At 43.2% G+C, this 101935-nt stretch overlaps 1 protein-coding gene across 1 annotated transcript; it reads left to right on the forward strand.

Annotated features, from left to right (window-relative positions):
- Positions 1-9396: 9396 nt before the first annotated feature.
- Positions 9397-76224, forward strand: LOC124018656 (potassium voltage-gated channel subfamily KQT member 2-like). Its single transcript, XM_046333995.1, has 15 exons — positions 9397-9798; positions 32087-32177; positions 37908-38034; positions 39657-39832; positions 45093-45218; positions 46726-46836; positions 47062-47157; positions 47906-48000; positions 56311-56382; positions 57422-57451; positions 59149-59417; positions 68370-68478; positions 68874-69005; positions 73738-73861; positions 73967-76224. Exons 1-15 carry the CDS (start codon positions 9494-9496, stop codon positions 74714-74716), a joined length of 2613 nt encoding a protein of 870 aa, XP_046189951.1. The 5' UTR covers positions 9397-9493; the 3' UTR covers positions 74717-76224.
- Positions 76225-101935: the final 25711 nt, after the last annotated feature.

Genomic DNA, 101935 nt, shown 5'->3' on the forward strand with positions numbered 1-101935 from the left:
TGACCCAGTCGGCCTTGGTGGCTCGATGCAGCCCCACAATACCTGGCAACTGCAGCAGTGTTGGTGGGGGAGGGTTAATTATCTTGGCAAGGTCTGCAAAGGCCTGGGTCAGTTCCATGCCACACCATCTTAACCCACTGAAGCACTGCTGTAACCCCTTACGCTCAATTTCTCAACCCCCAAATCACACCTTTTCTTCTCAATATCAACGATTTACGGGGTGTTTTGGCATATTTTTTCATTGGGAAGGGGGCGAGAGGTGAGAAAATTATAATCAGTATTAACCTTTGTAATATCTTATAATGTTAGTATGATAAAACATCTTATGCAGCTCTTTCTTATTTGATGGGATTATAATGAGATGATAATAAAATGGCATAGGTGTTTGACAAGTTTCACAATGCGTTCGACCACAATATTATCTGCACACTGTACATTAAAGGGGCCTAATGTACGTCTTTTTGTGCCAGCATGGTTCATTAAGGCAGAGCTTGTATGCTTAGAACTCTCTTCTTTCCTTTACATATCTGTTTAATTCCGTTAGAAAAACAGAAGTTCAATGGATTTCATGCCTGCCCAATAATCTCTCAGACCCTGTGAGGAAGATCCACTCTGATGTTTTAGTTATCTGAATGAATTACTGTAATAATATGCTCCCTCTTGTGTTCATTATAACAATTATTGTACCATTGCTAGAATATTACAATATATAACAATGTTCTATTAAACATTGCAGTGTGAGTCTTTGTTTTTGCTGGAAATAAGACTTTAATACTCAGCTCCTGTTCAAAACAAAGCCATTGAATGTTTATCTTCAACCATTTCTCCTGAATGTATTATAGCTTGACACATGACACACACAGATCACATGCATTCCATTCCAGTGTGAGAATGCCTTTGTTTCTTTACTGTGTAAACAGCCTGTCTATTTCACTCCTTTCTGAGCAGGTGCACCGAGGGAGGATGGATGGGGCCATGTATCGCGAGATCTTGACCAACAACCTCCTTCTGTAAAGGTCGTCATATGAAGGAGAGGACCAGAGCGCAGCGTGGTAAGTGTTCATCTAGATTTTTAATAAGAAACATGAACACTGAAACAAAAACAATAAACGACAATGTGAAATAACTTAACCCAAAACAGTACCGTGTGGACCAAACACTGACACGGAAACGTGTGACCACGTGACACCTTCCCTCAGTAAGAGACATTTACATTTACATTTAAGTCATTTAGCAGACGCTCTTATCCAGAGCGACTTACAAATTGGTGCATTCACCTTATGACATCCAGTGGAACAGTCACTTTACAATAGTGCATCTAAATCTTAAAGGGGGTTGGGGTGAGAGGGATTACTTATCCTATCCTAGGTATTCCTTAAAGAGGTGGGGTTTCAGGTGTCTCCGGAAGGTGGTGATTGACTCCGCTGTCCTGGCGTCGTGAGGGAGTTTGTTCCACCATTGGGGGTCCAGAGCAAAGAACAGTTTTGACTGGGCTGAGCGGGAACTGTACTTCCTCAGTGGTAGGGAGGCGAGCAGGCCAGAGGTGGATGAACGCAGTGCCCTTGTTTGGGTGTAGGGCCTGATCAGAGCCTGGAGGTACTGAGGTGCCGTTCCCCTCACAGCTCCGTAGGCAAGCACCATGGTCTTGTAGCGGATGCGAGCTTCAACTGGAAGCCAGTGGAGAGAGCGGAGGAGCGGGGTGACGTGAGAGAACTTGGGAAGGTTGAACACCAGACGGGCTGCGGCGTTCTGGATGAGTTGTAGGGGTTTAATGGCACAGGCAGGGAACCCAGCCAACAGCGAGTTGCAGTAATACAGACGGGAGATGACAAGTGCCTGGATTAGGACCTGTGCCGCTTCCTGTGTGAGGCAGGGTCGTACTCTGCGGATGTTGCAGAGCATGAACCTACAGGAACGGGCCACCGCCTTGATGTTAGTTGAGAACGACAGGGTGTTGTCCAGGATCACGCCAAGGTTCTTAGCGCTCTGGGAGGAGGACACAATGGAGTTGTCAACCGTGATGGCGAGATCATGGAACGGGCAGTCCTTCCCCGGGAGGAAGAGCAGCTCCGTCTTGCCGAGGTTCAGCTTGAGGTGGTGATCCGTCATCCACACTGATATGCCTGCCAGACATGCAGAGATGCGATTCGCCACCTGGTCATCAGAAGGGGGAAAGGAGAAGATTAATTGTGTGTCGTCTGCATAGCAATGATAGGAGAGACCATGTGAGGTTATGACAGAGCCAAGTGACTTGGTGTATAGCGAGAATAGGAGAGGGCCTAGAACAGAGCCCTGGGGGACACCAGTGGTGAGAGCGCGTGGTGAGGAGACAGATTCTCGCCACACCACCAGGTAGGAGCGACCTGTCAGGTAGGACGCAATCCAAGCGTGGGCCGCGCCGGAGATGCCCAACTCGGAGAGGGTGGAGAGGAGGATCTGATGGTTCACAGTATCGAATGCAGCCGATAGGTCTAGAAGGATGAGAGCAGAGGAGAGAGAGTTAGCTTTAGCAGTGCGGAGCGCCTCCGTGATACAGAGGAGAGCAGTCTCAGTTGAATGACTAGTCTTGAAACCTGACTGATTTGGATCAAGAAGGTCATTCAGAGAGAGATAGCGGGAGAGCTGGCCAAGGACGGCACGTTCAAGAGTTTTGGAGAGAAAAGAAAGAAGGGATACTGGTCTGTAGTTGTTGACATCGGAGGAATCGAGTGTAGGTTTTTTCAGAAGGGGTGCAACTCTCGCTCTCTTGAAGACGGAAGGGACGTAGCCAGCGGTCAGGGATGAGTTGATGAGCGAGGTGAGGTAAGGGAGAAGGTCTCCGGACATTGTCTGGAGAAGAGAGGAGGGGATAGGGTCAAGCGGGCAGGTTGTTGGGCGGCCGGCCGTCACAAGACGCGAGATTTCATCTGGAGAGAGAGGGGAGAAAGAGGTCAGAGCACAGGGTAGGGCAGTGTGAGCAGAACCAGCGGTGTCGTTTGACTTAGCAAACGAGGATCGGATGTCGTCGACCTTCTTTTCAAAGTGGTTGACGAAGTCATCTGCAGAGAGGGAGGAGGGGGGGGGATTCAGGAGGGAGGAGAAGGTGGCAAAGCGCTTCCTAGGGTTAGAGGCAGATGCTTGGAATTTAGAGTGGTAGAAAGTGGCTTTAGCAGCAGAGACAGAGGAGGAAAATGTAAAGAGGAGGGAGTGAAAGGATGCCAGGTCCGCAGGGAGGCGAGTTTTCCTCCATTTCCGCTCGGCTGCCCGGAGCCCTGTTCTGTGAGCTCGCAATGAGTCGTCGAGCCACGGAGCGGGAGGGGAGGACCGAGCCGGCCTGGAGGATAGGGGACATAGAGAGTCAAAGGATGCAGAGAGGGAGGAGAGGAGGGTTGAGGAGGCAGAATCAGGAGATAGGTTGGAGAAGGTTTGAGCAGAGGGAAGAGATGATAGGATGGAAGAGGAGAGAGTAGCGGGGAGAGAGAGCGAAGGTTGGGACGGCGCGATACCATCCGAGTAGGGGCAGTGTGGGAGGTGTTGGATGAGAGCGAGAGGGAAAAGGATACAAGGTAGTGGTCGGAGACTTGGGGGGGGAGTTGCAATGAGGTTAGTGGAAGAACAGCATCTAGTAAAGATGAGGTCGAGCGTATTGCCTGCCTTGTGAGTAGGGGGGGGAAGGTGAAAGGGTGAGGTCGAAAGAGGAGAGGAGTGGAAAGAAGGAGGCAGAGAGGAATGAGTCAAAGGTAGACGTGGGGAGGTTAAAGTCGCCCAGAACTGTGAGAGGTGAGTCGTCCTCAGGAAAGGAGCTTATCAAGGCATCAAGCTCATTGATGAACTCTCCGAGGGAACCTGGAGGGCGATAAATGATAAGGATGTTAAGCTTGAAAGGGCTGGTAACTGTGACAGCATGGAATTCAAAGGAGGCGATAGACAGATGGGTAAGGGGAGAAAGAGAGAATGAGCATTGAAGATGGGTCGTGACTGGGTCTTCCAGCATGACAACGACCCGAAACACACAGCCAGGGCAACTAAGGAGTGGCTCCGTAAGAAGCATCTCAAGGTCCTGGAGTGGCCTAGCCAGACCTGAACCCAATAGAAAATCTTTGGAGGGAGCTGAAAGTCCATATTGCCCAGCGACAGCCCCGAAACCTAAAGGATCTGGAGAAGGTCTGTATGGAGGAGTGGGCCAAAATCCCTGCTGCAGTGTGTGCAAACCTGGTCAAGAACTACAGGAAACGTATGATCTCTGTAATTGCAAACAAAGATTTCTGTAACAAATATTAAGTTCTGCATTTCTGATGTATCAAATACTTATGTCATGCAATAAAATGCTAATTAATTACTTAAAAATCATACAATGTGATTTTCTGGAGAATAAAATGTAGATTCCATCTCTCACAGTTGAAGTGTAGCTATGATTAAAATTACAGACCTCTACATGCTTTGTAAGTAGGAAACACTCCCGATTTTGCAGGTTATCAAATACTTGTTCTCCCCACTGTACCGGTATACATGATTGAGCAATTTTTCCAAGACCTGTCCGAGCTCCAAGATCAAATCTAGTTTACTATCATTACCTGAAGACAGTTTCCATGGTTACCATCCCCAACCAGCTTTTCTATCCAATCTAAAAATGTTTTAAAATCTATAAAATCATCTTGACATTCATTCTCTGATGGCTGAGTAGGCCACATACCTGTGATCTGGTCAACTGGATAGTGAATCAGCACAACTGTTCTCTTACAAAAAAGACTACAGTTTACAGATGTAGGATCTTACTTGAACCAGTTATCTACAACTGGAAAATAAGCCTGCAGCAACAGGAAATTAGAATTGTTGTATTATGTGGATTATAATTCATGGATATTTTTGTAGGGGTTTATACATTTTTCGTGAGGGAAAATCAAGTCTGAAACTTCAAACGCCTTTTAAAACTGCAAATGGCTGGTAGGAGCGTTGGGCCAGTAACCAAAAGGTTTCTGGATTGAATTCCTGAGCTGACAAGGTAAAAAATATGTTGTTCTGCCCCTAAGCAAGGCAGTTAACCCACTGTTCCCCGGGCATTGATGACGTGGATTTTGATTAAGGCAGCCCCCCCTCTCTGATTCAGACACATTTCAGTTGAATCCATTCAGTTGCACAACTGACTAGGTATCCTCCTTTCCTTTGAGTTTTAAAGTTCCCACATTGCAGGAAAGTTCTCCAGCAACAACAGGGTGATCAAATGAAGATCCTACTGTACATCTACGAGCAGACACCTCTTTTCATCTGGCTGTGTGTCTAGGCCTACTTCAGTTGTTTATTTCTTTGTGTTTTCTGGGCTCAGTGTGTGATTTACTTACACGTCTGAATGGTATTGTCAGTCGTATTAGAAAGGCGATCTGCGGAAAGCAGATAGTGAGTCTATAGAATCTATATTGACAAGATGGACACCACAGTGTGGGTGAAGTGTCTCGCTCTTGTCATAAGATGGATACCACTGCTTCACTTCACCTCGCCACTCTGGCCGCCAGGGACAAGAGGCACAGAGAGGAAGAGGCCTTATTGTTCTGCTGGGTTGTCATGGAAATGCTGCCTTACCAGAGGAAAACCAAACTCAGCACCTTAAACTTTAAAGCCAGGGTGAGTTGACTCTTGCTTTCTTTCTTTCTCTTTTCTTTATTGTGTAGCCTATGATACTGTATGATAATAGAGGACTTTTTTGCCTATTGGAGATCTAAACCACCCCACAACCAATAGTGTTAGACTGTATAAGAAATTAAATAAATAAATTGCTTCTACTAGCTTAATGTAACGATATTCGTAGGTGGAAGAGGGTGAAGAGGACCAAGGTGCAGTGTGGTACGTGTTCATGGTAAATTGAATAAAGAAACCGAACACTAGAACAAAAAAACAAAGTGGAACAAACTAAACAGTTATGTCTGGTGCAGACACACAAAGACAGAAAACCCACACCCATAGTGGGAAAACAGGCTGCCTAAATATGGTTCTCAATCAGAGACAAGGATAACCAGCTGCCTCTGATTGGGAACCATACCAGGCCTAAACATAAACACAACACCTAGACATACAACATAGAATACCCACCCACATCACACCCTGACCAAACTAAAAATAGAAACATACAAAGCAATCTACGGTCAGGGCGTGACACTGACTCTTAGCCTCAATAACCACCAGTCTACAGTGTATTAGTGCTAACGGATTTGGAGTGAGTGTGAAGGAGATTAATATTGTTCCTAGAGGTACACGGTTCTCAGCATCTCTAGTGCCTTGTGCTTAATTTCAAAGCAATCAACCCCCTTAGAGGAGGAAAAGGTTTGCATCCCAAATGGCACCCTATGGTTCCAGGTCAAAAATGATTTGGATTCTAGTGCACTATTTAGGGAACAGGGTGCCATTTAGTCATCAGTCAAGCTCTAGCTCCTCTTCCACTTGTCCTTTATTGGACTTATCTACCATTACTCAACCCTTCTCTACCATTACTCAGCCCTTCTCTACCATTACTCAACCCTTCTCTACCATTACTCAGCCCTTCTCTACCATTACTCATTTCTCTACCATTACTCAACCCTTCTCTACCATTACTCAACCCTTCTCTACCATTACTCAACCCTTCTCTACCATTACTCATTTCTCTACCATTACTCAACCCTTCTCTACCATTACTCATTTCTCTACCATTACTCAACCCTTCTCTACCATTACTCATTTCTCTACCATTACTCAACCCTTCTCTACCATTACTCAATGTTTCTCTGCCATTACTCAATGTTTCTCTACCATTACTCAACGTTTCTCTACCATTACTCAACATTTCTCTACCATTACTCAACGTTTCTCTACCATTACTCAACGTTTCTCTACCATTACTCACCGTTTCTCTTCCATTACTCACCGTTTCTCTACCATTACTCAATGTTTCTCTGCCATTACTCAACGTTTCTCTACCATTACTCAATGTTTCTCTACCATTACTCAACGTTTCTCTACCATTACTCAACGTTTCTCTACCATTACTCACCGTTTCTCTTCCATTACTCAACGTTTCTCTACCATTACTCAACGTTTCTCTACCATTACTCAACGTTTCTCTACCATTACTCAACGTTTCTCTACCATTACTCTCTACCATTACTCAACGTTTCTCTACCATTACTCAACGTTTCTCTACCATTACTCAACGTTTCTCTACCATTACTCAACGTTTCTCTACCATTACTCAACGTTTCTCTACCATTACTCAACGTTTCTCTACCATTACTCAACGTTTCTCTGCCATTACTCAACGTTTCTCTACCATTACTCAACGTTTCTCTACCATTACTCAACGTTTCTCTACCATTACTCAACGTTTCTCTGCCATTACTCAACGTTTCTCTACCATTACTCAACGTTTCTCTACCATTACTCAACGTTTCTCTACCATTACTCAACGTTTCTCTACCATTACTCAACGTTTCTCTACCATTACTCAACGTTTCTCTACCATTACTCAACGTTTCTCTGCCATTACTCAACGTTTCTCTACCATTACTCAACCCTTCTCTACCATTACTCAACCCTTATCTACCATTACTCAACCCTTCTCTACCATTACTCAACCCTTCTCTACCATTACTCAACGTTTCTCTACCATTACTCAATGCTTCTTTACCATCTACAGTGCTTAACGTTTCTTTTCCCAAAAAGCGGGAAAACTTGACAGCTCGTCACTAGACTCAAGTTTGATGTAATCATTGCGTGCTAGGAATATGTGACCAAATACTAAACTTTTGACTACATTAATAAACTGTAAGTGAATTTGTCCAAATAAGTAGGACTTCTTCAAATGGGGCGACTAGATATAGTCAGATCCGAAATGACTGGCATCCTTGATAAAGATGAGCAAAAATGACTCTAAAATAAATAATACAAGCACTGAGCTATATTGTATGCTAAAAATTCGAAAATTATATTATTTTATACAAATGCTCAGAGAACGATATATTGTTAAACAAGTCATTAAAAAAAAATCCTCTATACAGAATCTTTCCAGATCCTTGATATCCTTAGTCTGGCTTAGAGCAATTATCCCTGCTAGGTGAGGTATTGAAAACAGAGGTGCCAATCATTTTGACCCCTTTCTTCTATAGAAAAAAAGTATTACTTGTTAAACAAAATCTATTTCTTTGAGCAATTGTATTAGCATAAAATAATGTTTTCTAATGTTTTTGAGCATACAATATAGCTCAGTGTGTTATTTACTTTATGTATATAAACTGTATACAGTCTTTTTTTGCGCATCTTTACCAAGGGAGCCAATCATTTTGGACTTAAACGGTAAAACATATATGTGTGAAAATACCCTCCAACAAAAAGTGACATTCTGAACTGTTACTTCATATGAAACGTTTGATTTTAATTCCAAAATACTGAGTATATAGACACATTAAGATTTTAGCTTCACTTTCCAAATACACACGGAGGTGCAATCCAGAATGCTGGTCCAGGATAATTATTTGCATTTTTGATCACGATGAATAAGATTACATGAACATGGGACCTGATCCTAGATCAGCACTACTCTGAGACACTTTATGAATATGGGGCTAGGACTGTAATTTAAGCACTATGATATAAAAGTTGTATTTGCTTATATCATTAGTATGGAGATTCGGGCAAATTAAACAAAATAATTTCTTGTGATGAGAGGTTTTATCCTTGATTATAGACAGGGTGGTTTGATCTCTGAATGCTGATTGGCTGAAAGACATGCTAAATCAGAAGTATACATGGGTATGTAAAAAAAAAACGTTTTACTGGTCTAATTATGTTAGTAACCAATTAGCAATTGATAGCAATTAGGCACCTTGGGGGTTTGTGGTATATGGCCAATATTATTATTATTACCATGGCTAAGGGCTGTGTCCCGCCTCCTGTCATGCAAAGAACAGTCCTTCACTGTGATATATTGCCCATACTGTATACAACACCTCCTGGCCCTTATTGCTTGAATATAGCCTGTTTCATTCAGTTATGGATTTTTTTAGATGGTGAAGGAAACATAAGGAAATAATATGTGCACATTGAAAAGCCACTAAATATGTACAAAATGGCCCCATCAAAATGATCTCTGCAATTGGCAAATGAGCATAGGTTATCCACAGTCAGTGTTCATTTTTTGTTTGTAGCCCATGGCCATACTGCAAATCATACAATTGAGTGCCAGTGTTTACATTGTTTATACATTGTGTTGTTTTCCCTAGTTTATGCCCTAATAAAAATGTAGGATATTTTCCTTTTTTCTGTTGTCAGGTGGACGGAAAACGCTAAAGTAGGAAAATTGTGTTCGTTGCAGATTATTCTCTGCATTTCAATTGGCTTCTCAGAAGCAGTGTATCCTCAGCCACGCGCACATGCAGGGGCGAGCGCTCTCAAGATCATATCCTACACGCCCAGCACTGCAATGCTGCTACCTGGTAAAGGGCGAAAAAAATCTCCAACTCCAAGCTACCCATGACAGTATTTAGCCAGAATGGTCAAGAAATCTGGTACATGCGGGGTTTACCCTGGTCCAGCTGTGGAGAAAAAGCTAAAAGTCGGCTTTGTCGGGCTAGAAGCTGGGGCTAGTACGGATTTAAACAGAGATGGGGCGCTGCTCATAGCAGGTGCCGACGCCGAGGCAACAAAGCGAGGCAGCATCCTTAGCAAACAGAGATCCAGTCTCTCTGGCAAACCGAAGCCTCCAAAGAGAAATGCATTCTACAGAAGAGTGCAGAATTTTCTTTATAATGTTTTGGAGAGACCAAGAGGATGGGCATTTATTTACCACGCATACGTGTAAGTTTTTGTTTTAGGCTATTTGTTTAAATGGGTTAAAAGCAAGCCTCCAACACTCATGTCTCGGGAAGCGAGTGAAAGCGCCTGAATCATTGTGTATTGTTTTGTTCTTTATAAATAGGCAGAGAAGAAGACATGTCAATACGACTGATTCATTCAGAGGTGTCGCGGTATGGTGATGGGGCGTGCGATCAGTCAGCATTAATATATAGCTTTGGCGCGCACATAAATCATGTTGATATCGTCATCTTCTGTTAATTTACCATGTATGTAGCCTACGACATACACATACTTTATATGGGATGTGGTATATGCTATTTTTTTCCTTTTTTCCACTACTTGGCATCGAGAAGTTACCTCAGACTTTATATATTGAAAATATTTCAATAGATCATTCCAAAGAACTGCTTCATATCAGGGCAAATAAATACCTCGGAAGTTGCATATTGAAATATGCTATTGCATATAATCTAGGGTTAGAATACACGAAATTATAGTGTGGTTTACGAATGTTATTCAAATTATGCAAAACTCCAGATATTTTAAGACATCTTGCCTGCCTGGAGTCTGACAGCGAATATTACATCAACACGAGTTGCTTCTTTCCAAGTGAAGGTTCGTTTATGTTGTTGATATAGCATACTTTATCAATATAAAATACAATCAATAGGCTACCTAGGCGATCATGCTTTTAGGAACGTGGACTGTGTATTTTTACATCAAAACATAAGCCTATGATGTATTGGTGTGAATTCCTTAATTTACACAGATAGTAATAACCATAGTTATTAGTTTACTCTCAGTCGATGTAATGTGATTCAGACTGAGCTAATTGAGCGTACTGCTGCAATCCTTTCAGGGCTTTTCTCAATTCAGCACCAAAAGCAGCTGGACAGCTCCGATAGCTGCTGCATTTAACTCGAAAACTACCGCATTTGTTCTGAGAGGCAAACATACAATGTAGCTCGTCTACATTAGACCTATGGTACCATACAAACCAAATGATTGCATCACGGTGTTCTTTTTATTTTTATGTCTGTTTTGATTTGTTTTTCGATGGAGTATGGATCTTTTTTGTACCAGAGGAGAATTCTGAACATTGAGCATAAAAGGATGAGAAAGCAGCGGATCCTCGCAGACCTAGATTGTATTCATGTTGGTTCGTCTAATATATAATTTATACACTCTGTCTCTTCTTCTCCCCATCACTTACAGTACGTCCTGTTTTCTCTATAAATATCGTTGTGGGCTCAGTCAAAAACATGAGATTCACATCCACAGGCAGTTTCAATCTCTTTTTCACATAGACGAACACGGTATGCTTTTATCAAGTAGGCCTACTTGTATCCAATAATAATGTTTCTCTCTCGCTTTCTTCTTCACATAGAGGAACACAGTATACTTTCAGTAAGAAACGTACAGTTTCTCTTTCTCCTCCTCATAAACAAACACAGTAATAGGCTCATCAACATATTATTTCCCGGAAATGGATGACTATCTTTTGCCTATCAAATGAATGGACGGTACTTCCAACACATCAGAATCATGCAGAGAATGCAATGCATAAAACATTGATTAGAGACAAATTAAAAGTTTTGTCACTGCTATGGGCGTTGTCACACTGGCAGAGTTGGCAAACAGGCATCCTGTGGGAAACAGGCTAGTGGGTTCAGATACATTGGTATTTTTGTCCAGTGGTGAGATTTTGAACCCGGGCTGACCTGCCTAGGCTTGAAATAGTCAATATGGAAGTTTTATTAAACAGACAAGCTCATGACAAGACACTTCGAACAACAGGCCTTTATCTAGCATAAAACCGCTATCTATTCCAAAAACAATAATTGTGAATGTACAATAGTCGTAACTGTTTTTTTGTTTCCTTGAACTTTGTGTTGCAGCTTGCACTGGTGTTACACAGACCAAACACCTGTTTCCCTGACCTACCCCTTTGCGTTGCCCAAATAAACACCTATGTAGTGTGTGGTTGTGGGTGGGTGGGTGTGAGTGGGGGGTGGGTGGGTGTATGCGTACTGGGTGTGACCAACCCAATGTCGAGGTATGGTTTAGTTTACAGTGCTGGCCGGGAAACTGCTATGGTACCAAGGGGCTTGGAAGTCTGTCCAAGGTTGTGCTAGGCTTTCCTGGGCTGTGCTAGACTGTCCAATGTTGTCCTGTGCTGTGCTAGACTGTGCTAGGCAGTCCTGGGCTGGGCTATGCTGGGCTGCACTGGGCTGTGCTGCGCTTTGTTGGACTGGGCTATGCTGGGCTACGCTAGGCTGTCCTGGGCTGGGCTGTGCTGTGTTTGAGCTAGTGATGCTTCCACACTCTACTGATTAACCTGAGTCATTAGGGAGGAAGATGATGACCTCACCTGAGTAGGTCTGATAAGACCCAGGCACTGCCTGCCAGACTGACAATTACATCTGACTGCCTGGAACATTAACACCCGCCTGGGTGATAACAATGGGACAAATGGAATTCCTCCTTCAACATGAGAACAGTGATAAAGAGAGAGGAGGAAGAGAGAAGGGATTGTCTGGCAGCATTATGGAAGATGGTCAAGGGTATGGGAGGTTTCACTGCAGTCTCCGTATTCCAGACTATTGTGTCCAGCATACACCAAATTGTATTGAGAGGGAGAATGGTATCCATAATAAAAGCCTTGAGTGATATAAAGATCTGAGATGTTTTTGTATTGTTATTTCTAAAACACCCAAAAGCGAATAAGGGTTCTAGAATATTTAATGGAGACTCACTTAACCCAACAATGCATTCTTTACACCGGTGATTGGCCTAAAGATCTTGCCTTTTGTGTTTCCATGGCTGAGACCAAGGCTGATTTAGTGTCACTGGGAAGCCTCATTATAATGTAACGAAAGTCTGATTCATTTCAGATCATTTACCTCTTCCCTCACTGACTGTAAGCTGCTCTGGATAGGAGCATCTGCTAAAATGACCAACATGTAAAAAATGATATATATTCTTTGGAACCTGAAGGTAACATTGAGAAGGCCTAATCGCAGCTTTAGCGGTGTGAAGACAGGATGTCAACATCATCCGTCTGGCAAAAAGGCTGTGGGCCAAGTGCCTGCCTAATGAGGCTGAAAAACAGTGACTCCCATTGGCTAAGGTACTATCAGAACCAGTCAACCACCTGGACTGGAGTACAAGGGAACAGTGGTGGAAAAGGTACCCAATTGTCATACTTGGGTAAAAGTAAAGATACCTTAATATAGAACCAGGAACAGATATAGCCCTTGGTTCACTCCAGATCTGACTGCCCTTGTCCAGCACAAAAACATCATGTGACGTTCTGCATTAGCATCAAATAGCCCCTGCGATATGCAACTTTTCAGAACCAATATACACAGGCAGTTAGGAAAGCAAAGGCTAGCTTTTTAAATTATCTGATCTACCTCTACCCAGACAACACCGTTTTGTATACTTCTGGCTCTTCTTTGGACACTGTTAACTAACCTCCAGACGAGCTTCAATGCCATAAAACACTCCTTCCAAGGCCTCCAACTGCTCTTAAATGCAAGTAAAACTAAATGCATACTCTTCAACCGATCGCTGCCCGCACCTGCCCGCCCGTCTAGTATCACTACTCTGGACGGTTCTGTATGAGTAAAGGATGCTTTGTTGCGAAATAGTAAGCCGATTCTAGATTTCGTTTTGGATTGGAGATGCTTAATGTGAGTCTGGAAGGGGAGTTTACAGTCTAACCAGACAACTACAAATACCTAGGTACCTAGGTACCTCCTTCCAGACTCACATTAAGCATCTCCAATCCTAAATTAAATCTAGAATCAGCTTCCTATTTCGCAAACAAAGCATCCTTTATTCATGCTGCCGAACATACCCTCGTAAAACTGACTATCTTACCGATCCTTGACTTCGGTGATGTCATTTACAAAATAGCCTCCAACACTATACTCAGCAAATTGGATTCAGTCTATCAAGGTGCCATCCGTTTTGTCACCAATGCCCCATCATATGGTTATAGGCTCACTTCATCAACTAACAGTATGGTTATAGACTCACTTCATAGTATGGTTATAGACTCACCACCACTGCAACCTGTATGCTCTCGTTGGCTGGCCCTCACTTATTTTTCATCGCCAGATCCATTGGCTCCAGGTCATCTATAGGTCTTTGCTAGGTAAAGCCCACCTTATCTGAGCTCACTGGTCACCATAGCAGCACCCACCCGTAGCACGCGCTCCTGCAGGTATATTTCACTGGTCACCCCAAAGCCAATTCCTCCTTTGGCTGCCTTTCCTTTCAGTTCTCTGCTGCCAATGATTGAAACGAACTGCAAAAATCACTGAAGCTGGAGACCCATATCTCCCTCACAAACTTTTTAAGCATCAGCTGTCAGAGCAGCTTACAGATCATTGCACCTGTACATAGCCTATCTGTAAATAGCCCATCTGTAAATAACCCACCAAACTACCTCATCACCATGTTATTTTTTGTTGTTGCTCCTTTACACCCCAGTATCTCTACTTGCACATTCATCTTCTGCACATCTATTACTCCAGTGTTTAATTGCTTTATTGTAATTATTTCACCACTATGGCCTAGTTATTGTCTTACCTCCCTAATCTTACTTCATTTGCACACAATGTATATAGACTTTTCTGTTGTACGTTTGTTTATTTCATGTGTTGTTGTTTATGTCGCATTGCTTTGCTTTATCTTGGCCAGGTCGCAGTTGTAAATGAGAACTTGTTTTCAACTGGCCTACCTGGTTAAATAAAGGTGAAATAAAAAAATATCTAGAAAATGACTCAAGTAAAAGTGAAAGTCACCCAGTAAAATAGTACTTGAGTAAAAGTCTAAAAGTATTTGGTTTGACATATACTTAAGTATCAAAATGAAAAGTATAAATAATTTCAAATTCCTTATATTAAGCAAACCAGACGGCACAATTTTCTAGTTTTTATGTATTGTTGGATAGCTAGTGGCACACTCCAACACTCGGACATAATTTACAAACAAAGCATGTATGCTTAGTGAGTCTGCCAGATCAGAGGCAGTAGGGAGGACCAAGAATGTTCTCTTGATAAGTGTGTGAATTTGACCATTTTCCTGTCCTGCTAAGCATTAAAAATGTTACAAGTACTTTTTGGTGTCAGGGAACATTTATGTAGAAAAAGGTAAAGGACACAGACCCCCAAAAACGACTTAGGTAGTATTTTAAAGTGTTTTATTAAGTACTTTACACCACTGCAAGGGAGATGCATTATGTCCTTCTGTAGCTCAGTTGGTAGAGCATGGCACTTGTAACGCCAGGGTAGTGGGTTCGATTCCCGGGACCACCCATACGTAGAATGTATGCAAACATGACTGTAAGTCGCTTTGGATAAAAGCGTCTGCTAAATGGCATATATTATATATATTATTATTATGTTACAAGTGGTAGTGTGGTAATCTAGTTCCCAGACACTTCCGCCCAGTGCTTTGTCTAATAGCCTGTGGATGAGGGTTGTAGTGTAGCAACACTTTACTGAAAGGCAACCGGTATAATGTATTTCAGACTTTCTAATTAAGCGCTAAGTCACAAGGGGGTGTGGTACTTGGCCAATATACCATGGCTAAGGGCTGTTCTTATGCACGAAGCAACGCTGTGTGGTATATTGGCCATATTCCACAAACCCCCGAGGTGCCTTATTGCTATTATAAACGGGTTATCAACGTAATTAGAGCAGTGAAAATAAATGTTTTGTTATACCCATGGTATATGGTCTGATATACTACGGAAAGAGTGTCCAGCAAATCTCTGATAGAAATAAAAATGTATAGTTCTGGTAAAATAGGTCTCAGAGGACAGTGTGGTAAGTTGAGAGACATTTTTACATTCAGCATCACTCCATCAAGGGAATTATATATTGAACAAAATTGTAAACGCAACATGCAACAATTTCAATGATTTTGCTAAATTACAGTTCATATAGTAAATCAGTCAATTTAAATACATATATTAGGCTCTAATCTATGGATTTTACATGACTGGACAGAGGCACTGCCATAGGTGGGCCTGAGAGAGCATAGGCCCACCCACTGGGGAGCCAGGCCCAGCCAATCAGAATGAATTTTTCCTCACAAAAGAGATTTATTGCAGACAGAAATACTCCTCAGTTTCATCAGCTGTCCAAATGGCTAGTCTCAGATGATCCGGCAGGTGAAGAAGCCGGATGTGGAGGTCCTGGGCTGGCGTGGTTACACGTGGTCTGCGGTTGTGAGGCCGGTTGGACATACTGCCATATTCTCTAAAATGGCTTATGGTCCATTCTCTGGCAACAGCTCTGGTGGACATTCCTGCAATCAGCATGCCATCTGCACGCTATCTCAAAACTTGAGACATCTGTGGCATTGTGTTGTGTGACAAACCTGCACATTTTAAAGTGGCCTTTTATTGTCCACCAGCACAACGTGCACCTGTGTAATGATCATGCTGTTTAATCAGCTTCTTGATATGCCACACCTGTCAGATGGATGGATTATCTTGGCAAATGGGAAATGTTCACTAAGAGGGATGTAAACACATTTCTGCACAAAATTTTAGATAAATACGCTTTCTGTGCGTATGGAACATTTCTGGAATCTTTTATTTCAGCTCATGACCAACACTTTCCATGTTGCGTTTTATATTTTTGGTCAGTATAGTATTCTTCCTTTAACAAAGATATATATATATATGATGTTGTGTATTCCTGGAAATAATCAGAATTCATGTAAACGTTAGTTTTGAAACATAGCTTGTCCAAAAGAAAGTGTTCTCTTGGCACAACTGACTCTATTAAAACCACTATCTTTATTTCCTTAATGCAATTCAACATGATAAAAATCACATTTTTGTTTTAATAATTTTAATAATATTTTAACACATGTGTAACACCTTTAAAAACATAGGACCTTTAAAAACATTTAACATAGGACAGGCCCTGTTGTTACCTCATATTCCAGTGATAATGCCTTGCATTACGCCCGGGATGAAAACATTTACATTTTCTCAACTTATAAGCATCATGAAATCAATCATTTGCTAACATTGGATAACATTCATATACTGTCCATCTCTGAAACTTACTTAGATAATTCCTTTGATGATACAGCAGTAGCAATATAGGGATATATGATCTCCGGAAGAGACAGGAATGCCTATGGGGGAGGTGTTGCTGTATATGTTCAGAGCTATTATCCTGTATATTATAGAGGATCTCATGTCAAATGTTGTTGAAGTGTTGTGGTTGAAAGTTAATCTAAAGCCTATTCTTTTGGGGTGCTGCTATAGTCTACCAATGGCTAACAGTCAGTATTTGGATCATTTGTGCGCAATGCTCGATAATGTATGTGATGTGAACAGAGAGGTCTTTTCTGGGTGACTTTAACATTGACCGGTTAGCAACTAGCTGTCCTCTCAAGAGGACGCTTCTAACTGTGACTAATGCTTGTAATATGACAGAGATTATCACTCAGCCAACTAGAGTGGACACCAATAGTGTTGGATCTGTGACATCTACTTGTATTGATCCTATCTTCACTAATGCTGCAGAGCTTTGCTCCAAAGGAATATCAGTTGCAATTGGCTGTAGTGACCATGACATTGTGGCAATAACAAGGAAAGCCAAAGTTCCAAATGTTGGGCATAAAGTAATTTATAAGAGATCATACAAAATGTTTTCTCAGGATTAGTTTGTTGAAGATGTAAAACATGTATGTTGGTCTGATGTTTTTGAGGAAAGTTAATCCAGATGCAGCATTGGCAGTATTTGTAAAATTATTATTTCAAAGTTTTGACAAGTATGAACCTGTTGATGATGAATTGAAAAATTGTATGGTTCTAAGAAATTATGCAAAAAAAATGGCGAACAGACCAGGTAGCTCAGACTGATTGGTTGACAATGTAAATTGAGAAATATTATGACTAATCTTAACAAAAATAACAAGAAATTATATTACCAAACAAATATAAATGACATACAGTCATGTGAAAAGTACATCCCCTGGAATGTACATCCCCACATTCATTGACTAAGGTAACCCAATTTAACAAATTACACAACAAATGTTTTACTTTGACTTTACTATGCAATTAAAATAAACCAAATTGCATTTTCCTTTTGTGAAAATTTAGTACAACCCTACATTTAACATGACATAAAATGACTCAAATTTAAAAAAGGTGCAAATGATTAGAAAATCATTAGAGATAAACTTCCATAAATATTAGAAACCTGGTCTGGTTTGGTCTTAACTATATAGTTGTGTGGTACACATCATGCCAAGATCAAAATACAAAACCGAGGCCCTCAGAAGAACGATTATTGATTCCTGTGAGTCTGACAGGGGTTACAAATCCATTTCCAAGCAATTTGAAGTACATCATTCCACTGTCCGACAGATCATCGACAAATGGAGAAAATTACAGACCACTGGCAATCTACCTAGGACAGGTCGTCCCACCAAATTCAGCCCAAGACCTGACCGAAAGATGCTCATAGAAGTCTCTAAGAACCCCAGGGTGTCATCAAGGGATCTACCGGCCTCTCTTTCCACAATCAATATCGAAGTGCATGAGTCAACTGTCAGAAAGAGACTGCACAAACGTTCCTACATGGGAGGTCAGGAAGGAAGAAGCCTCTGCTCTAAAAAAATAATATCAAGACACCTGAGTAAAGACCAAAACTACTGGAACAATGTGCTCTGGACAGAGAAGTTAAAGATGGAGTTGTTTGGCCGCAATGCCAGACGCCATGTTTGGCGAAAACTGAACACTACCTTTGAACAGAAGAACCTCATACCAACCGCAAAGCATGGAGGCAGTGGAATTATAGTTTGAGGCTGCTTTACTGCCTCAAGGCCTGGCCAACTTGCCATCATTGAGTCAACTATGACTTCTATTGTACCAGAGAATTATTGAGAATGTGAGGTCATCTGTCAAAAAGCTGAAGCTGAACCGAACATGGATCTTGCAACAGGACAATGATCCAAAACACTAAAGCAAAGCTACGACAGAATGGCTCAAAAATAAGAAATGAAGGGTTATGGAATGGCCCTGATCTCAACCCTATCAAAGTGCTGTGGGGGGACTTGAAGCGGGCCGTGCACGCAAGAAAGCCCTTGAACATGACACAGTTGAAGCAGTACTGTAAAATTCCTTCCTGACAATGTAAGAGACTGATAGGCAGTTACAAGTTATTTCAGCCAATCGGGGAAACACAGCTATTGAAGCTAGAGGTGTACTTATTTTTTCTGCACTATGGAATCGCATTTCTGTTGATTTTAGATGAATAAATGATTGCAAAGTATAATCTTTCAGTGTAATTTGTTAAATTATATTACCTTTATCTGTCAATAGTGTTGAAGTGAAGATTACATATCCATCTGTCCAAATATGTTAAAAAAAGAGAACTTTCCAGGGGGTGTACTTACTTTTTCACATGGCTGTAAAACGCAATGGAAAAAGTAGCTTAAGTGATATCATGGGCAGAAAACCCAATTCATCTCCATCGTTCTTTGAAGTTGATGGATAATTTATAACAAAACATTTTGATATTGCCAGTCATTTCAATTACTAGTAAAGTGGACAAATTTAGAAGTGAAATGACATTGAACAATGAACCATTATATTTTTGTATAAGAGATCTAATAATGAAAGAGAAGGATTTATATTTTATAAGTGTGGGAGAGGTGGATAAGAGGTGGAAAAACTATTGTCATCCATCAATAATGATAAGCCACCAGGCATAGACAACTTTAACGGGAAACTATTGAGAATGGTAGTGAACTGTATTACCACCCCTATTTGCTAGATCTTTAACCAAAGCCTAAAGGAGTGTGTGTCCATGTCGTGGAAGGAAGCTAATGTAATTCCACTGACTAAAAACTGTAAAGAACCCTTTGCTGGCTGTAATCAAATCAAATCAAATTTTATTTGTCACATACACATGGTTAGCAGATGTTAATGCGAGGGTAGCGAAATGCTTGTGCTTCTAGTTCCGACAATGCAGTGATAACCAACAAGTAATCTAACTAACAATTCCAAAACTACTGTCTTATACACAGTGTAAGGGGATAAAGAATATGTACATAAGGATATATGAATGGTACAGTAGATGGTATCGAGTACAGTATATACATATGAGATAAGTATGTAAACAAAGTGGCATAGTTAAAGTGGCTAGTGATACATGTATTACATAAGGATGCAGTCGATGATATAGAGTACAGTATATACGTATGCATATGAGATGAATAATGTAGGGTAAGTAACATTATATAAGGTAGCATTGTTTAAAGTGGCTAGTGATATATTTACATTATTTCCCATCAATTCCCATTATTAAAGTGGCTGGAGTTGGGTCAGTGTCAATGACAGTGTGTTGGCAGCAGCCACTCAATGTTAGTAACATTGTAACATCCGCCCAATCAGTTTGCTGCCTGTTCTTAGTAAACTGATGGAAAGGAAGTTAATTAAAATTAAATAGTGAAACTGTTAAAAAATAGTATATGGCATATTAAATATATTACGCTATTGTTCATATAGAAATATAATGGTATATTGTACATCATATTAGCATCAACATACATTATTGTTTCATTCAATTTCACATAATAATTTCATATTTAATTTCATCTTTGTTACATGTAATGTTTTGGTCCGACCTTAATATATAATGAGGCTCATCAACGGGGGGAACATATTAGGTGTATGCTAATAAGCTGTAAAATAATTTTTCAATTTATACAACTTGTTCATAAAGGAAAAATGTGTTCATAAGAAGGGCCTGAAATCAAAGTCAATATTCAGACCGCTAGGGTATCCGCTAGGGTATCCGCTAGGATATCCAGTAAGCCTCCCTTTGTAGTAGTAGGATCTCAATGTTACCTCCTCTCCTTGGTAGAGCAACATGCTCAATGCCTTTGTATTTGAGGGAGGAGATGGGATGGTTAGCTTCAACAAAGTGAGCTGCTACTGGATAGTCAATGTTCTTACACCTGATTGAGCGGTGTTCAGCTATGCGTTGTTTTAACGGTCGTTTTCGTTTGTCCTACGTAGGCTTCTCCACATGAACAGGTGATGAGATAGATTACTCCCTTGGTCTTGCATGAGATGATACCTCTAATAGGGATCTTTTGACCTGTATGTGGGTGTCTGAAGAAAGATGTTTTTATATTGCTATTGCACTGTGCGCATGAGACACATTTGTAGGTCTGACTGGGCTCATGGGGAATGTCAGACCTCACCAAACTATCTCCAATATTGTGACCACGCTTATAGACCACCAGTGGGGGTTCCTTGAAGAGGTGTGCGTTTTTTCCCATAAATTGTTATTTAAAAAAACACTTACTATTGCTTGTTTGGAGTTATTTATCCAATAGTACCCAGAGAGTGTTCTTCAATGGAAGCTTCTCTAACATCAGATATGTACAGTGTGGTGTCCCTCAGGGCAGTTACCTTGGGCCATAACCCTTCTTAATTTTTTACAAATTATTTGCCACTGGTCTTACTAGAACGACTGTGTATGCGGATCATTCCAAACTACATGTCAGCACCCAAATAAGGAGGTACAGTCAGTATCAGAATGGGTGATTAATAATGAACTGGTCTTAAATACATCTAAAACTAAAAGCATTGTATTTGGTTCAAAACATTCTCTAAGACCTAGACCTCCACTGAAGTTCTATGTAAAGGGTGTGACCAATGAGCAAGTTGAGGAAGCAAAACTCCTAGGTAAAACATTTCATGGTCAATTATCATGGAAAGTTGTTGTGAAGATGGGGAGGGGTATGTCTGTTTATAAAAATATATTTTTAAAAGGTTTGTGTTTCTGTGCTAGTTGTTCAGGCTCTGGTCTGGTCCCATCTGGTCCCATCTTGATTACTGCCTGGTAATATGGTCAAGTGCAGCAAAGAAAGACTGAGCAAAGCTGCAGCTGGCTCAACACAGAGCAGCATGCCTTGCCCTTAACTGCACATACAGAAGTAACATCAACAACATGCATGCCAGTCGTTCCTGGTTGAGAGTTGACGACAGATGAACTGCTTCTCTCCTAGTTTTTATTCAAAATATTACTTTGATGAAAATTCAAGATTGTCTGCAAAATCAAGTAACATTCAGCTCAGACACCCATACATACCCCACAAGACATGCCACTAGGGGGTCTCTTCACAGTCCCCAAGGCCAAAAAAAACACATTCACAGCAATGCACAGTTTTATACAGAGCCATGATCGCATGAAACTCTCTTCCGTCTCCAATTACTCAAACAGCAAAATTACCTTTAAAAACTGATTATAAAAACAACTAATGAACGGCAGGGAGTGTGAGGACACACACACACACACACACACACACACACACACACACACACACACACACACACACACACACACACACACACACACACACACACACACACACACACACACACACACACACACACACACACACACACACACACACACACACACACACACACATGATTTTATTGTTGTAATGTTAAACAAAATTGTTGCATTGTTTGTATATTGTATTTAATATTAGTGTGACTTTCCTTGTCTATCAGCGACCCAGGAAGAGTAGCTGCTGCTTCTTCAAAAGCTAATGGGGATCCAAATAAACAATACAAAAATAAACATATTTTTGACTATATAAGCCCACACAGCTACGAGGAAGCACTTTCATGCTAGGTTTAAGACCTAATATTGAAGCTTATAGAGACCCCAACTTATGTATAGAACAATCTTAAAATGATCTACTTAAGTTTAGATACAAGCATCATGAAACCTCTAACACAAAAAATTAATTAGACTTTTTTCACCTAACTTGCTTACCACTTTTTCCATGTGGTTTTTAAAATTATGATCTCTTCCTAAATATTTGATCAAATTATTAATTTTGTGTATGGTTTCCTAGAAACAAGGGTGGCTAAGCTTACCTCTTTGGCTCAACACCCCACTTTCTCTACTTTTGAACGGAAAGATCTATAGACAGTTGTCTGCATTGTAGAGATCCAACCACAGACACAAAGCCATTCTCCCTTTGTTTCTATGGGAGATGCTGTGGTACTGATAAGCATCACCAGACTTGCCTGTGATAATGGTTCTCACAGGCAAAGTCCAATTGTACACATGACTGTGCTTGTGTTGCGCACCCCTCAAATTATACAAATGTAACAGCTCCAGCACACCGGACAAGAAACAACAATCCAGATGTAACCATGTGTGCCACTCAATGTATTATCTGATTGCTATTCGTTCTAGTGGCACTGATGTTCCCCAGTCAAAATCCCACGTTCATTCCACAGGTCACGTTTCTAAAAACATGATCAAGGCACACCAGTGTGCAGTGGCACACCGGTTGAAAACCACTGCATTAGACGTGACCAATTAACCACTTGTATGGAGAAAGGTGTGCTCAAGTGTTTGACGAGTGTGTCAAAACAGACGCCATTACGGAGTTGACAGTTATTACGTAGGTGACAAGTACTTGACAGGCACAATTTTTATGCGTGCGTGCGTACATTTGAGTATTTGTACCAGTGTCTGCTTGGGTTTGCATAATTGAGGCTGTGCCTACGTTGCAATGTGCTAACACACAGTGCATGGAGACAAACACACCCAATGTTGCAACTTGCTGCAGCAGCTGACAGGTGTCAGCCTGCCTCCTGTACATTACATCAAAGGTTAGTTCAAAGGTTAGAGACGCCTCTGTCAAAACCAGAAAAGCTCCAGAAATGTCACCCTGCACGGCACACACACCTCAGAGTCGACCCAACACCTGTCACACTCCATGGCCAAGCACATCTGAGGTGTTTGTGGATACGTGCCCAAGAGATACTGCCGCATGCTCGGAATATCCAAACAGCCGGCTTCTCTTAGCTTCAGAATGAGCCACATCTTTAAGCCATCTTTCAAATCCCCACTCCACTGTTTCCAGCTGAAGGGAGGTGTGAAAGCTCAGGGACTGTTGAATAATTAGTATTTGTGTTGAATATGGACATGTTTATCACAGAGAGGAATTAAGAAGTAAAAAACACTGTTAAGACAATACATTTAATCTCATGGATGGTCAGATTCTGTATGAACTTGAGGGGTTAGATTTAATCCTGCCCCCTCCCTCCCCTGTTTACCAAAACAGAGGCAGGGTTCTGCTTTGTTGTTTGAACTGCAGATTGCCCATTTAAAGAAGGCTATATGCTTAGGAAATGAAATGGATACAGCAGGGATTTCAGATATTATTCAAACTTTTTCCCGCTATCATTTGATTTAAGTAAATTGCTGTTATTCTTTGCATAACCATTTGGGTTTCACGAAACAGCTGTTTCTAACAGCGTTAGAATGGAGGTCTCTTCAGAACACTTCCTGTTTTTGTTTTAGCTGCCATTGTCTTAGTCATATGTGCGTAAAGGCCCTGGTCAAAAGTGGTGCACTATACAGGGTGAGTAGTGCACTATATAGGGAATAGGGTGAGTAGTGCACTATATAGGGAATAGGGTGAGTAGTGCACTATATAGGGAATAGGGTGAGTAGTGCACTATATAGGGAATAGGGTGAGTAGTGCACTATTAGGGAATAGGGTGAGTAGTGCACTATATAAGGAATATGTTGAGTAGTGCACTATATAGGTAGTAGGGTGAGTAGTGCACTATATAAGGAATAGGGTGAGTAGGGCACTACATAGGGAATAGGGTGAGTAGTGTACTACATAGGGAATAGGGTGAGTAGTGATCTGCAATAAGGAATAGGGTGAGTAGTGATCTGCATAAGGAATACGATGAGTAGTTTACTACATAGGGAATAGGTTGAGTAGTGTACTACATAGGGAATAGGGTGAGTAGTGTACTACATAGGGAATAGGGTGAGTGGTGATCTGCATAAGGAATAGGGTGAGTCGTTTATTACATAGGGAATATGGTGAATAGTGCACTACATAGTTGACTAGGGTGCCAATCTGGAACCTTGGCCATACTGTTTTCCCTTTACAGACAGGTGCCTGGAAATCTATATTTGTTGTTGATTTGAACATAATATGGTCTGAGGGGTCAAGTCATCTGTTGAAGCCCTGTACAGTATATTGACCACAGCCTTATGAGCTGTAATCGATGCCTCTGTCCTCAGAGGTGGTTGTGTCAAGGAGAGAGCAAACACATATACTGTACACACACACACACACACACACACACACACACACACACACACACACACACACACACACACACACACACACACACACACACACACACACACACACACACACACCTGAAATATGCAGCACCTCATCAAGGTCATAGCTTAGGGACTGCCAGACAGCATCAACCCATGTTACAACTTACATACCTGTATAGCACAGGTGGCTGGTGGCACCTTAATTGGGAAGGACGAGCTAGCTCACAGTAATGGCTGGAACAGAATGAATGGATTGGTATCAAAGACATGGTTTCCATGTGTTTGATATCTTTCCATTCACACCATTCCAGCCATTATGACCTGTCCTCCCCTCACCAGCCTCCCGTGCCGTATACCAAACCCATCTTGATACTACTTCACTTTCTAAAACAATCCTATCGTACAAGTAGCTTTCGATTCTAAGTAGAATGGTTTTTAACTGTCATTCTTCATGAATCCTTCCCATGTTCGTCATTGACCATCAGAATGCATGGTTCACTATCATATTCTCAATTTCCTCCTTCAGGCTTATGCTACTCCAACCTCGCATGCCGAAAACTGACCGATCGATCGTTCCAGCGAGCAACTCTCTCTGAGTTCAAAGCGGGCCTCCATTTTTAACTGGGCTGTGTTCGACATGTACAAAAACACTTCGGACAGAAAAGTTGGTGGCGGTGGCACCAATTAGCTCGGTCTCCTCAAATCCAATCGGAGGTTTCAGCGAAGTCACTGGGCCCAGATGAGAGCGCTGACCTTCAACCTCGTATTCCCTGCTGGAGAGCGCTTTTCCGTGAACTCATTTGCATGGCGGAGATGTACAGGATATGCTGAGGGGTATGTAGCTTAATGTTATCACTGTGTTTCAGCAGAACCAAAAGACCTGGACTGCAGTTGAGATTACATTAAAAGTACATAGTAGCTGCCTCCCAAATGGCGCGGTGGTCCAAGGCTGTGCCACTAGAGATTCTGGATTCGAGTCCAGGCTCTGTCACAGCCGGCCGTGACTGGGATACCCATGGGACAGCGTACAATTGGCCCAGCGTCGTGCGGTTTAGGGGAGGGTTTGGCCGGCAGGGATGTCTTGTCCCATCGCGCACTAGCGACTCCTGTGGCGGGCCGGACGTAGTGCACACTGACACAGTCGCCAGTTGTACGGTGTTTCCTCCGACACATTGGTGCGGCTGGCTTCCGGGTTAAGTGGGCATTGTGTCAAGAAGCAGTGCAGCTCAGCTGGGTTGAGTTTCGGAGGACACACTGCTCTCGACCTTCGCCTCTCCTGAATCCGTACGGGAGTTGCAGTGATGAGACGAGACTGTAACTACCAATTGGATACCTCGAAGTTGGGGAGAAAACGGGGTACATTTTTTGTTGTTGTTATGAATCAAAATAAAAGTACATAGTAGCTGCATTAGCTGATTGCTGCTTAACTCCAGACAGTGTCACTGGGAGAAATTAAAAACAAACATGCCTATACACAGACAGACAAACACATACACACCCAAGTGAGAAATGACTGCAGGGCTATCTGTTATTTTATTTGTGCTTTGAGTTTTTTTGATCCACTGCCCCCGTGCTGCTTGCTGGAGCACTGTGGGGGCTTGTGTGGAGTGCAGTCGTTTTCTCTTCTTATTCCCTCTCTTTATCTCTTTAATTTTCACCTTCTCTTTCTTTCTACGTCTCCTTTTTCTCTCTCTCCCTCTCTTGCCTCTCCCCCCTTATCCTCCACGGCGCTGGTAGAGAGGCTGTGCTGCAGGTCTGAGAACAGGCTAGACTTGTCCTCTGGCTCTCTGTACTCCCTGTGCTGCTATTGCTGCTGCTGAGTGGACTGTATTTCTTCCAGCCTGTCTGGCAGCATCTGTCTGAGCCCTAGGCAAGCTGGTGTGACGGCTTACTGTAGCCCACCCCACTGACACTGTGAGGGAAGAAGAGCAGCCTTCTATTGCAAAAATGACCCCAGGAATGGGTTTATCAATGACCAGAGCCTGGTGATATCTGAGAGAGAGCGCGATGGAGAGAGGAGAGCGACCATTCTCTAGGACCCAGACTAATACCTTAAGAGGGAGATAAGCGATACAAAAGGAAAAGGGATCCTTCAACCCTGCTGCTCATCCTCTACAGAGGAGCAGGCCCAGACAGAGCAGCAGGCCCAGACAGAGCAGCAGGCCCAGACAGAGCAGCAGGCCCAGACAGAGGAGCAGGCCCAGACAGAGGAGCAGGCCCAGACAGAGCAGCAGGCCCAGACAGAGCAGTAGGCCCAGACAGAGCAGCAGGCCCAGACAGAGCAGCAGGCCCAGACAGAGGAGTAGGCCCAGACAGAGGAGCAGGCCCAGACAGAGGAGTAGGCCCAGACATGAAACGGAGCATGGTTTGGTTTACATCCTGTATGTCTCCAGCTCAGCCTATGGAGCTTTAGACTATATTCCTAATCTGTACCCTGTCCTGAAGTGTGCACTCATACACTCTCCCTCATAGATTTACTAAATATTGGACTGGTGTGAGGAATATGGTTGAAACTCGCTGCAGCCATGCTTGCATTATCTGTTATTAGAACATGATCTGTTTATAATTAGGCAGGTTCCATTGACCCAAGTTTATTAGCCAAACGCAGTGTCATGAATAAAAAACATCAATTTTGAGTAAGTTTAAATGTTGGTATCCAGAAATATAATACCATATAATAATACCTATTACAATACATTGTACAGATTCATACATGCTTATAAAAGGTTAAAAGGATTATAGCCTAGGTTTTAAGTAGTAAGACAACCTTTTTTCTCTCTCTCTTTTCTCATCTCCGATACAGCACTGTTCATCCAATGATTCATCAGTTTATATCTTCAAATGGCTGTAAACGCACTGACGTGGGATGTTTCATCTACGTACTAGACAACTGTTTCCACGTAGACGAAGGGGTCTAATGAGTCTGCAGCGACTCTGTGCTAGGGCACTGGTTGTGCTATCTGTCTACATCCACAAATGGCACCCTATTCCCTACATAGTTCACTACGTTTGACCGAGGCCCACAGTGTGAACAATGTACTTTAAAGGGAAATAGCGTGCCATTTGTGACTCAGCCGCTGTCCTGGTGACGAGGCGCTACCCATTTTCCCTTGTTGGAAATTTTATGCATCACACATTGATGTGCCAGGGGAAGCATTGTCAGCCATAATAGACAGCAGATGTCTCCCTCAGTTGTCCTTGAAACGATACAACATTTTACATGTACACTACCGGTCAAAGGTTTTAGAGCACCTACTCATCCAAGGGTTTTCCTTTATTTTGACTATTTTCTACACTGTAGAATAACAGTGAAGACATCAAAACTATGAAACAACACATATGGAATCATGTAATAACCCAAAAAGTGTTAAACAAATCAAAATATATTTTGATTTGGCATAGCCAAAGCCAAAAGCCACCCTCTGCCTTGATAACAACTTTGTACACTCTTGGCATTCTCTCAACCAGCTTCATGAGGTAGTCACCTGGAATGCATTTCAATTAACTGGTGTGCCTTCTTAAAAGTTAATTTGTGGAATTTCTTTAATTCTTTGAGCCAATCAGTTGTAGGGGTGGTATACAGAAGATAGCCCTATTTGGTAAAAGACCATGTCCATATTATGGAAAGAACATCTCAAATAAGCAGTCCATCATTAATTTAAGACATGAAGGTCAGTCAATATGGAACATTTCAAGAACTTTGAATGTTTTTTTTAAGTGCAGTCGCAAAAACCATCAAGTGCTATGATAAAATAGGCTCTCATTAGGACTGCCACAGGAATGGAAGACCCAGAGTTACCTCTGCTGCAGAGGATAAGTTCATTCAAGTTACCAGCCTCAGAAATTGCAGGTGAAAAAAGAGTTCAAGTAACAGACAAATCTCAACATCAACTGTTCAGAGGTGACTGTGTGAATCAGGTCTTCATGGTCGAATTGCTGCAAAGAAACCACTACTAAAGAACACCAATAAGAAGAAGAGACTTGCTTGGGCCAAGAAACACAAGCAATGGACATTAGACCGATGGAAATGTGTCCTTTGGTCTGGAGTCCAAATTGGAGATTTTTGATTCCAACCGAGGTGTCTTTGTGAGATGCGGTGTGAGTGAACATATCTCCTCATGTGTGATTCCCACCGTGAAGCATGGAGGAGGAGTGATCGTATTGGGGTGCTTTGCTGGTGACACTGTCTGTGATTTATTTAGAATTCAGGGTACACTTAACCAGCATGGCTACCACAGCATTCCACAGTGATACCCCATCCCATCTGGTTTGGGCTTAGTGGGACTATCATTTGTTTTTCAACAGGACAATGACCCAACACACCTCCAGGCTGTGTAAGGGCTATTTTACCAAGAAGGGGAGTGATGGAGTGCTGCATCAGATGACCTGGCTTCCGCAATCCCTGACATCAACCCAATTGAGATGGTTTGGGATGAGTTGGACTGCAGAGTGAAGGAAAAGCTGGCAACAAGTGCTCAGCATATGTGGGAACTCCTTCAAGACGGTTGGAAAATCATTCCAGGTGAAGCTGGTTGAGAGAATGCCAAGAGTGTGCAAAGCTGTCATCAAGGCAACGGGTGGCTATTTGAAGAATCTCAAATATTAAATATATTTTGATTTGTTTAACACTTTTTGGTTACTACATGATTCCACATGTGTTATTTCATAGTTGTTATGTCTTTACTATTGTTCTACAATGTAGAAAATAGTTTTAAAAAACTTGAATGAGTAGGTGTTCTAAAACTTTTGACCGGTAATGGAGTCATTTTGTGGATGCTCTCTTCCATGGCCACTTACAATCAGTTCATTGACCGAAACTGGTAAGAGGATATAACAACCGCATATCACTATCATTCCGACTGCAGTGCGAATGCAGTCAAGGACAATTTGTTGGCGGCCTCGGTTTTGGATCCATTTTGGTTGAATAAGCACGTGGTACATTCAAAGTGAGAAACGTTTATGTTTAGACTATCACTTTAAATAAGTCTCTAGACTGTCAGTCAAAATCAAACCGTGAGACATTGTTAGACGAGAAACAGCAAAGTGCTGTTTAATATTGAGATGAGTCCACATCCCACACCATCTGTTCACAGTTTCACGCCATTAATTGGATAGTCAATTTAAAATGCTTAAATTAGTTGCTGCATATCTTTGCCATTAATTTGGGATTTACTTGGATCTACACAACAGATGGTCTGAGCACTGAGGCGTCTTGACATTTTTCAAATTTTGTGGGTTTGAAAACATCTGACAAACTTTGATTTTGTGAAGTATCACTTTAAGTATCTTTTTTTATTTTACTGAACCTTTGTTTAACCACAAAGTCTCATTGAGTTCAGAAAACCGCAGAGGGAGGACCCCCCTATCCACATCCACGGGACAACAGTGAACTTCCTCAGCGTACAGCGTACACATCACTGACAAACTGCAATGGTCCACCCACACCGACAGTGTGGTGAAGAAGGCGCAACAGCACAACAACCTCAGGAGGCTGAATAAATGTGGCTTGACACCTAAAACACTCACAAACTTTTCCAGATGCACAATTGAGAGCATCCTGTCGGGCTGTATCACTGCCTAGTATGACAACTGTACCGCCCACAACCGCAGGGTTCTCCAGAGGGTGGTACGGTCTGCCCAACACATCACTGGGAGAAAACTGCCTGCCTTACAGGACACCTACAGCACCAAATGTCACAGGAAGGCCAAAAAGATCCTGAAGGACAACAACCACCCGATCCACTGCCTGTTCACTCCACTATCATCCAGAAGGCGAGGTCAGTAAAGGGGCATCAAAGCTGGGACCGAGAGAAGCTGTTTTTCAGTCTCAAGGCCATCAGACTGTTAAATAGCCATCACTAGCACCTTAGAGACTGCTGCTCAATATACCTATACTTGAAATCACTGGCCACTTTAATAATGTTTACATATTTTGCATTACTCATCATCTCATTACTCATCTCAATGTACAGTATATACCGTATTCTATTCTATTCTACTGTATTTTAGTCTATGCCGCTCTGACATCAAATATTTATATATTCTTAATTCCATTATTTTAATTTGTGTGTATTGTTGTGAAATTGTTAGATATTACTGCACTGTTGGAGTTAGAAACGCAAGCATTTTGCTACACCCGCAATAACATCTGCTAAACATGTGTATGTGACCAATAAAATGTGATTTGATTTGAAGTCACTATACCTCTTTCCTTAGGGAGACATGTCTCTGTCTACTATAACATCTCTGTCTACTGTAACATCTGTGTCTACTGTAACATCGCTGTCTACTATAACATATCTGCCTACTTTAACGTCGCTGTCTACTATAACATCTGTCTACTGTAACATCTCTGTCTACTATAACATCTGTCTACTGTAGCATCTCTGTCTACTGTAACATATCTGCCTACTTTAACATCGCTGTCTACTATAACATCTGTCTACTGTAACATCTCTGTCTACTATAACATCTGTCTACTGTAGCATCTCTGTCTACTGTAACATATCTGTCTACTGTAACATCTCTGTCTACTATAACATATATGTCTACTGTAACATATCTGCCTACTGTAACATCTCTGTCTGCTATAATATCTCTGTTTACTGTAACATCAACGTCAAGCCAAATACGCACCATTTCAACCTGTGTAACCAAGCATTTCGCTACACTCGCATTAACATCTGCTAACCATGTGTACAGTATGTGACCAATAAAATTTGATTTGACCAAAGAGTGAAAAATCAGACAGATCTGTTAATAAGTTTCTTTTCCCCTTCTACCCAGCTCTGATACAGTATATTGGACTGAAACCCTCTTGGGTTCCTAAGCAGCTACAGTCAGACTAATTTCCTGCATGGCCTGCAAATTCTCATATGTCTTTTTATGGCTTGGGAGGGATACTGTCAGTGGACCTCAGCAATTCCAGATTAATCAATTGAATTTGTGAAGGAGGCACTGAGACCCCAGCAGACCTCTGTGTGTGAAATTGGAATTACTTGCAGATCGATTGTCTTGCCTGCTGTGTATGGGGGTACTTATAGTGATTATCGGTGGAGAAGGAAACTGTTTGTAATTGAACATGTTATCTCTTATCTTGTTATCCATAGTTTTGTGCTGGTCTTCTCCTGTCTGGTCCTCTCTGTGTTTTCCACCATTAAGGAGTATGAGAAGAGTTCTGAAGATGCCTTGTATATACTGGTAGGCACTTTGGTTCACACTTACATGTCGCGTATCAGTAGCATGCCATTTGCACATATGTAGATAATGGTTTTGTGCTGGAGATAATGAATATGAGGTTGAAAAGTGGTGGAATAACGCTTTAAGTCTGGAGAAACATGGCATGTGCTGGCTGTTCATAATATAACCAATTCATACTGTAAGAAAGTAGTTGCTAAATGTGTTATGCAGGTGAATGAGGACCCAAAAGCGACTTGGCGAAAACAGAGTTTTTAATCCAGTAAAGTACTTTACAAACAAAAGGCATAATACTACTCGTAATGACGAGAACAGACTGGAGACTTGATCAAGAACTGCAGGTTGCCTCGGGAAGGCACTTGAACGTAGCAGACTCAGACACCTGCTCACCACGCAGCATCTGAGGGAAACACGACACGACAGGGCAATACATAGACACAGCACGGTGAATAATAGACAAGGATCCGACAGGGCAGGAACGGAAAACAAGGAGAGAAATAGGGACTCTAATCAGGGAAAAGGATCGGGAACAGGTGTGGGAAGACTAAATGATTGATTAGGGGAATAGGAACAGCTGGGAGCAGGAACGGAACGATAGAGAGAAGAGAGAGTGAGAGAGTGAGGGAGGGAGGGGGAGAGAGAGGGATAGAAAGAGGGAAAGAACCTAATAAGACCAGCAGAGGGAAACGAATAGAAGGGGAAGCACAGGGACAAGACATGATAATCAATGACAAAACATGACAGTACCCCCCCACTCACCGAGCGCCTCCTGGCGCACTCGAGGAGGAATCCTGGCGGCAACGGAGGAAATCATCAATAAGTGAACGGTCCAGCACGTCCCGAGACGGAACCCAACTCCTCTCCTCAGGACCGTAACCCTCCCAATCCACTAAGTATTGGTGACCCCGTCCCCGAGAACGCATGTCCATGATCTTACGTACCTTGTAAATAGGTGCGCTCTCGACAAGGACGGGAGGGGGAGGGAAGACGAACGGGGGTGCGAAGAAAGGGCTTGACACAGGAGACATGGAAGACAGGATGGACGCGACGAAGATGTCGCGGAAGAAGCAGTCGCACAGCGACAGGATTGACGACCTGGGAGACACGGAACGGACCAATGAACCGCGGAGTCAACTTACGAGAAGCTGTCGTAAGAGGAAGGTTGCGAGTGGAAAGCCACACTCTCTGGCCGCAACAATACCTTGGACTCTTAATCCTGCGTTTATTGGCGGCTCTCACAGTCTGTGCCCTGTAACGGCAAAGTGCAGACCTCACCCTCCTCCAGGTGCGCTCACAACGTTGGACAAACGCTTGAGCGGAGGGAACGCTGGACTCGGCAAGCTGGGATGAGAACAGAGGAGGCTGGTAACCCAGACTACTCTGAAACGGAGATAACCCGGTAGCAGACGAAGGAAGCGAGTTGTGAGCGTATTCTGCCCAGGGGAGCTGTTCTGCCCAAGACGCAGGGTTTCTGAAAGAAAGGCTGCGTAGTATGTGACCAATCGTCTGATTGGCCCTCTCTGCTTGACCGTTAGACTGGGGATGAAACCCGGAAGAGAGACTGACGGACGCACCAATCAAACGACAGAACTCCCTCCAAAACTGTGACGTGAATTGCGGGCCTCTGTCTGAAACGGCGTCTAACGGGAGGCCATGAATTCTGAACACATTCTCGATAATGATTTGTGCCGTCTCCTTAGCGGAAGGAAGTTTAGCGAGGGAATGAAATGTGCCGCCTTAGAGAACCTATCGACAACCGTAAGAATCACAGTCTTCCCCGCAGACAAAGGCAGACCGGTAATGAAGTCTAGGGCGATGTGAGACCATGGTCGAGAAGGAATGGGGAGCGGTCTGAGACGACCGGCAGGAGGAGAGTTACCCGACTTAGTCTGCGCGCAGTCCGAACAAGCAGCCACGAAACGGCGCGTGTCACGCTCCTGAGTCGGCCACCAAAAGCGCTGGCGAATAGACGCAAGAGTGCCTCGAACACCGGGATGACCAGCTAACTTGGCAGAGTGAGCCCACTGAAGAACAGCCAGACGAGTGGAAACAGGAACGAAAAGGAGGTTACTAGGACAAGCGCGCGGCGACGCAGTGTGCGTGAGTGCTTGCTTAACCTGTCTTTCAATTCCCCAGACTGTCAACCCGACAACACGCCCATAAGGAAGAATCCCCTCGGGATCAGTAGAAGCCACAGAAGAACTAAACAGACGGGATAAGGCATCAGGCTTGGTGTTTTTGCTACCCGGACGGTAAGAAATCACAAACTCGAAACGAGCGAAAAACAACGCCCAACGAGCTTGACGGGCATTAAGTCGTTTGGCAGAACGGATGTACTCAAGGTTCTTATGGTCTGTCCAAACGACAAAAGGAACGGTCGCCCCCTCCAACCACTGTCGCCATTCGCCTAGGGCTAAGCGGATGGCGAGCAGTTCACGGTTACCCACATCATAGTTGCGCTCAGATGGCGACAGGCGATGAGAAAAATAAGCGCAAGGATGAACCTTATCGTCAGACTGGAAGCGCTGGGATAGAATGGCTCCCACGCCTACCTCTGAAGCGTCAACCTCGACAATGAATTGTCTAGTGACGTCAGGAGTAACGAGGATAGGAGCGGACGTAAAACGTTCTTTTAGAAGATCAAAAGCTCCCTGGGCGGAACCGGACCACTTAAAACACGTCTTGACAGAAGTAAGAGCTGTGAGAGGGGCAGCAACTTGACCGAAATTACGAATGAAACGCCGATAGAAATTAGCGAAACCTAAAAAGCGCTGCAACTCGACATGTGACCTTGGAACGGGCCAATCACTGACAGCTTGGACCTTAGCGGAATCCATCTGAATGCCTTCAGCGGAAATAACGGAACCGAGAAAAGTAACGGAGGAGACATGAAAAGAGCACTTCTCAGCCTTTACGTAGAGACAATTCTCTAAAAGGCGCTGTAGAACACGTCGAACGTGCTGAACATGAATCTCGAGTGACGGTGAAAAAATCAGGATATCGTCAAGATAGACAAAAACAAAGATGTTCAGCATGTCTCTCAGAACATCATTAACTAATGCCTGAAAAACAGCTGGCGCATTGGCGAGACCAAACGGCAGAACCCGGTACTCAAAATGCCCTAACGGAGTGTTAAACGCCGTTTTCCACTCGTCCCCCTCTCTGATGCGCACGAGATGGTAAGCGTTACGAAGGTCCAACTTAGTAAAGCACCTGGCTCCCTGCAGAATCTCGAAGGCTGATGACATAAGGGGAAGCGGATAACGATTCTTAACCGTTATGTCATTCAGCCCTCGATAATCCACGCAGGGGCGCAGAGTACCGTCCTTCTTCTTAACAAAAAAGAACCCCGCCCCGGCCGGAGAGGAAGAAGGCACTATGGTACCGGCGTCAAGAGACACAGATAAATAATCCTCGAGAGCCTTACGTTCGGGAGCCGACAGAGAGTATAGTCTACCCCGAGGAGGAGTGGTCCCCGGAAGGAGATCAATACTACAATCATACGACCGGTGAGGAGGAAGGGAGTTGGCTCGGGACCGACTGAAGACCGTGCGCAGATCATGATATTCCTCCGGCACTCCTGTCAAATCGCCAGGTTCCTCCTGAGAAGTGGGGACAGAAGAAATGGGAGGGATGGCAGACATTAAACACTTCACATGACAAGAAACGTTCCAGGATAGGATAGAATTACTAGACCAATTAATAGAAGGATTATGACATACTAGCCAGGGATGACCCAAAACAACAGGTGTAAAAGGTGAACGAAAAATCAAAAAAGAAATAGTCTCACTGTGGTTACCAGATACTGTGAGAGTTAAAGGTAGTGTCTCAAATCTGATACTGGGAAGATGACTACCATCTAAGGCAAACATGGGCGTAGGCTTGTCTAACTGTCTGAAAGGAATGTCATGTTTCCGAGCCCATGCTTCGTCCATGAAACAACCCTCAGCCCCAGAGTCAATCAAGGCACTGCATGTAGCACCCGAACCGGTCCAGCGTAGATGGACCGACATAGTAGTACAGGATCTAGATGAAGAGACCTGAGTAGTAGCGCTCACCAGTAGCCCTCCGCTTACTGATGAGCTCTGGCCTTTTACTGGACATGAATTGACAAAATGTCCATCAAATCCGCAATAGAGGCACAGGCGGTTGGTGATCCTCCGTTCCCTCTCCTTGGTCGAGATGCGAATACCTCCCAGCTGCATGGGCTCAGTCTCTGAGCCAGAGGAGGGAGATGGTTGCGATGCGGAGCAGGGAAACACCGTTGACGCGAGCTCTCTTCCACGAGCTTGGTGACGAAGATCTACCCGTCGTTCTATGCGGATGGCGAGAGCAATCAAAGAATCCACACTGGAAGGAACCTCCCGAGAGAGAATCTCATCTTTGACCACTGCGTGGAGTCCCTCCAGAAAACGAGCGAGCAGCGCCGGCTCGTTCCAGTCACTAGAGGCAGCAAGAGTGCGAAACTCTATAGAGTAATCCGTTATGGATCGATCACCTTGGCATAGGGAAGCCAGGGCCCTAGAAGCCTCCCTACCAAAAACTGAACGGTCAAAAACCCGAATCATCTCCTCTTTAAAGTTCTGGTAATTGTTAGAACAATCAGCCCTTGCCTCCCAGATAGCTGTGCCCCACTCTCGAGCCCGGCCAGTAAGGAGTGAAATGACGTAAGCAACCCGAGCTCTCTCGCTAGAGTATGTGTTGGGTTGGAGAGAGAACACAATATCACACTGGGTGAGAAAGGAGCGGCACTCCGTGGGCTGCCCGGAGTAGCAAGGTGGGTTATTAACCCTAGGTTCCGGAGGCTCGGCAGGCCAGGAAGTAACAGGTGGCACGAGACGAAGACTCTGGAACTGTCCAGAGAGGTCGGAAACCTGAGCGGCCAGGTTCTCCACGGCATGGCGAGCAGCAGACAATTCCTGCTCGTGTCTGCCGAGCATGGCTCCTTGGATCTCGACGGCAGTGTTACGAGCATCTGTAGTCGCTGGGTCCATTCCTTGGTCGGATCCTTCTGTTATGCAGGTGAATGAGGACCCAAAAGCGACTTGGCGAAAACAGAGTTTTTAATCCAGTAAAGTACTTTACAAACAAAAGGCATAATACTACTCGTAATGACGAGAACAGACTGGAGACTTGATCAAGAACTGCAGGTTGCCTCGGGAAGGCACTTGAACGTAGCAGACTCAGACACCTGCTCACCACGCAGCATCTGAGGGAAACACGACACGACAGGGCAATACATAGACACAGCACGGTGAATAATAGACAAGGATCCGACAGGGCAGGAACGGAAAACAAGGAGAGAAATAGGGACTCTAATCAGGGAAAAGGATCGGGAACAGGTGTGGGAAGACTAAATGATTGATTAGGGGAATAGGAACAGCTGGGAGCAGGAACGGAACGATAGAGAGAAGAGAGAGCGAGAGAGTGAGAGAGGGAGGGGGAGAGAGAGGGATAGAAAGAGGGAAAGAACCTAATAAGACCAGCAGAGGGAAACGAATAGAAGGGGAAGCACAGGGACAAGACATGATAATCAATGACAAAACATGACAAAATGCCTCTCTCAGTTCTGACTATATACACATACTATATGAATAATTTTCTTCTAATTTCCTTAGTTTTGGAGTAACCATATTATCTTTGCAAAACTATTATGATAATATCAGAATTATGTGCGTTATGAATGCCTCTGGCAACGCTGTGATGTAACAGGAAGCTTTTCTCCCTTAACAGGAAATAGTCACCATCGTGGTGTTCGGCGTGGAGTACATAGTGAGGATATGGGCCGCCGGATGCTGCTGCAGATACAGAGGATGGAGGGGCCGTCTGAAATTCGCCCGCAAACCCTTCTGCGTGATCGGTGAGTTCGACCGCAACTGCCTCTGTGGTCTTTTCTGTGTCACTGTGTGCCTGGTCTCTGTCATCAGTGAGATAAAACTGTCCGGCAGCAGTCACCTAAGTGGCCTGCATTTGGTCATTCGTTCCATGGACTGTTTTATCTTCTGCTCAATTTAGGCCAATTATACCCATACTTCTTCCTTCCCCTCCGCCCCCAAACAGATTTGTAGTGATTGTGCAGGCACAAAATGGCCACCATGTATTATCGAGGTGGCTGCTGGCTGTAGTTGGTGGTGATTCATCAAATCCTTCCCAACTGTACCTATGGCTAGCACCCCTCTAACAACTTTTATCCATCAGCAACCTACAGTACTTTAACTCAGACTGCTGAGGGGAGGACGGCTCATAAGAACGTCTGGAACGGAGCTCATGGAATGAAATCAAGCACATGGAAACCATGTGTTTGATACCATTCCACTGATTTCACTCCAGCCATTACCACAAGCTCATTCTCCTCAATGAAGGTGCCACCAACCTCCTGTGACTTGAACCCAATAAATCAAAGATCATCAATTAGATTCAGCCGCTGGCCCATTTTATTTTTTTTTCTTGAGCGGATTATCAGGGAAGGTATATTACTGGAAACTTTCCAAGTTTACCAGTAAAATATCAGATTTGTTGTATCTTTCCAGGATTTTATTGTAATCTATCACAAGACATCTAGTTGCCCTTTTGGGTACTTCAGATTATCTCTGGCCCTCTGTGTGGCCTTATCACATGTAAAATATAGAAAATAATGAAATATGATCAAATATATATATCGAATGACAAATCTGTAAAACATCTTAAATTTAAACCAACTTAGTGAATAGCATTTCTTTAAAAAACATGTTTTACCTTTATTTATTGAGGTTTATCTCATTGAGATAAAATCTATATTTCAAGAGAGACCTGGTCCAACAGCAGCAGACAAAACAACTTACATGATGAAATATCCTTATTTATTTTACTTTGTCAATATGTATTTGTTGTCAATGTTTTGGCGTCAAACTGGTGGCAGTTGTGAAAAAAGTCAATAGTTGGAATAGTTTTTTATTTATCCTTTATTTAACTGAATTGAAAATAATACCATTGTTGATTAGATGCTTTTTCATTAATTAGACCATATGTTCTGTCTTCTAGAAACTCATGGACACAGATATGCATTTTTATACTTTATATAAATAAATAAAACATTGTTACTCAAGTATAAGTTATCAAAGTTACGATAGATTGACATATATTTTCTGGTAATTACCAAAATTACTACCAAATTCCCCAGTTGGGGAACCCCACAATAAACTGTAGAGAAGTGATGTTTTCAGGGAAAAATGTGGGTCAGGTTGTGTATTGAACTGTATAGAGATCCTTGATTTCCTCACAACTGAATTCTGAATTCAACTCTGTTGTCCATTTATTGTCCATGTGTTTTATATACTCTTAAGGTTGATTTTTTTTTTCTATCCTGTGATATATATATTTTTTAAACATATCACATACAAATATACATCCAGTACATGCACAAAAATAAAATAAATGTGTGAAATTAAATATATACATTTTGAATGATTTTGAAAATTTTGGATAAATGTCCATCTTTCCCAGACGTCATGGTGCTGATTGCGTCCATCTCTGTGCTGGCGGCGGGAACCCAGGGGAACGTCTTTGCTACGTCGGCCATCCGGAGTTTGAGGTTCCTGCAGATCCTGCGCATGATCCGGATGGACCGCCGTGGAGGCACCTGGAAACTCCTGGGATCTGTCGTCTACGCTCACAGCAAGGTAATCAAAGACCAGGGCTGGATGGACTGTGTGTGATTGATTGATCTGATGCTTGTACCTCGCCACCCCAATCTGGCTCCTTGCCTGCATTGCAGCATGTTTCTATAAATCCAATATCTAGATTTGAGCTTCCACAGACAAGTCAAGTCAACTGATACCACATGTCAAATGTATCGATCTAAGTTCATTGATCACACAACCAGCTGTATGACATTAACACTGTCCCCACCCTCTAACCAGATTGATTGACAGGTGACTTCAACAACCATCTCCCGAACAACAACTTCTGGGGACATTACATTACATCTCTCAGATTGATCTAATACACCCACAGTACAGAAAACAACTCATCATCAAGCTCTCCAAAGGGCATGCTGTGACCGATCTGCGTACCCACTTTAACTAACTAGATGTACCCTTCAATTTATCAACGGCTCCCGAAGCTTGGAATGTGTCCCAAATAGCACCCTGTGCTCTATGTAGTGCACTACTTTTGACCAGGGCTCATGGAGCTCTGGTCAAAAGTAGTGCACTATATAGGAAATAGGGTTCCATTTGGAACGCACATTTGGTCTGATAAATTGAGCACTCTCAATGGGGAATAAGAGTGTCTCCCAGTGGTTCCCAGAGTGGCTCCTTAAGTGTCTCCCAGTGATGCATAGCAACACAGTCCCCATAGAGAGCCGGGGAGAGGAAGAGCAGAGGGCAGTGGAGTGTCTAATGAGATCTCCTGGTAGAGAAGTATGTCAGGGCAAAATGGATCAGGTCCCGAGTCTGACAGTGCAGAGGCCAAAGCTGCCATGGACTATGGACTCTTATTGCATTTGGCTCATACACACCGTTACCTGTCTTCTATCTGCCTGTGAGATGGAACAGCTAGATAAATGTGCAGCCTTGTCGTGTTGCAATATATTAACACTGATAAAGGAAGGGTTTTTCTCCTGGATGTTGATATTTAACAGAGACTTTCTGATTGAACAGAATTCTTTGAGGCAAGAGGTTCTAACTCCACTTGACTGACTTTGCTGAAAGCGACTTTATTTAGGGACATTTGACTTGCAGTCAGTGCATTCATCATCAGATATCTAGGTGGGACAACCACCATCTTTTTGTCCTATATTTATATTGTCTTGTTTTAATCTTTTTTTATCCCAGGCCCCCGTCCCCGCATTAGGCCTTTTGCCTTTTGGTAGGCTGTCATTGTAAATAAGAATTTGTTCTTAACTGACTTGCCTAGTTAAATAAATAAAAATATTTAAAAAATCTTAGTAATAGTAAGTTGCTCTGGATAAGAGTGTCTGCTAAATGACTAAAATGTCAAATATAAATGTAAAAATGTGCTGGTGCTCTGTTTACACTAAATGCATACAGTGCCTCCGGAAAGTATTCAGACCCCTTGACTTTTTCCAAATTTAGTTATGTTACGGCCTTCTTCTAAAATGGATTAAATATATAAAAATCTACTCACAATACCCGATAATGACAAGGTGAAAACAGATTTGTATACATTTTAGCAAATGTACCACCACTGAGGAAGTACAGTTCCCGCTCAGCCCAGTCAAAACTGTTCGCTGCTCTGGCCCCCCAATGGTGGAAGAAACTCCCTCACGACGCCAGGACAGCGGAGTCAATCACCACCTTCCGGAGACACCTGAAACCCCACCTCTTTAAGGAATACCTAGGATAGGATAAAGTAATCCTTCTCACCCCCTCCCTTAAAAGATTTAGATGCACTATTTTAAAGTGGCTGCTCCACTGGATGTCATAAGGTGAACGCACCAATTTGTAAGTCGCTCTGGATAAGAGCGTCTGCTAAATGACTTAAATGTAATGTAAATGTAGAAAAAAAATCAAAACAGAAATACCTTATTTACAAGTATTCAGACCCTTTGGTATGAGACTTGAAATTGAGGTCAGGTGCATCCTGTTTCTATTGATCATCTTTGATGTTTCTACATCTTGAATTGAGTCCACCTGTGGTAAATTCAATTGATTGGACATGATTTTGAAGGACACACACCTGTCTACATAGAGTCCCACAGTTAACAGTGCATGTCAGAGCAAAAACCAAGCCATGGGGTCGAAGGATTTATCCGAAGAGCTCCGAGACAGGATTGTGGCGAGACACAGATCTGGGGGAGGGTACCAAAAAATGTCTGCAGCATTGAAGGTCCCCAAGAACACAGTGGCCTCCATCATTCTTGAATGGAAGAAGTTTGGAAACACCAAGACCTCCTAGAACTGGCTGCCCGGCCAAACTGAGAAATCGGGGGAGAAGGGCCTTGGTCAGGGATGTGACCAACAACCCAATGGTCACTCTCACAGAGCTCTAGAGTTCCTCTGTGAGATGGTAGAACCTTCCAGAAGGACAACTATCTCTGCAGCACTCCACCATTCAGACCTTTATGGTAGAGTGACCAGACGGAAGCCACTCCCCAGTAAAAGGCACATGACAGCCCGCTTGGAGTTTGCCAAAAGACTCTCAGACCATGAGAAACAAGATTCACTGTTATGATGAAACCAAGATTGAACCCTTTGGCCGGGATGCCAAGCATCATGTCTGGAAGAAAAATAGCACCATCCCTACAGTGAAGCATGGTGGTGGCAGCATCATGTTGTGTTGATGTTCTTCAGCAGCAGAGACTGGGAGACTAGTCATGATCGAGGCAAAGATGAACCCAGCAAAGAACTGAGAGATCCTTGATGAAAACCTGCACCAGAGCACACAGGATTGGGATGAAGGTTCACCTTCTAACAGGGCAACCCTAAGCACACAGCCATGACAACGTGGCTTCGGGACAAGTCTCTGAATGTCCTTGAGTGGTCCAGCCAGAGCCCAGACTTCAACCCGATCTAACATCTCTGTTGAGACCTGAAAATAGCTGTGCAGCAACGCTCACCATCCAACCTGACAGAGTTTGAGAGGATCTGCAGAGAAGAATGGGAGAAATTCCCCAAATACAGGTGTGGCAAGCTTGTAGTGTCATACCCAAGAAGACTCGAGGCTGTAATCGCTGCCAAAGGTGATTAAATGTTTTATAAATTAGCAAACAATTCTAAAAACCTGTTTTCACTTAGTCATTATGTGGTATTGTGTATAGATTGATGAAGAAAAAAAACAATTTAATCCTTTTTTAGAATAAGGCTGTAACCTAACAAAATGTGGAACAAGTCAAAGGGTCTGAATACTTTCAGAAGGCACTGTACGTTAGATAATATGAATTTGGCAGTATGTCCAATTGGCCTCACAACTGCAGACCACGTGTAACCACGCCAGCCCAGGACCTTATAATATAATAATAATAATAATACACATTCAGTTTCTTCACCACAGACCACGTGTAACCACGCCAGCCCAGGACCTTCACATTCAGCTTCTTCACCACAGACCACGTGTAACCACGCCAGCCCAGGACCTTCACATTCAGTTTCTTCACCACAGACCACGTGTAACCACGCCAGCCCAGGACCTTCACATTCAGCTTCTTCACCACAGACCACGTGTAACCACGCCAGCCCAGGACCTTCACATTCAGCTTCTTCACCACAGACCACGTGTGACCACACCAGCCCAGGACCTTCACATTCAGCTTCTTCACCACAGACCACGTGTAACCACGCCAGCCCAGGACCTTCACATTCAGCTTCTTCACCACAGACCACGTGTAACCACGCCAGCCCAGGATCTTCACATTCAGCTTCTTGACCACGTGTAACCACGCCAGCCCAGGATCTTCACATTCAGCTTCTTCACCACAGACCACGTGTAACCACGCCAGCCCAGGACATTCACATTCAGTTTCTTCACCACAGACCACGTGTAACCACGCCAGCCCAGGACCTTCACATTCAGCTTCTTCACCACAGACCACGTGTAACCACGCCAGCCCAGGACCTTCACATTCAGCTTCTTCACCACAGACCACGTGTAACCACGCCAGCCCAGGACCTTCACATTCAGCTTCTTCACCACAGACCACGTGTAACCACGCCAGCCCAGGACCTTCACATTCAGCTTCTTCACCACAGACCACGTGTAACCACGCCAGCCCAGGACCTTCACATTCAGTTTCTTCACCACAGACCACGTGTAACCACGCCAGCCCAGGATCTTCACATTCAGCTTGTTCACCTGTCGGATCCTCTGAGACCAGCAACCCGGAATATTTCTGTTTGTAATATAGCCCTTTTGTGGAGAACAAGTGGCTCCCCAATAGGTGGGACTATACCCTCCCAGGCCCACCCATGGCTGTGTCGCTGCCCAGTCATGTGAAATCAATAGATTAGGGCTTCATATATTTATTTAAATTGACTGATTTCCTAAAATTAACTGTAACTCTGTAAAATCATTGACATGTTGCTTTTATATTTTTGTTCAGTAATAGTTGAGTTACCTAAAGTTACTTTGAAAAAGTAGTTCACTACATCTAAACTACTTGGTGAAGAATTATCATATCTATATCAGAAATGTCATAGACTACAAATTACAAGAACAGATCTGGAGTCAGATGTTAACAGAATGTGTCATTTAACCTATTAAACACAAAAAAATATGTTTCAAGTGAGAATTGGGCAGGTCTGATGCTGAAAAAGAAAGGCCTAACCATGTTTTATTTTTGCAAAAAAAAAGTAGCTTGTAGTTGCAGTAGTACACCACTTCATGGTGAAGTAATTAACTACTGAAAACACTACCAAGATTTGAATTTAGTTCCACCAAGCTTCTGCAAAATGTATTTATATTACTAGTTGAATTACATGTAGATCACTACTCCCTAACACTGGTAACCATACTCACCTCAAGTTTCATACTTTTTGCATCTGCCCATTAGAGAGCCCAATTTTGGGGAGGCAGGTAGCCTAGTGGTTAAGGGGGGGGGGGGTGGCAGGTAGCCTAGTGGTTAGGGGGGTGGGGTGGCAGGTAGCCTAGTGGTTAGAGCATTGAGCCAGTAACAGAAAGGCTGCTGGATTGAATCCTCAAGCTGACAAGGTCCAAATCTGTTCCTCGGTAGACCGTCATTGTAAAATAAGAATTTGTTCTTAACTGACTTGCCTAGTTGAATAAAGGTAAAAAAATAAATAAATGCAATACTTTTTTTATTCATACTCTGGTCATAAAATAAATATGCAAATAGCTAGCATTTATTCATCTAATAAAGCAAGTTTCCTCTCAAAGGTAATATTGCTTCGATACTCTGATCTTGAAATTAATATGCAGTAGCTGTATTGTTTTCATTTCTTTCTGATCTTTTACTTTTTGCAGGAGCTGATCACGGCGTGGTACATCGGCTTCCTCTGCCTCATCCTGGCGTCCTTCCTGGTCTACCTGGCAGAAAAAGAGGACAACGACCAGTTTGAGACCTACGCAGACGCACTGTGGTGGGGCCTGGTAAGTCATTCTCAGTCTGGTTCCACATGTCCTTCCAAACCCTTCCCAGTGGTTGCTAATAGGACAATGTCTGTCTCCATGAAACACTCAGCGGTTGCTGATAGGAGAATGTATGTCTCCATGAAACACTCAGCGGTTGCTGATAGGAGAATGTCTGTCCCCATGAAACACTCAGCGGTTGCTGATAGGAGAATGTATGTCCCCATGAAACACTCAGCGGTTGCTGATAGGAGAATGTATGTCTCCATGAAACACTCAGCGGTTGCTGATAGGAGAATGTATGTCTCCATGAAACACTCAGCGGTTGCTGATAGGAGAATGTATGTCCCCATGAAACACTCAGCGGTTGCTGATAGGAGAATGTATGTCCCCATGAAACACTCAGCGGTTGCTGATAGGAGAATGTCTGTCCCCACAAAACACTCAGCGGTTGCTGATAGGAGAATGTATGTCCCCATGAAACACTCAGCGGTTGCTGATAGGAGAATGTATGTCTCCATGAAACACTCAGCGGTTGCTCCATGAAACACTCAGCGGTTGCTGATAGGAGAATGTATGTCCCCATGAAACACTCAGCGGTTGCTGATAGGAGAATGTCTGTCCCCATGAAACACTCAGCGGTTGCTGATAGGAGAATGTATGTCCCCATGAAACACTCAGCGGTTGCTGATAGGAGAATGTCTGTCCCCATAAAACACTCAGCGGTTGCTGATAGGAGAATGTCTGTCCCCATGAAACACTCAGCGGTTGCTGATAGGAGAATGTATGTCCCCATGAAACACTCAGCGGTTGCTGATAGGAGAATGTCTGTCCCCATGAAACACTCAGGGGTTGCTGATAGGAGAATGTATGTCCCCATGAAACACAGTTTGTCAGGTCCCAACAAAACACCCAGCACTTGTTTAAACATAATTTTTGGACATCCCCATGAAATAGCCAGCAACATTTCAGTCACCACTCTTAATAGGATATTTTCTATAGGTCCTTATAAAACACCCAGCATTTCTTAATAGGATATTTTCTATAGGTCCTTATAAAACACCCAGCATTTCTTAATAGGATATTTTCTATAGGTCCTTATAAAACACCCAGCATTTCTTAATAGGATATTTTCTATAGGTCCTTATAAACACCCAGCATTTCTTAATAGGATCATTTCTATAGGTCCTTATAAAACACCCAGCATTTCTTAATAGGATCATTTCTATAGGTCCTTATAAAACACCCAGCATTTCTTAATAGGATCATTTCTATAGGTCCTTATAAAACACCCAGCATTTGTGTTAACTGAGAATCTAAAGAAAGAGGAGATGAATGTAATTCAACCTTGGGACTTAGCATGACAAGTGGTATCTTCTTATGTCACCCTTCATGAGAGACCATCTGAATAACAGCCTCGGAGAATGATTGTCTTGTTACATGTAATAGTTTCGTGTGAGATGGAAAAAGCACCCTGAATATTGATAACAAAGGTGCAATTCAATATGTCTGCCAATTGCCTTCTCAGATCACCCTGACTACCATTGGGTACGGAGACAAGTTTCCCATAACGTGGAACGGACGTCTTCTCGCCGCAACCTTCACCCTGATTGGAGTATCTTTCTTTGCACTTCCAGCAGTAAGATGTTTTTATCCAAAGAAATTACTGAAGTAACTTATTAATGTGCACTTAATGCAAGGAAATGGAGGGCTACTGAAGAAACTCAGAAAATTAGTGCCACGAAGCATTTGCAATTTGATAGTCAATCGTTACTCTGAAGTAAGAGTTCATTTTGTAACTGTGAATTGATCATGTTTTCCAGAGGCTTGTTGTTGTGACTAACAGCTTGTCTGTATCTCTAAGGGTATCTTGGGCTCCGGCTTCGCCTTGAAGGTCCAGGAGCAACATCGACAAAAACACTTTGAGAAGAGGCGGAATCCTGCGGCAGGACTTATTCAGGTAAATAAACCAGGAGCTTACCCAGTCTAAAAAACAACATTTAGAGCGCTTTCACTCAAGTCCAGGTGATATGGTATCCTGGCGATATGGTATCCTGGCGATATGGTATCCTGGTGATATGGAATCCTATTGATCTGGTGTCCTGGTGGGGTTCAATTGACCATTTCTGGGAATTTCACAAAATAGTCTTTGCTTCCACAATAATGTAAATGAACAGTTTCAGGGTACTCTTTCCAAGACAAACATTCTACATGACGCCACCATTCTAGCGTGTTTATATGAGGCAAAACTTTCCATGTCACAATACCTGGTACTCTAGTTCTGGATCCTGAACCCACTTCTCAGTCAACTACTATAATTAATTTTGGTTTCCCTGGTCCCAAAATACTCCAGTCGCCCAATCAGACAATGATGTGAAAGCGCCAAACACTCCAGTCGCCCAATCAGACAATGATGTGAAAGCACCCACAAACAGGCCAGAGAAAGACAGCTTAGACAGTACACACACAGTGATAGATATCGGAGTGTGAGTTGCCTCTGCCAAGACATGAGTAATAGGGCTCACTTAGTAATTCCCTGCTTGCTGTTCATACCTACATATAGTGTACACACGAAGATTTGTATGAAAACATAAAGGAAACGCTGTATTCATGCAAAACCATGCACTTCTCTCTCTATTTCTTTCTCTCGCCATTTATTATTCATCCTGCTCTCTCCTTTAGTTAATCTATCTCTCTCTTCTATTTAGGCTGGGTGGCGCTTCTACGCCACTAATCTCACCCGGCCAGACCTGGAGTCGACGTGGGATTATTACGAACGCACCGTATCCTCACCGATGTACAGGTATTGATTATATAGTAAATTAGCGCCTAGATTTAAATTGTCCCCGTCTGCTCCTCTCCGGTGTCAGCTGAGATGGATCCAGCCATCGCTGCCTCCATCGATCCACCACTCTGACATTCCTTTCCCCTCAATCTGAAGGTTAATGAAGATGTCTAATCAGGATCTATGTAGAGGCTATGGGCCTGATGGATTGTTATTGGTCCAAGCCAATAGATGTTTAGTTATAGTAATAACAATCTGAAGGTTAATGACGATGTCTAATCAGGATCTACGTAGAGGCTATGGGCCTGATGGATTGTTATTGGTCCAAGCCAATAGATGTTTAGTGATAGTAATAACAATCTGAAGGTTAATGACGATGTCTAATCAGGATCTACGTAGAGGCTATGGGCCTGATGGATTGTTATTGGTCCAAGCCAATAGATGTTTAGTGATAGTAATAACAATCTGAAGGTTAATGACGATGTCTAATCAGGATCTACGTAGAGGCTATGGGCCTGATGGATTGTTATTGGTCCAAGCCAATAGATGTTTAGTGATAGTTATAGCAATCTGAAGGTTAATGACGATGTCTAATCAGGATCTAACTGCAAAAATAAAGGAAACGCCAACATGAATAGTGTTAATACACTGTTGGGCCACAAACAGCTACAATGCACCTTGGTACAAATTCTACAGGTGTACATTTCTTACTAAATTCTCTGCATACATGGAGATTCTAGGATTTGCGTGTGCCACAAATGATTGACATTTGTCAAACTGTCGCACACAACACCTACGCATTTTTTCATTGATAAATCAGATACATACTATAATTTTGGCTACAAACCCACCTGCTACAAACCCACCTGCTACAAACCCACCTGCTACAAACCCACCTGGAAAACATCTTCCATTCACATTTGATGGAAACAAAAACGCTATCATTTGCTGTATGATTTGGAGATGTTGGAAAATTTGATCACAATTCTGTAAAGGTTTAAGAGAATGTTACAGTGCCTTTTTCAAATAAAAAATGCGTGCCGCCTAGCGAGTGACAAACACTAGCCGCACATTCAGAAAGATTGATTGTCCTTTCAAACAATTTAAAAGTAAATGCTATAACCCACACTTCTATGCAAAAGAGAAATTGTTGATCAATGTTTAATTTATCAATAGATGATTATGTTTCTATCTCATGCCTTGGTATAGGCTCTGAGATGAAATAAGTTAGGCCATGATGTCTCGCTTCAATCGCACAGCAAATAATGTAGCCTATCCAGACTGTCACAGACTATCAAGGATACCGGTCTATTTACTTTCAAGCATGGTTGGCTATTTGAATGAGTGATGGATAAATGGTAGCATGCTTGGTTATTGAATGAGTGATGGATAAATGGTAGCATGCTTGGCTATTTGAATGAGCGATGGATAAATGGTAGCATGCTTGGCTATTGAATGAGTGATGGATAAATGGTAGCATGCTTGGTTATTGAATGAGAGATGGATAAATGGTAGCATGCTTGGCTATTGAATGAGTGATGGATAAATGGTAGCATGCTTGGTTATTGAATGAGAGATGGATAAATGGTAGCATGCTTGGCTATTGAATGAGAGATGGATAAATGGTAGCATGCTTGGCTATTTGAATGAGCGATGGATAAATGGTAGCATGCTTGGCTATTGAATGAGTGATGGATAAATGGTAGCATGCTTGGCTATTGAATGAGTGATGGATAAATGGTAGCATGCTTGGCTATTTGAATGAGCGATGGATAAATGGTAGCATGCTTGGCTATTGAATGAGTGATGGATAAATGGTAGCATGCTTGGTTATTGAATGAGAGATGGATAAATGGTAGCATGCTTGGCTATTGAATGAGTGATGGATAAATGGTAGCATGCTTGGTTATTGAATGAGAGATGGATAAATGGTAGCATGCTTGGCTATTGAATGAGAGATGGATAAATGGTAGCATGCTTGGCTATTGAATGAGTGACGGATAAATGGTAGCATGCTTGGCTATTGAATGAGAGATGGATAAATGGTAGCATGCTTGGCTATTGAATGAGAGATGGATAAATGGTAGCATGCTTGGCTATTGAATGAGAGATGGATAAATGGTAGCATGCTTGGCTATTGAATGAGAGATGGATAAATGGTAGCATGCTTGGTTATTGAATGAGAGATGGATAAATGGTAGCATGCTTGGCTATTGAATGAGTGACGGATAAATGGTAGCATGCTTGGCTATTGAATGAGAGATGGATAAATGGTAGCATGCTTGGTTATTGAATGAGTGATGGATAAATGGTAGCATGCTTGTAGCATGCTTGGCTATTGAATGAGTGATGGATAAATGGTAGCATGCTTGGCTATTGAATGAGTGACGGATAAATGGTAGCATGCTTGGCTATTGAATGAGAGATGGATAAATGGTAGCATGCTTGGTTATTGAATGAGTGATGGATAAATGGTAGCATGCTTGTAGCATGCTTGGCTATTGAATGAGTGATGGATAAATAATATATGCCATTTAGCAGACGCTTTTATCCAAAGCGACTTACAGTCATGTGTGCATACATTCTACGTATGGGTGGTCCCGGGAATCGAACCCACTACCCTGGCGTTACAAGCGCCATGCTCTAACAACTGAGCTTGTAGCATGCTTGGCTATTAAATGAGTGATGGATAAATGGTAGCATGCTTGGTTATTGAATGAGAGATGGATAAATGGTAGCATGCTTGGTTATTGAATGAGAGATGGATAAATGTAGCATGCTTGGTTATTGAATGAGAGATGGATAAATGGTAGCATGCTTGGTTATTGAATGAGAGATGGATAAATGTAGCATGCATGGCTATTGAATGAGCGATGGATAAAATGTAGCCTAATATTTTTTGATAAATGAGGCCCCAGGTGACTGTGACACACACACACTTTAATTCTCACTTTAATTCTCCTTAATGCTCCTTTGAGACCCCTCTACTACCCACCACTGCGACCTGTATGCTCTCTTTGGCTAGCCCTCGCTTCATATTCGTCGCCAAACCCACTGGCTGCAGGTCATCTATAAGTCTTTGCTAGGTAAAGCCAGCCTTATCTCAGCTCACTGGTCACCATACCAGCACCCACTCGTAGCACGTGCTGCAGCAGGTATATTTCACTGGTCACCATACCAACACCCACCCGTAGCACGCGCTGCAGCAGGTATATTTCACTGGTCACCATACCAACAACCACCCGTAGCACGCGCTGCAGCAGGTATATTTCACTGGTCACCATACCAGCACGCACCCGTAGCACGCGCTGCAGCAGGTATATTTCACTGGTCACCTTACCAGCACACACCCGTAGCACGCGCTGCAGCATGTATATTTCACTGGTCACCATACCAGCACCCACCCGTAGCACGCGCTGCAGCAGGTATATTTCACTGGTCACCATACCAGCACCCACCCGTAGCACGCGCTGCAGCAGGTATATTTCACTGGTCACCATACCAGCACCCACCCGTAGCACGCGCTGCAGCAGGTATATTTCACTGGTCATCCCCAAAGCCAAGTGCTCTTGGCTGCCTTTCCTTCCAGTTCTCTGCTGCCAGTGACTGGAACAAACTTCAATCATCTCTGAAGCTGGATTCTTATATCTCCCTCACTAACTTTAAGCATCACCTGTCAGAGCAGCTTATCGATCATTTTACCTGTACACAGCTCATCTGTAAATAGCCCACCCATCTACCTCATCCCCATATTGTTATTTAGTTTTGCTCCTTTGCACCCCAGTATCTCTACTTGCACATTCATCTTCTGTACATCAATCACTCCAGTGTTTAATTGCTCAATTATAATTATTTCACCACTATGGCCTATTTATTGCCTTACCCTCCTTATCTTACTCCATTTGCACACACTGTATATATATTCTTTGTTTTACTTTGCCTACACACTCATCTCATATGTATATACTGTACTCGATACCATCTACTGTATGCTGCTCTGTACCATCACTCATTCATATATCCTTATGTACATGTTCCTTATCCCCTTACACTGTGTATAAGACAGTAGTTTTGGAATTGTTAGTTAGATTACTTGTTGGTTATCACTGCATTGTCGGAACTAGAGGCACAAGCATTTCGCTACACTCGCATTTAACATCTGCTAACCATGTGTATGTGACAAATACAATTTGATTTGATTTGATTTGATTTCTTTGTGTTATTGACTGTACGTTTGTTTATCCCAAGTGTAACTCTGTGTTGTTTGTGTCACACTGCTTTGCTTTATCTTGACCAGGTCGCAGTTGTACATGAGAACTTGTTCTCAACTGGCCTACCTGGTTAAATAAAGGTGAAATATATATATATATATATTTTTTAAGTCACTGAGATCTCTTCTTCTAGCCATGGTAACCAAAATAATATTTTTTAATTGCTTAATTAACTCAGGAACCACACCTGTGTTCTAGCACCTGGTTTCAATATACTTTCTATCCTTCATTTACTCAAGTGTGTCCTTTACTTTGGCAGTTACCTGATAGAGGCTAAGGGCCAGATGGATTCTTAGTCTAAGCCAATAGACATTTACTTCATTATAATAATATATATTTTTTTAATCCTAAGTGGCTAACAACAGCGAGTGCTGTTCGTGTCGTGACGCTGTGCTCTAACAACGGAAGCACAGAGGACATGACATTTTACCATGTGGATTTGTTTAGAAGCGATGGTATAGTTATTATAGAAATGTATGAAGGAAATCTGTGAAGGTTTAATGTAGTCTAGTCTTTGTGTTTGCTTAGGGAGGAAAAACTGTGCACAAGCTCACTTCACCCCACGAGATCATGTGTTGACAGACAGAGTTGGATTGTATAATGACGATGTCATTAGCAAACATGAAATTAATCAAATCGTATTAGTCACATGCGCCTAATGCAACAGGTGAATTACTTACATTGAAATGCTTACTTACAAGCCCCTAACCAACAGTGCAGTTTCAAAAAATACAGATAAGAATAAGAGATAAATGTAACAAGTAATTAAAGAGGAGCAGTAAACATTTATACAGGGGCGTGCCGGCACCGGTTAATGGAGGTAGTATGTACATGTAGGTAGAGTTAATGAAAGTGACTATGCATAGATGACAACAGAGAGTGGCAGTGGTGTGTAGACAGGGGGGCAATATGAATAGTCTAGGTAGCCATTTGACTAGATGTTCAGGAGTCTTTTGGCTTGGGGGTAGAAGCTGTTTTAGAAGCCTCTTGGACCTAGACTTGGTGCTTTGCTAACACTTGTCGTGCGGTAGCAGAGAGAACAATCTATGACTAGGGTGGCTGGAGTCTTTGACCATTTTCAGGGCCTTCCTTTGACACCTCCTGTTATAGAGGTCCTGGATGGCAGGAAGCTTGGCCTCAGTGATGTAATGGGCCTTTCACATTACCCTCTGTAGTTCCTTGCAGTCGGAGGCCGAGCAGTTGCCATACCAGGCAGTGATGGTGCAGCTGTAGAACCTTTTGAGGATCTGAGGACCCATGCCAAATCTTTTCAGTCTCCTGAGGGGTAATAGGTTTTGTCGTGCCCGCTTCACAACTGACATGGTATACTTGGACCATGTTAGTTTGTTGATGATGTGGACACCAAGGAACTTGAAGCTCTCAACCTGCTCCACTGCAGCCGCGTCGATTAGAATGGGGGCGTGCTCGGTCCTCTTTTTCCTGTAGTCCACAATCATCTCCTTTGTCTTGATCACATTGTGGGATAGGTTGTTATTCTGCCAGCACATGACCAGGTCTCTGACCTCCTCCCTATAGGCTGTCTCGTTGTTGTCGGTGATCAGGCCTACCACTGTTGTGTCATCGGCAAATTTAATGATGGTGTTGGAGTCATGCCTGGCCATGCAGTCATGAGTGAACAGGGAGTACAGGAGGGGGTCGAGCATGCACCGTTGAGGGGCCCCTGTATTGAGGATCAGTGTGGCAGATGTGTTGTTACCTACCCTTACCACCTGGGGCGCACCGTCATGAAGTCCAGGATCCAGTTGGAGGGAGGTGTTCAGTCCCAGGGTCCCTAGCTCATTGATTAGCTTTGAGGGCACCATGGTGTTGAACGCTGAGCTGTAGTCAATGAACAGCATTCTCACATAGGTGCTCCTTCTGTCCAGGTGGGAAAGGGCAGTGTGGAGTGCAATAGAGACTGCATCATCTGTGGATATGTTGGGGCGGTATGCAAATTGGAGTGGGTCTGGAGTTTCTGGGATGATGTTGTTTATGTGAGCCATGACCAGCATTTCGAAGCACCTCATGGTTACAGATATGGCTTTTTATGTACGCCCTTATACGGTGTGGTTTTCCAAAGTCCTGCTTGGCTGTAGTACTAGGGTACTCACTAGGAACCGAACAGATTCATACAGTCTCTCCCTGTTTCGGTTTATCTGAACTATCTGAAACTCTTGTTTTTATTGCAAAAATACGACCCAGAAAACATCAACACCAACCATCTGAGACTAATTATAAATCTATTTTATCCTCAATAATCAAAAACATTACTACATTTTACTGTTGCATACTTGCTTTTCGTTCTAGTCTTTATGCAAATTGTGAAAATGTATAATTTATGAGATGTAAATTTTACCTACTTTATTTGGATGGACATTTGGACAGACATCTTTGGAATATGTGAAACCACAGCTCCAATCCCATGTCGGGGTATAACTGGTATCAGTTCCCTCTTGGACTACAACATATTGCTCAGTATTAGCTGGGTGCTATAGCAGGTTTTACCATCATTATTTCTGTGCTGTCGTCAGGGTCTGGCAATGCAAGCTGTTTGATGTCCACCTAAAACGTTTGATTGATGCCTGGCCTTTCCTGCTTTGATGTCTGAGAGGAAACTTTATGGAGCGCACCACACCATGCCAGTGAAATGATATTCCATTTCTTCTCACCCCGATAACACACACACACACACACACACACACACACACACACACACACACACACACACACACACACACACACACACACACACACACACACACACACACACACACACACACACACACACACACACACACACACACACACACACACACACACACACACACACACACACACACACACACACACACACACACACACACACACACACACACACACACACACACACACACACACACACACACATCGGGTGACAAGTTTCAAGTTCAATTTGGATGAGATATGGTTCACAATTTCTGTTGGTTTGTAACAATTTGGTGACATTGACATGCTGCCTAAGCATACTGTTTGTGTTGAGTTATTATTTATGTGAATTTCCTATGCCAGACGGATATACTACAAAGCAGGATCAATGAGTTAGCTAACTTGTCAAAAATAATCTCAAATAACATTACTTTTTAAAAGTTTTAAATAAGCTTGAAATGTGCATGGTCTAATTGAGTCAACATTCAAAAACACTTTAGTTTAGCTTTTGAACCTGAAAATCTGTAGCTATTTTTTGTTGTTTATCCATGTTAGCTGGCTATAACTCATTGATCCTGATTTGTAGTATACCTCTTAGATGTCTAGATGTCTGACTTGAGATTGAGTATTGATTGATAGAGGAAGGGATAAATGCAAACGGGGCGGGCCAGGGGTGGGCCATATCTGGTTGTCGCATGGTGGGCTCAGGGCCAAGAGACTGTTTTTTAAATTTTTTTAACTTCATCTGCAGAAAAGGTTTCTATTGGATACGGCAAGTCTTGGCCAGTCTTGGATTAATCCAAGTGATGTCTCATATGGAACAACTGGCTTCTTTGAAAGCCAGTTGAGGGGTCAAATTGGATGCAAAGGCCATAGGTCAACACGGAATTATAATTGAACAGAACATTACGGAAAACAAGCATCTATTATAAAACGTTGGACGATTACTGAATTGGATAGTTATTGTTATTGCAGTTTTTTATATTGTCACATATTATCTTATCTGCATTCGAACTATGAAATGAAAATACCATCTTAGTTCTGGTTACAAGGCAATTGAAAACATCCCCCCAGAATTCAAGCTTTTGATGAGGAGAGGGAGACACACAAAATAAAGAAGGAAATATATAGCCTACTACCCATAGATGGCACTGATTGCATCCTGAATCATATATACTGAGTGTATAAAACATTAGGAACACCTTCCTAATATTGAATTGCACCCCTATTTTGCCCTCAGATTAGCCTAAATTCATCAGGGCATGGGACTCCACATGGATGCTGGCCCATGTTGACTGCAATCTATGAAGTGAAGCTGTGGTACGTTTTTTTTTTTGCTTCCCTGTAACACGACAAGTCTTGTTTTTCTAAGTAGACTGATCCCGCCGCTGAATCAACTGGATCTCCTGAGAAACCTGAAGAGCAAGTCGGGACTGTCATTCAGGTCAGAAACAATATGAATTCCACACCTCCTAAGATGCAATATGTCTTCATAACAATAGGAATTCATCACCTCCTAAGATGCAATATGTCTTCATAACAATAGGAATTCATCACCTCCTAAGATGCAATATGTCTTCATAACAATAGGAATTCATCACCTCCTAAGATGCAATATGTCTTCATAACAATAGGAATTCATCACCTCCTAAGATGCAATATGTCTTCATAACAATAGGAATTCATCACCTCCTAAGATGCAATATGTCTTCATAACAATAGGAATTCATCACCTCCTAAGATGCAATATGTCTTCATAACAATAGGAATTCAGCACCTCCTAAGATGCAATATGTCTTCGTAACAATAGGAATTCATCACCTCCTAAGATGCAATATGTCTTCATAACAATAGGAATTAATCACCTCCTAAGATGCAATATGTCTTCGTAACAATAGGAATTCATCACCTCCTAAGATGCAATATGTCTTCATAACAATAGGAATTCAGCACCTCCTAAGATGCAATATGTCTTCAGAACAATAGGAATTCATCACCTCCTAAGATGCAATATGTCTTCGTAACAATAGGAATTCATCACCTCCTAAGATGCAATATGTCTTCATAACAATATGAATTCATCACCTCCCTCCTAAGATGCAATATGTCTTCATAACAATAGGAATTCATCACCTCCTAAGATGCAATATGTCTTCGTAACAATAGGAATTCATCACCTCCTAAGATGCAATATGTCTTCGTAACAATATGAAACATTAGGGAAAATATAGCATCAATGCTATCAGAGTTTTGCTTGAGATTGACAGACTATTGACGTGTGTGTGTGTGTGTGTGTGTGTGTGTGTGTGTGTGTGTGTGTGTGTGTGTGTGTGTGTGTGTGTGTGTGTGTGTGTGTGTGTGTGTGTGTGTGTGTGTGTGTGTGTGTGTCTGTCTGTCTGTCTGTCTGTCTGTCTGTCTGTCTGTCTGTCTGTCTGTCTGTCTGTCTGTCTGTCTGTGAGACTTTGTGTTTCCTGACCAAACAGAAAGGAATCCCAACCGGAGCCCTCCCCAAGGTCAGTTTAAAAACATTATTTCACAACGATGTAAAATAAATCTGCAACCCAAATTTCCAGCTGGTTCCAAAGTGGACACTAAACCGGAAGACTGTTCAAAACAGTCACCAACGTTGATAGTACCAGCCCATGTCTTATTACCACCAAGGTGACCAACTGCTTTCTATACATGGAATGCATCCCAAATAGCACACTATTCCCTATTTTAGTGCACAACTTAAAAGTGTACTACATAGGGAACAGGGTACCATTTGGGATGCATCCAAGGTCACAGACAACAACACAGAGGCCAACCTACTTACACTCATATATACCCGTCTAATTACTAACTAATGATCCATGATGGCGTGACATCAATGAGAACATTATTTATATGCCCTGACCCTGTCCTCTGATGGACTCCTGGCCATGTTCATAGGTAGTGCATGTGACCATGCTCATAGGTAGTGCATGTGACCATGCTCATAGGTAGTGCACGTTCTCATAGGTAGTGCATGTGACCATGCTCATAGGTAGTGCATGTGACCATGCTCATAGGTAGTGCACGTTCTCATAGGTAGTGCATGTGACCATGCTCATAGGTAGTGCACGTTCTCAAAGGTAGTGCATGTGACCATGCTCATAGGTAGTGCACATTCTCATAGGTAGTGCATGTGACCATGCTCATAGGTAGTGCACGTTCTCATAGGTAGTGCATGTGACCATGCTCATAGGTAGTGCACGTTCTCATAGGTAGTGCATGTGACCATGCTCATAGGTAGTGTACGTTCTCATAGGTGCATGTGACCATGCTCATAGGTAGTGCATGTGCTCATAGGTAGTGCACGTGACCATGCTCATAGGTAGTGCACATGACCATGCTCATAGGTAGTGCATGTGCTCATAGGTAGTGCACATGACCATGCTCATAGGTAGTGCACATGACCATGCTCATAGGTAGTGCACATGACCATGCTCATAGGAAGTGCACGTGCTCATAGGTAGTGCACATGACCATGCTCATAGGTAGTGCACATGACCATGCTCATAGGAAGTGCACGTGCTCATAGGTAGTGCACATGACCATGCTCATAGGTAGTGCACGTGCTCATAGGTAGTGCATGTGCTCATAGGTAGTGCACATGACCATGCTCATAGGTAGTGCACGTGCTCATAGGTAGTGCATGTGCTCATAGGTAGTGCACATGACCATGCTCATAGGTAGTGCACATGACCATGCTCATAGGAAGTGCATGTGCTCATAGGTAGTGCACGTGACCATGCTCATAGGTAGTGCACATGACCATGCTCATAGGTAGTGCACGTGCTCATAAGTCGTGCACATGCTTACTCAGGTGATTCAGTCATATGGCCACAGATATGTTCAGCTCATGAATGAGAAAAAGACAGGATTGTGTGTTTGTGTTAGTGTTTTAGACAAGCTCAATAAAATGAGGAGTGTTAGTGAAAAATGTTGTTATTATTTACTGCCTAGTGATGATACTCCACTGACAATATTCACTTGGATGCAATACCAAAACATCATTAAAAAAGTAGTTAAACACTTACAATTGTGACATCAATAGTATCTGCTTACCATAACTGTATATAGGTAAATTAGATAAATGAGGATTTGCATGATTACACCGAAAAACACACTCGTACTGCTCAAGGACATAACTCCTTTCAACATCTCTTGACCCTCTGACCCCTTCCAGTCAGAAGGTCAGCCTGAAGGAGCGTGTGTTCTCCAGTCCCCGGAGTTCAGGGACCAAAGGGAAAGGTTCCCCCCAGGGCCCCAGTGGACAAGGCAGCCAGGGCCAGGGGGGTCAAGGTCAGGGTCAAGCCATCCGCCGGTCCCCTAGTGGGGACAACAGCAACGAAGACAGCCCTAGCAAAGTGCCCAAGAGCTGGAGCTTCGGAGAGCGCAGCCGGGCGCGTCAGGCCTTCCGCATCAAGGGAGCTGCCTCGCGCCAAAATTCAGAAGGTAGGAGTATCTTACTGTCTTTACACAATGTGTTTCTGAGGTACTTGATATGTTGAGTTCAGTCTTGCTTTTGAATGATGTGTTGTTCTTCATTGCTTTAGTGTTGCATTGTCATCCGAGCCAGCCATCTTGGAAATGGGTTTGTTGTGATGTGAGTGTTCAGATGGTACGAATATTACTGCTGTATTATGTACTGTATCTATTGTGCCTCTTTTTTCCAGGTGTGATACTTTGCTCTCTATTGTCTGTAGAATCTACGTTTCCTTGCTGTTTGGTTCATTTGAAACCAACTTCGGATAGTACAATTAGAGAAAGGCACAGTGTGGTGATTATTGTCTGCTGATGTAGTTGATATATATAAAGTTACAGCAGGTGTGATAATGCTACTTGATGCTAACATAAGGGTTTCCTTAGCTCCATGACTCTATGGCAAGTTATAACAAACATCTGAACTGATAATGACAGCGCTATAACCACTTTCCTCGATATAGCTCCATAAAACAGTTTCATGTCGAACTCATGAGTTCATAACATGTCTTATAACGATCCTGTTTGCAGTATAAGTGTACAAAACATTAGAAACACCGTACTAATATTGAGTTGCGCCCTCAGAACAGCCTCAATTTGTCGGGGCGTGGACTCTACAAGGTGTCGAAAGCATCCACAGGGATGCTGGCCCATGTTGACTCCAATGCTTCCCACAGTTGTGTTAAGTTGGATAGATGAAAGACCCAGCAACGTTGCAGTTCTTGACACACTCAAACCGGTGCACCTGGCACCTACAACCCATACCGCGTTCAAAGGCACTTCAATATTTTGTCTTACCCATTCACCTTCAAAATGGCACACATACACAATCCATGTCTCAATTATCTAAAGGCTTAAAAATCGGTCTTTAACCTGTCTCATCCCCTTCATCTACACTGATCGAAGCGGATTTAACATGTGACATAAATCATAGACTGACCAGATGAATCCAGGTGAAAACTATGTCATGGAAAGAGCAGGTGTTCTTAATGTTTTGTACACTCAATATATGGTATTGGTATAGTGACCACCTCTAAATAGTATTTAGGTGTTAAAGTGATACTCCTAATTAATCGTAGATATTTACCATGAATTTAACAGCATGACAGCATATGTTTGAGCTACATGAGGTATTTATGTTAAACATATCCTGTCTGTGTAGTGTGTCTGTACTGATGCATTTGTTGCTCTTGATGGTGTTTTCTCTGTACCTTGACAGAAAATATGCATTTGATGCGTGATTGGTAATACGCAATCCTCATCGATTCCCTTTCGTTTCTCTGTTTGACGCTGTGCTAAAGTGCTGATTGAGATGCAGGATGAAGAATTCAGACAGAAGAGCTCCCCAGGTCAGGCAAATGGAGAGGGTTGTTACACCACCCATGATCAACACACCAATAAGCAAATATAGAGGGACTCATTGCCTAATGTACACAAGAGCCCATGTTGCAATCATATTTAGTTTTTGGTTTGGTATGTTTTTTGGGCTGGTTCCCCAGACACAGAAGCCTAGTCCTGGACAAAAAAGCATGCTCAATGGAAAGGTTCCCCCCAGGGCCCCCAGTGGACAAGGCAGCCAGGGCCAGGGAGGCCAAGTTCAGGGCCAACCCATCCGAAAGTGTTTTTAAATCCAGAACAAGGCTTAATCTGTGTCTGAGAAACCAGCCCTTCATCTTTGTCCGAAAAATATTTAGAATAGTTCCATTTTGTAAATAGCTGTAAAGAGGTAAACATGCTGTATAGTGTAAGATAACATGGATTTCTTTTTCCTGGCAATGGCATCACCTTCATGTTTGCTGTTTGATTCAACTTTTGTTTTCATCATTAAACATCTTAAAAACATATATGTTGAATACTAATGAGATGCCTGCTCGGGTTTCTTGTCCAAATCATCCCAAGGTGTCAAATTGATTGTGTAGCTTAATGAAGTAACTTTAAGAATATTTGGACATGAAATCGGCCCAAATCTGATTTCACACATCAGTTCTAGTGATCAACCAGATCTAAATCTGTCAAAATTAGACAATATTTAATATACATTTTGGTTAAAACTATTTACTAAAGTAATTATATGGAGTAAAATTAGTGTGCATATCAGTCTCTCATTGGTTACAGTCTCATGCCATTAGATGATAAATGTGGCCAAATTATTAGTCTCAATTGCAGCAATCAATTAATAGCATGCTTAAGAGAGCATATTAAACCCAGTAAAAAGCTATAACAATCTATGTCAGTTTATGATGATGACTGTTACCGACATCTGTTGAGATGCCTGTTATGTCATGCAAATTATTAGCCTGGGAAAACAGAGCTCTTCCATTTGGATTCCCAAGCTTCAGTTTGGATTCCCAGGCTAACAAAAAATAATACTTGATATAATGCCTCTATAGTATGATCATGACATAAATCATAGTGATATAAAATTATGACATAAAACCTGTCATGATATGTCACTATGGTTAAGCAAAGTGACATAACATTGTTACAAAGCAAGAACTGTACGACATTTAAATCTGATTGTTTCACCACTTCATAATGCCACTTGGCTTGCATGTCACGGTATACTGTAGCAGACCTTATGCCATTCATATGGCAGCCGTATGCCGTTCCTATGGCAGCCCTATGCCGTTCCTATGGCAGCCCTATGCCGTTCCTATGGCAGCCCTATGCCGTTCCTATGGCAGCCCTATGCCGTTCCTATGGCAGCCTTATGCCGTTCCTATGGCAGCCCTATGCCGTTCCTATGGCAGCCCTATGCCGTTCCTATGGCAGCCTTATGCCGTTCCTATGGCAGCATTATGCCGTTCCTATGGCAGCCCTATGCCGTTCCTATGGCAGCCCTATGCCGTTCCTATGGCAGCCCTATGCCGTTCCTATGGCAGCCTTATGCCGTTCCTATGGCAGCCCTATGCCGTTCCTATGGCAGCCCTATGCCGTTCCTATGGCAGCCTTATGCCGTTCCTATGGCAGCCCTATGCCGTTCCTATGGCAGCCTTATGCCGTTCTTATGGCAGCCCTATGCCGTTCCTATGGCAGCCTTATGCCGTTCCTATGGCAGCCCTATGCCGTTCCTATGGCAGCCCTATGCCGTTCCTATGGTAGCCCTATGCCGTTCCTATGGCAGCCTTATGCCGTTCCTATGGCAGCCTTATGCCGTTCCTATGGCAGCCTTATGAAGGCACTATGATGCTGCATTTACTGATTTCCACTGCCCAGTTTTTCATTTTGCATCCCTATTTTAAAACCAGAGATCCTACATTCTTACATGTTAAATAGTGCAGTTTTGAGATAAAGTTTTTTTTTTTAAAATCATATCTACCAATAATTTATCCCCCCAAAATATTTTTCATATGAGGGGTTGTAACACTACGCACATAAAATGTTCAAGTATGTGACATTAGAATGATCCATCCTTTGGGGGAAGACATTCATCTACTTATTTGGCACCGTTCGACTATTGTACAATATCTCATATCTTGTCACACGTGAGCAATGGAATGAGTTCAAAATCAGACAGATATATACCAATTCATATAGTACTGAAAAAGATAGCAGATTTTTAGATTGGCTGCTGTAGCTTCATTCTGCTACTGTATCAGTTGGGCCATGCTCATGTGTAGTCATAGCTTAACCTGATTTTCAGAGGGTGACATTTTGATTTGAGTTTGCTAGCTAGCTCATTGTACATACAATGCAGATTTGCACAGCACTATCACTGTTTGCTGCATGACAGTGTAGAGTTTTTTTCTGTCAAATTACCATTTTATCATAACATGCCCTTTTACAATTTTGCAGTACAATAAGTGAATGCAACTAGTATGACAATCTTGGTCACACTTTCTATGAATACCCTATTCATAATGCATGTTTAAACCCTTTTTGAAGTATAGGCACAATAGATGTGCTTATAATGCATTATGAAGAGGTTATTTGTAGGAATTGGTACCAAAGTCATTGCATTATTTTAATTGAGATATTTAGTATTCATAAAAGCATGTTTTCTATGAATCATCTTTTTAAATGATTGGTTGTTGGATAATGTTGAATGTTCAATGGATGCCAAATTATCATTTTTCAGAGATCAGAGATAAACCCCCTCAAGAAATGTATATCCCCATATTATGGAGATAAGCAGTGCTCCTCTCTTTTCTAATTATTGAATTGTTGGTTTCCCAAAATGGATCATTTAATCAGACTGATCTCATGGTCCTGAAATAGTATTTTCTTTCTTGATGTTAAAGCATAAATCATGTAAATGTTGAACAGTTAAAACGTATGTAAAGTTATTTGAATGCACTAAACCACAATGGTTAGTTTACTTCATGACAAGAATTTGCCTCCATATTTATCAGTTCCTATTTAGATACTGGATTTGAGTGGAAATTGTATTTTCTTCTCCTGAAGGTACAATACAGCAACAGTGTACAATAATTAATTTACTATGAGTAAAAACTTCTTGTTATCCACATGCTTGGAGGTATTTTACCAACCATATTTCTAGCACGCATTTGCAATTTCAATTTATTCCAAATGGTCTTCCCAGCCCGTTTGTAATAAATGGAGCAAATAATACAATCTAATCTCCTAATCTCCCAGTCCTAGTGTGGAATCAAGCTTCTTGTTGCTACAATCCTTCTTCAGTCAATTCCACAAATTACTGTACCTAACTACTTCACATCATTTTGACTTTATCACGCCTCCTCTTCACAATGCAGATCTGGAAATAACCCCACAGTCCTGCATTGTACTTTCAGAGAGGTTGTGTAATACATGACAAGATACCCACTGACACAACTGAATACCACCACTGCCCTCTGGTTCTATTACATCATCATATTCTAGTTCATTTCCTAACAAGCCTGTTTTTGTTCATTACCCCCCCCCCACCACACACACACACACACACACACACACACACACACACACACACACACACACACACACACACACACACACACACACACACACACACACACACACACACACACACACACACACACACACACACACACACACACACACACACACACACACACACACACACTATTTAACCAGCTTTCATGAATTGTTTTTTCCTCCTCCTCTCCACCTCCTTTGCAGCAATTGAGGGGTTAATCAGTAAGAAAACCCCCCTGTCTGCTAGGGGATGTCCACCAGATCAAAGCCAATAGAACCTACTGTTTATATGATGAAAGCAATAAATGCATGTCCAGCTCTTAGACCCATTCCATGAGCACAGTAGTGGGCGGGTCCCGTCATTTCCATAATAGACCACTCTAACTCGAAGCAACAGCCCAAAGCCATGCACTCAACTCAAAATGGCTGCCGCTGCTCATTCTAACCTGCATGAAGGAAACCATCCAATCTCACAGAGTCAGTCAGCCTTTGGCTCCTACTAAGGGCCCTTAAACACAGCACTACAGAACAGTGACACTTGTTCTCCTCCCTCCCCTTAAAATGGAAGCCATGTTGGGGAAGATGTGTTGCATTTTCATGGATCTGTTGTTTGGTTGGCATTAAGAGCACAATGTTTTTGGCTGTTGGAGTGAAACTGGGATAGGTCAATGCTGTGACCAAAAAATATTCACACCTTCTTAAGGCAAGTTCAAGCTCACTTTTTTTGTTGTCAATACAGATATCTGCTTTCTATTTATTGAGTTCTGAGTTCACACAGACATATAGTATTTGATTATACTAGATACAGTGCCTTTGGAAAGTCTTCAGACCCGTTGACTTTTTCCACATTTTGTTACGTTACAGCCTTCATCTAAAATTGATTACATTTATTTTTTTCTTCATCAAATTACACACACTACCCCATAATGACAAAGCGAAAACAGGTTTTTAGACAATTTTGCTAATTTATTCAAATAAAAAACTGAAATATTACATTTACATAAGTATTCAGACCCTTCACTCAGTACTTCACAGTTTCAACTGTTCTGCCTTATTATTATTGGACCATGCTGGTCATTTATGAACATTTGAACATCTTGGCCATGTTCTGTTATAATCTCCACCCGGCACCGCCAGAAGAGGACTGGCCACCCCACATAGCCTGGTTCCTCTCTAGGTTTCTTCCTAGGTTTTGGCCTTTCTAGGGAGTTTTTCCTAGCCACCGTGCTTCTACACCAGCATTGCTTGCTGTTTGGGGTTTTAGGCTGGGTTTCTGTACAGCACTTTGAGATATCAGCTGATGTACGAAGGGCTATATAAATTGATTTGATTTGATTTGATTACTTGTTGAAGCACCTTTAGCAGCAATTACAGAATTTAGTTTTCTTGGGTATGACACTACAAGCTTGACACACCTGTATTTGGGGAGTTTCTCCCATTCTTCTCTGCAGATCATCTCAAGCTCTATCAGGTTGGATGGGGAGCGTTGCTGCACAGCTATTTTCAGGTCTCTATAGAGATGTTTGGTCAGGTTCAAGTCCGGGCTCTGGCTGGGCCACTCAAAGACATTCAGAGACTTGTCCCGAAGCCACTCCTGTGTTGACTTGGCTGTGTGCTTAGGGTTGTTGTCCTGTTGCAAGGTGAACCTTCACCACAGTCTGAGGTCCTGAGTGCTCTGGAGCAGGTTTTCATCAAGGATCTCTCTGTACTTTGCCCAGTTCATCTCTCCCTCGATCCTGACTAGTCTCCCAGTCCCTGCCACTGAAAAACATCCCCACAGCATGATGCTGCCACCACCATGCTTCACCGTAGGGATGGTGCCAGGTTTCCTCTAGACGTGACGCTTGGCATTCAGGCCAAAGATTTCAATCTTGGTTTCATCAGACCAGAGAATCTTGTTACTCATAGTCAGAGTCTTTAGATGCCTTTTGGCAAACCTCAAGCGGGCTGTCATGTGCCTTTTACTGAGGAGTGGCTTTCGTCTAGCCACTACCATAAAGGCCTGATTAGTGGAGTGCTGCAGAGATGGTTGTCCTTCTGGAAGGTTCTCCCATCTCCACAGAGGAACTCTAGAGCTTTGTCAGAGTGACCATCGGGTTCTTGGTCACCTCCCTGACCATGGTCCTTCTCCCACGATTGCTCAGTTTGACCGAGAGACCAGCTCTAGGATGAGTCTTGGTGGTTCCAAACTTTTTACATTTAAGAATGATGGAGGCCGCTGTGTTCTTGGGGACCTTCAATGCTTCAGACATTTTTTGGTATCCTTCCCCAGATCTGTGCCTCGACACAATCCTGTCTCGGAGAACTATGGACAATTCCTTCGACCTTGTGGCTTTGTTATTTGCTCAGACATGGCACTGTCAACTGTGGGACCTTATATAGACAGGTGTGTGCTGTTCCAAATCATGTCCAACCAATTGCATTTACCACAAGTGGACTCCAATCAAGTTGTAGAAACATCTCAAGGATGATCAATGGAAACAGGATGCACCTGAGCTCAATTTTGAGTCTCATAGTAAAGGGTCTGGATGCTTATGTGAAAAAGGTATTTCTGTTTTGAAATTTTTATACATTTGCTAAAATTTCTAAAAACCAGTTTTCGCTTTGTCATTATGGGGTATTGAAATGTAGATTGCTAAGGAATTAATCCATTTTAGAATAAAAGCTGTAATTTAACAAAATGTGAAAAAAGTCAAGGGGTCTAAATACTTCCCGAAGAATAACAAAGCCACTGACACACCATAAAACCATTATGGTCTTAAAAAGTGAGAAGTCTACTGTGTACTCTCTCAAATACAGCACCAACAATGAATTAAAGAGGGAGCGATTTTCTCAGCCCTTTCAAAAGTGCAGTCTGAACCTTGGTAAATTGCCAACTTGAGTCTGGCCTTTCAGAGCCCCAAAATAGAAAACTAATCCATTACAATAATTGAAAGTGAAATGTGTGACTGCACAAGCAAAGATCCACACTCCTCTGCCTCCGACTTCCAAGTCAAAAGACCAGTAAGTGTAGTGACTCAGCCGCACATAAAAAAGTTTGATACAGAAAGGAGTATCAGAAATATTCAATGCTAATTATAATGAATAATATACAGTGCGGACAGTTTACAATGTTATACTGGCACACTGTTTTCACTATTAGTTTAGTTGAATATATAGCAAGATCATTTGATCACAGAGTTAGCTGTCCTGCTATAGCTTGTATATAACTGCTTATTGAGCATCCATGTTTTGCACTGTAGATACATAGTCCTCCCCCCCTTCTGTCATATTGCATTCTGCAGATTGAAACACCTTAAACAACTTTCTCTGTATAGACCAGATGTAGGATCTTCATTTGAGGCAGATTGCAACGGCAGGAACATAATCCTGCAGCAACAGGAAATGGAAGTATAAGTCATGGACATTTTTTGTAGGGGTTGATACATTTTTCGTTAGACATTTTAAAATGGAAATTACAAACTTTCAAAGCCTTTTTAAACCTCAAATATACTATAAGTGTGCATGTCCTGCTGTGCAGGAAAATTCTCAGCAACAAAAGTGATCAAATTAAGATCCTACATCTGTACACCTAGAACTTGACTGTCTCAAACTGCTGATTGACTAGGCTGTGGTCCACTGCAGAGGCCTGTCCTGCTGAGGATGCTAGCTTCTAGCATAGCTACAGACAAGAGCACACTGGCTTCGGCACGGCACGCCACACATTTATATTTTTGGGCCACAGTAGTAAGATGAACCCCTTAACCTCTAACTGGTACCACTATGCCCTCCCCTTTCCTTTAACTTATCCTGCATTGGCCAATGAGATGAACCGACATTGCCATTAACCTGCCCTCGATTCGACCCGGCTCCCAATCCCACACTGTAACCCTGGGCTGTGCAAGTTAATGGCCGTGCCTTGCCTTCGCTTGGTTCCATGCAGACTGACATCCTAAAAGATGGAATGAGAGTGCAGATGACAGCTCAGCGTTTCCATCCCACAGGAACACACTAACACCGGAGCTGTCATGTGCTTGTTGTGTTTCGTAGAAGCCAGCCTCCCCGGTGAGGACATAGCGGATGACAATAAGAGCTGCCACTGTGAGTTTGTCCCTCAGGACTTAACTCCCGGACTCAAGGTCTCCATCAGGGCCATTTGGTAAGCCAAGACAAGTGTTGTCTTTCAGAGTGGGTCTGGCTCAGTTCTAGTGTTGCAAAATATCTGTAACTTTTCCAAAATTCCCAGGTCCATATTTCCAGCTTATTCACTCCTGATTCTGGGAATCTTTCAACTGGGATTTCTGGGAATCTTTCAACTGGGATTTCTGGGAGTTTGGGAAAGTTAAAGATATTACTGTAATTTTACAATCCTAGTCAGGTCACAATCTCAATCTCTCATTTGATCTGTATTATTGTTTAGACCAGCGCTAAAATACGCTGTTAAACAGACATGTATAAAGTTCATTAAGATGTCTCATGCCCCACATAATTCCCCCCAACCCTAGTAGAACATCTATGAAATGGCCATATCTGAAACATCTCTCCCTTCATCAGCATTATGAGGTTCATGGTCTCCAAGAGGAAGTTCAAAGAGAGCCTGAGGCCGTACGACGTGATGGACGTCATAGAGCAGTATTCAGCCGGCCACTTGGACATGCTGGCCCGCATCAAAAACCTCCAGTCCAGGCAAGATACCCTCCCTCTCTCCTTCTCTCTCACTCTTAGTCTCTCTCTAAGAAACAGGTCTTTTGCCAAAATGTTAGATCCCTGGGTACAGTACTCGAATAGAGCGGGAGGTTACAATTACATTGCATGCCTCGTTGTGTCCTCCTGTGTTTGATGTCCATAATGTCTGTTTTCTGTAGTGATGTCTGATCTCGTTTGGGATGTCTGTTCTCTGTAGTGATGTCTGATCTCGTTTGGGATGTCTGTTCTCTGTAGTGATGTCTGTTCTCTGTGTGGTTGTCTGTTATATGTAGTGATGTCTGTTCTCTGTATTGATGTCTGTTCTCTGTAGTGATGTCTGTTCTATGTAGTGATGTCTGTTCTCTGTAGTGATGTCTGTTCTCTGTAGTGATGTCTGTTCTGTAGTGACGTCTGTTCTCTGTAGTGACGTCTGTTCTCTGTGGTGATGTCTGTTCTGTGGTGATGTCTGTTCTCTGTAGTGATGTCTGTTCTCTGTAGTGACGTCTGTTCTCTGTGGTGATGTCTGTTCTGTAGTGATGTCTGTTCTCTGTAGTGATGTCTGTTCTCTGTGGTGATGTCTGTTCTCTGTAGTGATGTCTGTTCTCTGTAGTGATGTCTGTTCTGTGGTGATGTCTGTTCTCTGTAGTGATGTCTGTTCTCTGTAGTGATGTCTGTTCTCTGCAGTGATGTCTGTTCTCTGTAGTGATGTCTGTTCTCTGTGGTGATGTCTGTTCTCTGTAGTGATGTCTGTTCTCTGTAGTGATGTCTGTTCTCTGTGGTGATGTCTGTTCTCTGTGGTGATGTCTGTTCTCTGTGGTGATGTCTGTTCTCTGTGGTGATGTCTGTTCTCTGTGGTGATGTCTGTTCTCTGTAGTGATGTCTGTTCTCTGTAGTGATGTCTGTTCTCTGTGGTGATGTCTGTTCTCTGTGGTGATGTCTGTTCTCTGTGGTGATGTCTGTTCTCTGTGGTGATGTCTGTTCTCTGTGGTGATGTCTGTTCTCTGTGGTGATGTCTGTTCTCTGTAGTGATGTCTGTTCTCTGTAGTGATGTCTGTTCTCTGTGGTGATGTCTGTTCTCTGTGGTGATGTCTGTTCTCTGTAGTGATGTCTGTTCTCTGTAGTGATGTCTGTTCTCTGTAGTGATGTCTGTTCTCTGTGGTGATGTCTGTTCTCTGTGGTGATGTCTGTTCTCTGTAGTGATGTCTGTTCTCTGTAGTGATGTCTGTTCTCTGTAGTGATGTCTGTTCTCTGTGGTGATGTCTGTTCTCTGTGGTGATGTCTGTTCTCTGTAGTGATGTCTGTTCTCTGTAGTGATGTCTGTTCTCTGTAGTGATGTCTGTTCTCTGTAGTGATGTCTGTTCTCTGTGGTGATGTCTGTTCTCTGTAGTGATGTCTGTTCTCTGTAGTGATGTCTGTTCTCTGTAGTGATGTCTGTTCTCTGTAGTGATGTCTGTTCTCTGTAGTGATGTCTGTTCTCTGTGGTGATGTCTGTTCTCTGTAGTGATGTCTGTTCTCTGTGGTGATGTCTGTTCTCTGTAGTGATGTCTGTTCTCTGTGGTGATGTCTGTTCTCTGTGGTGATGTGTTCACACACCATTCACCAGGAATCAGAGGATGATTGACAGTTCATGATATTCCCGAGTCCCAACAACATCACGGTATAGGCTGCTGTACCCCAGTAATGACAAGAGAAGATAGCGAATTCAGTGAATCAGTGACAATCAGTGACTTATTGTGAAACGTTGATGCAGTCTGCTTCTTTATAACTCACCAGCAGTGTGAGTCGGTTTGAATGTTAAGACAACTCTTATCAAGCCAATCAACATTTGGCCTGACCTGCAAAGGGGCATATTCTGAAATCATTGTATGATGTTAAGAGGTTCATCATAAAGGGTCCAACTTCTAGAGACACAACTCTGGTATCCATGACTAAGGGAATTTTCTGTGAGGTTGTTCTTACCAAGTGCAACCAGCCATTGCAAATATAGAGTCATGGTGAGGTTTGTTCCCCCCAAAGGTCAGAGTTCATTGAATCTGAATTCCGAGTCTACATGCATCACACAACATTTACATTGTTTACATTGTAGTCATTTAGCAGAGGCTCTTATCCAGAGTGACTTACAGATAGCTAGGTGAGACAACCACATATCTCAGTCATAGTACATACATTATTCCTCAATAATGTAGCAAAGGCAGTGCTAGTAGTTAGGGTTCCACATGTATGTAAATATATTCCTACTTATAACAGAAAAATGTTCATATCAAAATCTCCTCAATATTTGTTTAAATTATGGCTTCACTGTCATATCATACAGCTGTAGTCTGTGATTATTTTACCAAATGAAAAAACATCCTTTTGGAAAATTTGTTTTAGAAAATAAATATTTGTCATTTTCTTTCATCCCCTGGTTCTGTGGTTTTTGGTTTCGTTCATTTCATGTGTGCTTGTCGGACTGGTCTGTGTTGCGCCTTCATCCTGCATCGTGCTGGTGTCTTCTCTATTCACTTTGCCAGGATAGATATGATTGTTGGTCCCCATGGACCCTCAACTCCACGCCATAAGAAGTATTCATCTGATGGACCCAAAGAGTCACCCAAATACTCTCCTAGGTTAGCCCAGACTGCCTCTCTCTCGTCAAGAGATTCTCCTGAGTTCCTTATCCATTCTGTTGACACGCAGCGGAAACCTTTTTTTGTCTCGGCCTACTGTATGTGACAGCATGTGACGAGGTGTCTATAAAGAGGAGTGACTTTATCAAAGTGGCAAATATCTTACTGCAAGCAGCAATTAATTAGTTATTCTCAGTAAATAACTACTGAAACTCATTGACTCATATTGTCTCTTTGAATGCTAATCGGCTGAATAGATAGTATATACATTGTACAGTATAACACGTGCAATTTTGTTTCTTCTCATTTTTCTTGCCCTATACTGCAATGATTTTACTAGAGAATTAATCAAAGTTAAAGAAGACTAACTTGGTTTATCCAATAGTTAAGAATATGGTAAATGCTCCCGTGGGACACAGGAGGAGCTCATATACTTTAGGTAAGTATTCAAGTCAAGTAGCCGAACAAAAAAAGTGTTGAGCTGAATCGCCTGCAATACATTGACAATGAAGAGCTTATTGATAAAAATAATAAGATACAGCTACTCCTTATGACCTATGAGGCGACTATGAACAGTATAGTTTGTTCTCTGGTTTCGGATGCATGTTGGCATGAGGCGTATTGAAGCATGCCACACGATGCACAAAATCTAATCAAATAAAAACAAAGTCCATTTCAGAAGTTTGCATAGTTTTCTAATATTGGCCGCCTGGGATGGTTGGGAAATTGGTGAGCATGTTTTACCTGACTGTGAAGCACTTCTATGAATAATATTTTTATACTGAGGATTTTTCTCTCTTATTCAGACGTTTAAAATGGTAGTTCATTGCTTTCAGATGTAGGATCTTAATTTGAGCCTTTGCTACAGCAGGAAAATAATTCTACAGCAACAGGAAATGTGAAATATTATGTGGATTATAGTTAGACATTTTTGTAGGGGTTGATACATTTATCCTAAGGGAAAATCAAGCCTGACATTTCAAGTTGAAATTAAAAACTTCAGAAGCCTTTTTAAACCTCAAAACAATACACATTTTAAATATCCTGCATTGCAGAAAATGTATCCTGCAACAGGGTGATCAAATGAAGATCCTACATCTGTATAAGTAGGCCTCAGTCAGAGTATAAGCTAGTGTAGATGTTGTGGATGGTTTTTACAAGGTTCATGGTGCTTTAGCTGATCCAATATGTCCAAGCAATTTTTTCAGTGAAACTTTACTTGAATCAACCTCCACTTTTAGTCTACACATTTGATTAACACTTTACTCAAAGCTTTCATAATGCCTACAGAACCTTTCATAATGCCTACAGAACCTTTCATAATGCCTACAGAACCTTTCATAATGCCTACAGAACCTTTAATAATGATTACAGAACTTTTAATAATGCCAACAGAACCTTTCATAATGCCAACAGAACCTTTCATAATGCCAACAAAAACCTTTCAGTATACCTACAGAACCTTAGCAGTCATAGAACCCGTGTCATGACAACTTGCCTTACACTTTGGCAACTGGCTTAACAATGTTATGAAGCAGACCATGTATGGCAACCTACCATCTCTAGAAACTTCCAAGGCTTATTAAGACCTTCGTTATAACCTCTCAACTTGAAGTAACGTATTTCTGTATTGTCTTGCTGGGGTTCGAGAGCCCATGAATGGCACTGATGAGTAGTTGAAAGAAAGAAAACTAACCCTGCATCCTCCAAGGCCCTACCTAGGTCCTCCTCCTCCTCCTGCTCCACCTATCTGTTGTCTGAACACACTGTAATACATGTTATGCCATGCCATCCCATGCATGAGCCTGTCTGACTCCCACTGTGCTCAGCGCTAGGAAGGCGAGAGCTGTACCCGAGTGTGTGGCACTCTCCTCTCAACACCTGCAGTCCTCTACCTCTTGCAGTAGGATCAGATATTGTCAGGTTATACACTTCCACTTGTTATACTGTGGACCTGAGTTGAAGGTCAGCGATTATTTTAGAGTAGAATATAGTACTGTAAGTGTTTTTGTTTTGGTATACATTTTTAAGGTGATATAAGGTGTCAATATGAAGTAGGTTTTCTTCAACTCTATTGGCTTGATACTAGACAGACGTCACCTGTTTGTGTTTTGAATCGGTAGAGTTGACCAGATTGTTGGTCGAGGTACTCCAATCACAGATAAAGACCGTCCCAAAGGAACCACTGACAGTGGGGTTGAGGAGGACACAAGCATGATGGGGCGCCTAGGGAAAATGGAGAAACAGGTAAGGTATACTGTTATCTGGTGATGGCAGTATTCATTGTATACCTTTGTTTCACTTGGGCTTTCCAACTGTCCATCACACCATGGTGTCTTCCCTTCTGAGCAGGTCATGTCAATGGAAAGGAAGCTGGACTTCTTGGTGAACATCTACATCCAGCGCATGGGCATCTCCCAGTCGGAGACGGACGCCTACTTTGGGTCCAAGGAGCCCGAACCAGCACCACCCTACCACAGCCCTGTGGACCACATGGAGAAGAGTGGCTCCATCACCAAGATCATCCGATCCAACAGCTCTATCGGACAGAAGAACTTTGACCCACCGCCATCCTGCTCCGGCCCGGGGGTCCACTGCCCACCGTCCACCTCCTGGCAGCAGCACAACGTCAGCGAGTTCCACCAGCCTAGCCAAGGCAACTTACCCTCTCCTATAGGTGATCACTCCTTGGTCCGTATCCCTCCTCCGCCGGCCCACGAGCGCTCCTCTGGAGGCCACAATGGGAGCAATCGGGGATCCCACCGCAATAGCGGTGGTGGAGGAGGAGGTGGTGGAGGAGGTGGAGGCGGTGGCGAGGGGGATAGAGAGGGCAAGCCAGACAGTGACACGTCCATCTCTATCCCCTCAGTGGACCACGAGGAGCTGGAGCGCTCCTTCAGTGGCTTTAGCATCTCCCAGTCGAAGGAGAACCTGGACTTCCTGAACAACAGCTATTTCAGTGGCGTAGCCCGCTGTGCCAAGGTAAGGCCCTACATCGCAGAAGGTGAGTCCGACACTGACTCCGACCTCTGCGCCCCCTCACCCAACTCGGCCACCGGGGAAGGCGCTTACGGGGACCGAGGGTGGTCAGGATCCAAGTAGGCCAAAATTGGAACCTCATATAAATGGGGCCATGGTGACTCTGCCTTGGAGTTCAGAGCTGAGAGGCCGATATGCTGGGTGTGAGGACACTGCTACCACCAATGGTACATGTGAGAACAGAGACACCCAGCTCCTCTTAAATGACTGCAACGTAGAGTGAGAAAAAAGGTTTATCAGACCACACTCCAGCAGTTTGTACTGAGAAAGCGCCTGTAGTTTTTCATACTCGGAAGGTTTGCAGCAACTTGACTTAGAGCACACACATTTGTTCTCATGTATTCACGCACTCATCAAGGTTAAGTTTGCCAGTGATTTAAAAAAATATCTGACCCTGGAATGGAATGCAGATTAATTGCCAACCTTGTATATTATGATTGAGATGGTTAAAGAGCTATCACACAGAAGAAACAGGTCCCGTGTGGCTCAGCTGGTAGAGAGCAGCACTAGCAGTGCCAGGGTTGTGGGTTCAATTCCCACAGGGCATCAATACGAACGAACGTGGAAATGTATGCACTCACTATTGTAAGTTGCTCTAGATAAGAGTGTCTCCTAAATGACAAAAAAAAAAATATTATATAAAATATACTTGAATTTGATCTAAATGATGACATTCATGTTATTTTGCTGTATCTCTTTGTTTTGATATGTGGCACAAGAGATTCCCAATGAATCTAAAATGTATTGTATTTCTATCCCAAATGACTTATTATTTACAGTGGACAACAGAGGACATGTTTTGCATTATGGTTGATCAACTAAACGCATATATTTCAAAGGAATGTAATATTATCAACATTATGGCTCGTGTCCATAAGCCCTATGGGATAAAGGGATGTGATAACCAGTTCAATGTGCACTATTCTGTTGTGGTTGTTGTACAAAAACACGGATGGTATTTACATCACACTACTTACTAAAGATATTGTACATATTCTATTCAATACCCACAATATTGCATTTGTGATATCGACAAAGATGCTTTCTATGGGTAGAGGTACATTTGGTTTAGTCTTTATATGATCTGTAAAGATGTATTTTATTGATTTGTATATATCAAATCATTTAGATGTGTTTATTTATTTCCTGTAAGAATTATAGAAGCAACTTAGGCACAAATGCCTTGCAGCTGTATTGATCTTTTAATTTGGATTAATTTTTGCGAAAAAAAGTATTTCTAAGAATCAATCATTCAAATGCACTAACACTTAACAGCTAGATTAATGACATAACACTCAACTGGAAACATTAACATACTTCACTAATGTAAAATTACAACAGCTACAGTTAGATGGAAGGTTTGATATATTGTTGGTATAAAATATAATTTCAAGATGATAAAAATTGTAACGAAATATTCAGGCAGGCCTACCTCACTTCCCACTGAGGAACACAGGACAGACGTCACACTGCTTCACACAGGACAGACATCACACTGCTGGACACAGGACAGACATCACACTGCTGGACACAGGACAGACATCACACTGCTGGACACAGGACAGACATCACACTGCTGGACACAGGACAGACATCACACTGCTGGACACAGGACAGACATCACACTGCTGGACACAGGACAGACATCACACTGCTGGACACAGGACAGACATCACACTGCTGGACACATGACAGACATCACACTGCTGGACACAGGACAGACATCACACTGCTGGACACAGGACAGACATCACACTGCTGGACACAGGACAGACATCACACTGCTTCACACAGGACAGACATCACACTGCTGGACACAGGACAGACATCACACTGCTGGACACAGGACAGACATCACACTGCTGGACACAGGACAGACATCACACTGCTGGACACAGGACAGACATCACACTGCTGGACACAGGACAGACATCACACTGCTGGACACAGGACAGACATCACACTGCTGGACACAGGACAGACATCACACTGCTGGACACAGGACAGACATCACACTGCTGGACACAGGACAGACATCACACTGCTGGACACAGGACAGACATCACACTGCTTCACACAGGACAGACATCACACTGCTGGACACAGAACAAGCTTCCCACTGCTGAATAGAGGACAGGCTGATGAACACAGGAAAGGCTTCATTCACACTGCTGAACACAATACAGGCTTCCTTCCCAATGCTGCACAGGACAGGCTTCTCACTCCTGAACACACTTTGACATGATATTTCATGTGAGCCAGCATGTGGACATTCAACAAACTGTGTTATCCTTTGAAAAGGCCTTTGGTCCATTAATGCTGCAATAATTTGGGTAATTATGTTTAAAATGGATTCGTTGTGTAATGTTTCATTGTTGTATTTTCAAAGGAAAAATAATGTACGGACGTACACTACCGGTCAAAAGTTTTGGAACACCTACTTATTCAAGGTTTTAAAAAACTATTTTCTACATTGTAGAACAATAGTAAAGACATAACAAACTATGAAATAACACACATGGAATCATGTAGTAACCAAAAAAGTATTAAACAAATCAAAATATATTTAATATTTGAGATTCTTCAACTAGCCACCCTTTGCCATGATGACAGCTTTGCACACTCTTGGCATTCTCTCAACCAGCTTCACCTGGAATTACTTTCCAACAGTCTTGAAGGAGTTCCCACATTTACTGAGCACTTATTGCCAGCTTTTCCTTCACTCTGCGGTCCAACTCATGCCAAACCATCTCAATTGGGTTGAGGTCGGGTGATTATGGAGGCCAGGTCATCTGATGCAGCACTCCATCACTCTCCTTCGTGGTCAAATAGTCCTTACACAGCCAGGAGGTGTGTTGAGTCATTGTCCTGTTGAAAAACAAATTATAGTCCCAATAGGCCAAAAGAAGATGAGATGGCATATTGCTGTAGAATGCTGTGGTAGCCATGCTGGTTAAGTGTGCCTGGAATTCGAAATAAATCACAGACAGTGTCACCAGCAAAGCACCCCAATACGATCACTCCTCCTCCATGCTTCACGGTGGGAATCACACATGAGGAGATATGTTCACTCACACCGCATCTCACAAAGACACGGCGGTTGGAATCAAAAATCTCCAATTTGGACTCCAGACCAAAGGACACATTTCCACCGGTCTAATGTCCATTGCTTGTGTTTCTTGGCCCAAGCAAGTCTCTTCTTATTGTTGGTGTCCTTTAGTAGTGGTTTTTTTGCAGCAATTCGACCATGAAGACCTGATTCACAGTCTCCTCTGAACAGTTGATGTTGAGATGTGTCTGTTGAACACTTTATTTGGCTTGCAATTTCTGAGGCTGGTAAATTGAATGAACGTATCCTCTGCAGCAGAGGTAACTCTGGGTCTTCCATTCCTGTGGCAGTCCTTACGAGAGCTTGTTTCATTATAGCACTTGATGGTTTTTGCGACTGCAAACGTTCAAAGTTCTTGAAATGTTCCATATTGACTGACATTCATGTCTTAAAGTAATGATGGACTCTTGTTTCTTTTTGCTTATTTGAGATGTTTTTTCCATAATATGGACTTGGTCTTTTACCAAATAGGGCTATCTTCTGTATACCACCACTACCTTGTCACAACACAACTGATTGGCTCAAAAGCATTAAGAAGGAAAGAAATGCCACAAATGAACTTTTAAGAAGGCACACCTGTTAATTGAAAAGCATTCCAGGTGATTACCTCATGAAGCTGGTTGAGAGTATGCCAAGAGTGTGCAAAACTGTCACAAAGGCAAAGGGTGGCTACTTTGAAGAATCTCAAATGTAAAATATATTTGGATTTGTTTAACACTTTTTTGGTTATTATATGATTCCAAATGTGTTGTTTCATAGTTTTAATGTCTTCACTATTATTCTACAATGTAGAAAATAGTCCAAATAAAGAATAGTGTATGTGTAACGTTGTACATTCGTTCTGTCAAAAACATCCCTTCGCTCTGCCAATATTCTTGCTGGTGTTTTCCCTCCATTTTCATCCAGTGCCAATCAGGATATCTAGAAAAATATTGAGGGTAAAGGTACACACGCATAAACTACTAGCGGAATACATTTTTTTCATTCACACTTGGTATTGTGCACAATGATTGTGCACAATGATCCAGTCTGCAACTGGATTTAAATAGGCTCATACAGAGATAAATATATATATATATATATTGTTAAATTATTCCCCCACAAAATTAAATTAATCCTCAAATAGATAGCAACCTTCAAACACTTTTAAATGCAGTGATGCATGAGGTCAAATGAACAAGGAGTATGAATGAGTGAAATGAGCTTTTCAGGAACTGCCTTGTTAATGTCCTAGTGACGTTATCTGTACTCCTGTCATACTGAATGAAAAGACTCAGAAGACCCAAAACAATTATATTTCCGAGGTTCAACTGGCAACACAATTTACTCAGCTAAAATATCATAAGTGCTTGTTACATACTTCTCAAATGCCTTGGATGTCTTTTATGGGGGAGGGGTGTTCCAGCCTTACAGGAGCATTTGAATGGTGCAGATCTCACAAAATGTGCTCCCGAATGTATTTTTGAATGTCTCACTCAAGCGATACTCATCACTGTTAGCTCACAGCATGCGTAAAGATAGGTAAGCTATTTGGAGCAAAACAGAAATGTATTATAAAGACAAGGTTTGTAAATTAGAAAGAGAACGTTTGTAGAGGAGTACAGAGAACTACACAGAACAATATTTCACGGCACTTGCATGTTGCAATCCCGGCACTCCTTACTTCCCCCACGGCACTTAGCCTACTCACTATACGCTTGGCTTTGTTTAGCATATTGTATTCATTTCACAGTCACATGGAGTTTGTGACATGCTGAAAGCCTTCCAAAGCTGTTATGAAAAGGTTGGCTATGTTTACATCTCTATGGTTTCAGCCATGATTGTTTTATGTGTGCTGTGTTTACTGAAGAACTCCATCTTTTGGAAACTGCTTGCCGGCATGTTTTGAACCGCAGTATGCCATGAATATACATTTGATTTATTATGTAGCATTACCGTGTAGTAACACTCAAGTCCATGAACATACGGAAACTGTATAATAAACTTTGTTTATCATAAGATTTAGACGTGTTTAGACTATGTTTTCATTGATACAATCAACGTGGGTGTAGAATGGCTGAATACAGTGAATGGTTCAGTCTATAACTAATCTTCATTTTCATGTTGAAGAGAAGGAAATAAATGTTTTTTTCACAGAACACAAGTTGTTCCAAATTCATCTCATGAAGGTGAGTTTCACCACAACCCAGAATTAGGTAAGATACATGAGGGGCGGTAGGTAGTCTAGTGGTTAGAGCGTTGGACTATTAACCGAAAGTTTGCAAGATCAAATACCTGAGCTGACAAGGTACAAATCTGTCATTCTGCCCCTGAACAAGGCAGTTAACACACTGTTCCTAGGCCGTCATTGTAAATAAGAATTTGTTCTTAACTGACTTGCCTAGTTAAATAAAAAACACCTGAAGATGTGATACTGACTGGAATAGAATATAACCATGTACTTGCAGAGTTGAACCACAGGAGGGCACTGAACACTCATTTGAATTTATTCGGGATCCCCATTCGCTGCTGCGAAGCTCTTCCTGGGTTCCAAACACATTAAGGCACTTACATTATATATAAAACAGTACATAATATAACATTACTAAACCAATACATATCTACAATACAAAATATACGTGCATGTGCTAGCATGTGTGTCTGTACCTTTGTGTGTCTTGTCACAGTCCCCGCTGTGTATTTTTACTGTTTTTTTAAATCTGATTTTACTGCTTGCATTAGCTACCTGATGTGGAATAGAGTTTCATGTAGTCATGGCTCTATGTAGTCCTCCCATTGTCTTTTCTGGACTTGGGGATTGTGAAGAGATTTCTGGTGGCATGTCTTGTGGGGTATGCATGGGTGTCCGAGTTGTGTGCTAGTCGTTTAAACAGACAGCTCGGTACATTGAGCTTGTCAACATTTCTTACAAAAACAAAGTCAATCTCTGAAGTCAATCTCTCTTCCAGTTTGAGATATGAGAGATTGACATGCATATCATTAATGTTAGCATCCCATGTACTTTTAAGGGTCAGCCGTGCTGCCCGTTCTGAGACAATTCTAATTTTCGGCACCTGACCACACTATTGAACAGTAGTCCATGTGCGACAAAACTAGGGCCTGTAGGACCTGCCTTGTTGTTAGTGTTGTTAAGAAGACAGAGCAGCACTTTCTTATGGACAGACTTATCCCCATCTTAGCTACTGCTGTATCAATATGTTTTGACCATGACAGTTTACAATCCATGGTTACTCCAATCAGTTTAGTCACCTCAAATTGCTCAATTTCCACATGATTCATTACAAGATTTAGTTGAGGTTTAGGGTTGAGTGAATGATTTGTCCCAAAAACAATGCTTTTAGTTTTGGAACTATTTAGGACTAACTTGTCCATTGCCACCCATTCTGAAACTAACTGCAGCTCTTAGTTAAGTGTTGCAGTCATTTCAGTCGCTGTAGTAGCTGACATGTATAGTGTTGAGTCACCCGCATACATAGACAGCCTGGCTTTACTCAAAGCCAGTGAGTGGCATTTCGTCAGTAAAGATTGAAAAAAGCAAGGGTCCTAAACAGCTGCCCTGGGGAATTCCTGATTCTACCTGGATTATGTCGGAGAGGCTTCCATTAAAGAACACCCTCTGTGTTCTGATAGACAGTTAACTCTTTATCCACAATAAAGCAGGGGTCTAAAGCCATAACCCATATGTTTTTCGAGCAGCAGACTATGGTCGATAATGTCAAAAGCCGCAATGAAGTCTAACAGCCCCACAGTCTTTTATTATCAATTTCTCTTAGCCAATTGTCAGTCATTTGTTAAAGTGCTTGTTGAATGTCCTTCCCTGTAAGTGCGCTGAAAATCTGTTGTCAATTTGTTTATTGTAAAATAGCATTGTATCTGGTCGTTGAACTCACTGTACACTAATAGGGATTTCATAAAATATGTAATTGAGCACATTTTCCGATGTTCAGTGTGGTGCTGGTGCCGTGTCCTCGGGGGTTAAGCTGGAGCCGTGTCCTCAGGGGTTAAGCTGGTGCTCTGTCCTCAGGGGTTAAGCTGGTTCCGTGTCCTCGGGGGTTAACCTGGTGTCGTGTCCTCGGGGGTTAACCTGATGCCGTGTCTTCGGGGGTTAACCTCTCTGGGATATGTGGGAAGCTAGCGTCCCACCTGAAAATGCAGAGCGCCAAATTCAAATAAATTACTATAAAAATCAAACTTTCATTAAATCACACATGCAAGATCGCAAATTAAAGCTAGACTTGTTTTGAATCCAGCAAACATGTCAGATTTCAAAAAGGCTTTTCGGCAAAGGCAAACGATGCTATTATCTGAGGATAGCACCTTCGTAAACAAAGAGAGAAAAACATGTTTCAATCCTGCAGGCGCTGCACAAAACACAAAAATAAAAATATAATTCATGCCTTACCTTTGACAAGCTTCTTTTGTTGGCACTGCGATATGTCCCATAAACATCACAAATGGTCCTTTTGTTCGATTAATTCCGTCGATATATATCCAAAATGTCAATTTATTTGGCGAGTTTGATCCAGAAAAACACTGGTTCCAACTTGCGCAATGTGACTACAAAATATCTCAAAAGTTACCTGTAAACTTTGCCAAAACATTTCAAACTACTTTTGTAATACAACTTTTGGTATTTTTTAATGTAAATAATCGCTAAAATTGAAGACGGGATGATCTGTGTTCAATACAAGAGGAAATCAAACTGTAGCTAGCTTTCTGGTCACGCGCCTCTATCTAACAGTACACTTCAAGGGACCCTCGTTCAAGATGGCTGTACTTCTTCATTACACATTACACTGTTGACATCCAGTGGAAGCGATAGAAACTGCAAGAAGGTTAATTACAAATCTGGATTCCCAAAGAAAACCCATTGAAAAGAGAATGACCTCGAAAAAAAAAATCGGAATAGTTTGTCCTCGGGGTTTCGCCTGCTAAATAAGTTCTGTCATACTCACAGACATGATTCAAACAGTTTTAGAAACTTCAGAGTGTTTTCTATCAAAATACTAATAATATGCATATCTTATCTTCTGAGGATGAGTAGCAGGCAGTTGAATTTGGGCATGCATTTCATCCGGACGTGAAAATACTGCCCCCTGTCACCGAGAAGTTAAGCTGGTGCTCTGTCCTCGGGGGTTAAGCTGGTGCTGTGTCCTCGGGGAATAAGCTGGTGCTGTGTCCTCGGCGGTATGGCTGGTGCTGTGCCCTCGGGGGTATGGCTGGTGCTGTGCCCTCGGTGGTATGGCTGGTGCTGTGTCCTCGGGGGTATGGCTGGTGCTGTGTCCTCGGGGGTATGGCTGGTGCTGTGTCCTCGGGGGTATGGCTGGTGCTGTGTCCTCGGGGGTATGGCTGGTGCTGTGTCCTCGGCGGTATGGCTGGTGCTGTGTCCTCGGGGGTTTGATATAAGAGCCTGTGTTCTCTAACAAGATCTGAAGGACACCGGGTCCTCACATATGCCGGAGGCACTGCATAAACATTCACACACACATTGCTGAAAAGTGTTGGTGGTCTTACCTCCCCTTTCTCCTAGAAACACACACACACACAGACAGACCCACGCACACCCAATTAGATATATAGGACATAAATTAATATTGGGACAAACTCTTATATTACTTATATTATCAGATTTACCATGCCAGTGGTTTCTCTTACAACTACTTTCCATATTGTTCTCTATATCACTGCATACTTATCATGTAAAACTCATTAAGATCTAGGGCTGAAAGAAGAGATATAGTGACAGGCTTGGTAATATTTTTGACATTATTCCCTCGATAGTAATTTACACAGTCAATTGTTATTTGACATTTGGCAAAATAAAACCTGAAAATGATTATAAATACATTTAAAGACTGATATATACTGAGTGTACAAAACATTTAGGAACACCTACCTAACATGGACTCTACAAGTTGGCAAAAGCATTCCACAGGGATGCTGACCCATGTTGAATCCAATGCTTTGAATCCAATGCAATCCAATTCTTTGGGTGGCACCTACTGCCATACCCCGTTCAAAGGCACAAATATGTTGTCTTGCCCATACACCCTCTGAATGGTACACATACACAATTAATGTCTCTATTGTCTCAAGGCTTAAAAATCCTTATTTAACCTGTCTCCTCCCCTTCATCTACACTGGATTCACCTGGTCAGTCTAGCTGAACACAGGAAAATAGGTTATATTGTCTTATTAATGTCCTTGAAATGCATTCGTTTCCCCCGAGTGATTTGTTGTTAATTAGGGATTGTTACGTTCCCCAGTATCTGTGTTGTTGTGGGTTTGTATGTATGTGTGTGTATTTCAGGAAATTGCTTCCTGGATTCCCCCAAGCAGATGATTGGTTGGCCCCTTTGCTAATTGGAGCTGACCCTGCCCTCTCCTCAGAGGATACAGCTGTCTGCCATTACAGACTCCTTCTCCAGCTTCTGGGTATGCCCCAGTATTGTCTGGTGGTCAACGAGAGAGCTTCTGGGTATGCCCCAGTATTGTTTGGTGTTCAGGGAGAGAGCTTCTGGGTATGCCCCAGTATTGTTTGCTGTTCAGGGAGAGAGCTTCTGGGTATGCCCCAGTATTGTTTGCTGTTCAGGGAGAGTGGCTTGGCTGTTGGCTGTTGCTCAGAGAGAGAGCTTCTGGGTATGCCCCAGTATTGTTTGCTGTTCAGGGAGAGAGCTTCTGGGTATGCCCCAGTATTGTTTGCTGTTCAGGGAGAGAGCTTCTGGGTATGCCCCAGTATTGTTTGCTGTTCAGGGAGAGAGCTTCTGGGTATGCCCCAGTATTGTTTGCTGTTCAGGGAGAGTGGCTTGGCTGTTGGCTGTTACTCAGAGAGAGAGCTTCTGGGTATGTCCCAGTATTGTTTGCTGTTCAGGGAGAGTGGCTTGGCTGTTGGCTGTTGCTCAGAGAGAGAGCTTCTGGGTATGCCCCAGTATTGTTTGCTGTTCAGGGAGAGTGGCTTGGCTGTTGGCTGTTACTCAGAGAGAGAGCTTCTGGGTATGACCCAGTATTGTTTGGTGTTCAGGGAGAGAGCTTCTGGGTATGCCCCAGTATTGTTTGCTGTTCAGAGAGAGAGCTTCTGGGTATGCCCCAGTATTGTTTGGTGTTCAGGGAGAGAGCTTCTGGGTATGCCCCAGTATTGTTTGCTGTTCAGGGAGAGAGCTTCTGGGTATGCCCCAGTATTGTTTGCTGTTCAGGGAGAGAGCTTCTGGGTATGCCCCAGTATTGTTTGGTGTTCAGGGAGAGAGCTTCTGGGTATGCCCCAGTATTGTTTGGTGTTCAGGGAGAGAGCTTCTGGGTATGCCCCAGTATTGTTTGGTGTTCAGGGAGAGAGCTTCTGGGTATGCCCCAGTATTGTTTGGTGTTCAGGGAGAGAGCTTCTGGGTATGCCCCAGTATTGTTTGGTGTTCAGGGAGAGTGGTTTGGCTGTTGGCTGTTGCTCAGAGAGAGAGAGCTTCTGGGTATGACCCAGTATTGTTTGGTGTTCAGGGAGAGTGGCTTGGCTGTTGGCTGTTGCTCAGAGAGAGAGAGCTTCTGGGTATGACCCAGTATTGTTTGGTGTTCAGGGAGAGTGGTTTGGCTGTTGGCTGTTGCTCAGAGAGAGAGAGCTTCTGGGTATGACCCAGTATTGTTTGGTGTTCAGGGAGAGAGCTTCTGGGTATGCCCCAGTATTGTTTGGTGTTCAGGGAGAGTGGCTTGGCTGTTGGCTGTTGCTCAGAGAGAGAGAGCTTCTGGGTATGACCCAGTATTGTTTGGTGTTCAGGGAGAGTGGCTTGGCTGTTGCTCAGAGACAGGTTTTGTTAAGTATTTTGTAGCCGCTACTTCTGAGGTGTGTGTGTCAATAGGACGCAGTGTTTTTGATTATTGAAATTGTTTGTATTTTTCTGTTTCATGTGTTCCTGGAGGGGAAGGGGAAGGCACCTTGGGAGTGCTTAGGCTCGAGGCCTGCGGGCATACATATACCCGTAGTATGTACTCTGTCTATGCACACTAGGTAAGACCTGGAAAGGCCATCACCTGTATTTTGTTTAGTGCACCAGTTGGTGCTAGTTAGGTAAGTTGTGGCTAGGTAAGGTAGGAAAGGGGGTTCTTTAACTTTAACTTTCTTTGCTTTGGTTCCACCAGCCCCTTTCCCCCATATTACCGTGTGAAGGAATAAATTCCCTGTTAATGGTAAAATTATTTGCCTTTGTCATCCTTACCCGCAATCCCATACCTCTTTTCACTCCATGGGGAGTTGAGTGGCAGGGTGTTGCGTTCCCTCCAAGAGGCGTGCGTAACAGGGAGTAATTCGAAGAGGAGCTGGCATTGAGCAAGTACAGTATATGTGCTGTTCACTGCTATTCCTTCTGGGCTGAGCAGAGGTTGGTAAAATTATTTAGCTAATAATAGCTTCCATGCAAACTGTCCATTCAGTCGTCTTGTGTAGTAAGGTAAAATTACCCTCTCACCCAAACATGAAAAGATGTTCTGATGTGTCACACAAACTCTTAGCTCTGATCTTCTGAAAGCAAGGCATTGCTCACCATCAAAAATAGTAACCTCCATCATCTGCTTGAACATCTGAGATATGGATAACTGATGCATTTCTCATTTGCTGGGAGATGTTCCATGGTTCTTATGTACTCTCTATCACGGCTCTTACACAACTTCTGACCCTCCCTTACTATTGTGAAAGGAAACAGAGATGACTTGATATCAGACCACCAATCACTAGCTCTTTTCTTCCTCTCCTTCATTCTTAGCTAAGCTCTACTATTTGACGTTAGCTGTAAAGCTTTTGGGAAATGCATTTTGATTTATTAGGATCACCATTAGCCGAAGCCAATGGCGACAGCTAGTCGTACTGGGGTCCGACACTTAACAAAAAAGACAGAGACAAAAGCCTATACAATTGGCATATATTTAAAAACATTAACATGTAGTGAGTATGTGTGCATCTATCAGTTACACATACATGTCAGTACAGACACAAAAGTAGACCACAAATGGGCGGAGAAGCACATGAATAAGCAACGGGAGGAGTGTGTAGAAATGCTTACACTGCTGGATCTCAGCTGTTTGGATGACACATTTTTATTATCCTCAACCTAGGTCTCTATTTTTGGCTGGTGCTAAGAAGACGAAAGTTTCAAACGACGTTAGTTTTAAATTTTGTCATGTAAAAACTGGCACCCTGTCATTTTCCAGCATTTACGCCAGGTTCGGCAAATAACCTGTCTATCATCGACTGACCTGCGCTGAGGTGAGAGGAGTGGATATATTTATTGTATTTATTGGGATCCCCAATTAGTCGCTGCCTCAGCAACGCTTACTCTTACTGGGATTCAAACAGGAAACAAAACAACAAACAAAACACATAAAATACATAACACACATATCATGCTGTTTAATATTGATCTGCCACATCTGCCAGGTGGATGGATTAACTTGGCAAAAGAGAAATTCTCACTTACAGGGATGTAAATACATTTGTGCACAGAATTCGAGAGAAATAAGCCATTTGTGTGGGATCTTTTATTTCAGATCATGAAACAGAGGACCAACACTTCACGTGGCTAGATGTGCCAAGCTTATAGAGACATACCCAAGAGACTTGCAGCGGTAATTGCTGCAAAAGGTAGCTCTACAAAGTATTGACTTTTGGGAGGGGGGGGGGGGGGGGTGAATAGTTATACACGCTCAAGTTTTCAGTTTTTTTTTGTCTTATTTCTTGTTTGTTTCACAATAAAAAAACAATTTGCATCTTCAAAGTGGTAGTCAAACTGCATTCCAGGTGACTACCTCATGAAAGCTGGTTGAGACAATGCCAAGAGTGTGCAAAGCTGTCATCAAATTCACAGACAACAAAGATTCCTTGATGTCCTTCCAGATTCCCTCTGTCTACCCAAGGATGCCAGAGGACAAAAATCAGTTAACCACCTAACTGAGGAACTAAATTTAACCTTGCGCAATACCCTAGATGCAGTTGCACCCCTAAAAACTAAAAACATTTCTCATAAGAAACTAGCTCCCTGGTACACAGAAAATACCCGAGCTCTGAAGCAAGCTTCCAGAAAATTGGAATGGAAATGGCGCCACACCAAACTGGAAGTCTTCCGACTAGCTTGGAAAGACAGTACCGTGCAGTACCGAAGAGCCCTTACTGCTGCTCGATCATCCTATTTTTCTAACTTAATTGAGGAAAATAAGAACAATCCGAAATTCCTTTTTGATACTGTCGCAAAGCTAACTAAAAAGCAGCATTCCCCAAGAGAGGATGGCTTTCACTTTAGCAGTGATAAATTCATGAACTTCTTTGAGGAAAAGATCATGATTATTAGAAAGCAAATTACAGACTCCTCTTTAAATCTGCGTATTCCTTCAAAGCTCAGTTGTCCTGAGTCTGCACAACTCTGCCAGGACCTTGGATCAAGAGAGACGCTCAAGTGTTTTAGTACTATATCTCTTGACACAATGATGAAAATAATCATGGTCTCTAAACCTTCAAGCTGCATACTGGACCCTATTCCAACTAAACTACTGAAAGAGCTGCTTCCTGTGCTTGGCCCTCCTATGTTGAACATAATAAACGGCTCTCTATCCACCGGATGTGTACCAAACTCACAAAAAGTGGCAGTAATAAAGCCTCTTTTGAAAAAGCCAAACCTTGACCCAGAAAATATAAAAAACTATCGGCCTATATCGAATCTTCCATTCCTCTCAACAATTTTAGAAAAGGCTGTTGCGCAGCAACTCACTGCCTTCCTGAAGACAAACAATGTATACGAAATGCTTCAGTCTGGTTTTAGACCCCATCATAGCATTGAGACTGCACTTGTGAAGGTGGTAAATCACATTTTAATGGTATCAGACCGAGGCTCTGCATCTGTTCTCGTGCTCCTAGACCTTATTGCTGCTTTTGATACCATCAATCACCACATTCTTTTGGAGAGATTGGAAACCCAAATTGGTCTACACGGACAAGTTCTGGCCTGGTTTAGATCTTATCTGTCGGAAAGATATCAGTTTGTCTCTGTGAATGGTTTGTCCTCTGACAAATCAACTGTACATTTCGGTGTTCCTCAAGGTTCCGTTTTAGGACCACTATTGTTTTCACTATATATTTTACCTCTTGGGGATGTAATTCGAAAACATAATATTAACTTTCACTGCTATGCGGATGACACACAGCTGTACATTTAAATGAAACATGGTGTAGCCCCAAAATTGCACTCGCTAGAAGCATGTGTTTCAGACATAAGGAAGTGGATGGCTGCAAACTTTCTACTTTTAAACGGGGAAAAAACAGAGATGTTTGTTCTAGGTCCCAAGAAACAACGAGATATTCTGTTGAATCTGACAATTAATCTTAATGGTTGTACAGTCGTCTCAAATAAAAATGTGAAGGACCTCGGCGTTACTCTGGACCCTGATCTCTCTTTTGAAGAACATATCAAGACCATTTCAAGGACAGCTTTTTTCCATCTTCCACATTGCAAAAATCAGAAACTTTCTGGCCAAAAATGATGCAGAAAAATGTATCCATGCTTTTGTCACTTCTGGGTTAGACTACTGCAATGCTCTACTTTCCGGCTACCCGGATAAAGCACTAAATAAACTTCAGTTAGTGCTAAATACGGCTGCTAGAATCCTGACTAGAACCAAAAAATTTGATCATATTACTCCAGTGCTAGCCTCCCTACACTGGCTTCCTGTCAAAGCAAGGGCTGATTTCAAGATTTTACTGCTAACCTACAAAGCATTACATGGGCTTGCTCCTACCTATCTCTCTGATTTGGTCCTGCCGTACATACCTACACGTACGCTATGGTCACAAGACGCAGGCCTCCTAATTGTCCCTAGAATTTCTAAGCAAACGGCTGGAGGCAGGCCTTTCTCCTATAGAGCTCCATTTTTATGGAATGGTCTGCCTACCCATGTCAGAGACGCAAACTCGGTCTCAACCTTTGTCTTTACTGAAGACTCATCTCTTCAGTGGGTCATATGATTGAGTGTAGTCTGGCCCAGGAGTGGGAAGGTGAACGGAAAGGCTCTGGAGCAACGAACCGCCCTTGCTGTCTCTGCCTGGCCGGTTCCCCTCCTTCCACTGGGATTCTCTGCCTCTAACCCTATTACAGGGGCTGCGTCACTGGCTTACTGGGGCTCTCTCATACCGTCCCTGGGAGGGGGTGCGTCACCTGAGTGGGTTGAGTCACTGATGTGATCATCCTGTCTGGGTTGGAGCCCCCCCCCCCCTTGGGTTGTGCCATGGCGGAGATCTTTGTGGACTATACTCAGCCTTGTCTCAGGATGGTAAGTTGGTGGTTGAAGATATCCTTCTAGTGGTGTGGGAGCTGTGCTTTGGCAAAGTGGGTGGGGTTATATCCTTCCTGTTTGGCCCTGTTTGGCCCTGTCCGGGGGTGTCCTCGAATGGGGCCACAGTGTCTCCTGACCCCTCCTGTCTCAGCATCCAGTATTTATGCTGCAGTAGTTTATGTGTCGGGGGGGCTAGGGTCAGTTTGTTATATCTGGAGTACTTCTCCTGTCCTATTCGGTGTCCTGTGTGAATTTAAGTGTGCTCTCTCTAATTCTCTCTTTCTCTCTTTCTTTCTCTCTCTCGAAGGACCTGAGCCTTTGGACCATGCCTCAGGACTACCTGACATGATGACTCCTTGCTGTCCCCAGTTCACCTGGCCGTGCTGCTGCTCCAGTTTCAACTGTTCTGCCTTATTAAATCAACTCAAATCAAATCAAATGTTATTTGTCACATACACATGGTTAGCAGATGTTAATGTGAGTGTAGCGAAATGCTTGTGCTTCTAGTTCCGACAATGCAGTAATAACCAACAAGTAATCTAACTAACAATTCCAAAACTACTGTCTTATACACAGTGTAAGGGGATAAAGAATATGTACATAAGGATATATGAATGAGTGATGGTACAGAGCAGCATAGGCAAGATACAGTAGATGGTATCGAGTACAGTATATACATATGAGATGAGTATGTAAACAAAGTGGCATAGTTAAAGTGGCTAGTGATACATGTATTACATAAGGATGCAGTCGATGATATAGAGTACAGTATATACGTATGCATAGGGTAAGTAACATTATATAAAGTAGCATTGTTTAAAGTGGCTAGTGATATATTTACATCATTTCCCATCAATTCTCATTATTAAAGGGGCTGGAGTTGAGTCAGTGTCAGTGTGTTGGCAGCAGCCACTCAATGTTAGTGGTGGCTGTTTAACAGTCTGATGGCCTTGAGATAGAAGCTGTTTTTCAGTCTCTCGGTCCCAGCTTTGATGCACCTGTACTGACCTCGCCTTCTGGATGATAGCGGGGTGAACAGGCAGTGGCTCGGGAGGTTGATGTTCTTGATGATCTTTATGGCCTTCCTGTAACATCGGGTGGTGTAGGTGTCCTGGAGGGCAGGTAGTTTGCCCCCGGTGATGCGTTGTGCAGACTTCACTACCCTCTGGAGAGCTTTACGGTTGAGGGCGGAGCAGTTGCCGTACCAGGCGGTGATACAGCCCGCCAGGATGCTCTCGATTGTGCATCTGTAGAAGTTTGAGTGCTTTTGGTGACAAGCCGAATTTCTTCAGCCTCCTGAGGTTGAAGAGGCGCTGCTGCGCCTTCTTCACGATGCTGTCTGTGTGAGTGGGCCAATTCAGTTTGTCTGTGATGTGTATGCCGAGGAACTTAAAACTTGCTACCCTCTCCACTACTGTTCCATTGATGTGGATAGGGGGGTGTTCCCTCTGCTGTTTCCACAATCATCTCCTTAGTTTTGTTGACGTTGAGTGTGAGGTTATTTTCCTGACACCACACTCCGAGGGCCCTCACCTCCTCCCTGTAGGCCGTCTCGTCGTTGTTGGTAATCAAGCCTACCACTGTTGTGTCGTCCACAAACTTGATGATTGAGTTGGAGGCGTGCGTGGCCACGCAGTCATGGGTGAACAGGGAGTACAGGAGAGGGCTCAGAACGCACCCTTGTGGGGCCCCAGTGTTGAGGATCAGCGGGGAGGAGATGTTGTTGCCTACCCTCACCACCTGCGGGCGGCCCGTCAGGAAGTCCAGTACCCAGTTGCACAGGGCGGGGTCGAGACCCACGGTCTCGAGCTTGATGACGAGCTTGGAGGGTACTATGGTGTTGAATGTCGAGCTGTAGTCGATGAACAGCATTCTCACATAGGTATTCCTCTTGTCCAGATGGGTTAGGGCAGTGTGCAGTGTGGTTGAGATTGCATCGTCTGTGGACCTATTTGGGCGGTAAGCAAATTGGAGTGGGTCTAGGGTGTCAGGTAGGGTGGAGGTGATATGGTCCTTGACTAGTCTCTCAAAGCACTTCATGATGACGGAAGTGAGTGATACAGGGCGGTAGTCGTTTAGCTCAGTTACCTTAGCTTTCTTGGGAACAGGAACAATGGTGGCCCTCTTGAAGCATGTGGGGACAGCAGACTGGTATAGGGATTGATTGAATATGTCCGTAAACACACCGGCCAGCTGGTCTGCGCATGCTCTGAGGGCGCGGCTGGGGATGCCGTCTGGGCCTGCAGCCTTGCGAGGGTTAACACGTTTAAATGTCTTACTCACCTCGCTGCAGTGAAGGAGAGACCGCATGTTTCCTTTGCAGGCCGTGTCAGTGGCACTGTATTGTCCTCAAAGCGGGCAAAAAAGTGATTTAGTCTGCCTGGGAGCAAGACATCCTGGTCCGTGACTGGGCTGGATTTCTTCCTGTAGTCCGTGATTGACTGTAGACCCTGCCACATGCCTCTTGTGTCTGAGCCGTTGAATTGAGATTCTACTTTGTCTCTGTACTGAGGCTTAGCTTGTTTGATAGCCTTGCGGAGGGAATAGCTGCACTGTTTGTATTCGGTCATGTTACCAGACACCTTGCCCTGATTAAAAGCAGTGGTTCGCGCTTTCAGTTTCACGCGAATGCTGCCATCAATCCACGGTTTCTGGTTAGGGAATGATTTAATCGTTGCTATGGGAACGACATCTTCAACGCACGTTCTAATGAACTCGCACACCGAATCAGCATATTTGTCAATATTGTTATCTGACGCAATACGAAACATATCCCAGTCCACGTGATGGAAGCAGTCTTGGAGTGTGGAGTCAGCTTGTTCGGACCATCGTTGGACAGACCTCAGCGTGGGAGCCTCTTGTTTTAGTTTCTGTGTGTAGGCAGCGATCAACAAAATGGAGTCGTGGTCAGCTTTTCCGAAAGGGGGGCGGGGCAGGGCCTTATATGCGTCGCGGAAGTTAGAGTAACAATGATCCAAGGTTTTTCCACCCCTGGTTGCGCAATCGATATGCTGATCAAATTTAGGGAGTCTTGTTTTCAGATTAGCCTTATTAAAATCCCCAGCTACAATGAATGCAGCCTCCGGATAAATAGTTTCCAGTTTGCAAAGAGTTAAATAAAGTTTGTTCAGAGCCATCGATGTGTCTGCTTGGGGGGGGATATATACGGCTGTGATTATAATCGAAGAGAATTCTCTTGGTAGATAATGCGGTCTACATTTGATTGTGAGGAATTCTAAATCAGGTGAACAGAAGGATTTGAGTTCCTGTATGTTTCTTGTATCACACCATGTCTCGTTAACCATAAGGCATACGCCCCCGCCCCTCTTCTTACCAGAAAGATGTTTGTTTCTGTCGGCGCGATGCGTGGAGAAACCCGTTGGCTGCACCGCCTCGGAAAGCCTCGCTCGGATTTCATCAACCTTGTTGTCAAGAGCCTGGACATTGGCAAGAAGAATGCTAGGGAGTGGTGCACGGTGTGCCCATCTCCGGAGTCTGGCCAGAAGACCGCCTCGTTTTCCTATTTTTCGGAGTCGTTTTTTTGGGTCGCTGCAAGGGATCCCTTCCGTTGTCCTGTTTGTAAGGCAGAACACAGGATACGCGTCGCGAAAAACATATTCTTGGTCGTACTGATGGTGAGTTGACACTGATCTTATATTCAGTAGTTCTTCTCGACTGTATGCAATGAAACCTAAGATGACCTGGGGTACTAATGTAAGAAATAACACGTAAAAAAACAAATAAAATGCATAGTTTCCTCGGAACGCGAAGCGAGGCGGCCATCTCTGTCGGCGTCAGAAGTGACCTTATTATTGGACCATGCTGGTCATTTATGAACATCTTGGCCATGTTCTGTTATATGATCAAGTCAAAGGGTGGCTACTTTGAAGAATCTCAGATGTAAAATATATTTTGATTTGTTTAACACTTCTTTGGTTACTGCATGATTCCGTATGGGTTATTTTATAGTTTTGATGTCTTCACTATTATTCTACCATTTAGAAAATAGTACAAATAAAGAAATCCCCTTGAAGGAGTAGGTGTGTTCAAACATTTGACTGGTATTGTATGTAAATGAGATATTTCTATATTTAATTAGCAAAACTTTGCTAAAAATTCTAAATATGTTTTCACTTTGTCATTATGGGCTATTGTGTGTAGATGGGTGAGATTTAAAAAAAAATCAATTTTGAATTCAGGCTGTGACACAACAAAATGTGTAAAAAGTCAAGGGGTATGAATACTTTCTGAAGGCACCATATTTAGCCGTGGCGCACATTCTGATTGGCCAGTGAGGGGTCAAGCCTCGACACACATTCAACTTGTTTAATCATCAAAACCCAGCCCTTTCGTGCCACCACCAGTTACTGCTCCCATAATTCTGATTGTGAAAACCCAACCTATAGCACTACTGCCAGCGCTTAGATTTACATTATTTATTTGTGTTAGGTGTGTTAAAATGGAGCCCTTAGTGTCTGCATTTTCATCGTGTTATACATTTTGTCCTGCACATTTGAGAATGCAGCTACTCGGGGAAGCCATGTAGTGTAGCTAAATGTGTATTTATGTATTTGCATCAGGTATAAATGCTATTAAGAGAAACTGGCAAAAGAATTACAGCTAAATGTCCACGGCTTTTCTAAATTAATAACACCCAATAACACAAACTTGGCCCATTCTTTCACTGTCACCAGGCTTGCTTTCAAATATTTGTTTTCTGTCAAATACATTTAAAATACGTTGCATTCTGTATTGTTGTCAAATGATTAACACTTCTCAGAATTACTTTGTGCAGAAATTACCATTCTACATCAACCACAAGCAGCTTGTTTTTTAGATTTGTTAACCCCCCTCCCCCCACTAAAACACACACACACACACATCCGCGGTGGTGCAGTGATGCAGAATAGACTAAAACTACACGGCCATCCATGTAGCATCTTAAGCCAATGACCATTGGGAGGCAGAGAGTAAATAAGATGTAGGAAAACAAAGACATACCAACATGAATCATCTGTATACACGTAATTTTAACACGTATGCACTTGTGACCACTCTGGAAAATACCATCACTCAGTAGGACTTTCAGTCACATGCAGTAGGAAGCCACGTTTGCAGTATATATATATGACACAAAAGTAACCCACATCTTAAACAAAATGGTCTGTTTTGAATTGAAAATGGTGCACTTTGACACTTGCAACAAACAGTAAAGCAAATGATAGATTTTTCTCGATGTGTGTGGGTAGGTGGGGGTTGTTATGAGCTGAACAGCTTAGAGGAAAAGCACTCTAGCGTGTCCTTGGAAGTCAAACTGCCACTGCTCCCCAGATGCCTTGGTAGAGTGGACTCATCGATATTTTGGTTTCTGCTCTGCTAATTCTGACATCCCATGGGTGGAATGCTGTCTAGTCTTCTAAGAACAAGTATTTCCCCTCCTCTCAGGTATCGTTCTGCTTGACTACCCACAGTGTACAAGTGCTAGCATTGACAGTTTGGTTAACTTTTTAAAAAACACTACATGTTCAATAGATATAAGTCTGAAGTTTACATACAGTTATGTTGGAGTCATTAAAACTCGTTTTTCAACCACTTCACAAATTTCTTGTTAACAAACTATAGTTTTGGCAAGGCTCTTAGGACATCTACTTTGTGCATGACAAGTAATTTTTCAAACAATTGTTTACACTCAGATTATTTAACTTATAATTCACTGTATCCCAATTCCAGTGGGTCAGAAGTTTACATACATTAAAGTTGACTGTGCCTTTAAACAGCTTGGAAAATTCCAGAAAATTGTCATTTAGAAGCTTCTGATAGGCTAATTGGCATCATTTGAGTCAATTGGAGGTTTAAATGTGGATGTATTTCAAGGCCTACCTTCAAACTCAATGCCTCTTTGCTTGACATAAAGGGAAAATCAAATGAAATCAGCCAAGACCTCAGAAAGAAAATGGTAGATCTCCACAAGGCTGGTTCATACTTGGGAGCAATTTCCAAATGCCTGAAGGTACCACGTTCATCTGTACAAACAATTGTACGCAAGTATAAACACCATGGAACCACACAGCCATCATACCGCTCAAGAAGGAGACGCATTCTGTCTCCTAGAGATGAACGTACTTTGGTGCGAAAAGTGCAAATCAAACCCAGAACAGCAAAGGTTCTTGTGAAGATGCTGGAGGAAACAGGTACAAAAGTATCTATATCCACAGTAAAACGAGTCCTATATCGACATAACCTGAAAGGCCGTTTAGTAAGGAAGAAGCCACTGCTCCAAAACCGCCATAAAAAGCCTGACAACGGTTTGCAACTGCACATGGGGACAAAGATCGTACTTTTTGGAGAAATATCCTCTGGTCTGATGAAACAAAAATAGAACTGTTTGGCCATCATGACCATTGTTTTGTTTGGAGGAAAAAGGGGGAGGCTTGCAAGCCGAAGAACACCATCCAAACTGTGAAGCACGGGGGTGGCAGCATCATGTTGTGAGGGTGCTTTTCTGCAGGAGGGACTGGTGCACTTTACAAAATAGATGGCTACATGAGGAAGGGAAATTATGTGGATATGTTGAAGCAACATCTCAAGACATCAGTCAGGAAGTTAAAGCTTGGTCACAAATGGGTCTTCCAAATGGACAATGACCCCAAGCATACTGTCATGTATTGTATTGTCATGTCTTGTCCCTGTGCTTTCTCTTCTCTTCGTTTCCCACTGCTGGTCGTATTAGGTTTCTTTCTCTCTCTCTATCCCTCTCTCTCTCTATCGTTCCGTTCCTGCTCCCAGCTGTTCCTCATTCTCCTAACGACCTTGTTTACTCTCTCACACCTGTCCCCTATTTTGCCCTCTGATTAGGTCTCTATTTCTCTCTCGGTTTCTGCCTCTGTCCTTGTCGGATTCTTGTTTGCTGTGCCCTTGTTCCGTCCTGTCGTGTTTTGCCTTTTCATCAGATGCTGCGTGTGAGCAGGTGTCTCTGTCCGCTACGGCCCGCGCCTACCCGAAGGGACCTGCAGTCTGTTGCCGCTTGTCCTGCAATTCTCCTCAACAACTAGAGGATTTATGTTTTCCCTGTTTGGACATCTCCTGTAAAGAATTGAGGATTATGTTTTCCCTGTTTGGACTTTAATAAACTCAGTTTCTGCTAAGTCGCTTTTGGGTCCTCACTCACCTGCATAACAGAAGAATCCGACCAAGAATGGACCCAGCGACTACGGATCCTCGCTACTCAGCCGTTGAGATCCAGGGAGCGATGCTAGGCAGACACGAGCAGGAATTGTCTGCTGCTCGGCATGCCGTTGAGACCCTGGCCGCTCAGGTCTCCGACCTCTCAAAACATTTTCACAATCTCCGTCTCGATCCACCAGCTACTTTCTGGGCTTCCGAGTCTCCGGAGCCCAGAATTAATAACCCACCGTGTTACTCTGGGCAGCCCACTGAATGCCGCTCGTTTCTCACCCAGTGTGATATTGTGTTCTCTCTCCAGCCCAAAACATACTCAAGGGGTAGAGCTCGTATCGCCTACGTCATATCTCTCCTTACTGGACGGGCTCGTGAGTGGGACACGGCAATCTGGGAGGCTGAGTGTACTAACGAGTATCAGAACTTTAAAGAGGAGATGATACGGGTTTTTGATCGTTCAGTTTTTGGGAAAGAAGCTTCCAGGGCCCTGGCTTCCCTATGTCAAGGTAATCGATCCATAACGGATTACTCTATAGAGTTTCGCACTCTTGCTGCCTCCAATGACTGGAACGAGCCGGCGTTACTCGCTCGTTTTCTGGAGGGTCTCCACGCTGAGGTTAAGGATGAGATTCTCTCCCGGGAGGTTCCTTCCAGCGTGGATTCTTTGATTGAACTCGCCATCCGCATAGAACGACGGGTAGATCTTCGTCACCGAGCTCGTGGAAGAGAGCTCGCGTTAACAGTGTCCCCCCTCTCCGCATCACTACCATCTCCCCCCACTGGCTCAGGTGTTGAGCCCAGGCAGCTGGGGGGTATTCGCATCTCGACTAAGGAGAGGGAACGGAGAATCACCAACCGCCTCTGTCTCTATTGCGGTTCCGCTGGACATTTTGTCATTTCATGTCCAGTAAAAGCCAGAGCTCATCAGTAAGCGGAGGGCTACTGGTGAGCGCTACTACTCAGGTCTCTCCGTCAAGATCCTGTACTACCTTGTCGGTCCATCTACGCTGGACCGGTTCGGCAGCTTCCTGCAGTGCCTTGATAGACTCTGGGGCTGAGGGCTGTTTTATGGACGAAGCCTGGGCTCGGGAACATGACATTCCTCTCAGACAGTTAGGGGAGCCCACGGCCATGTTCGCCTTGGATGGTAGTCCTCTCCCCAGTATATTATGTGAAACGCTACCTTTAACCCTCACTGTTTCTGGTAATCATAGTGAGACCATTTCTTTTTTGATTTTTCGTTCACCTTTTACACCTGTTGTTTTGGGTCCCCCTGGCTAGTGTGTCATAATCCTTCTATTAATTGGTCTAGTAATTCTATCCTCTCCTGGAACGTTTCTTGTCATGTGAAATGTTTCATGTCTGCTATCCCTCCTGTTTCTTCTGCCCCCTCTTCACAGGAGGAGCCTGGTGATTTGACAGGGGTGCCGGAGGAATATCATGATCTGCGCACGGTCTTCAGTCGTTCCAGGGCCACCTCCCTTCCTCCTCACCGGTCGTATGATTGTAGTATTGATCTCCTTCCGGGGACCACTCCCCCCCGGGGTAGACTAAACTCTCTGTCGGCTCCCAAACGTAAGGCTCTCGAAGATTATCTGTCTGTTGCTCTCGACGCCGGTACCGTAGTCCCTTCTTCTTCTCCCGCCGGAGCGGGGTTCTTTTTTTGTTAAGAAGAAGGACGGTACCCTGCGCCCCTGCGTGGATTATCGAGGGCTGAATGACATAACGGTTAAGAATCGTTATCCGCTTCCCCTTATGTCGTCAGCCTTCGAGATTCTGCAGGGAGCCAGGTTCTTTACTAAGTTGGACCTTCGTAACGCTTACCATCTCGTGCGCATCAGGGAGGGGGACGAGTGGAAAACGGCGTTTAACACTCCGTTAGGGCATTTTGAATACCGGGTTCTGCCGTTCGGTCTCGCTAATGCTCCAGCTGTCTTTCAGGCATTAGTGAATGATGTACTGAGAGACATGCTGAACATCTTTGTTTTCGTTTACCTTGACGATATCCTGATTTTTTCACCGTCACTCCAGATTCATGTTCAGCACGTTCGACGTCTTCTCCAGTGCCTTTTAGAGAATTGTCTTTATGTGAAGGCTGAGAAGTGCGCTTTTCATGTCTCCTCCGTCACATTTCTCGGTTCTGTTATTTCCGCTGAAGGCATTCAGATGGATCCCGCTAAGGTCCATGCTGTCAGCGATTGGCCCATCCCTAAGTCACGTGTCGAGCTGCAGCGCTTTCTCGGTCTCGCGAATTTCTATCGGCGTTTCATTCGTAATTTCGGTCAAGTGGCAGCTCCTCTCACAGCCCTTACTTCTGTCAATACGTGCTTTAAGTGGTCCGTTTCCGCCCAGGGAGCTTTTGATCTCCTCAAGAAGCGTTTTACATCCGCTCCTATCCTTGTTACACCTGACGTCACTAAACAATTCATTGTTGAGGTTGACGCGTCAGAGGTGGGCGTGGGAGCCATTCTGTCCCAGCGCTCCCATTCTGACGATAAGGTCCACCCTTGCGCGTATTTTTCTCATCGCCTGTCGCCGTCGGAACGTGACTATGATGTGGGAAACCGCGAACTGCTTGCCATCCGCTTAGCCCTAGGCGAATGGCGACAGTGGTTGGAGGGGGCGACCGTTCCTTTTGTCGTTTGGACTGACCATAAGAACCTTGAGTACATCCGTTCTGCCAAACGACTCAATGCGCGTCAGGCTCGTTGGGCGTTGTTTTTCGCTCGTTTCGAGTTCGTTATTTCTTATCGTCCGGGCACTAAGAACACCAAGCCTGATGCTTTATCCCGTCTCTTCAGTTCTTCTGTAGCCTCTACCGACCCCGAGGGGATTCTCCCTGAGGGGCGTGTTGTCGGGTTGACTGTCTGGGGAATTGAGAGACAGGTAAAGCAAGCACTCACTCACACTCCGTCGCCGCGCGCTTGTCCTAGGAACATTCTTTTCGTTCCCGTTTTTACTCTTCTGGCCGTTCTTCAGTGGGCTCACTCTGCCAAGTTAGCTGGCCACCCCGGCGTTCGGGGTACGCTTGCTTCTATTCGCCAGCGTTTTTGGTGGCCTACTCAGGAGCGTGACACGCGCCGTTTCGTGGCTGCTTGTTCGGATTGCGCGCAGACTAAGTCCGGTAACTCTCCACCTGCTGGTCGTCTCAGACCGCTTTCCATTCCCTCTCGACCGTGGTCTCACATCGCCTTAGACTTTATTACCAGTCTGCCTTCGTCAGCGGGGAAGACTGTTATTCTAACGGTTGTCGATAGGTTCTCTAAGGCGGCTCATTTTATTCCCCTCGCTAAGCTTCCTTCCGCTAAAGAGACGGCACAAATCATCATTGAGAATGTGTTCAGAATTCATGGCCTTCCGTCAGACGCCGTTTCGGACAGGGGTCCGCAATTCACGTCTCAGTTTTGGAGGGAGTTTTGTCGTTTGATTGGGGCTTCCGTCAGTCTCTCTTCCGGTTTTCATCCCCAGTCTAACGGTCAAGCAGAACGGGCCAATCAGACTATTGGTCGCATCTTACGCAGTCTTTCCTTTCGAAACCCTGCGTCTTGGGCAGAACAGCTCCCCTGGGCAGAATATGCTCACAACTCGCTTCCTTCGTCTGCGACCGGGCTATCTCCTTTTCAGAGTAGCCTTGTGTACCAGCCCCCTCTGTTCTCGTCCCAGCTCGCCGAGTCCAGCGTTCCCTCCGCTCAGGCTTTTGTTCAACGTTGTGAGCGCACCTGGAAGAGGGTCAGGTCTGCACTTTGCCGTTATAGGGCGCAGACTGTGAGAGCCGCTAATAAGCGTAGGACTAAGAGTCCTAGGTATTGTCGCGGTCAGAAAGTATGGCTCTCCACTCGTAACCTTCCCCTTATGACAGCTTCTCGCAAATTGACCCCGCGGTTCATTCGTCCGTTCCGTATTTCTCAGGTCGTTAATCCTGTCGCAGTGCGACTTCTTCTTCCGCGACATCTTCGTCGCGTCCACCCAGTCTTCCATGTCTCCTGTGTCAAGCCTTTTCTTCGCGCCCCCGTTCGTCTCCCCCCCCCCCCCCCCGTTCTTGTTGAGGGCGCACCTATCTACAGGGTCCGGAAGATTATGGACATGCGTCCTCGGGGACGTGGTCATCAGTACCTAGTGGATTGGGAGGGGTACGGTCCTGAGGAAAGGAGTTGGGTTCCGTCTCGGGACGTGCTGGACCGTTCGCTGATCGATGATTTCCTCCGTTGCCGCCAGGTTTCCTCCTCGAGTGCGCCAGGAAGCGCTCGGTGAGTGGGGGGGGGTACTGTCATGTATTGTATTGTCATGTCTTGTCCCTGTGCTTTCTCTTCTCTTCGTTTCCCACTGCTGGTCGTATTAGGTTTCTTTCTCTCTCTCTATCCCTCTCTCTCTCTATCGTTCCGTTCCTGCTCCCAGCTGTTCCTCATTCTCCTAACGACCTTGTTTACTCTCTCACACCTGTCCCCTATTTTGCCCTCTGATTAGGTCTCTATTTCTCTCTGTTTCTTCCTCTGTCCTTGTCGGATTCTTGTTTGCTGTGCCCTTGTTCCGTCCTGTCGTGTTTTGCCTTTTCATCAGATGCTGCGTGTGAGCAGGTGTCTCTGTCCGCTACGGCCCGCGCCTACCCAAAGGGACCTGCAGTCTGTTGCCGCGTGTCCTGCAATTCTCCTCAACAACTAGAGGATTTATGTTTTCCCTGTTTGGACATCTCCTGTAAAGGA

Source organism: Oncorhynchus gorbuscha, linkage group LG03 (assembly GCF_021184085.1).
Source record: "Oncorhynchus gorbuscha isolate QuinsamMale2020 ecotype Even-year linkage group LG03, OgorEven_v1.0, whole genome shotgun sequence".
Lineage (NCBI taxonomy): Eukaryota > Metazoa > Chordata > Actinopteri > Salmoniformes > Salmonidae > Oncorhynchus > Oncorhynchus gorbuscha.

What these genes read in the sequence shown, in the direction of transcription:
- LOC124018656 (XM_046333995.1), top strand. Translation starts at nt 9,494, where the DNA reads ATGGTCAAGAAATCTGGTACATGCGGGGTTTACCCTGGTCCAGCTGTG. An exon ending in TCGTCTACGCTCACAGCAAG is followed by an intron (nt 39,833 to 45,092) that starts GTAATCAAAGAC and finishes TACTTTTTGCAG; the next exon opens with GAGCTGATCACGGCGTGGTA. An exon ending in ATCAAAAACCTCCAGTCCAG is followed by an intron (nt 69,006 to 73,737) that starts GCAAGATACCCT and finishes TTGAATCGGTAG; the next exon opens with AGTTGACCAGATTGTTGGTC.